At 44.3% G+C, this 144,179-nt stretch overlaps 3 protein-coding genes across 4 annotated transcripts; 1 reads left to right on the top strand and 2 right to left on the bottom strand.

Annotated features, from left to right (window-relative positions):
- The first annotated feature begins 61,643 nt into the window (after positions 1-61,643).
- On the top strand, positions 61,644-80,587 carry CTPS1 (CTP synthase 1). 2 transcript variants are annotated; one of them, XM_033158023.1, is made up of 19 exons: positions 61,644-61,727; positions 63,534-63,711; positions 63,966-64,136; positions 65,105-65,205; positions 66,573-66,689; positions 67,778-67,861; positions 68,103-68,183; positions 68,408-68,559; positions 69,761-69,893; positions 71,182-71,270; positions 72,958-73,052; positions 73,781-73,843; positions 74,565-74,608; positions 75,585-75,681; positions 76,481-76,536; positions 76,638-76,734; positions 76,989-77,133; positions 78,661-78,751; positions 79,579-80,587. In XM_033158023.1, the coding sequence occupies exons 2-18, from the start codon at positions 63,546-63,548 to the stop codon at positions 78,743-78,745; spliced, it is 1,776 nt and encodes a 591-aa protein (XP_033013914.1). In that variant the 5' UTR covers positions 61,644-61,727; positions 63,534-63,545; the 3' UTR covers positions 78,746-78,751; positions 79,579-80,587. The 2 variants fall into 2 exon arrangements, with proteins under 2 accessions (XP_033013914.1, XP_033013915.1); XM_033158024.1 differs by lacking the exon at positions 66,573-66,689.
- Positions 80,588-81,233: 646 nt separating this feature from the next.
- SLFNL1 (schlafen like 1) lies at positions 81,234-84,425 on the bottom strand. The gene is made up of 3 exons (XM_033158022.1): positions 83,657-84,425; positions 82,446-83,117; positions 81,234-81,397 (listed from the first exon to the last, which is right to left on the bottom strand). The coding sequence occupies exons 1-3, from the start codon at positions 84,107-84,109 to the stop codon at positions 81,284-81,286; spliced, it is 1,239 nt and encodes a 412-aa protein (XP_033013913.1). The 5' UTR covers positions 84,110-84,425; the 3' UTR covers positions 81,234-81,283.
- A 1,492-nt stretch (positions 84,426-85,917) lies between these two features.
- On the bottom strand, positions 85,918-132,966 carry SCMH1 (Scm polycomb group protein homolog 1). Its single transcript, XM_033158021.1, is given in 17 exon segments — positions 85,918-87,945; positions 90,249-90,391; positions 90,651-90,854; positions 93,690-93,818; positions 95,526-95,708; positions 98,248-98,448; positions 98,900-99,026; positions 99,684-99,919; positions 109,203-109,445; positions 110,741-110,830; positions 111,603-111,629; positions 111,632-111,683; positions 111,685-111,837; positions 114,170-114,240; positions 124,589-124,674; positions 127,816-127,880; positions 132,579-132,966. Coding segments are annotated over 15 exon segments (2,010 nt in total). The 5' UTR covers positions 124,614-124,674; positions 127,816-127,880; positions 132,579-132,966; the 3' UTR covers positions 85,918-87,819.
- Positions 132,967-144,179: the final 11,213 nt, after the last annotated feature.

Genomic DNA, 144,179 nt, shown 5'->3' with positions numbered 1-144,179 from the left:
CATCCATAACAAGTGGACGGAGCTGCACCATGGAGCCTGAGTCTGACTGGAAGGTAATCGGATGCACACTCTGGTGGGCGGGTTCGAAACCTCCGACTCCGAAGACTTCCTGGGTGACAGTCGTTGCCCACTGGTCAGGCCAATCCTTTCTGGCGATCACTGTGACATCTGCGCCTGTATCAAGAAGACCCTTGATCTTTCGTCCACCCATTTCTAAGACGAGATGAGGGCGTTCTTCTGTAATCTTGATTAGCGCCATTGCTGTCTGAGGAGGCAAAGAGTCTACAGGAGCTGTAGGCGTAGAAGTAAGCAAATAGAGTCTGGCAATTTCCAAACCTTTTGTTAGGACACAAGGAACAGTTGAAAATCCTGGAATCAGCAACTGCGATGAATCTGTGATTCGAACTAGGCCTGCAGTCAGTGTGACTGTGGCAGGGAGGCGATCCATCCTAGGCAGGATAAGGCAAATTGAGGTGTCTGGGAATGGACCACGAATGGATGTTGGCAATTGCTGAGCAAACCATGGATTTGAAAAGTAACAGTCCTCTGTTAAGAAGAGTGGTATACCTGGGACAGAAGATTCTTCTTGTTCTTCGTTGGCAGTGTTTGAAGATATCTTTTTGGCTTCGGGTTTTTTGCACTGCTGAAGTTGGCAACTCTGAAGCTGCTTGGCGTTGAGTTGGCAAACTTGAGGTTCCTCTGTTGGTAAGAGTTGCTGATGCTGTTGAACCTGCTGGCATTCAGTCAGTTGTGCATCAAACTGGCAGGATGGAACTTCTTCTTTGACACGAGGCAGTAGAAGTTGTTGTTCCTGATAGTTGTTTGGTTGTGGCGGGCTGAGCTTAAAAGCTGGAGGTGACACAAAGGTGTGGACATTGTTAACTGGAGTGATGCTTAAGCTTCCACAAGAGGGAGCTGGCCCACCCACTTGCATTCTTTGGCCACATGGAAAGTGATCATCAGCTGGGTTGCAACTTGAACACTGTTGTTTCATCAAGGGCAAATGTCCTTCAATGACAGATTGACCTTGATTTGAAGATGAATAAAGCTCAGGAGTTGCGAGATTGATCTCAGTAGGATGTCTTCTCAACGTTGAAGGCAATTCTGCGATCAGAGGCTTGACTGTGATTGCTTGCTGTGAAGCAGGATCAACATCAGCAGGAACTGAAGGGCGGTCAGCAGAAGGTGAACTGAATGCTGTGTTCTCTACTGGAACCCTTTGAATAGGTAAGGCAGATGATGAAACCTCTGGAACCTGAATGCTTGATGAGGTCACATCTTTTCTCTGGACATCTGAAGAGTAGATATCTCTCTGGATCACTCTTTTTTCCTGATGACCTGGATAAGGAGTAGCGTTGTTCACCTTTCTGGGATGGTTGACCTTCATGATGTTCTTGAACTTGCACCCTATTGTTTTACCGGGGCCGGGGCGCGGCCCGCAGAACCGTTTCCCTGAACTGGAGATGAGGTAGGTGATGTGTTTTGTGGATTCAAGCGACAATCATTCGCCCAATGAAATCCTTTCTGACAGATGGGACATCTCTCTGGCGGCTTGGCAGAAGGCCTTGGCGTTGTTGTGCACTGCGACCGGAAATGCCCATCGCCTCCACACCCATAGCACTTCTTGACTGGCGTAGAGCTGTCTTGACGTGGCATCTGTACCGCAGCTGCCAAGAGCCGTGCTTTGTAGGAGTGGGTACCGACATTCTGGCAGACGCGTAGCATCTCGGTCAATGTGGCATCTGGACGAGCTGCAACTGCTGTTAGGGCATTCTTGCAGTCATCATTGGCATTTTCAAAGGCAAGTTGTTTTGTCAGCATGTTTCTGGCATGACGATCTTCTATCTGGCGTTCCACTGCAACAATCAGGCGATCCACGAAGTCCCCATAAGGTTCTTTTGGACCTTGCCTAACTGCAGCGAATCCTGATACTGAGCTAGCATCTGTGCGATTGGGTAGTCTGCGCCAAGCTTTGACTACAATGTCTGCTATGGTGACAAGTGCAGCATCAGGTATGGCTAGCTGTTGATTGAGATTGGAGTAATGTCCTGATCCTGTGAGCATATCTTCTGTGGCAAGTGGCGTTGCACGTCTGGCTGCTACTTCTTTCCACTCTTGCAGGCACAGAAGAGCATCTGTAGGCGACAGGAAGGTGCGAAGAATCAACTTCCAATCAGATGGCAGAAGTCTACTAGTGGACAGTCCTTCAAGTAAACTTCTAGTATAAGGAGCTTGAAGTCCATTTTCGCGTATGGCTTTTCGCAGTTCACGTAGTGTTTCAAAAGGAATGGCTTGATATCTTGCAGGTTGTCCTCCATTAGCACGAATCACTGGAAAGATGTGCATTGGATCAGCACTAAAGTCTATTTGTCCCAAAGCTGCTTCCAAAGCTTGGGTTCTGCAGATGGGCTGCATTGCTGTTGGATCTGTAGGTGGCATCAGTGAGTTTAAATCTTCTTGATGCTTTCCAAATGATGAGCCACTAGATGGTGCTAAAGAGTCTTTGACATCTGGATGCCTTGAAGATGGCTGACTATGAAGACAAGATGGCTGACTTGAAGTTGGATGAAGACAAGATGGCTGACTTGAAGTTGGAGCATAAGGTTGTTGGCTCTGTACTGCAAGTCCTGGCATCTGGATCATCATTGTTTGGCTTTGCTCTTGTCTTGGAATCTGCATTGGCATTGGAGGTGCTGAAGGGTTGGTAAATTGCTGTTGTGCTGCTTGCATTGAAGCTTGGATTGCTGTTGATTGGAAATCAGCTTGCTGCAAAACTGGAGCTGCTGGCTTGAGCGCGGCCTGCAGGGCAGCAGGGTTTGCTGGCAAAAAGGCTGCTTGCTGCTGCTGCTGCTGGATCGCTGGCAAAAGCGCGGCTTGCGATGGAGGAAGCGGGACCGTTGCTTGGAGCGAGGTCCGCGGCTGCTGCTGACTTGAAATCGCTGGCTGGTAAAAGGCCTGCGATGACTGCTGAGCGACTGGCGGTGGGGCAGTCCGCGGCGGGGCTTGAAAGGCCGACGGCGTCTGCTGCACCGGCACAGGCGGCAATGAATCTGGCAATGACAAATTGGACAAGGGCGAGTGCGTGTACGACAACGGGGCCTGAACTGGCTGCTGCGAGGGGGCCGAAAATGGCACAACCGCAAGCGGCAGCACAGGGGCACTATTAAAAGCAGTGTTTCCTAAATTCACTGTTCCATTAAGCAAAACATTTCTTGGAGCGATTTGTTGAAAGCAGTTTCTTACTTTGCTCCATACTAATTGTACAGGAATTCCGATTTTCGGGTTGGCCATAAATTCTAACCCGATCCTTTCCCATGAGGCTAAATCTTTCGTTCCCTCCTTAGGGACCCAGGGACAAATTTCCCCAATGGTTTTAACTAAAAGCTCTACTTCTGATTCAGAGACAGGGTGACCATTTCTTTTCAAAAGGTACAATAAATCTTCACAAAATTTTACTTGAGCAGTTGAGAGTGAGGAGCCCATTTTTTAAACACTTTTCCAAAACTTTTCCTCCCCCACCCGTAGGCTTCTACTAGGGGACACCGGTTCTACCCGTAGGCTTAACCGAAAAACCTGGCACCCGTAGGCTTTAGCCAGAAAACCTCCACCCCCCACCCGTGGGCTTCTACTAGGGGCTACCGGCCCTACCCGTAGGCTTTGACCGAAAAACCTGGCACCCGTAGGCTTTAGCCAGAAAACCTTTCCCTCCCACCCGTAGGCTTTTTCGGGAGACACCGGCCCTACCCGTAGGCTTTGACCGAAACCCTGGCACCCGTAGGCTTTTGCCAGACCCTGGCACCCGTAGGCTTTTGCCAGAACCCTTCCCACCCGTAGGCTTTAGGGAAGACCTTACTCTGCCCGTAGGCTTACACTAAACTCCTTGCCGCTCTACCCGGGGACCCCTTGGGGCAAAATATACGCGCGCGACTTCTATTACACTACTTTGGGCAAGCGGTGGATTCGCGCTACTGCAGCGAAATCCTGGATAAACCGGGCCGTTATACCTCACCTCTCAATGTCTGTTTCCGAGCCACTTCCGATATGTTGCCTTTAACCGGAGTCTTCGTGGAAGCGATTTTTGACTACGCTTTGCCTCAGAGAGGGCACCACTTGTCGGGGTTTGGGTGCTGGAGCTCCTCGTGCACGGCCTTGGATTGGTTATGCACGAGGTACCAGTTGCGGGGAAAGTGGCCAGCGTTCCGCGTGCTTTTGAGCACGGTCGCCGGCCAGGCCTCACAGTCTGAAGGATGATGAGTAAGCCAATTGACGACTCCGATGAAGTGTGAGTTTCTAATTGCCTTCTTTAATGAACAGTTGCCTCGTGAAATAAAATATATACCCTGACTCTGAATAGACGGACCAATTTACAGAAAATAAAATTTTTACTTTACTCCCCCCTTTAACCCCAAGGAAGACAGACACCGGTTGTATCTTTAGTGGCTTCGGCAGAACCCGCGTAGGCTCGTCCCCTAAGCTAAGTTCTCCTAAGCTTAAAGACCCTGCGCGCCCAATCTTCCGCGAGGCTAACTAAATAAACTAAAACCGAAATATCTTCCGCAATTCTAGCCCTAGGCTAAACCTAAAGAAAACCTAACTAAGGCTAAACCGAATGATCTTCCGCGATCTAACTCTAACTAAAGAAAAACCCATCCAACCCGTCCAGCCCGCTCCTAGCCCCTTAAACTAAACTTGACTTCAACTAAAACCCAACTAAAAGAACATAAGAAGAACGTGCGGTCTCGTGCTACTCCTCCTGCCTAAGCGGGGTGCCTCTGCCTTTTATTAGGGAACAAACGTGACATCATCATTAGTACTTTAACCAATAAAATCACTGTTGCTGCCCTCCAAAAGGGCGGGAAGCAAGTTTAACGCTCATTAACAACTTTGAACATGACCGGATCTACAAAATAAAGGCGGATTAATCTTGTAAGTGAATCACACTATTCATTCATGCTTTCACTTTCACTTTTGCGCGCAATTATACCAAAAGTAGACCTTGAAAAACCCATAAAATAACCAATTAATTATGAATCCATGGCGGATCCGTGAAACGTATTCCGACAGAACCCTGCCATATAAAAGCTGGCAACCTTAAAAGTGAATGCCTACAGGTTTAACAATACTTCTTGATTTGTCTTGAAAGATCTGAATATGATAAAAAAATAAAGAAAGGGTGTATTGCAACATTGCTACTACTGTAGTTTCTCTCTGCTAGCATCTCTTCCACTCTTGATGGAACCTCGTCCTCCCCACCCTCTACTAATTTCCATCTCCTCTATAATTCTCTTTCATTCATAACCAGCTGCTGTTTATGACCACTGGTTGTGTTATTTTTAGCTACAGACAGGCTAAACACAAAGGGAGCACATGCAGATTAATAAGCAGGATGGGAGTGAGGCCCAGCTAGCACCTAACACAGCAGATTGCAAGGCCTGCTTGGCACCCAGCATTTGAGTCCTCCTTTGGGTTGCCAATGGTTTTCACTGGCCCAGCTCCCTTGCCTTTTAACTGCAGTCTGACACGCAGATAGGTTAGCAAGCGAGAAGCTTCCCTTGGCATGGAGATAAAGTAAGGAGCAAGGCGTTGATCTGCCAAACTTCTCTGACTGTGCAGCTGCTAAAAGCGCAGGAGCAGGGCTAAAAAGAAGTTGGCAACCCAAGCTTTTATTCTAACATATCCTCTAACATTCTCAAATCTTTGGAGATGCTTGTAACATCTCAATGTTCAGACCAGTGGCCACTGCCTGCACATCCCCTCTCACTATCACCACACACTGCTGAAGTTTGCCTTCTCAGGATGACTGATCCAAGATGTAATTTATGAAGCAAGCATGGGCAAACTCCAGTCTTGTGGGAAGTATTATGACAAATTTACTAGAATTCTGTCATCCATCAACCAAAGCCAAGTTCAAAATGGTGGTTTGGGGTCTGAGCCAATTACTTACTTTATCCGGTGGGCTATATACTGCGATAGTCTGCGTATACAAATCTCCATCTCCATCACTGCACAGCAGGGATTCCAACACAAGCCCTCAGACTAGTCTGCAAAGATGCCCAAAGACCTGGGGAAAGGCAACCAGTTGGGTGGAGAGTGTCATTATACAGTTTAGTCACCAGGTGGCAGTGGACCTAGTTCTAGGTCAGTCGTTTCCTGTTCCGTTTTCCTTGGAAAGAGACAATAAAGTTTTTGTCTTGCTTCCTGATTGGTGTGTCCTGTAAGCCTTCCAGAAAAATCGCTTATATTTTACAGCTGAAGTTAAACGATGGAGCACTTAGCATGAATATTTTTTTTTTTAAAAAAAGAATTACTATTGTTAATAGCATGAAATCCTTGTCTGACTTACTAAAAAACACCAGTAGTTACCAACTAAACTTTAGTCTTCCACTGTTCTACACCCTCTGGAGAGGAAAGTCAGTCAGTCAGGGTTTTTCCCCCCTTTAAAGAATTCAATAATTTAAATTTAGACACTGTGCACTTGACACTGATGTTGCCATTTTGGCCTCAGCAGCATCAGAGACCAAGGTGGAAGAAAATGACAGGAAAGGAGCACAGCTGCTGGAGAGCAACCTCCTCTTCATTCCCCTCTCCTCCATGAGCAGCGGCGGCCCATCTCCATCGCTCACAGCTCGCCCCAACTCCCCTCTCCTTCACAGTTTGCCCCCATCCCAATATCCCCCTTCTCTCTCCCCTGAGGGTGGAGGCAGCAATTGGGATCCTGGGATTTGGTCATCTATAAGGGAGGGAGAGGGCAGTTTGGGGCATGAGATGGAACTTGGAAAAGGTGTGGGTAGGTGCAGATGGGGAGGTTGAAGCAACTGCAAGGGGACAGGGAGTTTGAAGGGGATGGGGTATAAATGGAAGGGGGTTGCCAAGGGGGTGAAGTGGGGGTTTGGCAGGTAGGCAGGGTTGACGAGTGATGTGAGCAGGGGTAATAGTATATGATCTTAAAAAAAAAGGTATGACAAGTCTATCATTATCAATGTTAACAAGTGTTAACTATTTTGATAAATCACATGGGGGGGGGAATTGCATTCCTCAATACATTGTAGCTGTTTTTCACAAATTAAATTAATGAACCAGTTACAGGTGGGTAGCTGTGTTGGTCTGCCATAGTCGAAACAAAATAGAAAATTCTTTTCAGTAGCACCTTAGAGACCAACTGTGTTTGTTCTTGGTATGAGCTTTCGTGTGCATGCACACTTCTTCAGATACCTGAAGAAGTGTGCATGCACACGAAAGCTCATACCAAGAACAAACACAGTTGGTCTCTAAGGTGCTACTGAAAAGAATTTTCTAAATTAATGAAGCCATTTGCCTCTTAAAAAAGCCTACCCTACCCTGTCTCAATTAGACAAATTGTGAAAGATGATGCCTCTCGCCTACCTTCCAAATTTACTTAGCTGTCGGTGGTGGTAACCTATCCTTTCTGTGCCACTAACACAATGTGGCCAGACAATATTAAAAGCCACAAAAACTCTTTACGCTAGATTTGTTCCCTCAAGTGTCTTCAGAAGATCAGTGGGGCATCATCTAAAGGTGTAGGGTAATGGTTTGTCCAAGGAGTTACAGTCGTACCTTGGAAGTCGAACGGAATCCATTCTGGAAGTCCGTTCGACTTCCAAAAGGTTCGGAAACCAAGGTGCAGCTGCTGATTGGCAGCAGGAAGCTCCTGCAGCCAATCAGAAGCTGCGGAAGCCCCATTGGATGTTTGGGTTCCAAAGAAAGTTTGCAAACCGGAGCACACACTGCTGGGGTTGCGGTGTTTGATGTGGAGCACCCTCATTCCATGGATACACCTGTGGCTTGCCAAAGAGAAGAGGTTTAACTGCTTTTTTCTGTTGTATAGAATTCAGATGTGGATGCCAGGCTGCCTCTCTTCAGATCTTCCTCGCGCAGTTGACAGCAACGAGCCGCACTGAAACAGCTTCCTCGCAACTGTGCAAATAGAATTAGTGCATCTAAACAGGAAGTGGCGGTGCAGTCGGTCGGCTGAAACAACATCCTGGAGCTTCACCAAACTGCCACACGCTAGCTACAGCTTTCATTGTAGGGACTAAAGAAAGCCCATGGGGGTGGGGGAGAGGGAGTGTGTCTTTGCTGCTGAAATGGATGGTGTTTTTTTTTGCGGGGGAGTGGGTAAAGGAAAGGGGTTTCAATTCGGAGAAATGCTAATTCTTACCAAGGAAATGTGGGCACGATTCGCTTTGCTGGCTTTCTGCTTGAGTCAGGTTGCCTGACAGGACTGGCTTGCCACACTAATCCTAAAATTGTGATAGGTTTGGCCCTTGTGCATTGCCAAAAATGGGGCAAAAGAGGATGCAGATTTGCCTAAACTTTGCACATGTTGATTTGTATCAAAAGAGGCAATTTTAGAAATAAATACCATGATTTAAAAACATCTCACTGCAGTGGGAATGGTGAACAGGGAGCCATAAACAAACTTTTGGCATCATAGTGGGGTACTTATGGGAGCAGTCAGGGTACAGGTTTTTTAAAAAGGGCAACAGAATCACACCAAACTGCCCCCTCATGTTTTGTAAATTCTTCCAGAAGGGGGCTGAATGTTGCAAATGGGTCATTCATATAGCTCAAACAGGTAACTGGCAACAGCTTAGAAAATGTATTGAATTTCCCCCCAAAATGACAAATCTAAATTGAAAGGGGGTTGTTGGGCATTGGATTATGAAACAATATGCAAACTGAAATGTAGCAAGCCTCTCCTGAATTTTATAATGCAGTACTGCAAACACAGAACATACACAAAGGCTTATATTAGAGAAAAGTACGCACAGAAATGCACTTATTAGTGATAACATTAAAACATACTGTGTTAGAGGAATTGCTCGCAAAAATTAGTTTTCTGGCAGACTTCTTTTTTCTGGAAAAAATTGCATGCTGATGCATGAAACACAGAGAACTGAACTTAAGAGTGGAAGACTGAGAAACCAGAATTGACAGGTGTGCCCATCCCTAGCAGAAGCAGATGCTGCAAAAACAAAACAAAACTGTGCATGCACAAGGAGCACAGTTCCTGCAGTAAACACCTGTCGGAGGAAGCACCTTCAGAACTGATCAAACAACAGCCTGAACTAAACAAGCAGCAGCCTTTAAAAACAAAACAAAACAAAACCACAGTGAGAGCAAAGCAGGGTATGTTGGAAAGTAGCTGATTTTACTAAGATAAATAACTACAGGAAAGAGAACTCAGGAGCTAAAGAACAACTTAGTTGGTCTCTAAGTGCTACTGGAAGGAATTTTTTATTTTATTTTGTTTTGACTATGGCAGACCAACACAGCTGCCTACCTGTAACAGGAGCTAAAGGTAGAACAAGATTTTTGTTTTGTTTAAAAGTCTCAGCATGATCTGACTCCCTTCACCTCCATCTCTCTGAGTCTGGGCATGGCATCTTGCTTAGAATGACCTGGCTTGTATTTTCTGCCACTCATTTACACATAAGACACATATTACTGGGCTATAAATCAGAGGTTGCTTCCAGGTGACCTGTCAATTGAGCACCCATCCTGATCAATTTGCACAAAGTTTGCAGGGAGGCTCGGTGATGTCAGTGATTTATTGAGCATGGCTTCCAATTTGTTTCCCATCAAGCGATGTTATCCCACAACTTTACAGCACATTTTACTGTTACTTCCCTTTCTGGAAAAAAGTCTGGTTTTGCAGGTTGTTGAACCTGCACAACACGATTGTATAGAAGCATGGAACACTGTGTGGCCACAACACACTTTCCCCCAACCTGATGTTTTCCAGATGTTTCTGACTGCAACTCTCTGACCATTGGACATGCTGGTTGTGGTTGATGAGAGTTGCAGTACTCCTGCAGACAACCTGTTTATGGAGCAGTCACCCAAATTTGCTTGCACAGAGCTTGCAGTGAGGTTATACAATGTCCAGCCTTTGTTTGGCGTTTGTTCCAATTGCTTGCATTTAGGTTACACATCTTCCAATCAATCTATAATTATCAAACATTTGAGTGCATTTCCCCCATCACTTTCCTAACTGCAAAAGCCCTTTAAAAATCGTTGCACCAGAGTCCCAGAGCACTTTAATCCACTTTAATTGTGCCAACATAATTCCCTGCCTGTGATCAAATCCCTCCTATAGGTAATCTGTAATCCAAAACATCTGGATGACATCAGATTAGGAAATGGTAGAGATGAGGAGAAACTCAATTCCATCTCATTTAAAGGCAGGTCTACGCAGCCACACTTTCCAAATCATTACGTGGACCAGAACATAGCCATCTTTTGAATGTGCACTTATCTGAATTTTGCAATGCAGTTCTTCAGCCAAGCAATGTTTGCAAAAATGCCTATTCTAGTGGCATAAAAATGCATATGCTAGTGAAAATGGCATTACATTACAGGGCAATGTTTTGCAAAAAGGTGTACACTAGGGGAAATTGCATGCAAACTTATTTATATCAGGAGAAATTCACACTGAAGGCAGATGAATTTTCGTAAGGACTTCAAACAAACAAAATTGCAAGCTGATGTGGAAAATGCAGAGAACCAGATTTAAGACTGAAAAGAAATGAGAAACAGAGAGAAATGGGAATGGATGGTGTTATGTACTGAGATTCACACTTGACTCCGAGTATATTTCAGATGGATTCGCCCATCCTTAGGGAATGGCGCCTAGACTGCATGGGAAATCTGTGGCAGTACAAGCATATCCAACCTGCAAACAGTGAGAACCTGCTCTCTCAAGAGCAGCAGCTCAATAAATCCCTGCCCTCCTGTTCTCTCGCTTTCACTCGGGAAAGGTTGTGTTTGGCTTCGGGGCAGTGCTTAACACTGATGTCCCTTTCGTGTTACCTAATAACAACAGAGCAGCATTCCGCGCAGCAGGCAGGCAGAATTCTGTGAATCCCAGGGAGCCTCGGGTGCTGTTGCAGCTTCCCAAGCAGCCGGCGAAGGAGGAGGCCATTCTGCTGTCAGCTTTTATTAAGAATGTGCACTTTGACTTTGCCCTTTTCATTTAATGCCAGCATTATCCTCCCTCCATCCTCCCTCCCTCTCTATTTTGCCATCCTGCCCAGGAAGATTTCTAAAGGACAGCACGGAGTGTACAATGAATGTACAGAGAGTGGCCTGGGATGATGACGGCGACAGGATTGAACCCACTGGGCCCGCTCCTGATCTCTGCGCATGCACCAGAACTCCTGAACGATGCCTGCGCATGAACACACATAGTTAGGGATCTGCGCCCTGCAAAGATAGCTTATGTGTCGCACAGAAGAAGAAGAAGAGTTTGGATCTGATATCCCACTTTTCACTACCCAAAGGAGTCTCAAAGCAGCTAACATTCTCTTTTCCCTTCCTCCCCCACAACAAACACTCTGTGAGGTGAGTGGGGCTGAGAGACTTCAGAGAAGTGTGACTAGCCCAAGGTCACCCAGCAGCTGCATGTGGAGGAGCGGAGACACGAACCCGGTTCCCCAGATTACGAGTCTACCACTCTTAACCACTACACCACATTGGCTCTCACAGGGATAGAGGCTATGCACCCAAAGGGATTGGTGCTCCTTCATGCATGCAGGTTTTGTGCAGTCTGTCTTTTCCTCTTTTCAAGGCTGCTTTCACGATCACAATGAAAGGTTACTAGCGTTCTGTTGAAAAAAGGTGGGCAATTGTCCAAGGCACTAGAAAGCAATGCCAACCTCCAAATACACCGTGGGAGCATGGTGAGGAGTTTGGTTCCTTCTGCTCTGATATGCTGGGACACTCTGTTCTTTGACTCTGACACAGGGGTTGGTGTGGCGTAGGAAAAATATCCGAATAACTGGTGCCCATCCTTCTCCCGGACAGGCAGTGGGGAACATGTTTTCTGAAATAAAGCATTATTATACATTGTTGGATGGTGGTTCCTGTCAGCTGAAAAGGGAAAACACCGTTCCCCTAAAAGTAAGGTGAACAAATTGTAGAGATGGAAGGGACGCTAATGGTCATCTGTCAAACTCCTTCAATGTCGGAATCACACCTAAAGAATCCCCGACAGATGGACACCCCCAACCTCTGTTTGCAAACCTCTGATGAGGGAGATCCCCGATGAAGGGGCATATGTTCCACTGTCAAATAGCTCAGAAACTTCTTCCTAATGTTTAGTCGGATTTTACTTTCTGGTAATTTGAATTCATTGGTTCGGGTCCTACCATCTGGAGCAGCAGAAAACAAGCTTGCTCCATCTTCCACGTGACAGTCCTTCAAATACATAAATGGCAATGGCTGCCAGTGGCAGATCACCTCTCAGTCTTCTCCAAGATAAACATACCCAGTCCCCTCAACTGTTCCTCATAGTTTCCAGCCTCTTTATCACCTTGGTTGCCCTCCTCTGCAGATGCTGCATCTTGTCAATATCCTTCTTAAATATGGTCTGAAATCTAACTTGAAGCCTCAAAAAGTAAGGCTTTTCAACAAATCCTAAATGCACATAGCTCCGATAAGTGGCAGTGATACTGCTGTCAGGAGGGTGGTGGTGTAAGCCCCATTGAACTCAGACTTCCGCCTGAGTCAAGCTTCCTAAAATAGTACTGCAGATCAGGCTAGGGCAGGGATAGCCAGCACAGTTACCCTCCAGATGCTGTTGGGCTCCCATCAGCCCCAGCCAGCATGGCCCATGCTTAGGGATTATGGGAAATGTAGTTCAACACCATCTAGAAGGCACCATGTTAGCTATGCCTGCACAGAGCCATCTGCCTCTGACTAGTTCTTAACAGGAAGGTGTTTGCTGCCCATCCCCTAAAGGGAAGCTGGTCTGCCAGCAATTTCTGCAGGCCCTCCTGCTGATGATGGAAAAACCAGTCATAAATCAAGCATTTGTTTTGTTCATAGCAATCCATTCCCACTGAAAACTGAACTAAGAGGATCTAATTACACATAATCCTAGTGGTGTGCAATTGTTAAAACACATGCTGACATTAATTTGTGGTTTCAGTTCCACCTTCTGTAAATTCAGCCGTATGGGCAAGGCCTGAAACTGAGGCTGTTGTTGTGAACAGTAACACAATTATTTGATTAAAAGAACTATTATTGGACTGTTCGGGATACTCCTTTCCAGGCCAAGCCCAACCTGCAGGAAAATGGAACCCATCTGCCTTGAGCTCCAGCTCCTTTCATGGTCTAGTAGAAGCCAAATATGCACAACTCCGCCCACTGGATACCAGATCATAGCATGATCTTGGCACCATGTGGACCACACAGCCTCACTTCACTGTCAGGATGTGGTGATAGGTGTGCAGCTGCCTCGTGTGGTGACTCGCGGAACTGCAGCTGGCGCAGCCCCACCATCCCAGCTGCTCACCTGACCCCCCTCCAGCTCCCTCCAGCAGATGATAATAGAATCATAGAATTGTAGAGTTTTCCACTGTCAGATAGCTCTTACCAGCAGAAGTTCTTCCTGATGTTTTAGTCAGAGTCTCCTTTCTTGTGACTTGAAGCCATTGGTTCTGGTCCTACCCTCCAGAGCAGGAGAAAATAAACTTGCTCCCTCTTCCATGGGACAGCCCTTTAGATATTTGAAGATGACTATCATATCTCTTATTATCCAGGCTCAACATACCCAACTCTCTAACCTGTTTCCCCTAAGGCCTGATTTCCAGACGCTTGATCATCTTGGTCACCTTCCTTTGCACACGTTTCAGCTTCTCAACATCCTTCTTAAATTGTGGTGCCCAGAACTGGACACAATATTCCAGGTGTGTAGTCCAAGTTTTCCACTACCATGTAGGTTTCATAATTTGGGGGAACATGCTTGTATTTGTACTCGTCCTTGTGCATGCACTTAGCATTTCTTAGGCATATTAATGAGGCTGAGGTAATTTGAAGGGGGTATATAGTTTGAGCCATCTGGTATTGCCCTTACCTTTGCTCCCCTAATCTGTCTGGGGCAGAGATTTTCACCTGTCAATTTAACCTGCCTTACCATATTGATCATGATCACGTGTTATTATTCGATCAGTGCATTGTTGTTCCATTAGGACAAGACATTTGCTCCACAAAGCACATGTTGGTTCAAATATACATAGCCTTTGATTGCTTTACTAGATCAAATCAAAATACTAATAGCACACTCCGTTCTCTGAGTGTTTTTGTTTATGTAGCCCATACAGCACCATCCATGGGCAAGTGGGAAGTATCAGCACAGTGGGGGGAAATTTGCAGATTCCTTTTTTCTTTTTAAAAGAAATTTACAGATTTCTTTCTACAGGAGGAAAAGCCCCCAAAATATTCCAGTGAAGACTGGGCGGGGGCACAGGTCCATGACTCAAAATCGCACCAATATAGAGAATGTGTCTGGATGAATTAAAATGCAGTAATTTATTTTCATTTATATCTCCCAGGACATGAAGGTGGCAAACATGCTTCTTCCCCTTCCCACATTTTATCTTCACAACTAGGGATGGGGCGGGGGGGAGAGAAATTTGGTTCAGTTCCCATTCAAAGGTGAGCCTACTCCATCCACACTTCCCAAAGCAATACGCAAATTGCAACGTAACCACTCTTTGAAATTAGCTCGTCTACAAATTCTCCAGGGCACTTTTCTGGCCATTTGGACAAAATGCACATACAAGAGTCAAGTGTGCATAAAAATGCTTATAGTAGTGATGAAAAATAACATTTAAAATGATTTAGGAGAAATTGGTTTGCAGAACAGTGCATATTTGGGACAATTGCATATAAAAACCTTTGGGACTAAAATGGTGGTGAATTTTCATGGGTATTTTATTTTTTTTATAATCAGAAACTGATGTGGAAATGTGGAGAACTGTAGGCCGGAAAAATGAGAAACTGAAAGAAACCTAAATTGACAGACTTCCTCTTCACAACAAACCGTGAAGTAGGTTAGGCTGGGAGATGATGACTGGCCCAAAGTCACCCTGTGAGCTTCATGGCAGAGTGCGAATTCAAACCTGGTCCTGGAATGAAATTGGAGTAACTGGAAACCAGACTGAAAGCACTCTAATGCCGCAACATTTTATTTTATTTTTATTTTGCAGGTCAAACTTCTCATCAAATAATATTCATTTCCACAGGTTCTTTTACTGCCACATTTTATTCTGCTTGCAGAGAACTTGCAGGAATTAAGACCCCCTCCACACACTCCCTTCCAGGAAGCAACAAAAATTCTTAACCCCCTCCTCCCTGGTAAAACCAAGCCCCCCCCCAGTCATTGCGAAACTAAAGGGCATGATGATACATACGAGGGAAAAAAGCTGGCTGTCTTTTTGCTGCCGAGCCAAAAATGTGTGATGTGTTCTGCTGAGCTGGCAGAAATAGCCAGGCTCACTGAATGAGCAGCTAATGAGAAATGTTTCGAGCAAGAATCAGCACTCCTAGAGATTAGGCCTCAGAGAATGAAAGGGCCTGATTCCCACTGAAATGTAGGTGGGTTCAGGCATGACCCAAGATCGAGATTCAGTTCAAAAAGGATTTATTGGAACATCAGGAACAAGAAGAACAAGAATGACAAACAAGGGGCGCTTGGCCCAGTATATATACCTAAAGCCAGCCCAGGCAAAACACCACACTGCCTGTGATAGGTCGGCTTAATGCTGCTATTAGCGAATCACAACACTGGCCCTGTCTCAGGAGGCATTGGCTGAGCTGCCAGCTGCTAACAAGGTCATAGGAGGGTTTTAGAATCCTCTCTGTCTTTTGTTATGCAGGTGAAGTTCCTGAGCTCCAGGAGGCCTGAAAGCCAAATGCCCTGGTTTCCTGAGTCAAGTACATTGCATATTCCATCAGAACATATAAAGAGCTCTGCTGGATCAAGCCAATGGCCCATCTAGACCACCATTCTCTGAGCAAGGGCTCGTCTACTTCCACTGGTCCTATGACTCCAAAGCATGAGTCTGAGTGGTTTCCCACTTGTCGCAATCCTTTAGTGCTAAATCGGAGTAAACATCAATCTGGAGAAAACTCGAATTGCCATTTGCTCCTGAATTACCATAGGCTATCCTTTGATTGAGTGCTAAAGAGCCTGGATAAGCCCTAAGATTCAGCTGTGCTGTAGGGATAGGTGCATCCGTCCATTTCAGTTCCTTTTAGCTCCTTTCTCCAGTTCAGTCTTCCACGTTACCACATCAGTTTCGGAATTATTTTTCTTTAATGTCCTCATGAAAATTCACCAGCATTTTAGGGCAAATTCCTCCTCGAATGCACATTTGCGTATGCAATTATTGCCCAGTCTACACATTTACGCAAATGTGTTTTCCCTAATGCATACTGTTTCCACTGACATGCACACATTACCCCAGTATATGCATTTTTGTGCGCATTGCTTGGCTGCAGAACATTTGGACAAGGGCGAATGTCAAAGGATGCCCGTCTTTCCGTTTGCGTATTGTTCTGGAAAGTGCAAATCAGGTTGGTTCGCCTTTAAACTGACTCAAATATCTCCTGGTCCCTAACTGCAAGTCCAGGAAAATTCTGCGCAGGTGAAAACAGAGGAGATGCCATCTTGCCCTTTGCCTCGGGCAGCAAAATGTCCAGGACTGGCCCTGTCTGGGTCAAATCCTCTTCACAGGAACTGAAGAAGAGTCTTGCTAGATCAAGCCAGTGGCCCATCTAGTCCAGCATCCTGTTCTCACGGTGGTTCCTGACCTGTGCGCTACAGCTGTGATTCCTAGCAATGGGTATTCAAATGCTTGCTTCCTCCAACAGTGGAGACACAACACAGCCATTCCCCCACAAAGTTTGCATAGATTCTTGTATTACCAAATCCTGTGTGTGCACAAACATGTTTAGCTGCGTTGTGATCCACCTCTGCTCCCCTTTTCCTGGAGGGCAGGAGACATAACTTATCCCTGTCAGCTAAATCGCATTACGCCCGGGAGCCTGCTGTTCAGCTTTTGCTGAAGATGGGCAAGAATAAATAAATCCCTCCCTCCACCCCACCTTCACCAGCTGAGTGTTGGCAGGAAGCCTTCTGCTGCCTTGCTCTCTCAGTCGTCTCACCCTTCCCTGGAAGGAGCAAGAGCAGGCATGACTGCTCATCCTGACATCAGAAATTATACACCAGTTTACAAAGCAAGGCTAATGAATGGGAAACGAAACTCCTTTGGTTGCCTGCACTGACATCACTAATGAGGCAGAAGGAAACACACAAACTTCGTGAATGCCAGGGAAAGGCCAATACGCTGGAAACCGCTTGTTTTCGTAATATGTCAGATCAGGGCAATCCTAGACGGATTCTTTTGTCGGTCATCGGCACCCCTCTTACGCTCTGTGATGTTGAGTCCATCGCCACCTGCAAACCCTACAAGCATCATGGTGTCTGACAGCTTAAACATTTTTTAAAAGAAAAAAAACCTATAACATGCATAATTGCATGTGTTGGAAATGTGGCTTACAACCAGCAATTTTTAGGCATATCACAGTGGTTGTGCCCAAATATTTAAGTGTCCTGGAAACAGGTCAGAAGAGATATTCAGAGAATAAGTAGGTGCGATTTAACTTTTGACCCTAAAACCATGTGGCTGGAAGCATTTCGTTCTTGTGTGTAAAACGATAATAATAAATCAGCCAATGATCTCTCATTGTAAGAACCCCACATTTGTAGTCTTCTTTGTTGACAATTGGGAAATAAGCAGTGATGGGGAGATTAATGTTATTCATCTTGCAATATTGCATAGTTAACAGTTTCATAATGGACTTTGATATTGCCAAAAAATTATTAAAATGAATTGTATAATCTGCTGTATATTTGGAAATCTTTGTTTCTTCGCTATGAATTTGGACACCAAATTTTAACCCAATATTGTAACCAAATTTTCATGATGGTTCTTGAGATCAAGGAACAGGTTTTTGTCCGTGTTTGGACACAATTAGATGGCACTTTGAATCAAGATGGCAAACAAACCTTTCAAAGCCACTGATTTTATCAACTGATTTCAAAATACTGGAGTAATTGGGTGAACAATGTGTCTGTAGGCTCATCCATACTTCTGCTTGATGCATATTTTGATCATAATGTGTACGGATTAATTCCCTCTGGTCCAAGATACTTTCTTGTTGTTCTGCTGCTGTGCCTTGCGAAATTCCGATCTTACCTGCTGAACTGAACCTCAGTTAAGCAAAATCTCTCTTTGGATCTTCCACACATCTGATAAGATCTGATTCAGCAGGTAAGATCAGATTTTCACAAGGCACAGCTGCGGAACACTGAGAAAAGCTCTCAGACCTGGGGGAATTATGTAATCAGAACAAAATACGATCAAAATATGTGTGAACCGAAAGTGTGTATGAGCTTACAGGCACACCATCCACCCAATCACGCCACTATTTTGAAATTAGTTGTTTTGAAAGGTTCGCTTTGCCACAACGAGAAATGCCTGTTGGACCCCTGAAATCCAGAGCCTGCCTTTCCTGGAAGGGACAAGGTGCACAAATTGACAACGGTACCTGTGACTTTGGGCATCTCTGCAAAGTAAGGTGTGTGTGTGATGTGGCATCGTTGGGGCAGTGTGTCCTTTCCTGGCTTTGGGATGCAACAAATACTCAACTTTGCTGCTTTTTGCAGGTGGTGACGATGGTTGCATGCACACCACACATTTTAAAGCACGTGGCTTCCCCGAAAGAATCCTGGCAATTCTGCAGTTTACAAAACTACAATTCCCTGCACCCTTAACAAACTAGTTTCCAGGATTTCTTGGGGACAGTCATGTGCTTTAACAGTCACACTGGAGACCCATGTAGTGTAGTGGTTAAGAGCAGTACACTCGTAATCTGGTGAACCAGGTTCGCGTCCCCGCTCCTCCACATGCAGCTGCTGGGTGACCTTGGGCTAGTCACACTTCTCTGAAGTCTCTCAGCCTCACTCACCTCACAGAGTGTTTGTTGTGGGGGAGGAAGAAAAAGGAGATTGTTAGCCACTTTGAGACTCCTTTGGGTAGTGATAAAGTGGAATATCAAATCCAAACTCCTCTTCTTCTTCTTCTTCTTCTTCTTCTTCTTCTTCTTCTTCTTCTTCTTCTTCTCTTCTTCTTAAATATGTCATGTGTAGGCAGCCAGTGGCATTCATACCCTTCTGTTCCTCCAAGAATCTCAAGGTTCTCCCTCTCTCCATGTTATCTTTACAACAACCCTGTGCTAGGCAGGAAAACAGCGACTGGCCCTAGGTTACCAACTGGGCTTCATGGCTAAGCAGGGATCTGAACCCTTGATCTTCAAGGTCCTCATCCAACACTCTAAGCACTGCATCACAATGGGTGTGCTTCTTCCGGCCTTTGCAGTATATTATTAACTTGCACACCCAGGAGTACAGGATGCCCTGGGAGGGCCCTACTCTGGCAGAGTTGAAGAGAATTTTCTGGAAAGGAAGACATCTATGGGAGCAACACTTGCGGCTTTTTTCTCACCACAACTTGGGAAAGTCAAATTTCTGTATTAGGAGTCAACCTCAATGCAGAGGTTATTTGATGAATCAATGGAACATAGGAAGACTTATAACTAGTCAGAAAATGGGTCCATCTATCTAGCCCAGCATTTTCTACTCTGACTGGCTGCAACTCTCCAAAGTTTCAGACAAGGGAATTCACAGCCCTACCAGGAGATGCTGGGGTTGAACCAGGAACTTCTTGCATTATTATTATTCATTAAATTTGTTTATAACCTTTCATCTGAAGATCCCGGGGCGGTTTGCAATAATAATGAGCTATTTCACTTTTGTAACTCATGTGATTTTGGTGGTTATGTGCAAGGCAGATGCTCTACTGCTGAGCTATGATGCTTCCACACAAGACATAGAATTATAAAATCATAGAATCATAGAGCTGGAAGGGACCCAAGGGTCATCTAGTCCAACCCCCTGCACTACAGGAATCTCAGCTAAAGCATCCATGACCAATAGCCATCCAACCTCTGCTTTAGAACCTCCAAGGAAGGAGAGATCACAACCTCCTGAGGGAGACTGTTTCACTGTCGAACAGCTCTCACTGTTTTCCTGAATGTTTAATCGGAAACCCCTTTCTTGTAACTTGAAGCCTGTTTCCACCACATGCATGGTTAAATGACTGCAAGTGTTTACATTAAGTCCTGCAGTCATAATAGTGTCTTGGTCCTCCACAATTCATAGAGATTGCAAAGATTTCCCCCCTTTTTACAGTTTTATTTTGCAGGGATCTCTTATTATAGCAAGCAGGAATGGGTTTTTTTTTGGCCAGTGGTGGCTGGTTCCGTAAGTCACGGGTGTGTCCTTTGAGGTCAAATTACATGTGACTTAAGAACATAAGAACCACCTTGCTGGGTCAGAACAAACAGGATGCTGGAGCCGTCCAGTATCCTGTTTCTCACAGGAGCCAACTAGACTCACATTTACGCATTATTTATTACAGCCTTTCTGTGTGTCACCCAAGAAGAGGGTTCTCAGTGCAGCCAAGATGATCGCATAATCAAAAACAATAAAATTCCAGTGTTAAATAATGTCAGCAGCCGCAGAGAGGAAAAGAGCACAGAGTAATTGAGGGTGCCACTAAAACTATTCAGCAGATCTTAAAATTGAAAACTTCATGGTTCAAAAGCCTAGGGAAAGAAAAAATGATTTTCACCGGGCATCAAAAATTTCTGTTCTGGATGGGGTTGCATTTGGTGTAGTGGTTAAGAGCGGCAGACTCGTAATCTGGGGAACCGGGTTCGTGTCTGCACTCCTCCACATGCAGCTGCTGGGTGACCTTGGGCTAGTCACACTTCTCTGAAGTCTCTCAGCCCCACTCACCTCACAGAGTGTTTGTTGTGGGGGAGGAAGGGAAAGGAGAATGTTAGCCGCTTTGAGACTCCTTCGGGTAGTGAAAAGCGGGATATCAAATCCAAACTCTTCTTCTTCTTCTTCTCTCTCTCTCTGAAGTTTGGGGGTGCTCCTGGATCCATCTTTGTTGCTGTTGCTATGAGTGCTGTTTAACCGGCTAAGGCTGGTGTGCTAACTGCAGCTGTGTTTAGACAGGGGGCGGATCTACGCACAGGGAAACAAATGCTACAAGTCAGAAATCAAATTGTATGGAAAATCACACAGAATATTTTTTTGCTCTCCACCATCTGGTGCGCATTCATAATACTGTTTTTTGACTAAAGTAGCTGAGTCCAGGGACAGTCTGACCATGGTGATTCATGCATTGATAACCGCAATACTTGATTAATGCAATGCACTCTTTGTGGAGCTACTCTTGGGCCTGGTCTGGAGGCTCCAGCTGGTGCTAAACAGTTCCCTGGACCTATGCACATTTTCTTAAAAGGAAGTCCCATTTAGTTCAGTGGGGTACCTTTGTAAAAACCTGCCTCTAAAACCAGGGAATGTGGCAGGGAACTTTATTTAAACATATGCTTTCGTATACATTCACTTTTCTTTAGAGAAATAATCGCGCAATGTTGCATTGCTCTTTGACCAGAACCTTCCATTACTGTCCATTATGAGACAGCTTCTGGATTTTGATTCCTAACCTTCTTTATTCGCTGGATATTTGCTTCTTTCTCTGAAGAGTGCCTAGAAATGAGGTGGAGCTATCCCTTATCAGACACTAGGTCTTCTTCACTAATGGCTGTTGGAAGAAGTACACCATATTGAGTCTACTTTTTAAGTAGGCCACCTTCCTCTTCAAATGACAAGTCACTCCCCCCTTTTTTGGCAAGCGTTTTATTATTATTATTATATTATTATTATTATTATTATTATTATTATTACATTTGTATACTGCCGTATATCCACAGGTCTTGGGATGGTTACAACATAACTCAAATAACACAAAATGCACAATAAAAACAAAAACGAAATAACTCAATAAACCTGCCCTCCTCAACACATTTTAAAAGGACTTTGGATGCCAATCAGCCAAAGACCTGGTTAAAGAGGAACCTGGTGCCCATAGGTGTATAATGAAGGCATCGCCCGAACCTCTCAGGGGGAGAGCATTCCACAAATGGGGAGCCACTGCAGAAAAGGCCTCTTCTCGTGTTGCCACCCTCCAGACCTCTTGAGGAGACACATGAAGAAGAGCCTCAAGGGGTGATCTCAAGGTCCGGGTAAGTTCCTATGGAGAGAGGATGTGTTGCGGTCCTGAGCTAAGGCTTTCTAGGTTGAAACCGGATCATGTTTGTGTAACTGGAGGTGCTAGTGACAATTTAAGCTGCAAAGATGTGCTTTCAGATGGCTACGATGGCACTCATCTCATTAGCAGCTTTAACACAGAATAGGGATGCCGGATTCAGCATTCCAGAATCAGAGTTCGTTTATCTGTGTGGAAGCAATTTGTTGCATATATTTGCATGCCATCAACTTCCCTTTCATTCAAGCTATTTCCCCCTTCTCTCCCCCCGCTTCCCGTTTTTAATTGCAGTGTGCTAAAACCTACAAGGATGGCTGCATAGGCAAAGCTGTGGCCACAAAAGCTTCCTATGTACAGCATCTGGAAATGCCACTCGTGCGAAGTTCTTTGCAGATCAAAAATAGAAGGGAGAGAGCAGCATTTCCTAGGGACCAAGGCGAATCTCAGCTTTAGCACTATTTGAATGATTGCCACACCACCACTTTAATTTGCTTTTGAAGTATGAGGCGAGGACAAAGCCCAATTAATTGCATGTCTTGTTCTTGCTAAAACAATGCAGGCAAGATAGAGCTTGTATGTGTGAATAGAAATCATGTTTCATTCATTTGCTCTATGGACTGCAAAGAAGGATCTCAGCGGGTCTTGCTTCAGGCTGAGATGCTCCATTTCAGCCAATGAAGAGTTAACTCCACTCTAATTCTGTTCATAGGAGAGAGAGAGAAAAGCAGCTAATCATCTATACACACAGTATATGGAAGCTCAAATCACCCTTCCCCTTTCTGCCATGGGGGCTGAGGATCTCTAAGCATATGTGAAAAGGTTTGCCCACCCTGAGCGAGAGCAATATTTCCTGCCATCGCTCTGAATAGGCTATGTAATACGATCATGTCAACGTTCAAATCATGGTGTGTATGTGGGAAGGAAGGGGAGCCTCAGCTCAAAATGTATAATCCCCACCCCTGATTCTTCTAAAAATTCTAGCCAAATTATGGCCACTGTAGCCTTCTCAAAGAAATAACTAGGAAGAAAAGCATGGATGTGTGTGTGTGGACCTTCTGTGACCTTCCGATAATTCAAGCAATGCTGTGGCACGTGACACCGTCACATTTGCAGTAGGATCCCTAATCACATCCCCAGCAAGAAATTTGCAGGAGGTGTATGTGGCAGTGAAACAGAAACCAGGGAGGGTATGGTAAATAAGTGTTTAAAAAGTGACCATGGGGAAATGGAGGAATGTTTTGGGTTCCTTGGAAAACCCATATCCCACGAAAAGGTTAGCTTTTGAACTTGCAATACACTGCTTCTTAGAGTATTTTTGATGCTCAAAAACACACAGGCGTATCTCTCACATTACTTGTGCCATGCACCAACATTGTTAACGTGGAAAAGACACCACGTTGCATTCCCTCCTCCTGCGTTTGGCTAACTTTCATAGCCCCGATGTCTCCATACAATTCTCTCTCGCTCTTAAACTCCCTTCCCTCCATATGTGTTCTCCCTCCGTTGGATTTTGGTTTCTCAATTGTAAAATGCAAACACTGCAGGGAACAGTGTGAAGTGCAACTGAGAACAGGAAGAGAGCAATTCTGAATGAGCGTGTACACATTGTAGAGAATGTCGGTTTCACATTTGCATTGCCAACTGATTTAAGCATAGAAATCACAAAATCCAGTGTGTGTGTGTCTGTGTGTGTGTGTGTGTGTGTGTGTGTGTCATGGCTGGTTTAGAAATCTTAACAACAGGAGTCAGATCTGTCTGGGGAGCTGTGATGATCTACTAAATATTTTGGAAAGTTGTTTCGTCTGTTTGCTAGGCATTAGGAAACAAATTTGCACAATAGTTCCTGAGATCAAGGAGCAGGTTTTCATCTATGTTTGGATACAATTGAATTGGATACACCATTGAGGGTTCCAGTCTGGGGAAAAGGTGGGATGTATGTATAATAATAATAATAATAATAATAATAATAATAATAATAATAATATATAGAATCAAGATGGTAGATGAAACCTATCAAAACTACATTAACTTTTGAGTTTTTTAATCCCTGAGCAGCTCCCAGACTCTAGGCTGTGAGCTATTCAATAAGAGTGCTGAGGACAAGGGCAATCTTTTCTTCCTGGAAGACAGCCCTTGCAAGCGGTGGCTTTTGCATTCAGCTGAATTCCTGCCTGGTAACAATGAGAGAACAGATAAGGGCTGCAAATGATACAAAAGTGAAAGCCTCAACAGAGCAACTGTCCTTGTGTTTGAAAAAGCTGCAGCCAGATCATGACCCCCGGGAGATGCTCCCTTCTTTGCAGCCAGAGTTTTCTCTTGTTCTGCGTTTTACTAAGCAGCAGCTGCTGGAAGCCATGACACCAAGTGCCTCTCTCTCAACTGACTTGCATTGTAGGGAGAGAAGAATGAACTGAGAGAGCCCCTGGCAATGCATTTCAATCTTTTGAAAATTATCTTCTACGTATATATTTTGGGAAGTGGTTTGTTCGTCCATCTGTCCATCTGTCTGTCTGTCTGTCTATTTGTGCTATATAGATTTGGATGCCTCTCAAGATATCCTTGCCATGAGGGTTCCTGAGGTGGGAGTGGCAGCCTTCGCTGACATTAGAATGCCAAGCGGGAATTTGGTGTGAACTTGGCTGTTTTGTGCATGTGACCGTCTTGGGAGGTAGCTGCATGATTCAGAGCCAGTGTGGTGTAGTGGTTTAAGAGTGGTAGACTCGTAATCTGGTGAACCAGGTTCGCATCATGCAGCTGCTGGGTGACCTTGGCTAGTCACACTTCTTTGAAGTGTCTCAGCCCCACTCACCTCACAGAGTGTTTGTTGTGGGGAGGAAGGGAAAGGAGATTGTTAGCCTCTTTGAGGGTAGTGATAAAGCGGGATATCAAATCCAAACTCCTCCTCCCCCTCCTCCTCTTCTTCTTCTTCTTCTTCTTCTTCTTCTTCTTCTTCTTCTTCTGTGGTGCCTAATGCTGTGGGTCCTGGGGACAGTCCAAGTGTGTGTATGTGTCAGGGGTTTCTCTCAACCTGCTGTCACACCTCTCCGGTCACCATGGTGAGAGCTGAGAGCCCCACCTTCCTTTCCATGGTTGTCAGAGGCCATCTCTGATGCTTCCATTGTGCCCATCACACCACCCACTCCATCTTCAGAGTGGTCAGACACTGTGTAGCCCTACATCTCCAGAGAGGGGTGTCCTGTCCTCATCTCAAGAGGCAGTGACACCTGCCCTATCACCTGTGTCCCAGAGACACCAATGGAGCTGTGGACAGATGGGGCAACTTCCACCTCCAGGAGGAGTGCTAGATTGCTTGCGAAGGGACAGAACCTCTTGCCACACTAAGTTGTGCCTGCCCATTTCCTTATAACAGAATTGTATGGGCATGCTGTTGTTGGATCAACATCTTCACTTGAATAGCCAGCAAGCCTTTGTGTATCTGGGTTTAGAACATAGGTGGCTGCAACCCTGGGGCACAGAGAGCACTGGGTGGCTTAATCAATGTAGAAAATGACCCAAGTTGGTAGCACTTACATTCCACAAAATAAATAAGCTTAAGTGCATCTAATTGAATTAGCCACTGTATGGTCACAGCTTAGGCATGCTTAACGTGTGTGATTTGAACTTCATGCAATTGAAGGCTGGCTGGGTTGAAATCACACAAATTAAAAGCACAGCAGGCAGAGAGCTTAAAAGCCCTTTTTAATATAATTATTATAATAATAATTTATTAGTTATACCCCGCCCATCTGGCTAGGCCTCTGCAGCCACTCTGGGCAGCTTCCAACAAAATATTTTTTTTAAAAAAAAAACAACAACAATAAAACATCAAACATTAAAAACTTCCCTAAACAGAGCTGCCTTCAGATGCCTTCTAAGATAGTTGTTTATTTCCTTGACGTCTGGTGGGAGGGCGTTCCACAGGGCGGGCACCACTACCGAGAAGGCTCTCTGCCTGGTCCCCTGTAACCTCACTTCTCGCAGTGAGGGAACTGTCAGGGTTTTCCTGGCATGGAAAGAGTTTTTTAAGTTCTCCACCTTTCTTAGTGATCATGAGATCATGCAGGAACTCAGACAGTCCCGTGAGATCTCGTGAAAACATCCCAAAGCCCATCCCAAAGATGGGAGAGCTGATTCATTGCTTACCTAGAATTAACTGGGGTTTTCTGGCTCATGGGTCAAACTGTTCAGGATAAGAACATAAGAAAGCCCCTCGGCAGTTAGGAAGCTGCTTTATTGGTCCATCGAGCTCAGTATTGTCTCTACAGGATTACAGGTCCCAGCCCTACCTGGAGATGCTGGGGATTGAACCAGGGACCTTGTGCATGCAAGGCAGATGTTGCTACCACTGAGCATGACTCTTCCCTTGTTGGAATGTTGCCTTCAGCTGACTGTAGCATAGCATTGTCTGAGTAGCACTGAAGGGTCATAGTATGGAGGGAACCTCCCTAACCTTTTGGCTGTCATTTCGTATGTGGAAGGCATGCATTGGGTGAAAATTGTACCTTTTCAGGGAAGGAGGGTGGTAGTGGAATGAGATGTCAAAGTTCACCAGCAACAGAACAATGAAACGTGACAAGATGCAAATTAATCTCTGATTGCACCAACTTTCTAATTGTGTCCCAATAGTCTTTTTGTTTTATCCCCCCCCTTCCTCACTTGTGTGTCTCTCAAGTAAACAAGAACAATTTGAATCAGGTCTTTTTCTTGAAGTTCTGATGCCTCGAATAATTAAAACAATCGCTCGGTTAATCTGAAACTGACAAAAGCCAGATTGTCTGGTGCTTGCGAATAAAGTCCATAAAGGAAATGTCACAGATTAAGCAAATCTCATTTTAAGCAAGCGAAAGAAAGAGGTGGCACTGTTTATGAAACTGGAGCCAGGAAAATACAATAATCAAGGGTGGGGGTGAAGGGGGGTTAGTGGAGAAACAGGTCATATGGAAAACCATATCTCAGTTGACAATCTTTCACAAAGATATGAGTTCACATTCATTATGCATTATATTTTCATACAAAAGCTTTCTTGTTAGCCTTTGTGCATCATCATTAAAAAAAATTAAAAAGAGATGGGAATGCTTTCAAAGGGAGTATTTCATGTAAAAAAAAAAAAGCCAACCAGGAGAACACAGATGTATTTCATCAGCCTCTGTTTGATATAAAGGTTGAATGACGCTGCAGGGAAGGGAAACTACATTTAATTATTTTATAATTTTGCCATAAATGGGAATCCTTGAAAGCCACCGGCTGGAAGGTTTGCAGAGCGAGAAGGAGCAGGGGCTGATCATGCAACTCAGAGCTGCCGTTTATTATTGTTTAAAAGCCACCGCAGCTCTTTCCAAGCACATGTGTGTTTGGAGGGCAGGGATTTAGATAAGTTGTGGCTTGGAGGGCATTATACTGAAGGATGGGTCCGCCTACTTTTAAAACAAGTATCTGAAAAGATAGTGCACACTGTGGTACACATAGCATGCAGAGTTTATTAGCAGCAGTGATTGTGGCAGCAGTAATTTTTTATTGCAAACCTTGTGCAAACAAATCAGGAAGAGTGCCGAGTAAATATGTGGTTCTGGAAGTGACCTTCCCTCTCTGGCTTGCTCCTCGATCCCTGCCTTCTCATTTGCCCTTTGGTCTTGGGGAAGAGCTATAGCTCAGTGGGAGGACACCTGCTTTGCATGCAGAAGCTCCCAAGTTTGAGCCCCAGAATCTCCTGGGTGGGCTGAGAATGTCCCTGCCTAAAATACTAGAGAGTGTAGACAATACTACTTTGGCTTGATGGGCCAATGGTCTCAGCATAAGACTGCTTCCTACATTTATATGAACACTTTATGCCTAGGGGTAGGAATGAGCGAGTCTGTCAATTTGGTTTCTCTGGGTTTCTCATTTTTCCAGTCCTAAGTTCAGTTCCCCACATTTCTACATCAGTTTGTTTTTTTTCTAATTAAAAGTTCCTCATTAAAAACCATGAGCATTTTGGTTTAATTTCTCCTACATGTTTTTTTTTCTATGCAGCATTGTCTAATATACAGATTTCGGCAAAGTAATTTCCCACAATATACTGCATTATGTATGTTCTATTTTCACAAACGTATGCATTCCTATGCAGACTTTAACCTAGTATATGTATTTTTTGCGCCTGCTGGAGAACTGCATTGCAAAATTCAGAGAAGCGTGAGTTTTGAAGGTATGGCAAATGCGAATTGGGTAACTTTACCTTTCAAATGCAAATGAATGTAATTTCTCCCCTGTTCCTCATCAGGGGTCACTCTGACTTGGTAACTCTCATGACCTGCCACTAGGGGCAACAGCGGCACACAACCCAACGCACATATTCCCAGGCTGACTTTGGACCATTAAGCCAGGACTGGAGCACCTTGAGTCTGCCTCAAATGGGAGAGACTGTGACCACTGTCTTGCAAAGGGAACTTTGCAAAGGAAGATGTGCATCATGCTGCTCAATGGGGGGGGGCAAGTAAAAATAACTTGGGGCGGAATGGCTGGTTCCTCCAAGTTCCTTTCCTCCTTGCATGTAAATGATTAATGGAGGATATTGTGGAAGCAGATGTACTGTTGCCACAGTAACCGAGGTGAATAGCGAGGAAAGGCACAAGCTGAATACTGAGGTGGTGTTCCTACCGTGCAGCGCAGCTATTTTAGCCATCCCGAGATCCTGGTTAATTATTAACACCTAGCAAGTCCTCGCTCAGAAAAGCATTGATAAGCAAGGCCAATTATATAAACACCACAACAGTATCTTTTGCAGTTTGGTTCTCTGATCCTCCCGCACCACTATGGAATCGGATACGGTCCTTTAATCCCATCTAGCCCACCCTCACCTCACAGTTAGTTGCGGTAACCTGTCCGTGCCTTTGCTGTTTCAAAGAATGATAACCAAAGGTAGAAGATGGGGTGCTTTGTCATTCTTCACCATGTAATTGGGGAGGGCCAGCTCCAGTGAGCAGGAGATGCCTGTAACAGCAGCAGCAGCAGCAGCAGCAGCAGCAGCAGCAGCAGCAACAACCACAACAACAACCCTGCCTATCTGGCTGGGTTGCCACAGCCACTCTGAGCAGCTTCCAACACACATAAAAACTTAATAAAATGTCAAACATTAAAAACTTCCCAATACAGGGCTGCCTTCAGGTGTCTTCTAAAAGTTGTGTAGTTCTTTATCTCCTTGACATCTGATTTGGGGGGGGGGGTTTCCCACAGGGAGGGTGCCACTACCGAGAAGGCCCTCTGCCTGGTTCCTTGTAACTTTGCTTGTCAAGCAGATCCGGTGCCCTGATTTAGCTCTTCTTGATAGAGATTTTTAAAAAGGTCTTGGTCTTCTTGAATCCATTGAGAGGGCAGGGAAGAAGTGTAGCTTATTTGATTTTTATCATCACCACCCAATTCTCTTCTGGTCTACCAATGGAGAATTGCAGGATAATTTGCTACTCCTGAGACTTTTTGCTCTGAATTGGCCCTAATTTTTTTGTATGCTTTATTTGTGATATTTCTACCCCGCTTTTCAACCCCATGTGGGTTCACAGAGCGTCTTACAGAAATAAAAACCTACAATTGGGAATGAGCCATATTAGAATAAAAAAATTCTAAGCCCAGGAATTTGTTTTGCATACCAGAACCAAACTGATTTCGCAGCCTTCCCACACTAAAACCCACATTGAGCTGACTATCACCACCACTTCTTTTCAACATTGTGTGTGTGTGTGTTTGGGGTGGGGGAAGTCATTTTATCGTTGAAATTGTTAAGTAATTAGCAATCACAAATTATTGATGATATACCTGAAAACTCCAGAGATCTACCAGAAGACACTCATCAACTTTCTGCCCACCCCTGCCCTATGTTCCTAATCATATCCACAAAACTCAATAAAGTCTAAGCCAAAGAGAGAAAAAGGCAAACAGTCACAAATTCATGCAGGACCAGCGCTATTGTTAGGCATTGTGAGGTGGCTGCCTCAGGCGGTGGATGCTGGGGGCAGACAATGACACTGAGGTGTGGAAAGACAGAGCTGTGGGTGTCACACAGTGTGTCTTGTGCCCCTAAATTAGCATGTTGCTCTCATGCTTGGGGGAGAACTTTGTGGATGCATGCAATAGGTTTCCTTCTTTCTTTCTTTCTTTCTTTCTTTCTTTCTTTCTTTCTTTCTTTCTTTCTGTTTTATAACCCCATCAATCTTCTTACTGGGCCCATCAGCGGTGTAGAGATATCCACTAGCCATAGGCTCCTGATTAAAGGCAGAAGGGACCCAATTACTCTATTTTGTCTGTCGCTACTGCAAGGTAATCCCTGCCAGTGACTTGCAAGGAACTGCTTTGCCTCAGGGCTGCTGCAGGTGAGATTTTACAGCCTGCAGCCGAGTCGTCAGATTCTTTTATTATTATTAAAAGCCATTCTCTGTAAACTCTGCTAATGAAGCTCCAGGTACCCTCTGCCTGCCAATCCAATGCCCCAGCATACTGTATCCAGACGGCAAACACTGTTTTTTGAGCCACAAAGGGAACACAATAGCACAGCATGTGCAAATGTTTATTGCTAATGAACTCTTGGGGGTGTTCGTATTCACCTTGCGACAGACTGGGCATGATGTGTTACTGGCACATGTCCCTGGAAACCCTCTGGGTGTTGACCCACGATTCTGTCCTGCCTGAGGTTCAGGGCAAGAAGTTGCCATGTAGAATCGTAGAGTTGGAAGGGACCCCAAGGGTCCTCTCCTCCAACCCCCTGCAATGCAGGAATCTCAGCTAAAGCATCCATGACAGATGGCCATCCAACCTCTGCTTCGAAACCTTCAAAGACTGGACTGGCAGCTGAATTTTATTCCACCTGAAGCTTTGGGAGAGCAGGCCAGCTTCCAGAGTTGCATGCAGAGCTCCACCAGCCAATAATGGAGGCGTTTCAGAAGGACCAGTTGGGTGGCTGATGTTTGTGTCCTCCAGCATCTGCCACCTGAGGCAATTGCCTCACTCTGGCATCGCTTACTTGTTTATTTAATTAGCTGATATACTGCTGTTTGTCAGAAGTGAGCTCAAAGTGGCTCACACCTACAGTGGTGGTGCAGTACCTTAGAGTGGGAGACCAGAGTTTGATTCCCCACTCGGCCATGAAGCTCACTGGGTGACCTTGGGCCAGTCACTGCCTCTCAGCCTAACCTTCTTCACAGGGTTTTTGTGGGGATTAAATGAGGAGCAGGAGAACTATGTGAGACACCGTGAGATGCATGGAGAAAAAGGTGAGATATAACTGCAACAAATACAAAGGAATTAATAAATACAAGTTAGCAAATCACATCATTTCAAACTGTGGAATACAGTTGCAATATCCGTAAAATACAAGCAATGCCAGCATCAATCATAAAATAACAAAAACAGACTCAAGCATAGGCGCTAATTCTATAGGGCTTCAGCCCCCCCCCAAAAGTCTCTTGGGATGGGGCTGAGACCCTCCAGTCTTGAGGAGCTGGGCCTCATGGTGGTGGGCCTCACAGGGCCTTGTGATGCGTGTTGCGATGTGTGTGATGTCAAACGTGTGCCTCTTGTGTGTGATGCCATGTGCGTGCAATCCACACACACACACCCATGTTGGTTGGAACTTGGTGCCTCTGGACTCAAGGGTCAAAGGGTCAAACTAAGAAGAAGCACACACACAGACAAGGAAATATCCTTTAAACCCCCCAAAACTCATGGCCTTCTGTGCCTCCAGAAGGAAGGTATTCCATCACTATCATTCTAAAGGCAATTGGTCCCTCCTCTCCTCCATCTCCATTCACACCATGCCTGGATTGATGCTCTGCTAATGTCCTCTCCATCTTATGTTCCAATTGCATGCCTTTGCCTCATGCCCTTGCCAAGCACCAGCTTTATGTAATACCTTTACTTCTTTCACAAATATGAGGGAATAACACGTCTCACCCTGGCAAATATAAGAAACACTGGAACAGCTAAGGCAACAGACAAGTCATCTTCTACAGTGTCAGAAAGTTGGAACATTGTCCAGGTAGCTAATGGTAGGGTTGGCCCTGTACACCTGTTGTCTTAATTTATAGTATACCTGAAGGAGTGTCTCCACCCCCATCGTTCTTTCCGGACACTGAGGTCCAGCTCTGAGGGCCTTCTGGTGGTTCCCTCACTGCGAGAAGCGAAGTTACAGGGAACCAGGCAGAGGGCCTTCTCGGTAGTGGCGCCCTCCCTGTGGAACGCCCTCCCATCAGATGTCAAGGAAATAAACAAGTATCTGACTTTTAGAAGACATCTGAAGGCAACTCTGTTTAGGGAAGTTTTTAATGTTTGATGTTTTATCGTGGTTTTAATATTCTGGTGGGAGCCACCCAGGGTGGCAGGGGAAACCCAGCCAGATAGGCAGGGTATAAATAATAAATTATTGTTATTATTATTATTGTAATATAGAACTGGGCTAGCCCATGTGGCACCCTCCCGGTTTTGTGAACGTCATTTCCCATCATCCCTGTCTGTTGGCCATGCTGGCTGGAGCTGATGGGAATTGTCCTCCAACAATACCCGGAGGGCATCATGCTGGGCAGTCCCTTTGTAGAAGATGGCTCCTAGTGGTACCTATAGGAACAATCAAGAAGCTTCAAAGTCCAACTTGTTACAAACCATCTGGAGAATGTACTTGCACCTCCCACCCCAATACATGTGTTTTTGTAAACATTGGTTGGAGAACTGCATAGCAAGATTTAGATAAGTGTGGATTTCAAAGGATAACCGTGTTCTAGTTCTCACATTGTTTTGGAAAGTGTGAATTTGAGAGAGAAATGCAAACAGAATTGAATTTCAACCCCATCCCTAGTGACTCAAAAGGAAGCCACCATTGAGCTGTGATGCTGGTGGTGGAATGTACCACAGTCTGCCTTTTTCAAAACAGTACTTTTATGACTCCAGAAAGCTTGTGGAGCTGCCAGCGAAAAAAAGGTCAGTGAAGAGAGAACAACGGCAGGGAAATGGCAAAGTTCAAGAGTGCGTTTGAGCCAGAGTTCCTTCCCAAAAGAAGGAAGCGAATTGTAGCAACATTAGTACAAGGAAGTGCATTAGGCGTGATTTATTGTAAAGGGGAATGATGATGGCATCGAAAAGACAAACACACAGCAGCATAAAATTCACCAGAACTGCTATATTATCAAAGTCAGGAAGGCACCAGTGGGTGGGGGCTGAAGGCTAGCCTGGTTTTAACAATGGAAGAGAAAGGCACTGCTGACAAAGCAACCCATTTCTTGGCATCATCTTCAGCTGGGGAAATGCCTCCACCAAGCCTGCTGTTTTCTAGCAGCAAGACAGCATTTCTATCAGAAACGGAGGTTCCCAATGAGGCATTATGGAACAAGAGTATCATTGCAGTGGGATAGGTCTCTGCTGCAGAGGGTGAAAGCAGATGAATAGCAGAATGGAGAATCGGGAAAGGCATTCCTTCTATTTCCAGTGTTCAGAATTGAGTGTTGGTGCTTGTGGAACCAAAACAGCAGCACCCACAGAGACAGCAGCAGAGATTGGGGAAACCCACAATTTGCAGAAGCACACCCCCCCATCCCCATATAGATAGAGAGATGGAGAGATAGAGAGATAGCTACGGATATACATCCTTTTAAAAGCCCCCATTGAAAAGTTAACACACAATTTATGACAGGCAGGAGAAACAAAACGTAAGGACACTTTTCTGGAGAGTGGTGGAACTTGATTATCTTTTCAAATACACCAGAAAGGGATGGATCCCTAGGATTTATACTTATTTATGGATTTCATGGACTTTAAAGAGGACAGCCCCTTACCCTCCAACATTTCTCCTATGAAAACAAGGGACGTCCTAAGAAAAAGCGAGGGACATTCCGCGATAAAATCAGAAACCAAGATTGCGTCTGTAAATCCGGGACTGTCCCTGGAAAATAGGGACACTTGGAGGGTCTGCAGTCTTCTATTTGACAGAGCCTTCTGCTTGGAGGGCTGTCTGGTCCAGATCCAGTTTAAAGACAAAGACCCCTAAGAAAGCAGAGGAAGAGCAGAGGATGTTACCCACCCACAGTTGGCACCAGAACAGCAGATCAAGCCAGCAGAGAAGCTAGGGTTGCCATACGTCTGGGTTTTCCCAGATGTCCTCTTTCTTGGGGCCAGCATGCCCCAGCGGTCAGATTTTTGAATTTTACATTAAATGTCTGGGTTTGGGGTTTTTGGGGGGGAGGGGGGCACGCTAGGGCCGTACTGTTTCTGGTGACTGCCAGGTCTTGCACGGCCCTCCCTGGGCCACTTGGCCTCCCATCGTCCGGAGAGGCAGCATCTCAAGAGAAGGAAGCCGAAGACAGCAAAGGTATGAGAGAGAGGGAAGGAGTGAGTGAGAAGGGGTCAGCGGCGGGGTGGGGGTGAGGTGGGGCGGCGCCAAGTGACGGAAATGTGGGGGTGGTGTGTGTGGGTGTGGGTGTGCCCTGATTGTGTCCAGGTTTTTGTGTTTTGGAATATGGCAACCCTACAGAAGCCACCTGGCCAAAGACTTCCCCAGTACTGGTGAGATGCATTTCTATTGAAATGATAGTAATTATTTCTAAATTTGCATCTATACATACAAAATCAGCAGATGCACATTTCATGCAAATCTGCGTTCCCTTTTGTCCTTCTTTCTGGCAATGCAGAAGTGACTGCCCCACCTGCCGTTGGAGAGCAAAAGCCAGTTTGGGGTGGGCAGGCTTTATTTTGCTTTGTCTTGCAGCTTAGATCATACATTAGAAACAGTCTTATACCACTTAAACAGTCGTGGGGAATCCTGGGAACTATAGCTTGCCAACGGTGCTGGGAACTGCAGGTCTGTGAGGCCACTGTCCTTAACAAACTGCAGTTCCCATGAGTCTCTGGGGGAAGCCATGGCTGTTAGAGTGGTCTAAGTGAGATTTAAGTATATGGTCTGAGAGAACAGCTCCTGACTGTCTGAAAGCTTAAGAAGGTGCAAGTCATGGCATTCTGGAAATACTGGTATATGATGAACCCACAATTTCAGCATCCGAAACAAGATAGTTTTTGCCCTAAAAATGCAAGAGGCCTCCTGGATTAAACTGAAAGTAAGGATGGAAGAATCTTTCAGCTTCAATTTCTCTCAGTTTTTCATTTTCCCACTCTTCAACTGAGTTCTCCATTTCTACATCAGTTTATGATTTAAAAATAAAAATAAAAGAGGCCTTTGTGAAAATTCACCAGCATTTTAGTGCAAAATTCTCTTAATATACCTCAAGTTTATATGCAATGTTGCCTAATATACAAGCTGTTTGTGAAGAACACGACTTAGGCATCGCCATAAATAAGCAAATGCACCACCCCAAAAGAGGACAAAAACACGGCATGGATTTGCACAAAAATGGCACAGATGCAAATTGGGAAATCGCCTCTATCATTTAAATAGAAATACATCTCACTGTAGCAGGGATACCGTGACCACGTGGGCTATGGACTTGCTCAGTCTACTCTCTCATGGACACCTTCAAGGTGCTTCAAGAAGACACAATCCTTCAAATAGAGGCCAATCACCTGTACATTAGGACCTGTGCATGCTCTATGTGCATCAGAATGAAGTGGGAATGATTTGATAGAATATTGAGTGATTATTTTTGGCTGGGTGGGGGTCCACATCCTCTCCCAAAACTAACTTGGTACCTTACCTTAACAAGAACCTAATCCAAGGGTCAGCAACCTTTTTCAGCCATGGGCCGGTCCACCGTCCCTCAGACCATGTGGTGGGCCTGACTATATGGGGGGGGGGGTAAAATGAACGAATTCCTATGCCCCACAAACAACCCAGAGTTGCATTTTAAATAAAAGGACACATTCTACTCATGTAAAAACACGCTGATTCCCAGACCGTCCGCGGGCCAGATTGAGAAGGCGATTGGGCCGCATCCGGCCCCCGGGCCTTGGGTTGCCTACCCCTGACCTAGTCTGATTGCTTGGTTAAAGGAATGCCATTGCATTTAATTCTGATTACTGATTCCAGTAGAATTGGGAGTGGGTGTGCGAATGTTGAAATGCATTCGCCTAGATGTTACGGTGGTCACACACAATAAACATTCCAAATCACCAAGTTGATCACAGAAGTGCTTATTTGATTATGAAAATATGCCTTGGAGGCAGTAAACAAACGAGATTATGCAAATGCCCTTGAAAACCCAACCCTCCCAGGACAGGAATTCATCTTGCAAAGGTGCTTGGTAATATCATTTGCCTGTTCAAAATACACCTTCGCAAGGCTCCTGATAGTTCTCGAATCTGTTTTTAATCACCTGTTGGCTTGCTATAATACAAACAGGTTTTCAAACTGTTATTAGGATTTATAAAATGGATGTGTTGTGTGAAGAAGGCAGATAGAGAGGTTTTCTCCCCTCTGAGCACCCTGAACAAGTTACCATTTATTTTATGACAGACGGAGGGAACTTCTAGCACAGTGTTCCCCAAGCTTGGGTCTCAAGCTGTTTTTGGACTACAACTCCAATCATCCCTAGCTAGCAAGAACAGTCATCAGGGATCATGGGAATTGTAGTCCCAAAACAGCTGGAGACCCAAGCTTGGCAAACCCTGTTGTAGCATAAGGGCCAAATGCAGCCCTCCCCTCTACCCTGTTCCATCCGGTCTCCAAGGTGCTTCCTGTCCCATGGCCCTTGTTCCACACTCTCCTTGGGTACCTTTGCCTAGCTGGAAGGTTTCCTTGAACTGAGACGGTGCTTCTTTCTTAACTGGACTGAGAGGTAGGGTGTCTGTGTAGAAACCTTTGGCTTTTGCACAGCTGGAGTGAACCTCATGGGACAAAGGAAAAAGAGTCATATTCATCGCTCCCTATGCCTCTGACTATTGCCCAGACTGGCATACAGCCAGCTGAAGGTTCCCTCAAAGGGAATGTTGCCCTTGTTTTTTGCTCCAACAGTTTTATGATGTTGCCCCCCCTACATTATCAGTACAGAAGAAGAGTGGGCTATACACCCCCCAATAATAAACAAGCATGCAATTAAATCACTGCTGAGGTAGCCCACCATTGTGAGGTCTGAAGAGATGAAGATGATGGCTCCCTAGCTGTTGCCATTGGCCAAGGGCTGCTTGGGATGTCACGCCAAGGAGAAAGCCCCAGCAGTACCAGTTTTTCCCCACTTGGAGGAGGCAAACTGGTGAATTGAAGGAGGCAATAATGCAGCAGTGGGATGCTATGGAGCATTAATAAGGCATGTTCACTTGCTGAGTGGGATTACGGATGGAAGGCTGCTGATATCTGTGGCTGGAAGCTGGCTGAAGTCTGAGGACGGTGTACCTACTGGAAGCTGGCAGGTGTTGGGGAGTGGTGGAAGCTGGTGGAGTTTGCATTCGGAAGCCAGTGGATGCTGCAAGGCTGAAGCAGGCTGATGTTTGTGGGTGTGAGCTGGTTGAGGTTTGCCTTCAGAAGCCGGTTAACAGAAGCTGGTGGATATTTGTGCATTGAAACTGGGGTACAAATGTGAGTGAACTGATGTTCTTCGTGGAACAAGGTAAAGGCAGGTAACACGGGTGGGCGCTGCCGTCTAAACCACTGAGCCTCTTGCCGATTGGAAGGTCGGCGGTTCGAATCCCCGTGACGAAGTGAGCTGCCGTTGCTCTGTCCCAGCTCCTGCCAACCTAGCAGTTCGAAAGCACACCAGTGCAAGTAGATAAATAGGTACCGCTCCGGTGGGAAGGTAAACGGCGTTTCCGTGCGCTCCGGCACTCATCATGGTGCCCCATTGCACCAGAAGTGGTTTGGTCATGCTGGCCACATGACCCAGAAAGCTGTCTGTGGACAAACACCGTCTCCCTCGGCCTGAAAAGTGAGATGAGCGCTGCAACCCCATAGTCGCCTTTGACTGGACTTAACTGTCCAGGGGTCTTTTACCTTTTGTGCAGTAAGTGCATGTTTGTGCAGTAAATGGGAGGTTTTGAATGTGGTTGAGCTGAAATGGCGTGTGCGTTAATGGCTTAGGGAGCTGGGTATGTTTAGCCTGGAGAAGAGAAGGTTAAGGGGTGATATGATAGCCATGTTCAAATATATAAAAGGATGTCATATAGAGGTGGGTGAAAGGTTGTTTTCTGCTGCTCCAGAGAAGTGGACACGGAGCAATGGATTCAAACTATAAGAAAGAAGATTCCACCTAAACATTAGGAAGAACTTCCTGGCAGTGAGAGCTGTTCGGCAGTGGAATTTGCTACCAAGGAGTGTGGTGGAGTCTCCTTCTTTGGAGGTCTTTAAGCAGAGGCTTGACAGCCATCTGCCAGGAATGCTTTGATGGTGTTTCCTGCTTGGCAGGGGGTTGGACTGGATGGCCCTTGTGGTCTCTTCCAACGCTATGATTCTATGATTCTATGTGTCAGTGAATGTGATGTGTGAAAAACGAAACAGAGAGTGCACGTGCGTGCAAGTGATCCATGAAAGGAAACTGATGTGTGAAAGGCCAAGGGTTGTGTGTATGCATGAGAATGTGAGGTGCAAAAGGTATTCATGAATACGTTAAACCCCAGGAATTTTGTCCTGGTGAGATTCTTAATACTTGCCTGGGTTCATGTACTATTAAATTATATTCCTGTAATATGAGAGCCAATGTGGCACAACGGTTGGGGGTGTTGGACTGTGAACTGGGAGGCCAGGGTAAGAAATCCCCACTCAGCCATGAAGTTCACTGGATGACCTTGGGCCAGTAACCATCTCTTATCCTAACCCACCTCACAGGGTTGTTGTGTGGATGAAATGGGGAGAAGGGAGAAACATGCACACCACCTCAAGCCCCTTGGAAGATAAAAGTGGCCTGTAAACATAATAAATAAGTAAAATGAGGATTTACAGCAGGGCAACAAAGGTGGGTTTTGTGAGCCTTTATTGCTGCTAACAGCCTTATAAACGCCTACAGTTCAGCGGTCTGAGGACCTCACTGCCCTAGCTGCGTTTGAACAAATTTCTTATAAATGTCAACTTTGTTTTTTTTAATTACAGTGGGTGTCTTGACGGTTATTGCATTCTCAAAGTAAGCTGATTTCCCCCCCTTTCCCCCATTTTTCTTTCTTTGTTACGTTTGTTACAAAACAATTAATTTTAAAAAAATTACAAGAGATGGAAAATGTTTCCTCGGCCCTGCAAACAGTAAGCGCCCTCTTTGTAAAAGCAGGCAAATGAAGTTCATAAAACTGACAGATGAGTAAAGATGTCATGATAAAACGGCAGGGAGTCACATGCAAGAGTTTTATAATGGCAGCTGGTGGCTCACACTGGCTTCCTGACAGTGGGTATAAATTTGATTTGCTGCTCAGCATAATTGAAAGCATGATGAGGCTCCCATTCATTTTAATGGATTGGCGTCGAGAGCATTGAGACGGATATTTCCAACGTGTCGTTACTCCAAGGGCGGGGGTGGAACAGAGGCGGCCATGCTGAATCCAAAGTCGCTCCGTTCCCCCTGAGAGGAAAAAAAAAGCTCCACCTTCCACCCTGGTTGGCGTGAGTGACAGCACTTAGGATACGGTGGTCAATCTGCCGCTCTGCCCCACGTTGCGCCAATGCTCCCCGGCCAGGTTAGGAATGCTGTGAAAGTATCCCAGAGTAAATTCACACATGAACTTTAGGTCTCAAATATCCCAAAGACTGCCTCCATCCCTGAAGACACTTTCTCAAGATCGGCAGAGAGGGCCCTCAAGAGGCCCATGGTCCAGAGGTTCCCAACTGGTGCAGTAAGCAGCCCCCACCCCCCAAAAAATTGCTATTGGGTGGCTTATAAGTATGGAAGTATGGATTGTAGGTACCTCTTCTTTTAAAGAGCCTGTGGAAGTAAGTGGCGTCCCTCTCCTGTCTCAAAACACAATGACAGTGGCTCTTACTTGAGAGTAAGAAAGAGAACTTTGTTCAGGATAATAACAGTGCAGGCTCAGTAACAAGCACTGGGCCCAGAAGCCATGGTTCCAAGGTACATGAGTAAGGCAAAGGATGCTGGATTGAATGGAAGCAATGAAGACGTCCCAATGGTGGTCACCCTCCTCCCGCCGAGCTTTTAAAGATAAGACCATTCAAAAGTGTGCCCCTCCTGGGCAAGTGTGTCTGATCCCACCTACAGAGTCAGCACCTGGTTCTCAGCAACAAGACTTTGTCATGTGCTTCTGACTCCTCAGCTCCTCCTACTTGCTGGTTGAAGTCCTCCCTCCTCCCTGGGTCTGAATTTAAATGAGTTTTGAGGCTCTTAGCACTGAAAAGATTATTCTGCTCCCCATACGGAATTCAAAATATAAACAATACTAAACCATATAATTAAATTATTTTTTGAAGTGATACCATATTTCAAAAAGTGACTATCTGGACACAAGAGTTGAGCTTTTTCTTTTTTAACAAAGTCTTTTGCAAAATCTCAACAAGTTTTGAACTTTTTAAATATGAAAACGCCAAAATCTGCACTACTGACATGGGCTGAAATGTAATCATGCCCAGAGACTGCATAAGGGGGCTGAATATTGGCTACGTCCAGAAAAATCTGGACGTATGGCAACCCTAATGTTGAGTGTGCATGCATGTATTTCATGCACAACACAGGAAAGGATCTGATTTCCTTGCATTATTCTGATCCATGGCAGTAGGGTGCCCCCTGGTTTAGGTGGGATTGGGTAATAAAAAGAGAACCCAAAAAATGGGGGAAGAGAGTTGAGTGGAAGAATGTCTAACAAAGTACTGATTTCCCTCCACCATCTACGTCGATGCAGCCATGCTTTATTTGAAATATCAAGCATGAAATTGTTCAAAAAATCATCTCTCTTTTTTATGCCCCTGCTTTGCTTAGTTTGCCTATAGTCTGCAGGAAGGGCGATGGTGAGAGAACCAGTGGATTTGCTTCCAGGGCCGTTTTAAGCATATCCGGCGCCATGGTGCAGAAGGGGAGGGGGCAATGTTCTTGGCACCCCTCCCCCATGGTTCAGAAGGGGCGGGGACGAAGTTCTCGGCGCCCCCCTTCCCTGTCCTCCCCGCCCCCTGCGCTGGGCAGCTCGAGGCTCTCTTGATGCACAAGCTTCCTCAGCAGTCCCGCTAGTGCCGTGGGGCGGGCAGGAGGGAGAAGGAGAAGGATAGCTTTGTGCACCGCCGCTGCTGCCTCCTCTCCCAGGCAGGAAGCAAGAGAGCGCAGCTGGCCGTAGGAAGAGCCGCCGCCACCGCTGCCCAGCATGCCCTCGCAGCTGTTCCCGGTCGGCCCTGGACTCCCGCTGCTGGGCGCCCCTGATGGGCGGGTGCCGTAGTGCAGGGCACCACTAACCCTAATGGAACCGTAACTCTGCTACCAATGTTCTGAAACGTCCTGCAGGGGCAAGTTGTGAGACTGACCCCCAGGTAGGGACGAAGCCTGCGTGCCCTCCTGGCTACTTGAGTCCAGGGGCACACTGATAATATGCGATTGCTCTCCAGCGTGAAGAACAACACACACAAGCCATTAAGGCTAAAAACTACTTTATTGCAGATAAAATGCAGAGTATGTCTCTGCTTGCAAGCTCAGTAAGTCAGAGCTGTGCATTAGGGTGTCCAGCATCTCTGAGCCAGAAACAAAAGTAAAGTACAATAGTACAGTACAAAAACATCACGTGTGTGGGAAAGCTGTTAGGACTAGTGGCTTTCCCACAGAATAAAACAGAATAAAAACAGACACATAGTCAGGCTGGCCTCGCTGCTGCAGCTTTTGCAGCTCGGCTTGTAATAATATCATGACAAAGACGGCCCTGTCTGCTTCCCTCTCTCAGATATTTGGAGTCACAAGTGGAGGGCTTCCATCCTTCAGCCTTCAAAGCCCTCCATCACTTCTATTCCTTCCTCCTCCTCCTCTCTCTGGGACTGCCAAACCACGCCAGATCCTGATGGAAACAAGCAGTCCAGGACAAGTGGTTTCTCACAAGTTTGAGCAGAAGTCTGGACCTCTTGCATCTTCTCTGGGCACAGAGGCCCTGGCATTTGTCTGATTTCCTTCACGCGTGGCAGATCATGATTATTAAGTAGCAGACAGCTTTGTTAGCAGCATATTGTCAGCTGGCGGGGGCTTTTTCTCCAGGAGCAGAGATATTGACTCTTGTTTCTCAGCCTCCTGGGATGCGCTATCAAAAGTTTGCTGAAATAATATAGATCATTGTTAGTGCAGTCCTTCCAAACAGAGATAAAGCTGCCTTCAAAGGAGCGGCTGTCAGAGCTATCTCAACAGCCCGGGATATATAGGAAGGAATGAATGAATGAGAGAGAAAGATAAATGCTAATATAAAAATACTTGGGCACGCAGAAGTCTATTGCTCAGGCTCCTTACTGAGCCTGCTCTGTGACACAGCGTGAAATAAAGATGGCATTTTTAAATAAGTAATGCAGCCTTTCGGAGCAAATTCCCTTCCTTGGGAGGGGGAGATAAAGGTCTGCCCCAAAGGGGCTTCCCTTTCAGTTTTGTATATAAAATTTTCAAAATTTGCACTCTGCACCTTCAGCACTATTTGCTGTTCCCAGGGTGGCATATGAGAAGATTTGATAAAACCGCAACAGTGTATTGCTATACAAGATTGCCATCTTTAAATGACAGCAATAAAACAACAGTGCAACACAGATTTTATTTTATTTTAAATCCTCTAGTCCCTATTGAACTTCTGGCTCTGGACAAAGATTCTTCCATTTTAGCAGGTGTTTAAAAGAAATCATTTATGAGTTATTTCAATTGATCTTATTCACATGGGTGTAACCAGGATTTAGGTTTTTTTGGGGGGTAGGCTTTATGTTGGGGGGGGAGTATCGAGTTATTTGCAACACAATTGGTCAGTTAAGTATTTTTATTTTATTTTATTTTTATTTAACTGCCCCCCCCCTGGCTATGCCCATGCGTATTCGTTGTATTAAAAAAAAAACCACTTTTGATGTACACTCCTTAGAAACTTTGGCAATTAGGTTGTATATGAGTTGTTTAAATAAAAATTAGAAATAAACATTGGAAGCATGCATGTCTACTTAGAAAGAAAGTCCCACAGCGTAAAATGGGGCTTTACTCCCAAGCAAGCATGCCTATGATTCCACCATTAAGTTCTAAGGCTGCAAGTCCTATGTGGGCCGACTTGGGAGTGAACTCAATGGGACTTTAGTGCTGGGGAAACCCAGCCAGATGTGTGGGGTATTATTATTATTATTATTATTATTATTATTATTATTATTCAGTTATCCACAAGGTAGCACTGTCAATAGGTAGAAAATCCTGAGGAAAGGCCTACTTCTGTAATGATAGGATTCTGTAAACTAAAACCAAGCTCAATGTGATACTCAACCAGCATACTCAGATGTTCAGTGAAGGACAGTCCCAGTGTCCCTACTTTCCAGGGACAGTCCTGGATTTACAGAAGCCATCCCAATTTCCGATTTGATCCCAGAATGTCCCACTTTTTCTTAGGACGTCTCTATTTCCATTGGAAACATATTGGAGGGTATGCAGTTCAATTTTTCTCTTGATACTGTTTCATTGATACAAGCAATTCTTAGTACTTTGGAAGAAGAATTTTCCCTTGTCCATTGTATACATTGCAGCAGCCTTTGGCTATAAGCAATAAACTTGATACCATACCATTACCATAGTCCATCCTAAACCTAACTTCTGATGGCTGTCTTCCCAGCTGTTGTTGTTGTTGTTGTTGTTGTTCAGTTGTGTCCAACTCGTCGTGACCCCATGGACCAGAGCACGCCAGGCACGTCAATATTGGTTGGGCCAACTGGAAATGTGAAAGTGTGAAGCACCTAGTTGCTCTTGCTTGGTTGGCAAACACTTTTATTTGAATCCAGGCTGAATTAGCTCATACCAAGAACAAACTTAGTTGGTCTCTAAGGTGCTACTGAAAGGAATTTTTTTATTTTATTTAGTTGAACTTTGTTGTTGTTCAGTCATGTCTGGCTCGTCGTGACCCCATGTACCAGAGCACGCCAGGCATGCCTATCTTTCACTGCCTCCCGCAGTTTGGCCAAACTCAGGCTAGTTGCTTCAAGAACACTGTCCAACCACCTCATCCTCTTTCGTCCCCTTCTCCTTGTGCCCTCCATCTTTCCCAACATCAGGGTCTTTTCCAGGCAGTCTTCCCTTCTCATGAGGTGGCCAAAGTACTGGAGCCTCAACTTCAGGATATGTCCTTCCAGTGAGCACTCAGGGCTGATTTATTTAAGGATGGATAAGTTTGATCTTTTTGCAGTCCATGGGACTCTCAAGAGTCTCCTCCAGCACCATAATTCAAAAGCATCAATTTTTCGGCGATCAGCCTTCTTTATGGTCCAGCTCTCACTTCCGTACATTACTACTGGGAAAACCATAGCTTTAACTATACGGACCTTTGTCGGCAAGGTGATGTCTCTGCTTTTTAAGATGCTGTCTAGGTTTGTCATTGCTTTTCTCCCAAGAAGCAGGCGTCTTCTGATTTCGTGACTGCTGTCACCATCTGCAGTGATCATGGAACTCAAGAAAGTAAAATCTCTCACTGCCTCCATTTCTTCCCCTTCTATTTGCCAGGAGGTGATGGGACCAGTGGCCATGATCTTAGTTTTTTTGATGTTGAGCTTCAGACCATATTTTGCGCTCTCCTCTTTCACCCTCATTAAAAGGTTCTTTAATTCCTCCTCACTTTCTGCCATCCCTCTCAATCCCTCTCACCTTTTCTCAGATGTCTCCTGATGGATGGGCTGCCATGGGCCTTACCTTCTTCCAAATATATCTACTGACTCATGTTGATAAACACTAGCAGAGGAAGACAAGCTTCAGGGTGTGAATTACAGCTCTTCTTCTTTTTTTCACAGCGCAGTGAGTGATAGCAGAGACTTGTCAGCATTTTATAAACAGAGGATTTCGATACACATCCTCCTGGGTTGGGATTTGGGGGGTGAGATGTTCCATTATCCTGGGAAAGTGCTGATATCCCCGGTAATGCTCTAACAGTTTAACTTTTGGCAGTGCTTTGCCCGGAACCAATCCCAAACATTCTGCATTGTGTCCTTATACTTTATTACCTCTCTACCGGCAGCAGGATCCAATCTCAAGAACATGGAGCTTTTAATATCACTCTTCCCCCACAGAGGATGAGAGCTGCCATGTGTATTTATGAATTTATTTATAAGGGAAGAATTTGACATTTGGCATTAAGGATGCTCCCCAGATTCTCTTCCTCTCAGCTTCTCCCTGTATTTTGGAATTACCCTGTCTTGTTTCTAAAGCGCAACCAACCCATTAATAATCTTGCATTGCTCCATTAAAAAAAATGTACAGAGCATTGAGCATGCAAAGCTCACAGCAGTGTCTTCAGCATATCTCCTTTCTTCCTCTACATTTCTGACATGTGCACTGATGAAACACAAGGGAAATCTGCCACTAAATTCTATTTTTAGTTAGCTGTACCCTTTTGCCTGATGTTGTTGTTGTTTTTGTTTAGTCGTTTAGTTGTGTCCGACTCTTCGTGACCCCATGGACCAGAGCACGCCAGGCACTCCTGTCTTTCACTGCCTCCCGCAGTTTGGTCAGACTCATGTTGGTAGCTTCAAGAACACTGTCCAAACTTCTGCCTGATACTCCATTTCATTTCCCCTACCTGGTTTTCCATTTCACTCTACCAGCAGTCAGTTAACATTTCTGTGGCCACTGAGCATGCCCAATTGTTTGACATTATTTTGGGTCACCCCCTCTTTAAAAAAGGTATGTTTACTGATACCTTCCTCTTGTGTGTAGGTGTTGTTGTTTTAGCTGCATTCTGCACCTGAAAATTGGAAATAGAATGTAGGGGGGGAAGCAATCTTGATATGACTGTGCATAATGTTATGTTATTTCAATTTAATTCCTATCCCTCTCTTCCCCACAAAGGGGCCCATCAAGATGCCTTTTGTACCCAGTTTTATCAATGCCTTTTCCTCCCTACACTTGCCCCAGGTGAATGAAGAAGGAAGTGGTGATTGTGATATTGGTATCTGCCCACCCACAATATCATTGGGCATTTGTGAATACACCTACCTATCGCTAGGACCACTTCAATCTGTTTTCACATAGATGCACTGTGGGATAATGCAGAATCCATCTACAATGAGCTTTTATTTTGAGAACAAACCCGTTTTTTCAAGAAGCTCTTTTCAGAGGTAAAAAAAAATTATGCAACAAATTCAGCTTGTGTAGAGACTTTGTAAAAAAGAAAAGAAAGAAACACCCACAAGTAGTCAGTGAGTCTAGAACACATTGATTCTAGAATAAAATGCTGTGTGTCTATTCAGCTGCCTAACTCTAGTATAGGATTGCACTGTTAAATAATAATCATTAGACCATCCTATTTTGTTCAGTTTTCTGAGACGCCCCTGATTTGATGATCAGCTGTTCAGAAGTCCCACTGTGTTCTGCCCCCTTCCACTATCTGTTGTATGTTTTCCCCATTCTCCACCAGTCATTATTCAGCTTTGAGGCTGGCGAAGGAATGTCCTCAGAACAAATTCCTGTAGACAGTTTTGTGCAGCAATTAGCATACTGACAAGGCTGGAGCATGCAGGAAAAAGCAACCCAAAGGGAAGCTAATGAAGTCAGAAGACCGCGTGTTGCCACCCCATGAACTGGAGAGGAGAGGATGGAGAGAGCCACCTGCCTTGAACATGTCCTGGGGGGCCACTGCATCAAATGCAGAGAGAGAAAATTTGTTTAAGAAGCCAGAGACTCCAGATATTTTGCCCTATTTGTTGTCAGACTAATTAGGTCAATGTAGGCCTCGTCAAATGGGGATGGGTGCTTGCCTTTGTTCTGTTTACTGCAGTACAGATATCCTGCCAGACAGCTAAAGATGGAGCTCAGCATAACCAAAGACTGTGTTCATTGTAACTGGCTCTTCCTTCCCTCTGACATTTCCCTGATTAAATGGCATCTATCTTAAATGGCTTACATATCTTAAGTTATAAGAAGAGCCCTAATGGATCAAGCCAAAGTCCTGTTTAGTCCAGCACCCGGTTCTCACTGTTGCCAACCAGATGCCTATGGAAAACTCAAAAGCAGGACCTGAGTGGAAGACCAACTCTTCACACTTTCTCCACAACATGCATATTTTTATACAGTACCTTTCTATCATGTGCTTGCAGGGATTCCCAAACTTGGGTCTCCAGCTGTTTTCAGACTACAGTTCCCATCATCCCTGACCGCTGTCTTGCTAGCTAGGGATGATGGGAGTTGTTGTCCGAAAACTGCTGGAGACCCAAGTTTGGGAAACACTGCTTTTACAGGGTGAGAGTCAGTGCCTTGCCATCCTATGAAGGCAACATCAGAAGTCGCACACCTTATGGGAGATTCCCATACTGTAGCTGCTCGCCATGTCACCATTCCCCCCCGCCCCTCGAAGCTAAGCTCCTCCCAGATGGCCTGAGACTTTTGATATTTACATGTGGAAGATGAGTTGGAGCCATTCAGCAGCTCCCACCATGAAGATACCACTAGTGGAAGGTCTCAATGATGCACAAAGTATCATTGTTTACAGAAGACTTTGTTAGTAAAGTCACTAAAAACATAGGTGGAGTCCAGAGAGAAAAGTCGCAATAGCCGTTTACAGAGCAAACTGAATAAAAACTGTATAATTTGAGGATAAAGGAACAGAGAGCTTTCAATTGTCAGTACAGGCCTTGTATATGGCAGGGAAACATACAACCAAACATATCAAGGAAAAATCTCCCCTATCCCTTCTTGGCTAGCAGACGTTAACATTAACAGAATTAACCCTTAAGTTACAAAATGAAGGATCCCTGCTGTTGCCTTTCTAACAGACTTGGCATTCTTTATTTCTCTATTTTCAGAAGCAGAAATCGGGTGTTTTCTGCCTGTTTCTGATTCCCCCTTGTTTTGGAGACCGAGGGCTGAGCAATGTGCTAGCAAAAGCCATTCCAGCAAGGGATTTATCTCCCTCTTAAGAATGAGGCATCGTGCCACTCCACATTTTCAGTTCAGCATGGACAGAATTGTTCCAGGACAAATTATGGATGGCAGCCCTGTGCATGCTCGAGTTTTTCTTCTTATGCAGGAGGACGCACAGCCTCAGTCCCATATTATAGCTCGATAATGAGCATGATTTTATTTCCATTTCATTTTCTTCCCCATCACCAGATTTGCCTTTGTCTTCCATCCTCTTTACAAATGTTAATTCTAGCTAATATCTCAACTGTAGTCATTTCCCTGCATTGTCATTTCCAAGAGAACCGCTCTGTTATTTTATTTTTTTTGCAAAAAAAAGAAGTAGGAATTAACAATGTGCTGAAGCAGCTGCAATGTGCCGAGAAAGCTACAAATAAATGACTGATGAAGACGACCAGGATAATAATCATCTATTCTGCAAAAAAAAAAAAAAAAAGTTGCCTGAACTAGTTGCCAGCTAAGTCCTGACTTGATATGTTCCCCAAGTAAACTTATTTGAGGACTTCTGGAAATTTCAAGTTAAAAATAATATGACAAGAGCTGTCATATTAGCCCTCAGGGTGATTCCACACTAGGCATTTAGTGGGGAGCTGCCATGCTTAATTCACTCCCATTTTATGGGGCAGCTACATGACACCGGGTGCCACCCAACTGTCAGTATTTTGCAGAGAGGGGTTTCAACGGCATGTTATAGGTTTGTGCACTTAAATTGGACTCTTCCAGAGATTCTTTTTATTGTGCATTCATAATGATTTGTACTCATGATGGTATCTGGGGTGGTTATAGGTGACCCCGACTTTCAATTCTATTTGTGCCTGTAAATGTTTTGGGGCAGATGTACTGCTTGGTTTCCAGTTGGCACGTGTCCCATAGCTTGCTGCTGAAATCTCATCACTTTTCATTCCACAAATGTTCCGACTTCTTCTGTCCCGCTTTGTTGCCTTGTGGCACAAGTGTGCCCTTGCCCCCGCAGATGGCAATAATGCAGTAACACTGGGGTAGCATCCCAGAACAACTAATCAAACTGAATGATGTGAGGAAGGTCTACTAAAAAATTGTGGGGGAAATCTGCAGCTCAAGTGACAATTTATGTTCACTGTACAAGTATGTCAAGGGGTTAAGACTCACAGAGAGCTTGAATCCTGTGGCGGGAAACTTAAACAAAGGATTTTAATCCTTCGTATTTCCTCATCTCAGACTGTCCTTTTTCATTTTCCTGCTGATGGAGATGGATGTATCTCTTTGAGAGCAAATGCCATCTTTGCACATTTTAGAATGTAGAAAGTACCGGTAACTTTTAAAGTATCGCTGCTTGCCTCGTATTCTTCCATGTGCTTTGCTGAATCCAGGTAAGTCTTAAATGTGAGTAAATGTTGTATTCTCTTATACTTGCTACAGAGTCTTTTGCCTGATTGCTTTTGTAGGAGGGAAAGAATGGGAGAAAAATCCAATCCTGTTCTTATTTAAAGGCATACCTTTTTAATTATTAGTTTCAGAAACACTATGCAAACCAAGCACATCCAGACTTTGAAATATGAATTTTGCAATGCACTTCTTCAGCCAAGGAATATACAGTGGTGCCTCAACTTACGAAATTAATCTGTTCCGAAGGCACACTCGTAAGTTGAAATCTTCGTAAGTCAAAGGCGCCATCTCGGAACGGAAAAAAATTCGGAAGTTGAAAAAAGCGCATTCAAATTTTCGTAAGTCAAGGTATCATGCCGCCGCTTTCCCTTCGCAAGTCGAAAATTTCGGAAGCGGCGGACATTTTTTCGCTTCCAGAGGTTATTCGGAAGTCGAAAAATACGGAAGTCGAGTCGCTCGTAAGTCGAGGTACCACTGTACACGGAAAGGCATATACTAGGGTCAAATGTGCATCAAAATACATCTATTCATGAAAATAACATACACAATGCACTATATATACTGTAGGTAGTGCTTTTTTCTGAGGGTACTCAATGGTACAGAGTACCAGAACCTTAAAAATGTTAAAAGTGTGGCACTTACTGTGACAACTTCATGTTATATAAATATTAAGGAACACATGCTTCATAAAATGTGTATATAAGGCAAAACTGCATGCAAAAAAACCTGCATGCTAGGGGGAAGATTGCACAAAAATGCTGATGAATTTTCGTAAATTTATTATTATTATTGTTGTTGTTGTTGTTGTTGTTGTTGTTGCAAGCTGATTTGGAAATATGGAACTATGGAGAACAGAGTCTAAGATTGGCAAGTTGAGGGAATGTAATTGACAGGTTTTCCCTCCCTTGGTTGCCTGGAGAGGGGCTCTCGACCCCACCCCTTGGGTCACTTATACCTGTAGCTCAGCTGCCAGCCTCTTTGTTTCACGGTGCCTCAGGCTTCCTCCTAACTATGTTGTGCACAGGTAAACTTGGATAAAGCAGTCATATGAATTTCTTGTCACCGAAAGTAAGAAAGAAAAATGAGGGATGCTCCAACTTGCAGCCTATGAGCTTTGCAGATTTGTCAGATGCTACCAGGCCCGTCTTAGAGGGATCGGCCGCCCTGGCGCAGCGATCCCTCGGCGCCCCCAGCCTGCTGCCTCTCCGCCCACCTCCCTCCCGCGCTGGCCGCCCCTCGGGAGGGGGGTGGGCGAGCGGGGGATGAGGGGCGTGGCGTTGGAGCAGGCGCTCGCGCGCCGGTGGGCGGAGGATGAGGGGCGGGCGGACGGGCGCTCGCGCACCGGCGGGCGGGCTGAAGCTGGCCGCCCTCGCCTCCCAGAGCCCCAGCTGGAGTGCTGGAAGGTCGCGCAAAGCCCCGCGCCGCTTCAGCGCTCCAGCTGGGGCTCCGGGAGGCGAGGGCGGGTGGCTTACAGCCCGCCCGCCGGCGCGCGAGTGCCCGCCTGCCCGTGGGGGCGGGGGCGGGTTGGGGAGGGGGAGCCCGGTATGCCGGCGGGCTCGCGGGGGCGCCCCTGGGGTGCCCGGCGCTCTGGCGCACCGCGCCACCGGCCTCTATGGATGAGACGGCTCTGGATGCTACCCACTCAAACAGGGATGCGGGTGGTGCTGTGGGTTAAACCACAGAGCCGAGGGCTTGCCTATCAGAAGGTCGGCGGTTTGAATCTCTGCGACGGGGTGAGCTCCCGTTGCTTGGTCCCTGCTCCTGCCAACCCAGCAGTTCAAAAGCATGAGTGCAAGTAGATAAATAGGTACTGCTCTGGCGGGAAGGTATACGGTGTTTCCGTGAGTTGCTCTGGTTCGCCAGAAGCAGCTTAGTCATGCTGGCCACATGACCTGGAAGCTGTACACTGGCTCCCTCAGCCAGTAAAGCAAGATGAGCGACGCAACCCCAGAGTCGTCTGCAACTGGACCTAACGGTTGGGGGTCCCTTTACCTTTACCTTTACCCCCCCCCCCCAATGCTCCATCCATGTCTAGGTGTGTGCAAAATAGAAATGAAAGAGAGTTGGTCTTCCTGCTGCTCTCTGGATTTGCAAAGAAGGAAGTGTACAGGGAGAAACATTTCGAAGAAAGAAAGACATGGGTTTTATAACATGCACATTCTTCCTAGAAGCACAAATGCACCTCAGGGGGACATTTGGCGATCTTTACTAAACTATTGGATTAGCTGCCACTGTGACACGCAGAAGGGACGCATTGCCTTCCAGCTAATTCAATCATTGGCTCATTTGGCTTGCTAGTTAATTTGATCAAGATCCCCCTGGAAGCAGCCATTTGCATTCAAGGTATCAAATGGCTTCACTCCCATCTTGTGATCCATTCGGGCATAATTCACTTTTCGATAACATCTCAGGCACAAAAGCAGGCATTGGATTTAGAGCACTCTTTTTTTTTAACCAGTGGAGGCTGATCCATTAGGGCGAATGGGGTACTGCCCCACCAACCTCAGTCTCCCTCAGCCAACTCCCAGCTGCCTGCTTTCTTACTTACAACCAATCCAGATGGTGGCGCTGCCTGTCAGCTCTTCCTCCTCCTCCTGTCCCTTCTCCTGTCCCTTCTCAGCAGGGAGAAGGATGGGGGGTGGGACTAGAATTAGTCGGCTCTGCCTGTCACTGGCTCTGGCGCCCCCTACTGTTGGGCCTCCTGCATTCTGCCCTATCAGTCCCAGTGGGCACCAGCCACCAGTGGGGGAGAAATATGAGCGCCTCACAAGCAAATCAGGACGAATGCTCAATAAAGATAGGATCTACTCTAGCTTCTGTGTAAGCTTTGTGCAGGCACTTGAGGCTGGGTGCTGAATAAATAGGTCATTTGGAGGAGCCTGCAACCGACAACAGCAAACAACTGCAGCTGGCAGCTCACCATTCAGCACCAGCTTTCTCTGGCGAAGTGTGAATGATAAATCCGCTCCACCTCCTTGTGGGGAGGAGTTGCGGTGGACTGCAGAGCCGCTCTCCCCACTTCCTGTGGGCGGGGGACTTTGTCCCTCGCTGCTCGGAGGAGTCCCCGGCCGCGTCAGCAGGCAACCGGCCAATCAGCCGGCTGGGGGCGTGGCCGGGGGCTCCCTTTCAAAAGGAGAGGCGCGAGCCGAGAGACCTCCTTTCGGCTCGCTTCCTCAGATCTCCCACCCTCCCTCCCTTCCCTGTAGGCAGGTTTCACCCTATGGCCTTGCTTTGGACTTCGGTTGGTCGCCTGCCCTTGTCGGGGGCCTGGTAGGAATTTTTCCACTTGGCAGATTGGCTGGGCCATTTGGTTTTCGCCTACCACTTAGCAATCGTCACAACTTTGTAAGGTGGCGGTTAGGCATTGAGTGACCTAATGTTGGGGGAGGGGAGGCCTGGCCATCGCCTGCCCCTCCAAGCTTAAGGGTAGTCCGTTAAAGGAATCCGGGGGTGTGGGATCTTGTCCGAAGCCCGGGGCGGGGCTAGGGCCATGCCACGACCCCATTGGAACCCAAGGGGAACTCGAGTTGGTCTGAATCGACGGGGCTCCCCTTATCAGTGGTTTACCCTTACTGGACTTCCTGCTCTGCGGGCAGGAGTCAGATATAGTCAGGTCCACTCAATGCCTAAGCCAATACCGCTCACATGCTGTAACCAATAAAGTTGTGGCCAAATTTTTACCCAATCACATTAACCTTATATTCTGTGTCCTGGTGTTTTTATTTCATTCCTGGGAGGGCGGCTTTGGGGTCTCGACACGCAATCACAGTCAATAAGGCATCTCCATTTTCCTTTCTTAGTGCAAAAAAGAAAAGAAAAGAAAAGCCTCGGTGTGAATGTACTCTTTGTCCTCTAAGTCATGCCAGATCTGGGCTACTTTCTGACTGGTTTCTAGAACAATTGGAGGGGCCTGAATCTCTCTACAGTCCTTCTGGAACAGCAAAAGATGCTGCTGAGGCATCATTGCCTCCGGCTGGCTGGGATTGTTCTGCAGTGGAAGATGGAAAGCAGGATAAATAGTAGGTCAGCTCAAGTTAAAACACAATCCTGGCTTGGTTTGCTGTAATGTCATCATTCAGCCGCCGGGACTGAGAGCCGTCTCCCCCCACCCCCGCCAATGAATGGCGGCGGATCCCACTAATATTCCTTCAGTTCCAGTGAGTCAATATTCTCTTCGTTGATTGCTCTCTGCACTTGTTTCTTATGGAGCTGTCATGTTGTGCCGCATCTGTTATGCTGGAGAAAGTTCACTTCCAAAATGGAACTGCTATAGCAGCTGAAACCACCTTGACTTAGAATAAGCTCTGGGGGGCTGCTGTGGTTTTTTGTTTTTTTAAAACTTTTTTTGAAGAATCAAGAAGTTACCTGTTGTTTCCTGGATGCATTGCAAGCACCGCTGCATTTTTAGAACAAATATCTGTATTGTGTTTTTAAAAAGAGAGAGGAAAAGGAAAAGAAATGACATTTGGTATAGATGGCATTTCGGCAGCCTCCCACCCAGCTGACTTGAGTCGTCGTTATCATTATTTATTAAATTTCAATACCACCCTTCACCTGAGGTTTACAATATACAGTGGAACCCCGGGTTACGCACACCCCGGGTTGTGGACGTTCGAGTTAAGAACGCCTGCAACCCGGAAGTGTTTCCAGAGCATGTGCGACCCGCGCACCTTCGTGCATGCGCAGAAGAGCTCAAATCGTGCTACTTCTGGGTTTTTTCTTTTGGGCATTTGTGTTACGCACGCCCCTGTTACGTAGTGCGATCTGGAATGGATTGCGTGCGTAACATAGGGTACCACTGTAAAAACACAAAAACGTATACCATAGTACAGTAACAGATAATAACCAGGCACATCAATGGAAATCTTAACTTTGGCTTCAGCAGGATCACCATAAGTGAGGGATAAGAAGGCTGTAGCCCTGTTCAAGCAACATGACATGTACATGAAGGGGGAGGGGAAAACGGAGGGGAGAGATGTGAGCACACATTTCACCCCTTATGCTTTAAATAAATCAATGGTCCATGTAAACAGTACCCTATTGTAAATAGGTAGTCAGGGATCCTTTTTTGGGGGGGGGTCACATACTGTAATCCAGGGGTCGGCAACCTAAGACCCATGGGCCACAAGTGGCCCACCAGGGTCGTTTAACCAGCCCATGAGCAGCCCCTGAACCGAGCTGCCTGCTCAGCAAGTCCCCGCGCAATGCGCTAAACTGGCACAGCGCGGTGCAAGGACTCACTTCTGCGGCGCTGGAAACCGCATCAGCACATGCGCCGACACCAGAAATCGTGTCTGCACAGACGCAGACGCAGGAAATCGCAGGCGCACATGCTCATGACCCGGTCCACAGAGGGATCTCTGCTGGAGTGAACCGGCCCAGGTGAGGTTAACTTTGCTGACACCTGAGCTAGATCATGGGTAGCCAAACTAAGGCCCGGGGTCGGATCCGGCCCAATCGCCTTCTAAATCTGGCCCACGGACTGTCCGAGAATCAGTGTGTTTTTACATGAGTAGAACGTGTGCTTTTATTTAAAATGCATCTCTGAGTTATTTGTGGGGCATAGGAATTCATTCATATATTATTTTCAAAATATAGTCCTGCCCCCCACAAGGTCTGAGCTGGGACAGTAGACTGTAACCATGCATTTATTGTCCTATCGAGTTTTTATTTTTAATTATTTAATTTCCCATTAACTCACCTTTTAGGTGGCTTACAATGTTAATTGTATTAACAGCAACAGTGAACTAAAATTCCACATTATTAAAACAACAGTCAAATTGCTCTATCATCATGCCATGTGAACAGGGCTGGTTATTATTTTATTTTCATTATTAATTCAATTTGCATATCACCTTTCATCCAAAGATCACAAAGAGGTTCACAACAGAAAAAGACAAAACAGATACAAAATAACATAAATACAAAAAACAACAACTAATAAATCCCTCCCCTCCCACAAACACATGTAACAGGCTATAGAATGTTAATCGGCCAAAGGTCTGGTAATAGAGGAACATTTTTGCCTGGCTTCTAAAGACATGTCATGAAGGCACCAGGCAAGTCTCCCTGGCGAGAGCATTCCACAAACAGGGAGCCACTGCAGAAAAAGGCCCGTTCTTGTGTTGCTACCCTCCAGACCTCTTACAGAGGAGGAACACAAAGAAGGACCTCAGATCATGATAGCAGGGTCCGCGTTGTTTCATGTGGGGAGGGGCGGTCTTTGCTCTGCTTTACAGTACAGTGGTACCTTGGGTTACCGACCTGATCCGTTCCGGGGTGCCGTTCGCACCCCGAAAAGTCCGTAACCCGAGCGGCGCTTTTAGCGAATGCTTCTGCGCATGCTTGGTGGGGGAAACCCGGAAGTAAACACTTCCGGGTTTCCAGCGTTCACAACATGAAAAAATGCAACCAGAAGTGAACATAACACGAGGTATGACTGTACTGTATTGTAAAACCATGGCCTTAGGAGATTTCAATCTACTTTTACAGCTCTATAGCCATCCCTGTGTCATCATTACAGTTTGACAAGCTCCTGCTACGAGTTTCCAGTCCATAATCTCTAAATATCGCAGGGGGGGCTTGAGCATTTGCAGACAAATGTTTTTTAAACCTGGTAATAATCCTCCTAGCTGCAGAATGTGCATCTCCATCACTGTTGCCTAATGATAGGTGGATATGGTGTTATTGCTGGACAACCTCTTTGTTCAGTTGTTTCCCTTGTGATGTTGTATGGTCTAATTCCGCCATCTAGTGAGCGGAGCCCCTAATGCACACTAGTCCTTTTATATACAAGACAAAGAGGCCTTGTGTTACTTGAATAATGGATACCCCGGAGACAACCGTCCCTCTTTGGTTTGCGCCTCTGTGTAACGGGGCTGGCCTTTCTACGTTTCTGTATGTGCACCATTCTGATTCCTCCTATTACGACACTTGCACTTTTTGTATGTAAACCAGTCTTCCTATTACAATGAAAGGAGCTCTGTTCTCTGGGTCATTCTGACTGTTTTCACTTTTAAGCCCTTGTTGTTGTTGTTGTTCAGTCGTTCAGTCGTGTCCGACTCTTCGTGACCCCATGGACCAGAGCACGCCAGGCACGCCTATCCTTCACTGCCTCTCGCAGTTTGGCCAAACTCATGTTAGTCGCTTCGAGAACACTGTCCAACCATCTCATCCTCTGTCGTCCCCTTCTCCTTGTGCCCTCCATCTTTCCCAACATCAGGGTCCTTTCTAGGGAGTCTTCTCTTCTCATGAGGTGGCCAAAGTAGGGCTTAACATTTAAGGGCTTAGTAGGGCTTAACATTTAAGCCCTACGAAATGTTAATTCAAACACAGTGGTGTGACCTTGCAGCTATCACTTCCCCTACCCATAATACCTCCATCTGGTTTGCATCTATTATGGACCTATTTGCCCTCATCCACCCCAAAGCCACCTCCTGACACTAGGGGTTGTGTGTGTGTGTGTGTGTGTGTGTGTGTGTGTTTTGTTGTTGTGGAGTTTTTATGTTTATCTGCTAGGTAGCAGGTAGGGCCATTGCTTTGCTTATTGTCTGTGTTTTGCTGATGTTTTTCTTACTGTTATGTGGGGAGGGGCTGATGTATTGATTTTTTTGTTCCCAACACGTTGTATGGAATATTAATGTATTGTACGATTCCCCACTATTCTATGGTATATTTATGCATGTATATACATATATAGGGCAGGTGGGGCTTGTCAACCTGGGAAGGTAGCCAAGCTGGGAGAAAGGCTTGTGAGAAAGGCTTCCGGAGTAAACCCTGAGGAACAATCGGTACACACTGCCTTGTGGGACATCTTCGGGAGAAGAAAAGGCTAAGGACACTTGGATGGCAGACCCTACAAGTGTCCCTATTTTCCAGGGATGTCCTGATTTAGAGAAGCCATCCCGGTTTCTGATTTGATCCCAGAATGTTCCACTTTTCCTTAGGATGTCCCTATTTTCATTGGAGAAATGTTGGAGGGTATGGAGTTATTTGACCCCTGTACAGGGAAGTTTAAAAAATAATGATGATGTTTTATTGTGTTTTTATATATGTTGGAAGCTGCCCAGAGTGGTTGGGGCAACCCAGTAAGATGTGTGGGCTATAAATAGTAAAATTATCGTTATGGAATGGGATGTCCCTATTTTCATTGGAGAAATGTTGGAGGGCATAGGATGGCGCCTTGTACGCCTCCTTCTGGCAACTCCTGCTGCCAAACTGGTGCCAAATGTATTGCTCTGCTTTCCTTTGGCCATCAGTGAGGCCAGGTGGGGGGGTCTTGTTGTCTGGGCAGCCCAGGACCTCCAGACACACTGCTTGTGCCCTGGAGAGGTCACTTTGGTGCTGCTAACACAGCAGAAGTTACAAGTTACTGATCTCTACAGCCACAGCGGGTGCTGTGATTCTCCAGGAGTTGGACTTCACCCCCGGCCCAGAGGTGCACTCCATTGTCTCTCGAGACAGACGGATTCCAACAATAGCAACACAACCAGAAACAAGGAGTGGGTAACCATTGTGATCTTCAATGGGGTTGTTCCAGGACAGATCACCACACCTTTATAACATCTGTGCTGCTGCTAAACTCTGGGATAGTTGAAATATCTACAATAACAAAATAATCAATTGGAGTTGTGTGGCTTAAATTGGGTGTACTAGACATAATTTAAGCAATGTTGTCTAAATTTGCTTCTGGTCCCCTCTGGGATTAGGGACCCCAAAGCTTAAGCTTCATTTCTTTCATAGTAATTTCATAGCCCCATTAGTTTAATAGCCCCTGGGTGGAGGGAGATAAAAGATCTGTCTTGCTGGCCCAAAAGGATTCCCCACCTCTGCTTTAGGAGAGTATCTGGAGTCTGTTGTCTCCTGTTGCCAGGGCCCCAGTACTTCTTTCCACCATTTTGGAATTATGCTTTTTAAATTAAAAAATAATAATGAATGCACCAATACATAATGATGTTCTCCTCTGAAATTGATAAGTAAGTAATTTCAATGTGCATGTGGAATGTTTGTACTGGCCTTGAGTGTCTCCAGGCACACATCAGTTTAATGGGGTTGTGTGTGTGTCAATTATTCTCTTGTTATATCGGAAAATGAAATTAAATATATATGTATTTAAAAAGACCCTGCAGTCTTCCCTCCCATATGCACACATTTGTTGTTGTTCAGTCGTTCAGTCGTGTCCGACTCTTCGTGACCCCATGGACCAGAGCACGCCAGGCACGCCTATCTTCCACACGAAAGCTCATACCAAGAACAAACTTAGTTGGTCTCTAAGGTGCTACTGGAAGGAATGTTTTATACAGGGCCGTCTCGTCCATTTGGGCTGGTGGTGCGGCGCACCAGGGTGCTGGCCCCCCAGGGGCACCCCTGCAAGCCCGCCGGCATACCGGGCAGCCCCTCGCCAACCCAACCCCACGGGCGGGTGGGCGGGCAGGTGCTCATGCGCCAGCGGCACAGCCCCGTCTTCGAGCGCAGCGAGCGGGGGGGAGTAGCGCGGCCCCGCCAGCGGCCTCCCCCCGCCCCCACGGCCAGCCGGGTGCTTGTGCCACCAGCGCTCTCCCTCGGACGCCCCGGACACATGGGGGTGCCGGAAGGATCGAGCCCACCGGCATACCAGCCGCCCCCTCCCCAACCCGCCCCCGTGGGCGGGCGGGCTGTCGGCCGGGCGCTCGCGTGCTGGCAGCGCAGCCGCTGCCACCCAATGCCGGTCCTGGGCGGGCTGCGAGCTGGCTGCCCTCGCCTCCCGTCCCGGGAGCACTGGAAGGGCGCGCAGAGCCCCGCGCTGCTCCAGCGCCACACCCCATATCCCCTGCTCGCTCACCCCCCCTCCCGAGGGGCGGAAAGCGCGAGAGGGAGGCAGCGGAGAGGCGGTACGCGGGGGCGCTGGAGGGATCAGTGTGCCATGGCGGCCGATCTCCTTAAGATGGCCCTGGTTTTATATATTTACTGTTTGTTATTTTGTTGTACACTGTTCTCAGGGGTTTTACTGATGGGCCGCATAGAAACTTCTCAAAACCAAATAAATCTGTTTGACTTTCGCCAAGGCAATTTGTTTTAAATTTAATGCATGTTTACTGCATGAGCTTAACGATACAGCCCTTGTGTACAGGCTTAACAAAGGCAACAAAAAGTAGCAATGAAAACGGAAAAGGGGAGGGAAGAGGAAAGCCAGCTACAAAGGACCAGCGTGAATGGAAACAGTTGAAGGAGATCAGGAGCCCAGTGAAGCTTGTCACTCAGCCACATCAATGGAATGGGCCATTTCCCATGCCGCCCTCTACTGTAAGTACCCTCTCTGATGCCTGGCCACATCTGAAGGATGGAGGTTGCAGGTGCTAGTTGCGTGGCCAAATATGCAGCAAGCAAGGGTTGTTCAAGAGGATTTCAACCAAAGTAGCAGCAACCCTGTGCCACCTTACCGGGAAGCAAACTACACTGGCTCCGGGTGGAGTATAGGGTCAGATTTAAGGTGCTGGTTTTCACCTTTAAAGCCCTTCGCAGCCTAGGACCCTCGTACCTACAGGACCACCTCTCCTGGTATGCCTGCGGTGGACCTTAAGGTCCATAAACAGCAACACCCTAGAGGTCCAGGGCACTAAGGAAGTCAGATTAGCCTCAACCAGAGCCAGGGCCTTTTCAACACCGGCTCTGGCCTGGTGTAATGCTCTGTCTCATGAGACCAGGGCCCTGTGGGATCTGATTTCTTTCCACAGGGCCTGTAACAGGGGCGTAGGAAGGGGGCGGGTTGTCCCGGGCAGTGCCCTGCTGGGGGTGACACTTTGGGCGGTGGCCCCACCCCCCTGGTTTTTTTTTTTTTAGGCTATTTTCGGCACTGCTGGGGTGGAGCTGCAGGGGCGGCCAGCGAGGCAAGGTGTCACCCCCCCCTCACTGGCCGCCCCTGCGGCTCCGCCCTGGTAGCGCCGAAAATAGCCCCCCCCTCCAGCAGCTTTTTTCACCGCAGCATGGAGGCAAGGGGCAGGCTAGCGAGAAGGGGTACCATCCCTTCTCGCTGGACCGCCCCTCTCCCTGCTCCGACTTACGCTCCGCCGAGGGAGCCTGGTCGGCGGCTTCGGGAATCTCTGTGGCACGAAGGGGTGCCGGGCAGCGGCTTCAGGAGTCTCTGCAGCCCCCAGAGACTCCCCAAGCCGCTGCCTGGCATCCCCAGGGGTGGGGTGTTGTGCTATGTGCGTGCATCATGACGTCATGACGCACGCACACGCCGCGATGCCCCACCCCCATGGGTGCCTTTTCGCTTCCCGCCCCGAGCAGCCAAGGGGCTAGAAACGCCCCTGGCCTGTAAGACAGAGTTGTTCCACCTGGCCTTTGGTTTGGAATCAACTCAATCCCCTCCCCCTCCTTCCTTTTTCCTTCTGTGATGGAACTCCTATTTGGGGACTTCCCTGGCTTTTTTCTGGCCCACATAGGACCAGTCTGGATAGTTGGCCTTGGTGAAGATTTGACGTTTTCTTCCCCAAACAGTTTTTGATTTGAGTTTCTACTGAAATGAGATTGCATTTTAATGTTATATTTTAATCTTGTTTTTTAAGTTGTATTTTAATCAATCGTTTTTTATACCTGGTGTTAGCTGCCCTGAGCCCGGTCTTGGCTGGGGAGGGCGGGGTATAAATAAATTTTATTATTATTAATATTATTATTAGCTCAACGCAGCAGAACACACTTCTCCATAGACAGGGGTGCCAATTTGAATAAAATATTGGGGGGGGGGAGCTAAGCCTCACCCTGCAGAACTGATCATAATAAGTGGCACACGCACACCATTTGGACAGCAATGCCCATCAACTTGGGGGGTGAGCGGCCCCCTCAAATATTTTATGCATAGCTGTCAACTTTTCCCTTTTTTAAAGGGAAATTCCCTTATTCCGAATAGGATTCCTCGCAAGAAAAGGGAAAAGTTGACAGCTATGATTTTATGGGGGCCCCTAAAAGACCACAGACGTGCATATGATCGCGAGCCTGTAAGCGCCTCCATGGCTCATCCTCGGCGCCCATCTAAGGCACATGCAATTCATTCATGCATGCATGCATGCACTCATTCCATTCATTCTAGGCCCGCCCGCGCCTCTCCCCGCCCCTTGTCAAGCCCCAGCTAATCAGAAGCTGGCCCAGAGAAGAAGGCGGGCGGACTGCTCGCGCCAAGCTCTGCGCAGGCGCACTTCCTCATGAAAACATGCATATGTATACATGTTCTCGATCCCGCCGGCGCCTGGCTCCTCCTCTTCCTCCCTGCTCTTTCCTCATCCCCATCCCATGTGTTCTAACCGCGCGGCGCCGGCTTCACGCGCTCGTGGCGCTGCAACCCCCTCCTCCGGTTCCGGCCTCGACAGATTCGGCGCAGGCAAGGCGGGCGGGCTGTTTTTCGTCCTCGGCTTCGCGGGTGAGGGGAGCGCGAGGGGGAAACGGCCGTTAAAAGGGGCGGGGTGGAAAGCGCGCGCGTGTATGTCATAGATGGGAGGGGGTCGCGGGGGGGGGGAGAGCTTCGAGGCTGCTGCCCATATTCTGCCTCGTATGTGGGGTCGTTCCTCTCTTCCAAGGGGGCTGCCTCCGTCAGCTGCTCAGCGATGCTGGTTTTTATTTTTTTTATTTTTTTTTGGGGGGGGAAGGGTGGGCGTTGAAGTCCAGAGACGACCCCCCCCACAAAAACAACAACTCAGCAGACGGATCAGGAGAGCTCTCCCCCCCCCCCATGCAACAGAGGTGGCTTTACCCGGTATTTAGATACAGGTCTGTATGTAAGGGAAGGAATGTGAAACATCATGAAGCCCAGTTGTGTCAGATTATCTTAACTGACCCGCAGCTGGTGCTGGTTTTGGCCAGCATGGCACTAGAGGTTGAAGTGTTGGCTCTAGGAATGGCAGAGACCCAGGTTCAAATTCTCGGAACCCCCCCCCCCCCCACCATGAAGGTTTACTTTCTCTGACACCCTGATCTGCCTCACAGGGTTGTTGAGAGGATAAAAGGTGTGCTTGTTTGGAGGAAAGGTAAAAAAAGGAGTACACCCCTTTCCTTCTTTTTTCTTGTTCTTGTCTCCCCTCCCGCTTATAGAAAGGCCTCTGATCCCATCCTCAGTTGAATTCTGTGCCTCAAGAGGTTCATATTAATGACGTGCATTCCAGCCATACCCCAAATTGGGGTGATACGGCTGGTAATACCTCAAAACTTAAATGAAGATTATATTTTTTACTCTTTTATCCGATTGAGATTTTTTTGGGTTCTCATTAATCTTCTGTTTCCCTGGTCTCTTTCCTCCCACCCTCCCCTGCCCCAATTAATTTTTTGTCTACATTTTTTGCAATATTTATGTGGGGGGGGGCGGGCTAAAACAATGAAATGTGCCTTGAGAGGCATCAAATGTGTTGGATATGACATGCATTCCAACTAAATATCCCCTGGCAGCATTTCCAAAACTTTTTATTTCATATGAACAGATGAAGTAATCTTTAGACTCCCCACATCTCTGTGTTTGCTGCAATAGAGAAAAAAAAATGCTGTGTTGTAAGTTTCATCAAATGCAAGTAGGCTGTAGACTGTGTAAGCTGATCTGTTTGTTTATGACACTTTTACTATACAGCACTCTCCTTCTAAGGACTCCGGGATAATGTAAGTGGTTCATCTCTTTTCATTTTATCCTTGCAATGGATTAGTGACCAACGCAGGATCATTCAGAGTGGGTTTGAGGAGCCATATCTCTCCGTCCTAGTCCAAGAAGCTAACCACTATGCCACACTGGAACTTTCTTTTCCCACAGGGGTAGCCATGTTAGTCTCTTGCAGCAGTTGTCAAGGTATCTGGCTCTTAAAAGACTGAACACATTTATTATGGCATAAACTGTTGTGGACTAGTGTTGATTTCATCAGATGCAATGTAGTCCATGGAAACTTGTGCCATGGTACATTTATTAGTTTTTAAGGCTATTCATTCTGTTTGCTGTTGCTTGTGACTTAAGACACAATTAATATGCTGGATTTTATGGTGATGCAAGAGTCCTTTTGGTTTTTGTGAAAACATTTGTGGGGCATAGGAATTCGTTCATTCCCCCCCCCCCCCAAATATAGTCCTACCCCCCACAAGGTCTGAGGGACAGTGGACCGGCCTCCTGCTGAAAAAGTTTGCTGACCCCTGATCTAGGCAGAGATTATTATTATTACTGTGTTGTCAAATTAATTTTTCTTTTCTTTTCCAGGTATTAAAACAAATGAAGTATATTCTGGTAACAGGTGGTGTTATCTCAGGAATTGGGAAAGGAATAATTGCTAGCAGCGTTGGGACAATCCTCAAATCATGTGGCTTGCATGTAACTTCAATTAAAATTGACCCATACATTAACATTGATGCAGGCACCTTTTCTCCTTATGAGCATGGTAAGATGTAGAGAAAGAGCAAACTTTTAAACATTAAGAATAAAATAACACTGATGATGTTTTGAGGGATGGTGGTGTATAATTGCACGCTGACTGTTGCATTGGGGTTAGGGTTTGGAATTGCCAGTGCTATAGATAGTGAGTTGGTGAGAACTTTTTTAGGGTACATTATAGAAATACTGGTTAGTATTTGTAGGGAAGAAGGTAGTTACTGCTTCAAGCAAGTCTAACTTATGAATGTCTCTTGGTTTTAGGTGAAGTGTTTGTGTTGGATGACGGAGGGGAAGTGGATTTGGATCTGGGCAACTATGAGCGCTTTCTTGATATCCGACTCACGAAAGACAATAATCTGACCACAGGGAAGATCTATCAGTATGTCATCAACAAAGAAAGGAAGGGAGACTATCTTGGGAAAACAGTTCAAGGTAGGATATTGGAACTGGGTTCACTTGGCTTTAATAGAGGTCAGCACATCAGTGTTTCCAGTATTATGACAGGCCTTGTGCCTTTTGAACCACAAAGGCAATGCTTGGTTCTCTGTGTACTTCAGCTGAATGCCGTTCTGATCTGTAGCTGGCAAAGATGGGCATGTTCACATTTATCCCTTCCCTCTTCTGCCCATTTGTTCTTATGGTGGCATGCACAGTTGAGAAAAGCATACAAATAATTCTAAAAATAAGGCATGACAACACTTGATATATACTTATATGTGGACAATATATAAATCAATACTCTGTGGTTTGGCTTGTGAAGTTCAAATTGATCATTTATGTTTGCTGACCTAAAATATCTCTGCCTTGATTTGTATTATTGTCAGTATTTCTACTGCTTGGAACAGGAGCGGCAATTTCCTGGGAACAATGTGTTTGGGACAAGGCTATGGTAATTCCTATGTCCTCTGGGTATTTATTAGGAATGTTGGGAGGGGAACTAAATCAGTATATTAATGAAAATATATAAAGTATGTCAAAGAAAAATATACCGTATTTATGTAAATATAATGCACCTTTGAATTTGATGTGCATCTCAATTTTTGAAACCAAAGAAGTATTTGCTGGTGCCATCAAATCTAATGCACACCCTAATTTGGCCAAAAAAGGTGTGCAATAAATTTGGGTAAATACGGCAATAGTAGCCCTGGTTCTTGGTAACTGTTTTCCAATGGCAGGGTCTGCTTATTTTAAATATATATAAAAGAAGATTAGTCTATGTTGAGAGGGTTCTAAAACTAAGACATAAACTGAGGAATAGGATTTCAGCCCTAGTCATTGATTAATGACTATTGATTAATAGGGTACTGCTCTGTGTTGTGTATGAAGCTAAGATACTGGTTATATTATTGATTTTAGTTTGAAAATGGACAAATATATTCTTGTATTGTCTCGTTTTGCAGTTGTACCCCACATTACAGATGCTATCCAGGAGTGGGTAATGAGACAAGCACGAATCCCAGTAGATGACGATGGCATAGAACCTCAAGTCTGTGTGATTGAGGTTGGTATCCATGATCCGTTGCACAGGTTAAAGGCTGAATGTTGACGTGTCTTGCTAAACCACAGTGCAATGTAGTGCAATGTGGGTGAGCTGTAGGAAGGTTGTGCCTGATGCTTTTTCTCTTTCTCACTTGGCCATTGTTTTTCATGCTGGCTTGTTTCAGACAAACCATAGTTAACATTAACAGTATTCTATTTTGGATGAAACAACAAAGCAAAAGTGTAGGTGAAAAATTTTGATGTCTTCCTGCTTGTGTGGGGAAAGGAGCAGAGTAGGTGGTATAAGAGCCCAAGATTTGCTGCAGCTTGTTCTGGTCAACCGTTTGCAGTAATCCATGTATATTTTTAGAATATCAAGCAAATTTGGCCAAAGAATTGTATCAGATTTTATTCATACTTGGAATAGACAAACACGGTTCACCTAGCTTTATTACCGTAAGTCCAGTGAGTCTACTTAGATAGATGCAACCCAATATCTTTTTAGGAAATGTCATATATTGATACATTACTCTGGTTAGAATTCTGATAGGGGCATTTGAGAGTGTGTCAGCAATTCTCTCCATCCTTTTAGCAAGCTCTTTTTGTTCTTTGTTCACCTAAGGATTTGTTGTTTGCCTTAAAGTAACCTTTCCAACCCTTGAGAGAGCAAAATCTTTCATATGTTCTCCAGATAACGTAGCACTAATTTTCTGGGAAGATTTAGCTTGCACTCACAGAATATGGAGGAAATTTAAAAGAAACAATATTGGTTGGGCCAACTGGAAATGTGAAAGTGTGAAGCACCTAGTTGATCTTGCTTGGTTGGCAAACACTTATTTGAATCCAGGCTGAATTAGTTGAACTTTGTTGTTGTTCAGTCGTGTCCGACTCTTCGTGACCCCATGGACCAGATCATGCCAGGCACGCCTATCTTCCACTGCCTCCTGCAGTTTGGCCAAACTCATGCTAGTCGCTTCGAGAACACTGTCCAACCATCTCATCCTTTGCCGTCCCCTTCTCCTTGTGCCCTCCATCTTTCCCAACACCAGGGTCTTTTCTAGGGAGTCTTCTCTTCTCATGAGGTGGCCAAAGTATTGGAGCCTCAACTTCAGGATCTGTACTTCCAGTGAGCACTCAGGGCTGATTTCTTTAGTCCCATTCAAAGAATTGGGGCAGGATATTTAGTTACTGCTTAGTACCCATTGAAATAAATGAAATTGAAGTGGAGGTAACTTAGTCTGGATCCAACCTATGACTTGCATCATCCAGCATCTTATTGCATAACATACTCTGAGGTGAACTGCCGATAGTTATAAAGGGTGACATTGACACAGTCTTTGTGTTCTAAAAACAGAGTATGGTGCTTAATTCCAGATCTCTCTGTTTTAGCTTGGAGGAACTGTAGGAGACATTGAAAGCATGCCCTTCATCGAGGCATTCCGCCAATTTCAATTCAAAGTCAAGCGGGAAAAGTTTTGTAATATTCATGTCAGTCTGGTACCACAGGTAAGATCTTCAATATAAGGTTCTGTTGTTTCTGATCGTTGCATAAGGAAATTTTGTAAGCTGCCCTCATTATTTTGATACAGTGGAAAAATAAGTCTCCCTAAAAATAAAGCAAACTATTTTCATTTGTGAGCTTCTTAACTAGTTTGGGGAAACTTTTTGGTTCTTTAATGGTGTTGCTTCATCTCGGATGATTAGAACTGTTACCTTGGAAATGGGAAATGAAAGTGAATTTTTTTTAGCATTATGAACACCAGTACTTTATGCCTTTTTCATACTGTTTTTTTAAAAGCAAAAATATTAAGTAAAATATAGTAATTCAGGTGATCTTCATATGTTGTGAAATATAAACACTAGTTGATGTTTGTATCAAATTGCCTAGATTATCTCTGGAGAAGTAACCTGAATCTACCAGGCACTACCTAATTTGTCCTGTACATGTTTACATGGAAATACTTCCTATGTTCAATGGATCTTCCCCCTCTTACATGTTTTACATGCAGCTTGTGCACCTCAAATATGACTGCCTCACTTGATATAATCATCATAACAATTAAGTTACAATTCTATATACAGTATTAAATCCTTTTGGAAATGGTGGGAGATACTGCCACATAAACATTTCTTTTTATGTCAGCTTCTTGTGGCAAAGTTGCTGTCATATAATTGATTACTCAGGTATTTAATATCCAGTAAGAAATCACTGGCTTCTGAAATAATGTAAGTAAATATCTTAGTATATGGCCAGGGCATTGATACCTTCTTACATTTGTATTGTAATAAATTTAATGGAGCCTTACTCGTATGCATAGAAAAATACCCCAATCTCCTATGAGTTTTGTTCAGCAAGCCTTATAGCATGTGAAGCTTTCATCTATTGATGTTCAGATAAAATCAGTTTTACATTATTCTGGGCCAGTGAAAAACACTTCATTTTGCTATTATTGCTTGCTGTTTCCTTTAGTGATTTGTTAGATTTACTAAAACCTGGATGATGGCTGTATATGTTGCTGCAGTACATAATATTTTGGGGCTGTAGATTTGACACACTGTCTTCTCATACATATTTCTTGATGCTTGTGTGCTAGCCAAGCTCTACAGGAGAACAGAAGACAAAACCCACCCAGAATAGTGTTCGTGAACTCCGGGGTCTTGGTCTCTCACCAGATCTGGTAAGTTTGCTGTGGCATGTAGAAATCACACTTAGCTGGTTTTATAGAAGTTTTCAAATGTCATAAGTCATAGGGTGGAGAGAGTTGTTTTTTATGATGCCATAAGTATATTGACAAATATCCACGAAGCGTTTTGTTTGCAGAAGGCTACAAGGCATATTTCATTAACCTACCAAGTGCTAAAGGTTAGGTTATAACCTGGTGCAGTATTGTTTGATAACTTCACTGTTTTCATTCCTAGATTGTATGCAGATGCTCCACGCCTCTAGATACCTCAGTAAAAGAGAAGATTTCCATGTTCTGTCATGTAGAACCAGAACAGGTAAAAATTATTTAAATGTTTTGATACCGTTGACACATTTATTTGTGTACTTAGGTCATAGATCTGGTCTGTGCATGTTGATTACAGCAAAATCTTCCCTCTGCAATATACAGCATATAAAGTTAAAAAAAATATCTCCCAAGTACTATAGCTGTGTATTATTATGCACCTCATAAATGTGACAGCGAGGCCATAGTATTCTTTCTCTTTCTCTTATTGAACAGGTAATTTGTGTTCATGATGTCTCTTCCATCTATCGGGTACCTCTTTTGCTAGAGGAGCAAGGGGTGGTTGATTATTTCCGACACCGGCTTGACCTTCCCATTGAAAAGCAGCCTAGGAGAATGCTCATGAAGTGGAAGGAGATGGCTGACAGGTGAGCTTCTTCATAGGAAGCAACTGTGCTATTCTGACCTACTATGTTAGCAGAGGAGCGGCTAGGAGGAGAGCTTGTTTCATTGTCCTCTCCAGCTCAAGAGTGTATTTGCAAGAATAGATTCTCTTCCTAACTATTCACCCGCAGAAAAACTAGATAAATCTTTTTACAGGTAAGTTAGGACTTAGCAAGTTTTTCCTGTAGACTAGTTCCTATGTTAACCTTTATAGTTTTATCTTAGGGGTCAGCAAACTTTTTCAGCAGGGGGCCGGTCCACTGTCTCTCAGACCTTGTGGGGGGCCGGACTATATATATATATATATATATATATATATATATATATATATATATATATTTGGGTGGGGAATGAACGAATTCCTATGCCCCACAAATAACCCAGAGATGCATTTTAAATAAAAGCACACATGAGACACCAGGCAGGCCCCACAAATACCGCAGAGATGCATTTTAAGTAAAATGACACATTCTATTCATGTAAAAACATGCTGATTCCCAGACCGTCCGCGGGCCGGATGTAGAAGGCAATTGGGCCGGATCCGGCCCCTAGGCCTTAGTTTGCCTACCCATGTCTTAACTGGACAAGTAGCTATAATATGTGGATGAGTACTTAGAATCATAGAGCTGGAAGGGACACCAAGGATCATCTAGCCCAACCCCCTTTAATGCATGAATCTCAACTAAGACATCCATGACAGATGCCCATCCAACCTTTGCTTAAAAACCTCCAGTAAAAGGAATTAAGAAGGGAAATATTTAAACTTAATTAAGGCTACAATCCTATAGCACTAAACTGTGAGTATGCCCCATTAAACCCAATGGGATGTTTCTCAGTAGACATGCCTTCATGTAGAGAAGCCTAAAAAACCCATTATCTCCATATTTTCATTCTGTAGTGGTAGAATCAATTTTACAACCTCATGGATCTACCATCTTATTATTTGCATATATAGACCAGGCCTGAGAATTCTTGTGCTGAATCATATTATTCATTTAACATTTGGCTTTGTATGCCTGGGCTCTAAACATAAATATAGCATATGTGCTGCTGAAGCAAAAGGCTGCTTGATCATGCAGGTCTGGTCTTTTAACTAATTATTTTAGCTAATAGTATATAGTTTGTGCTCTTAAAGGTTAAAGATAGAAGATATAGTGTTGTGCTTTTTTTCTTTCGTTCACACAGATATGATCGCTTATTGGAGACCTGCTCTATTGCTCTTGTTGGCAAATACACAAAGTTTTCAGATTCCTATGCTTCTGTCATCAAAGCTTTGGAACATTCTGCCCTGGCTATCAATCACAAGCTTGAGATCAAGGTATGCTTTTTCACTAGCCCCAGCAGAATCGCTGGTTTCTCTGGATTCATGTTTAAAGCAAAGGGCAGCAATAAACAGGATGTACTTTCCTGTTTTGAGAATGGTGCTTCAGCAGCCGCCAAGGTGCCAATATTTCCAGCCCAAAATACTCATGCACAAAAAATCTGTATTTAGAAAAAACCACAACCCATTTAAAGTTACATACAAGCAGCACTGAGGATTACAAAGCTTACTAACCTGCTGCTACTTGCATATCCATTGGGCATAATTGGTGGTAGAAGCATAATGGTGATGCTGTTTCTAATCCCCAGCTGGGTACTCTTCCTTTCCAGGGGACCAAAGATTTTGGGGAGCTTGCCATATAAAATATATGGATGGCGAAAGAGGCAATCTATTCTTCCCTTGCCCCCCACAAAAGTGGATAGCAAGGTCACTAAGCAGAATATAGGTTTTGTTTACTTTAAACAGCAATTCAGATCTAGAAACTACAGGGGAAGGGTAGGCAGCCTGGTGCCCTACAGAAGTTCTGGGCTACATCTCTCATCAGCCTCAGTCAGCATGGACAATGATGAAGGATGATGGGATTTGAGGTCTGGGGGGCTACGGTTTGCTGCTGTAGGAATTCAAAACCCTATTGGAAGAGATAATGCATCTAATGTGACACCTTGAAACCTCCATCTTTTGAGCTTCAGATCAAACAGAAGACAACAGTTGTCATGATGGCAGAAGCCCTCCACCAAATGGAAGGCTCTTAAACTATTTCAGCCTATGTGGATGCCTTCCTTCACAAACTGTTGTATTATCTGATGGTTTCAAAAAAGATTGTTTGCATCCCACCTATTCTTCTCTCTTGCATTTCTTACTATACCCAGAAGGCAGTCTCTGCACCTGGAGACTGGGCCTCCAATTCTAGAGCGCCAAGGATATTGGAGAGGGGTGGTGGAGGCCCTGTTGGCTCCAAACAGTAAAGATTTGTGAACAGAACAATAAATTGACCATCAAAACTAACATCTGTTTTACAATACAAGATCTGTATTTTTTGATGTGTGCAAAAATTCTGTGCTTCAATAATTGGAACAGTTGTGTCATACGTAGTTTTGAGGAAACAAAAAGAAATATGTGTTGATCTCTTCTGATAGTGTTTGATCTGGTTGTATGACAATAATAGCAGCAGTGAGGGAGGGAGAGGAAAAGCTTTTCTTTTTTAAAGAAGCTCCAATGATCTAAAAAAGTGGTACATCTGATTCTGCTTTAATCTCACATTTTAAAAAAATTGATCTCTTCCTAGTACATTGATTCTGCTGACTTGGAACCAGCTACTCTCCAAGAAGAGCCAGTTCGATACCATGAGGCCTGGCAGAAACTCTGCAGTGCTGAGTAAGGCAAACATAACCTTGCTTTCCTCCTTGAGACACAGTGACTCCTACTGGCATCATTCTAGGCTTCTTTTATTGCTCCCTATTCTAGTCTGGCCGGGCCTGTTTATACAGAGTTAGAGTGGCCATTTTACCTTCTTTTAATCTTATGAGCCAAGTAGACAATGGGTACACTCGTGGAAATGGATGGATGAGGTTAACTTAGGTTCATTAATTTAAGTGGGTCTGCTCAGGGCAGAACTTAGTTGCACAAAACCCAACGTGCCACACATCCTATTACGCGACGGCAAGAAATCATACTGACACAAATAAGAGTCTAGAGATATAAATAGCCAGTGGTCTTTCAATAGTAGTTGACTGTAATTGTTACATAGATCCTGCATGCTCAGAGGCAATTTACCATTGAATACCAGTTGTTAACTCTGTGAGATAGCTCAGTTGGTAGAGCATGAGACTCTTAATCTCAGGGTTGTGGGTTCGAGCCCTATGTTGGGTCATAGATTCCTCCACTGCAGAGGGTTGGACTAGATGATCCTCGTGGTCCCTTCCAACTCTATAATTCTTTGATGATGGTGGCAGGATTCTAGAACAGAATATATTAATGAGATTCACTTTTTAGCTGTGAATGCATCCTTTTTTCCCTAATAAATATTTTTATTGAGTATGTATAAAGATATAAAACAAAGGAAATATAGTACAATAAAACCACAAAAAGACAGAGTGGGCCATAAACCAAATATATGTATACAGTTCTGTCCCATGGATACAGAATCAGAAATAGTGTATATTGCATTTTAGTCATTCACTCCAAATTTCCAAGGACACTGCAGGCAGCTGTTGAAGGTTTGCACTTCCTTGGAAGGCACGCCTACTTGCATCTCTGACCCTTGTCATACATAGATTGATACTGCAGAGCACTTAATCATTCTGAATACTGTAGTCTCTTTTGGAGATGAGGAGCAAAACAGCCATGGTGGTCAGCCTTTGAAGCCAAGTCCCCTTTTATATGAGAAGTGCTTCAATTGCCTGGCTTCAGAAGGATTACTCTAATTAAACAACAGCCATAAATGTAAAACATTTGTTTCGAGGGGAACTACACATTTGGTGAAGACTGGTGTCTGGAAACCTGCATGTCTGCTAAGTAGCAAAGAGATTTTGAAGGTCAGACACAGCAGGCAACCCTGCACAATATACTTTACTTTAAGCATGTCTTTCTGCTGTTGCTTTGGAGTTACTTGGAAAAGATCCAAGAGTATTCACTGAACTTCTGAAACTCCCGCCCCTTGAGAGTGATTAATGAAATGTGTGAAAGAGATGGACAAATTAGTGAACATCATATATAGGAAGAATGGTAGCCATTAGAAAGTTAGTATGCTGAAAAATGGACATGTTTTATAGATCGTTGGCAGATGCACTGGACATATGACCTGAAAGGAATGTATTTGTATAACCTAGTGGTGTAATTTGCATTTTTTAGTCACTCTGTTCTGTTTCTGTATAGATATTTAAAGTTTAAAATAATAATTAAAAGCTTTTTGGAATGCAGATGTTTCACCTTCCTGCATTGCAGGGGTTGGACTAGATGACCCTTCATGTCCCTTCCAACTCTACAATTCTATGATTCTATGAAAGTGTAACAGACTTTCAGGTGTCACTGAATGGATTTCTCCCCCCCCCCTTTTATGCAGTGGAATTTTGGTTCCAGGAGGGTTTGGTGTTCGAGGGACAGAAGGGAAGATCCAAGCTATTTCTTGGGCAAGAAAACAGAAAAAACCTTTCTTGGGTGAGAGATGATTTATTATTATTATTATTATTAGTAGTAGTAGTAGTAGTAGTAGTAGTAGTACCAACATTTGTATACCATCTGTTCTTCCAAGACGCTCAAGATGGGATACATGGTTCTCCTCCCCACAACAACCCTGTGAGGTAGGGTAGGCTAAGAGATGGTGACTGGCTAAGGGTCACCCATTGAGCTTCATGGCTGAGTGGGGATTTGATCACTGGTCTCCCAGGTCATAGTCCAGCATTCTAAGAATTATACCACACTGACTCTCAACGCAGCCCTCCCTATAGAAGTAGGAAGAACCTAACTTTGCCCTACACACCATGTAGAGGTTATAACTATTAGGCAATATCCCACTCTTAATACATCAGGATCAGGTGCTTGAGTTGCTATGCAGCCAGTCAAATGTAAGAGGCAACTGGCAAGAGGAGGAGTTTCTGGTTTACGCTGATCAAGATCTGTTTTCTTCATGACTTGCAGCTTGCTTGGGGGACATACAAGCAGTTTTGAGTTTCTGGTTTACGCTGATCAAGATCTGTTTTCTTCATGACTTGGAGCTTGCTTGGGGGACATACAAGCAGAGATCAGCATCCCCTGTACACCCCCCCCCCCAATTATTGTAACCTTTTCGTCATCTTTGTGCTTATGTGGCCCCTGATGCAAATAGTGACTGCTATGAGAGAGTTATTGGGGATTTGGAGAGAGTGCTGTGCTGTTTTTTTCTGCAGGAGTCTGCTTGGGAATGCAGCTAGCAGTTGTGGAATTCGCCCGCAACATCCTGGGTTGGAAAGGTAAATGCAATGATGTAAAAATACTTCATTGGGGATGGATATATGGGTGCCAGTACTTAAGATTGCTAATGACTGGTGTTTGTTGTTGATTGTTATAAATTACTACCTGTGACATTTAAAACGACTAGTCTTAAAGGGGAACAGCACCCATTTTTCTTCACTCTGTCCTTGTAACTGTTTTCCAAGCCACAGACATCTGTTATGCAAACTGTTGTATTCCTCCAATTCAATTGAATTGATTGGAATAGGAGGCAATATTTCCCGTGCATTCACTACTGACCTTAGAGTTTCACAAGATAATATTAAGATCTGTGTAGCATGAGAGTGCTTCAGGGACATACTGTCTCCGTAATCCCTGAATCAAGTCTGCAGGATGGGTCACAGGTATTCATGATAGCATGTCCAGTACAGCCCAACTCACATAATGAGCACCCTGAAAAGTATTATTTAGCTGTTTGTTATGTTAGTATTTCTGAGTTTTGTGCCTAGAGGCTCCTTTTTGAAAAAAAAGAAGCCTTATATGGTATGGGATGTGAGTAGTTAAAGGTTGGACTGTGAACCATAAGCCCATAGCTAAATTATGCTTTGGTCATGATCTCAAACCCTCACTTGCAGCCCTGCAACTTGGGGTTAATGCTGACCTGTCCTGCAGACCTAGTGACTGATGGAAAATTGGGATTTACACTGCTAGCCATAACTGATCAACGTTTGTAATTGGCAGATGCCAACTCTACAGAATTTGACCCCAAAACTACACATCCAGTGGTAAGTATGATGTAATTTTTGAGCCTAGGGTGGTTTTACTCCTTGCATGCCAAGAGCATTCAGCATTTTTCCATAGAGAACCAAAAATATGAAATAGGTTGGCTGGCTTGCACAGAAATTAATGGCAAGAATAGATGGCTGGGGTGTGAAATATACCCTTATGGTCTTATGGAATGCAGCCACAAATTTATGAATGGAGCATCGTGGCTATGGTGCCTCTCTGTTGTATAATATTGAAGTCAAACCTTTCAGGGTTGTATTCAATTGAGTTTTACTCAGAGTTGAACCATTGAAAATAATGGTCCTAACTTAACCATAATCATTAATTTCAGTAGGCCTACTCTGGGTAAGACTAGTTTTGGCCCATATGCCTGGAGAGAAAGCAAGACCTCTATCCATGTGGGACATAATGTTCAAATACGTTATAAAATGGCATGTCAGATTTGATGCCCATGGGCCCAGATGTAAGATCATTTACAATTAACACCATATTTCTGCTTTTATGTTATTTTATTGATTTTTAATTGATTGACATTTATAGTACCACCTTTCCTTCAAGGAGCTCAAGGTGGTGTACATGGTTCTCCCTCTGTGTTTTATCCTCACAACAGCCTTGTGAGGAAGCTTAGGCTGAGAGACAGTGACTCGCCCATGGTTCCCCTGAGCCTATGTGTCTGTTACATCTCTCTTCTCCCTCCTCACCCCCAGCCAACCTACAAAACCGAATGACTTATCTGTTTTGTTTGGAAAGTCCAGGCCATTCCACTACAGAGCCCCATGACCCCTCTCTAAAGTAATCTCTTGGCTTGATTAAAATGTGATGAAACCAGTTTTCTGCTTGTAGAACACAAATGAATAAGATTGATGTTTATGGCCTTTTTGAAAGGTTGCTTATGCCAAGAGCTACCCTTTGGTGTACGCTTATCTTCTAATTCCTTTTCAATCCCATTGTCCTCTTTTGAATTACTTTCCTCAGATCATAGACATGCCGGAGCATAATCCTGGTCAAATGGGTGGGACCATGAGGCTTGGAAAGAGGAAGACAGTTTTTCACACCAAGAACTCAGTCATGCGTATGGCTCTTCCTAGACTTATGTTGTCTCTCCTCCTTTGTATTCCACTTTCCTTTTGCTTATTGGTGAACAGTGATGGTACAAATGCATGATCTATTATTGTGTGAAGTACTGGAAGATGTTGTGCTAAATGGCTCCCACTCCTCCTGTTGTTATTTTAATTGATCAGTCTCCACATATGTCCCTTGGTGATGCATACAGCATATAATAAAAGCAGTTTCAAAACAGCACAAAAAAATAACAGATGAGTTTAAAAGCAATATAAAATGGATAAACATGGCAGAGATGTGTTGATCCAGCTGGAAAATTTCTTGGAACAAACTTTTCAGGGACAGAGACTTTTTCTCCCATTTCATACCAAAACTTTGTGGTGGTACAGGGACCTTTAATGGTAGCAAGTTTAGTGTAGGCAAGAAATACTACTTCATACAATGCATATGTAAATTATGGAATTCACAGCTAGAAAATGTGATGGCCAGTAGTTTTGATTTTAAAGGGGATTAGACAGCTCAGTCTGTGGCTGTTGACCATGATGGTTGAATAGAACCAGGTCCAGAGATGATATGCCAGTTGCTGGGGAGTGACAGTGGGAGACAATTGCCTTGATGTCATTATTGAAGTTCTTGGAGGCATCTGGTTGGCCATTGGGATGTAGCATGTTGGTCTAGATAAAGCAAGTCTCTTTATCTTCTTTGGTGGTCCAGTAGAATTCTGAAATTTATTCTCTGGAGGCAAAGGTGTAGTGTTAATGTGTTTAGCCAGTCTGTAGTAAACACAGCCATATTTTCTCCATGGATAGGAAAACTGTATGGAGATGGTGACTATTTGGAAGAGAGGCACAGACACAGATACGAGGTATGTCACCTAGTATGCAGCAATATTTATCAACCCCCGCCACCACATTGGCTTTTCTGAAGAGAAGTGATTGTATGATGCCATTTTGCCTTCCATAATAGGTAAACCCAGAGTTGAAAAACACCTTTGAAGAAAATGGTTTGAAATTTGTGGGCCAGGATGTTGAAGGAGAGCGAATGGAGGTGGTTGAACTGGAAGGTAAGCACTTGAATTAGTAGCTGGGAGACTGACACTGTTGTCTTAGGCAACAACTAATATGGAAAGAGGAACTCTTTCTTCCTTGGATGGGGAGAATGAATGGCAAACACCACAATAGTCAGTAGATGCAGCAGAGAGACAGGATAATGGTACTCAGAAAAGCTTTATATTGCCTATGTACTTTGGCCTGGCCTTACCAATTGAGAGGGCTTCAGATAGTAACATAACAAAGCTTTTATCTTCTTCTCTCCTAGAGCATCCATTTTTTGTCGGTGTTCAGTTTCACCCAGAGTTCCTCTCCAGACCTATAAAGCCATCTCCCCCTTACTTCGGCCTCCTTCTGGCTTCTGCTGGGAGGCTCACACATTATCTACAGAAAGGATGCAGACTCTCCCCCAGGTAAGTTCAGCTGAGTGTCTTGGCTCATGGTATAACTGCTGGCTTGGCAGTGTTTTCTGTTCAGCATAGTGCACCAATGATAGACTGTCCTATTTCTGTTAGGCATAAAAACCTTAAGGCTGTATTGTATCTTCCTTCCTTGCATTTGGGCCTACAATATCAGTATTGCCTTTGTAGAATGAAAGTGCAGGGAGTTGTGCTTCTACTGTGGCTCATTAGTCTCTGGCTCCATCTCCCTTCTTAGGAAAATTGGTCTGCTTTTATCTTTTGTTGCAGCTGACATCAATATACTGTTTGTTAAGTAGTGGAGAATACTGCTGACACATATTTTGGGTATCAGTGTTCTAAATGCTCTTTGTGATGATTAAATTAAGGTCAGTCTTCTGGTATCACTCCACTTACAAAGAAATTGCTACCAAACAATCTCCCCCCCCCCCTTTCCCTCCCAGTGTAGTCTGGCGCTATAGTACTGCCTGCCAAAGGCTTGTGGAGTTTTGCCAGATGCGGAATGACTCTTCACAAAATTGCACTCTCTAGGAGCGTTCTCGGAGAAGCTGCAAGGGGATGTGCACAAGGCTTACATTTTCTGTGCAACATAGCAAAGGGGAAGTCCATTCATCTCCTGTATTTTGGTGTGTGTGTTCTAGAGCAGGGGTGGCCAACTCCCAAGGGACTGTGATCTACTCACAGAGTTAAAGACTGGCAGTGATCTACCCCCTTTTTGGGGGTTCAGGTCAAAGTTGTTGAGCTTTTTAGGAAGAGGCAGGCCCAATTTTTAGGGGTACAGGGCAAAAATGTTGAGCTTTTTTGAGGTGAGCAAAAGTTGTTGAGCTTCTTTAGGAGGAGCCAGTGATCTACCAGTAGATCACGATCTACCTGTTGGAAGTGCCTGTTAAGGCAAAATGCATGCTTTCCCCCCTTTGTATGCCACATGGTATCCTTTCTACCCAGCACTTGAAGTTGCCCCTAGAATAAAAGGCTGCAAGAATCCTTAATGTCGCCTGGTCAGTGCCTGCCCTCTGCACTAAGAAGGTCCATGCCTTTTTGACAAATTGGGCTATTTTAAAGAACAATACAAGCCACAAATTGGATGTGTGAGAATCCTTAAAGGCTGGAAAGCAGGCCTGGTGCCAGCACCTGATATCCTAGAGCAGCTGTTGGGACTCTGGTGGCCCAGCAAGGCCCACCAGCACTGATGTCTCTGCCCCCCCCTTCCATCACCAGTTAGGTGACTATGGTCTGAAAGCTATATTTATTTCATTCTGTACCCTAGAGTGACACTAGGTCAGGTGCTGTGGGGCACTGTGAGAAATTAAAATGTTGCTGCTGTCACTACCAGATTTGCTGAGGACCATGTGTAAATGTATCCAGCTAGGCTACTTTGTGGAAGTCTGTCATAGGCTGTAGTTTCTGACTGGCTAGGTCATTTAGATGAACTTGCCTTTGCATTGTAATTAATGAGCCAGAGCCAGAGATGAAACATGTGTAGAAGAAGTGCTTATCTTTCTAATGGTCTGAATGTTACAGGGATACCTACAGCGACAGAAGCGGAAGTAGTTCACCGGACTCTGAGATCACAGAACTGAAATTCACTGCAGTGAATCATGAGTGATTGCTGGTAATGCTGTCCTTTCATGTTCTGAATTTTCAAATTATCTTTCTTCCATCTCTCCCCAGTTGTGAATTTGGGCCAAATCTCTGGGTGTTTCTTAACCATGGGGAAAAATTGTCTGGTCTTTCAGGTGGGAGTGGCATCTCAAAGCATCGTGCACAAATACAGGCAAAGCTAAATATACCATGAGAAAAACATGTTGAACCTGGCTAGTGTGCTTTGGTAACAGTGACATTTCCATGTACATTGCCTTGGGTCCTTTTGTGGAAAGGAAAAGCAGTGTGGTGTAGTTGTTAGTGTCAGACTAGAGAGACAAGGATTCAAATCCACCGTTTGCCATGAAGTTCTCAGGGTGATGTCAGTCACGATGTCTCAGTGACTAACCTATTCTGTAAAGTTGTGTCAGGAGAGAAATCGGCAAACATTTTATGCTACTGAAAGAAAGCTAGCATGTAAATTGGGCCACATTCCCTTCTGAGTAACCATTTGGGGGCCATGTCAGTGGTGAGTGCTGTCAGAAGGAAACATTCATTTGATTAGTTAACACGTATGCACGCACACAGAGTATCCTCCATTCAGACAAGAGGCAGTTAGAGTTCAAGGAGTTTCCAGCCAGGCAAAAATACTCGAATATGGAGCATGAGCAGTGAGAGGGGTGGCAGAGGATGGTGTGTGGCCTGGGGAGACTCCCAAGGGCCAGATGGGAGAGGCTTGGGTGGTTTCTGGGCCTGAGGTTTCTCACCTGTGATGTAACTATACTAAAACAAATGCACTTCTTTTATTAAGAAAAAATCTTTTGTCTCTCTTATCTACCCTCCTCCCCACCATTCCAGATATGCCTAATTTTCAGAAGATCCTTCATTCCTTCAATGCAATAGTTGAACTGCTGGAGTCTCTTAAATCACGTCACGATAATTGTATTTTGAAAAATCATGGCACACTTCTTTTGTTCATTTAAACTTATTTTGTATTCTGAAAAGCTGACACAGAAGTGCTCACCCATGCACAATGGTGAGCTTAAAAACGAGAACTTAAAAAACAGAACAAAGAGTGGGACAAATTGTGGATTTCTGAAGAGCCTTGATACACCAATGCAAATGGTCAGTGTTGCCAAGGAGAGTATCTGCTTTCTGTTCATTTCCATTGTGGATGGTTTAAATTATAGCATTTACTCTCTTGGTGGATTGTGGGAAGAGAGGTGCCATGAAGAGGGGATAACTTGACACATATTGAGAAGCAAAGTGGTGAGATTTGGTGCCACCATTGAACCTTTGTTCCAGGAGATTCCTTTTCCTGCTGGTGAAATCTTAGCGTATTTGGTTAATTCTAATCCCAAACAAGTCATATTATGCTGCAGTGATATAATTAAAATAGAGTATAACACCACCACCTTTTTTAGAAGCTTGTGATGGGCAGTTTTTGTTTTTGTCCTGCTTCCTGGACTGCCATAACTCCTTGCATCAAGGAGGCCATGTGTACAAGAAAGTGACTTTTCAGAAGCTGCCTTTGCAACTCTCATTGAGAGACTTGCCTTGGACTAAAAAGTCCGAGGCCCCACACTGCTGGAAACTTGCCATGTGATACATATGCAATATGTGGCCTGTTTCCACAAGTGTTTGGGGAGTGCTCAGCAATATATTTACTCCATCCCAAAGAAGAGGAAAAGGGCGACGCTAGGCTTCTGCAAAAGGCGGGAGCTGCATGAAACAAGTGTGTGTAATCTCCCCTTTTCCAGTATAGGTTGTAAGCTGCCTTTCCAGCAAGCCAGGAGAAACTCTGTTACTAAAAAAATGTACCGCATATCTAAACACTTCTGAGTTTAATAAAACTTGGGGAATACAATCTGTGTTTGTGTTCTGGTCATCTATCAAACTTGACGACTTGTTTTGCACTTGCCCCCCATTCACCATCTTGCTGTAAGATGGTTCTGCTTCATACGTATTTCTCCTTTCTGCTAATGGGTTATGTCAGCAACTTCCTGGATAAGTACCCTGTTTCTCCTAAAATAAGACATGGCCATAAAATAAGCCATAGCAGGATTTCTATGCATTTGTGAAATATAAGCCGTTCCCCGAAAATAAGCCATAGTGATGCGGCACCTCCCATTAAAACAGCCTGGAGAGGCGTGGCTATGCAGCGTACTGATGCGATGCGGTTAAAATAAGACATCCCCTGAAAATAAGCCATACTGTGTTTTGTTGAGGGAAAAAAAATATAAGACGGTGTCTTATTTTAGGAGAAACACGGTAGCTGAAGAAAAATGCTGTTTTGGAAAGCAAGTGCCAATTATCTATAGAGATTGCTGATACACAAATTTTCCCTCCCACTTTCTCATAGCTTTACCACCATGTATGGCATTCTTCCATAGGAAGCAAAATCCAGTGGTGCCATTCAGATTTAAACCTAGTCATGGTTCCACAATTCTTCCTGCAAACCACCTACAAATACAAGAAACCTGTTAGACTCAAGCTCTTTATTGGGCTACATTTCCTTTGTGTGTGTGTTAGTAACTGGTTGGCTTGTGGTGGCGTTTAGCTGTCACATGAGAAAACAGCAGGTAGCATTGCTGGTATTTTGTTGCTGGAAGGCTTCCTTCTCCTTCAGCAAGCTCTCTATTTTCACCTCCAACTTCTTGATCTCATCTGTCCATTTCTGGAGATTTATAAAAAGCAGGAGTTATTTCCTTTCAGATATTTGCAGCTGCTGCCAAATTACCCTTTTGTCCAGAATTGATCTCTGGCAGTGAGTTTTGCTAGAAGGGTGAATAGATTTGAGGGAACTGGCAGTATGTATTTCAGGCCAGTTTGGCTTGGTTCAAATGCAGCAGTAAGTAATAACTATGGTGTGCATGAAGCAAAGAATAGCAATCAAAGGCCAAAGACAGCAGATAATGTGATTTATTGCATCTGCCTGCTATGGCTGCCACAACTGTCAGTCCACCAGGGATAGAATTAGTCAATAGTGCTTTTGGGCTAGAACTAAGTGGGAAACTGATCAAAATTTCTTCCCTAATAAGAATCCACATTTTGAGGCATCTATTTTTACAACAAGGTCCACTTCCCCACTGATAACCAATGGAAAGTAATTTGGTCTTAAATTTTTTAAAGGTCATTTATTATTAAATTTATATATCGCCCTATACCTGCAGGGCTCAGGGCAGTTCACAGGTCAGTTCTTATTCTCCCCCAGCTCCAGTGCAACATTTTCTGGAGAAAGCAGTGAAGTTGCCCATCTGTGGCTAAACTTTCCCTATGCCTATTGAGTCAAGTTGCAAATAATTTTGACAATCAAAATAATAACTCCCCCACTGCTGCCACGTATCAAAATCCACACCCAAAGTGTCACACAAAAATCCTCTTAGGGGTTTCCTCTCTGCCTTTCATTTCAGCAGCCTAATTGAGAAAGGGGTGGGGGGAGAAAGCATTTTTGTTGTAGAACACAGGAAAGTGCTTTATACTGAATCAGACCATTAGTTCACCCCTCAGTATTCTCTACACTGGCTGGTAGCTGCTCTTCAGGGTTGCAGGCAGGAGAGATGTCAGTTGAGCATGCATGCAAGGCAAATGATTATCACTGAGCTATGACCCTTCCCCCATTTAACAGTGGTAACAATTGTTAAAACAATTGGGGAAGCCTTGCACATCACTTGGAGATAGACCAGATTTCAATCCTGCTAGGATGTGCAAAAACTGAAAATTACCTGCCGGCACCACTCTTGAATAGCACTTCCAGTAAGGGGGCCCTGAATACTACCTTCTCGCCGCATGTATACTTCCCCTTGGTCTGTTTCATAAAGAAGCGGCTTGTTCTGCTTTGGAGGAAGAACACTTAGTCGAATAACTTTCAGGAAGATGCCAGTGTCTTCAGCTTTAATAACTGGGATGAAGCTCAGTGTGTAGTCCGATGGGAAAACCTGCGGTTTGAAGCCTTTCAAAAGAGAATCTATGAGCAGACGGATCCTGTCTTCATCTTTGTGGTCACACCTGACTCCACGTACCATGCCGTTATCCTCAACCCCCACAAAAAGGCTGCCACCTTCACTGTTGAGAAATGCGCACATATACTTCCGCACATGATGTTTTAGGGTACCCGCCAGATATTCCCCACTTCCACGTTTGAATTCCACGTTCCGGGTTTCGCTGCCCATGGAAGCTCCATAGAATAGGCATTCTCTCCCTACAATCTCTCTCTGGACAATGGCACTGTCTGAGCGGGTGCCGCTCAGAAAGGCCTCCGGCCGTTCTGCCATACAGGAGTATTGAGGAAACTTTCTGATGCGGTTGAGATGGTTTTCGTTTAGAATCAACTTCCTGCTTCTCTCATACACTTGTCCTCCCACAAAAGTTTCTGAGCTGCTGCCAACAGAGTCACTCTGCAGACATGACAAGGGGAAACAGGTAAGGGCAAATGGCATGGAGATGGGCTACAGCAACTACAATTCTTCGGGGGTGCAGGGGAGGTAATGTCATTTAAACTAGGAAGCCATTTATATAATGGCTATAACATACAAACCCCTTTAACAGCTCTTTCCCTTCCTGTCTCACACTGATGCTGGGAGTTAGGCAACTTGTCATCTGAGCCATGCAAAAGGGTCTTGTAGGGGCCGAGCTAGAGGAAGTGTGTGTATCTAGTAATGAAACAAGTTGACCTGGTAGATAATGAACAGTCATTGAAAATTTGAAAGTGAAATCTGGGGTGTTTGCCTTAGATGTTTGACTATAGAAACTATCAAAAAAATGGGGGTGGGATTATATCCTTTCACTGCTTGGATCATTATCAAGAAATGTACAGTACGCTGAAGGTCTAATGAATATTCTCTTGTACGAAACCCAGCCAGATGGGTGCGGTATAAATAAACTATTGTTATTGTTACTATTTTTTCTTTCAGTGTTCCCATTGCTGGAGCCTTACCTCTCTGCTACCTTTGGCATGAAATGCAAACGTCTTGCCATGTCCCACGACAAGATTCTTCCCTTTCTTCACAAGCTCCTTGGTAAGTGCCGACTCTGCCTCAGAGGCAAGTAGCAGCTGCTTTAAGACATGCTCCAAGCTGGAGTCTGTGGCCACCTGGACAAAGGCATAGGCTTGCCTGCGTTTCTTTACCACTTCAATGTTGTGTCTCTGGAGGGTGACGCTAGCCATGCCCAAGATGTCCTTGAGCATGCTGCAGAGAACTTCACGGGAATACTTGGGGTTCAAGTTGCCAACGTAGAGAACATAGGGACGTGCCTGCCCAGAATCTTCATCTTCCTCTACCTCCTCCTCAGCTTTCACCTCTGTCAAAGACTTCTCTGTGGCCTGGTCAACATTGCCATCTGGTAATGCACATTCTACTATGATCTCTGGAATGGTTGTTGCTTCCATTTGCAGACCTCAAAAATGGTCTGAAAAATTCTAGAAGCGGGATTGGTGGTAGTTGCTCTTATTCCTCATTGGCTGGTGTACAGGAGGCCAGACTGCCTTGCTAATTCTATGTTGAACTTGCTCTTATTACTTAGCACATGTTTGAAGTATGGTCACTAGTTTCTGGCTTGTTTCTATGATTGATGAAGAAACAGGGAGCTACAGGAACTGTGGCGGAAAAGGTCTTGGCATGGTTTCAAAGCCTACGGGGGGAAAACAACCCACAATAAACTTGAATTTTGCTTCTAGCAGTCAATATGTCGTCTGGAGGCAAGGATTGCAATCTGCCAGTAGGTGGCTGCTGTCCCTTGGCCCTCTCTTTTATATAGAGTAGGTCAATGAGGCTTAAGAACATAATTGCATTGTTGGGTTCAACCCACGGTTCATATATCCCAGCACTCGAATTCCAAAAGTGGCCAGAATATGCACTTTAGAAGCTCACAAGAGCAGGTGCCATTATTAATCTTCAGTATGTGGTCCCTGGCTGCATGCTGCTTCTGTACCTAGAGGTTTTATTTACCTACAGTAGCTAATATTCATGGAGACAAGGTCTGTGTCCATCAATGGCTAATCCTTTTGAAAAAGCCACCACAGCAAGTGGCCATTACTATATCTTTCAGTAGTGCCTTATATAAATGATGTTGAGAATTATCCCTACTGACTGCAAATTAGCCTGATTGGATACTAAGTTCTAGCAATGTATGAGAGGCAGAACATTCTCTCTATCCATTTATAAACCTCTACCAGAGTGAATTTTTTGCCCAAGGATAACTTCTATTTCCCTACCCTCTGCAGCATCCTCAAAAATCAAGTTACCATGGAAGGAGACAGTGCTCATGCTGGACTGAACAGGTTTTTGTTGTTCAGAAGCCCTGCTGCTTCCAGGTAGGCCCTTTGGCCTGTCCCCTCTGAGTCTCTTTAATAGAGCTTAAATTGTGAGGTCATAGATGCCCTTGCTACATACAGTTCTAACCTATGTTCAGTTGGATCCCACAATGGAGGAGGCCTATGCTTCCCGTGGACAAGCAGTACCTGCTCACCTAAAGGAAAATGGACACAACTGCTTCCAATCTGAAGCTTAAATACTACAGCAAGGTTTCAAGATACCAGCAACAGGAAGGCATTAGAATTGCAGTGAGCAAATACCTGGACCGCAGCAACTGAGGGTGTGTGTTTGTCAGTGGTATGGAACCCAAGTCTTAGGGGTTAAATGCAGCACTAGTGTCTGTTCCCACTGGTCCTTGACACTCTCCCCAGGTCACACCTTTTCATGTTCCATGGCCTCCTTGAGTGCTTTTGCCCAGCTGGAATGTGTCACTGAATAGTGATATAAATGCTTTTTGGTTTACCTGGATTGAAAATTGAACAATACATGTGCAGAAATCTCCTTTTGAGTTTTGCATGGCTGGAAAGCTGCCTACCATACATACAAAAGGTACAAGTTACCCTAACCCTTACCACCTGTGTATGCATTTCAGTTGTGCTAGATGACATTTAAATGCACTTAACATATAAATGTAAGATTCTCTTGTAGGGAGTGAGAAAAACAGGGCTGCAAGTGGAAAACTCAGTAGTGGTTTCTACTGCCTCCATCTCAGACTCCTGTTAAGGGTGTGGGGATGGAATGATGTTTCTCCCAGCTTTTCCTGATAAGCCTAGAGACCCAGTACTGATTTAGGATGGATGAATACCTGCCCCCATATCTCACAAAAACTCTTTTGCAGTGTCTTAAGTTCATGTAATCAATCAGCGGAGAATCACAGCACAGCTCCACCTATCCTATTTCCCCCCACTCTTTTATTTATAAACAAAATCAACAGAATAAGTGCCGAAAAGAATATTGGCAGCCCCTTGCCCCCCGCTACCTGCAGCAGGCAGTGCTCACAGAAATGGTCTTCTGCAGCCAGGCAGTGATGGCAGACAGAGGTAACCACCCCCCTCCCACCAAAGAGAGCTACACCAGACAACCCAAAATATCGGCCGAGTCACACTAATACCCCATTGCACTGCAGTGAGCTCTGGCTCCTTCCCAGAAGTGGCTTATTGCCTATGAATTTTCATTGCTTGGGTTTTTATTTTTTTTGCATTATCAATTTAGGTTGTCCCTAATCTCTCCTGGGCTAGTCTGAAGTCACTTTTCCGCAAGAGCCTGGGAGAGAGGAAGAGCCATCCACTGGAAGGGTAGCAAGTTAGGAAGAGAGAAGTGCCTACAAGGAGATGCACCTTAAAGCTGCCCTTCCTCACTTTATTAGTGTAGGGCAGGAAACAGCCAAGCACAACTGAATCTCAAGGTCCATTTGTCCTCATCCCAAAGGGTAAGTTGCTAAGGCTACTCTCCAGAAAGTGGAGGAAAGGAAACATACACCACTTTGCTTTCTCAAAGCAAAGGAGGTTTCAGTCTAGGACCTGGAGAGGGGCAGAGCTTTGGGGCACCAGCTTACCACCTTCTTTTCCCATTCTCATTGGCCAGCAGCAAAAAAAAAAAAGAAGCCCTCTACTATGAGACAACGCAGGCCACTGCCCAAGTGCCATAAAAAATAAATACATTAAAACGTTTTTCAGAATACATACAAACAAAACAATTCATGTTTCCCGTTTGGGAAGGACAAACCATCTAAATATACCTGTTCCCCATCCATCTGCTATCCCACACACTTGGTCAGGTAGCTACAACTGAACGGCTCTGACTGGAGGGTTAAGTTGAATGGTACCATTGTGGAATAAGAAACATTTGATTCCTCAGGAAAAAGGTTAAAACAGATGCTATTCCCATAGCAAGTAGAAAAAACATTTCAGGATCTTGGGGGGGGGGGGGGAGCTTGAGTTGTTCAGCTGTGTGCCCTGCGACACTAGGATAAGGGAATCTACATTTTCCTCCCTCTCCATTCTTCCCAGCTCACTTAGAGAGCTGCATAGCAATATCAACACAGATCCACTGCTGTGCCCTACCACGATTACCTTCTCCTCCTTGTTCCAAATAAATATTAGAGCTTTCTGCCCACATGCCAGCAACTCAGTAAAACTGCTAGCTTAAGACCTCCATGGAGGAAAAGGCTGTAACAGCACCAAGTGAAGAGATGGCAAGGTGGCGTGTCCTCTGCCTTACCCACCCACCTCTGCCACCCAAGCGAGTAAACAATCTGGTTAGCAGCAGCTGCTTGTCGTATGCCAGAGCTGGATTCTCGCAGTCAATCTGTCCTGTATGGCACAGAAAAAGGGGCCATCGCCTGGCACTGCCAACTTTCGAGTCCAAACCGTACTCTTCATAAGGCATGAAGGGGATTCTTGAGGAGGGCAGCAAAAGAAGGCAGGGCATCTGAAAAGCAAGAAGGGCCAAAACAACCATAACCGACATGAGTGTGGCTCTGCCAGAGTGCCACGCGTACGTACACAGGGAGAAACATATTCTTCCTTATAAGTTGGACTGCGGTCCCAAAACGCCATCAGCAGAAAATAGAGGAAGCATTCATCCCTTTGTACCAACAAGCCAAGTCTCATTTGATTGTTAGGGGTGCCCAGGGTCTTCCTCCAGGACACCACCTCCTGTCTGCTGGCAAAGGTGTCCTCATAGTGCTGAGATGTGGCGGGCAAGGAATGTAGGCACGCGTACCTGCCTGCGTGGGGAGTTGAGAGCGCCACTTTGGCCAAGACTGCACCAGGAGGATTCTTTTTCAGAACTTGCCCTGCTTTAACTTGTCAATGTGGTAGGTGAGTTTCAGTGCTGGCCCAAGTTTCAAGCCCATGTACTTCATCATCATATCGCTGCGTAACAAGAGCAAGGCCTTGCCGTCAATCTCCTGGAAACATAGAACAGAGAGAAGCACATTTGTCTGGCCAAGCCTCTCACAGCAAGATAATGCTTCGACATGGCCAGAAGCAAAACTTTAAAGAGAGGGGTGGGGCTAGCACTAGTTTGAGATAATGCTATGGTTGGGTTGGTGGACTTTTCATGTTACTTGTATAGAAGATGGAACTTGTTCCAGGCACTGCTTTTTCAAAGCTGTAAGGCACTATGGCATAACAAGCAGCACATACCAAAATCTCAGCTGTACAACCTTTAAAGCAGGCCTGGGGAATGTGTGGCCCGCCAGATGTTACTGGACTACAACTCCCATCATCCCTGAGCAGTGGCCATCATGGCTGAGGGAATGGAGTCCAACAACTTCTGGAGGGCCACACATTTCCCACTCCTGCAGTAGGATATTGCACATCTAGATGTACACAGTGTTGTTGCAGGCTAGCAACAAAGTGGGGCAATAGCTTGGTGGTAGCGGACATGTTTTGCATGCAGAATGTCCCAGGTTGAATCCATGGTCCTTCTAGTTAAAAGGCTCAGTTAGCAGGCGATAGGTAACACTGTTCTTTGCCAAAGATCCTGGAGAGCTGCTGCCAGTCAGAGTTGACAAAACTGGGCTAGATGGACCAATGGTTTGAATAAATATAAGGCAGCTTCCTATGTTTCTATGTTCCAGCTCCAGCCCTGCTCTCAACACTACAATTATTTAAAGCAGGCATGGGGAACAAGTGACAGGACTGCAATTCCATCGTACCTGATTTTACAAACTGATGGAAGTTGAAGTCAATGATGACATCTTCTGGGAGGACACCCATTCTATTCCTATTCCAAAAGATGAAAAGGGTGGCCTTCCCTGTGCTAAAGCCAGTATAGCTATTTGGGGAAAATCTGTCCTGTAGCAATTTTTTGTTCCTCCCCACAACCCAGTTCCTCTCCACCAAAGGCAGTTATGCCCCTTTTGCATATATAAAAATAAATCCAAATTCTGCAAGCACAGAAGCTGTTTGGCACAATCCCGCTTTTGCTAAAAACAGGGAAGACAACAACTTCTGTAAGTCACTGGATATCTTTTTCAGTCATGCCTAAACACTTTAAAGGCTGAATTGCATTGTTGGGTTGAAAGGCGAGATTGTCTGGGAGCCACATCTGAAAGCCCAGACAAGGTTTCATGCTGGCTATCAGCTAGTGTCAACTTTGCCGGCTTTCTCTCTCTCTCTCCTGACAATGCCCGCCACCAGCATTTTACCTCATCTCCCTCCCCTTCTTGAACTGTATAGGTTTGCTTCACCAGTACATACTCACATGAATAAAAATGAAATCTAAGATGATGCTATCACCAGACTTGCGGGGGAGGGAGATTTCATGGGAGCCTTTTATGTACTGTGGGAACAAGTCTTGCCTCAACTCTCCCCTCCAATCTATGCTGCGGATGTTTTGTTTATTCCTTGAAGCAAATATGTGAAATCCTAAGAGGCTCCAGGGGAACCAGACAGATCCTTATTAGATCCCAGCTATTAGTCACCTGCTAAAAGGTGCACAGAGAGGGCTGAGTGCGAGGGCTGCACTCAGTTCAATAAAATAGATCACTATTCCTGGGCTCAGTTGCCAACTCAGTGCCACTAGGAATGTTCCTGCTTCACAGTCTCACTTTCCCCCCAGTTCCTCTATTCTACATAAAACATCTCCCACTTATTGCACTACTCCCTCACTGAAATGGCTCAATATATAATAAAATTTGTGCATCTTTTTCAGACATTGAAGGGGGAATGTGAAGGGATATGCAAATACCATTACTTCATTACCAATTAACTGCTTTCAGTAACTAAAGCTACAAAAGATGCAAACCAGTTTCCAATATGTATACGCACAACATTTTAACTGTGCAAAAACTGGCATTCTGCCCAGTCAGGTATGTCGCTTTCAAAAGGGCAGCTGCACAGATCTGCACAAGACTTGCAAACCAAGACGGCTGTCATACAATACTTGTGAAGTTGAACCTGCAGGGCCCTCAGTGAGACACATGCAGCAGATATTATCTCTTGTGCTTTGGTCTTTGCTCTACATCTGACGATCAAGCACATCCACCCTGCTGGAGCTTTGTTTTCTCTGACTAGACAAGGACCGAAGCTCCCCAAGGGGAAAGGAACCTGGTACAAAATAACTTGGTAAAAAGTAAGGCTTCTTTGTTAAAGACTGCCTCGTGGCTGTGAGTGCTTGCGCCATGATACTTGCAGCAGGAGGAGAGAGTGACCGTGAAAGAGACACCTCACCCCACAAATCACCCATGGTGTTGGTTATATTTACATGCTTTCGGAAGAGGTCTGCGTGGGGTCCCAGTTGTGGGTCAGCTTCCCTCACAAACTGCATGACATCTTCCACTGTCCAGCCAGTTGGGTCTCGGCTGCCCAACCGTGAGGTGTCTCGAGGAGCAAGGTATCTGTCAGAGCCTAGAGGGAACAACAGAAACAAATCAACAAAACCCAAACACATTTGTGTCCTGCCATGACATGATACTGCAGGGCTCTTGATTTTTCCAGATGGTCTTTCTGTCAGTGTTGGTTTGCACAGAGCCACTTTCATGTGAACAATGGTGCATGTCACTAGTTGCCCCCTTCTCTTCCATGGGAAATAATACATTGCATGGAAACACAAGAATGGAGCTAGGGATACTTCATTAGAGAGAAGAGATGTTCTAACTGCCCTTACCCCCGGCACTAAGTCTATGCAAGGCAGAGGTACTGCACTGAGAAAGACTGGAGGGCTGGTGAAGGTGCCTGTATCCTTGAAGTCTGTAGTCTCTTGAATTCCTGCTGGGACTGGATGCACTGACAGCATTCAAGGCGGAGTCCATGGGGTCTAGGCGTGGCTCCAAGGGACCTGGCAGGCCATCACTCAAAACAAACGTTTCACCTGGAAGACATACAACCAACTAATGAGAGAAGTGCAGCCACCAGCTACAATGCTGCAATGTACCTCAAACATCCAAACTGCAGAAACAGCCAGCTTCTGCCCAGACAGAAAGTCAGGAAAAGAACAAAGGAAAGGAGAAGGGGTAATCACTTTGCTCACAACTGAGTTCCAGTCCTTTTGGGGTGGCCTCCCCTTCTCTATCAGTTTCATTCACTAATCCAAACTCATTGCTACTTATTTTTCATGTTCATCATTTAGTTGTACCATCATAAAAAAAGACAGCAGGGGTAGGGAAGAGAACTCTTTCCAGCTCAAGGGCCACATCCTCTTCGAGTCAATCTTCCAGGGGCTGTGGAAGGCACAGTATTCGGAACAATTCCTGCCATTCCCCAGAAGACGAAGAGACATGTGGTAGTGGTGGGTGACTTCCTACTGAGGGGGACAGAGGCAGCAGAGTGCAGAGGTAATGGGATGTCCTGGGAGGTGTGCTGTCTTCCAGGCACAAAGATTCACAATGTGACAGAGGTTGCTGAGTCTGATGAAGCCCACTGAACACAACACTTTCCTTCTGATTCATGTAGGTACAAGCAATACTGCCAGACGCAGCCTTTGATGTACAGCAAGGGACTATAAGGGCACAGGCAGTTTTTTCATCACTCCTTTCTGTTGAAGGTCATGGCTCAGGGAAATGACAATACTAGAATTAAACCTCTGGCTGCACAGGTAGTGACATCAGGAAAGGTTTAGCTTCTTGACCATGGTCTCCATTTCCTCGAGGAAGGACTTGTAGCAAGAGATGGGTTACACCTCACAGTGGTTGGTAAGAATGTGTTAAGAGTCTTGTAAACCTGATATGGAGAGTTTTAAACTAAATCCTGTGGGCAAATGGGTGGGGGAGACAATACTACAGGTGACAGAGGGAAACCTGTACCACAATGATAACTTAAGAGAAAAAAGTGATCTTTCTGTACTCCAAGCTGTTTGCTACTAAACTCAGCGTACATGAAGTGCAGTCCAAATGATCCCTCAGCATCTGGGCTGGATTCACTGTACCAGTTATGTCAGTGGCAGCCTTGTGCAAGGACCTCTGTTTGCGCAACAGGGCTTCCCCCCTCTCCCTGCCCTGTGTGTCCCTGCAATGAGTTCAGGGTAGTGTTTGAGAGAACCACCAGAACAACATGGGGGTGGGGTGAGGATAGTGAGGTGGGATTGTTCCATCTGGCAAGTTGAAATGCTTGTGCAGACTGAATGACTGAAGAGTGTGATGCAGCATTACACCCTCTGTCTGCCTGCTTTTCCTGGCAAATCCTTTCATTAGAAATGAACTTTACTGAGAGTGCAACAGGCTCAGTATCTGCATTCGTGAATAATCCATAGCAGGCTCTTGCATGTGTTAAACTTAGACAGGAATGGGTTAAACTTGGAAAAAAAGTTAGAAGGGCCTCGTCCATTCTCTACTGCATGAGTGTGGAACCACTGGTCTTCCCCATATGTAGCTGGACCACACCTCCCATCATCCTTTACCACTGGTCATGTTGACGGGGGCTGACAGGAGCTGGAGTCCCATAACATCTGGACCGCCACAGCCCCGCCCCCTCTACTGTATTCATAATCCTACAGCATCATTGAGCTGAACAATGTTTTTAGGATTATTGTTCCAAGGGCAGTATACCTGGGGCACAGTATCAGTATGATGGCAGGTGTGGGGTCACTCAACAGGACGTTACGGAGGGTCTCTGACCTACAGTGCCAACTCTTGTCAGAGAGAGAAAGAAACCTCCATAACAAGGGTCCATTGTGCCCATCGTCCAGGAAGCCCATAGGCAGGACACAAAGGCAATAGCCCTCCTGCGCTATTGTTCCCCAGCAACTGGCATTCAGCAGTATGTTACTTCTGAACATACGGATAAGCCTGTTCTGGATCAATCTGTCTAATACACTTTTAAAACCATCAAAACTCTATAAAAGCTATAATAATCATAGGGGGTTACAGTAGATTCAGCTCCAATTGCTCCTCAAGGATTATAAAGCTATTTGCAAGCCGAAGACCAGCAGCTTCATACTTGCATGCAATTGCTGTGAAGAACAAGACAGTATGGAGCTAGGGAAGGTTTCCAGCTCCAAAGTGTGATGCCAAATGAAACTTATTGTGGAAAGAAGTCATGTTGTAAACATTGCATTTGGACTGTCTGAAGACAACTGGATAATTGTATTGTGTACTAGAAAAAGCAGGAGGTTTCAGGAAATGTAGTGATTGCTTGAAGGGATGGAAAGAAACTCCCATTTCCCCTGTCTTGACTTTCTCAAAATTCAGTAAGAACTGGTCAGATAAGTCTGGGGGACCAGGAGTGGTTTCAGCAACTCAAATATGTGGGGTTGGGTTGCTTGACCCCTCAAATGGTGCACACAGCTAACAGGGACCAAGCAGGCTGTTCAATCCAGCATTGGAAGGTGCGGAGGGGAGGCACCTGCCTTTCCCTGAAACACTTCATTCAAATCCTAACTGTAGATTGAAGAATAGAAATAGAAAGGGCAGGAAGTTACTGTCTTGATAGCCCTAAACCAACCTTTGCCAACCTGATGTTCTTCAGATGTTTTGAACTACAACTCCCATCAGTCTCAGTCAGAACAGCCATGCTGGCGAGGGGTGGAAGCTGTAATCTAAAGTATCTGGAGACCACCAAGTTGGCAAAGGCTACCTTAAACAATGAATGACCAGGTTAGATGCATGCTAGATTTGGACCTGTTATATGTCTTCATACATCTTCATCAACCTATGCTGCTGATTCATAATTAATATTAACAGCCAGGCTGGGAAAAAGATGCTGTGCTCACCTTCCAAAGGGTGATGGTCATTCTTTGGTAACTTGGGGGAGAGAGCACTGTATGGAGGGGAATCTTGTAAATATCTCTTTGCACCCCGTCCTGGTCCCAGTAGAGAGCCATCTAACGAAATGCTCCTGTCTAGAAAGAGAGAACAAGCCCTGCTTAGGATCAGAGTCTCCCTTGGGAATCAGCCCTGCCCAAGATCACCAGAACTTGCACTATGCATGGAAGCCCGTACCTCAGTCAATGGACACCAGAGTTGCAGAACTGCATCATTGTTTTGGAATCTAGTTGGTTCAAAATAAATCATACCTGCCAGCACTTTGGTCCATTCAATAAAGGAAGGCTTATGAAAGGGACAGTGGCACTTCACATATTGTTCTCAAGCCATTCTTTTACCTTTCAAGCGTGTGTGCAATTTAGGAAAAGAAATGATATTACTTCAGTTCTTCTGAATGTGAAACTGCTGAATGTTTTCAGTCAAGGCTCAAATTTTTCACAGCACTGTTTTAATAGACCACTGAGACCTAGGTGTTTTGGAGTACATTGTCAGCAATATGCTGATGACACACAGCTCTACTCCTTTACATCTGCAGGTGTGGCAGAAGATGTGCTGGACGGTGCTTTTCAAAATGGTTCTCAAATATACTGGCTGACTGTAGGGAACCTGGGTGTCTTAGTTTCAGTGAGCATGACTAAAAGTGTGAAGTTAGTTCACATCTATATATGACATTTCTGAACAGCGGTAGGGTGCAACCTGATAAAACTTTGAGTGTTCAAACTCATAGAAATAGATACAGCTCATCCATTATATCATTAGCACATTTTCTTTTGCACAGTGCTGACTCCTATGTGTCAAATTCCTAAAGATAGAAACCACCCACTGACATATGGGACAATTAGCACAGGGAAAAGAACAATTAATTATGTCTAGCCCTAAGCCTTGCTTTTATTTGCCAGTGCCTGCATATCTATATATCTATCTGACAGTAACCTCTATCTCCACCTTTCCAAGGTATCTGAAGAAGTGTGCATGCACAAGAAAGCTCATACCAAGAACAAACTTAGTTGGTCTCTAAGGTGCTACTGGAAGGAATTTTTTATTTTGTTTCCACCTTTCCAAGTAAACAATGAATTACCATGGCAGTTCTGAGACATGGTGACTGGCCAGCAGAACTTGTCTAATGTAACATTTCTGGATGGCTGTTGTTATGCAGACTGCAAGCACCATTCAGCAAAAGACCTAGTTCCTCAATGGGAGATGGGTGTTTTGGGGATCCAGCGAGTAGCAGATACATAGGAAATCCAATCAAACCTTTGTAATGCTTCACAGTAACCTAAGGCCACCACTACGTTTATAGGTTTACCGTATTTTCCAGTGTATAAGATGACCCCCAACTTTTCCAGTTAAAATATAGAGTTTGAGATATACTTGACTGCAGATTCTCCACCCAGCGTATAAGACGACCCCCAACTTTTGTGAAGATTTTCCTGGGTTAAAAAGTAGTCTTATACGCCAGAATGTACAGTACCATAATGTATTCAGAGCACAGAATCTGAGGTGTCTCATCACACAGCGCACCCAGCCCTGCTTACAAAGGAAGTGCTCTTAAACCCTTCCAGTTCTTTGTCAGGGGAAATAAAAAGTTTAATGAAGCTCTTTCATTTCAAATTTTGGAGTAGCGTAAAAAAGAGGCAGCCTACAGGCAGAATGAACCCAAGAAAAAAACAAACCCAAAGGCATTTGCCTGGGAAATAAATATATCTGTGCTATTGCATTTTCTTTGGTAAAACCTTTTCAATCTGCAGAGATATACTAGAACAACTCTTAGCCCCAACTCCTACCTGGTAGGTACCTGTCGTGGTCGTACTCGCGTGAGTGCTGCACGTGATGCTGAGTAAATGGCTGGTTCCCAAAGAGGTTGTCGCTACGTAGGTTGTGGCAGAGTTTCTCAAGGAAGCGGAGGACATAGGTGATGCTGTTGACTGCTGGTAAGGTCAGAGTATGCTGCTCATGATCAAACACAGCTGGTGGAGGAAAGAGAACAAAGCCAAATTATAAAAGTCTAACAGATTGTCTGGGATTGCTGGGTCACACAGACCCCCTCCTGCAATTCAGTTTACTGAATGACTAGAACCACTTCCTAACTTCCACTAGACTAAGCACAAGCAAACAATTTTGGAAGCAGGAATCTTTATGAAATAACTGCAGATTCTATCTATCTATCTATCTATCTATCTATCTATCTATCTATCTCTGGAGCATTGCATGGAAAGCAGTGAGATGGGTTTCTCAAAATACTTATGAGAATTGCATTCTGAAATATCAAACACAAATATTTAAATCTTGCTTTTTGAGGATTACAAACACCTTCAGAAGGTGAAGTTGCAGCAACTGTAGATTAATCTACCATGAGTAAATACCATGAGTAAATACAATGGGTGGCATTTAAAGAAGTTTTACTCGGAATAGATCCACTGAAATTAGTGAACATGGCTAAGTTAGGTCTATTAATTTCAACACATCTAGTCTTGAAAACTTAATTGAATACCACCCAATGACAGTATTCCAATTTACTTTTTGAACTGATAGAACTGATTCCATCAGGGGTCTGCTTTTAATTGGAATGATTATTGTCAGGGAACTGCATTCGGCAGGGCGGGAGGTCTTGTTGATGTACCGATAGCCCCGGCACCTCTTCAGTAGTGAAACCTCTTCAAGCGGGAAAAGCGGCACCTCCTCCAGCGGGGAGGGGCAAGCTGGAAACAGCCAGGTGAGGCAAGAGCTTGGAGATGCTGCTGAGAGCCCCAGCACGCCTCATGAGTTTTGCTCCGAGGGGAGCACGCCAATTCCGTCGCCCCAGTTGCGCAGAGAGGTCAAAAGGAGACCGGGGAGGTGGCGCTTTGAGGTGCCGAAATTCTTATGTTGGGGTCACAGCCGGAAACGGGCACTCCCGGATTCTGCGAGTGACTAGGACGGTCATGTTTTCACGTTCTCTGCACTGTAAATAGTCTGCACCATTAAACTGTTAAAAGACAGTGGAGACTCATGCCTGATTACTCGTGAGCAACCCTAATGCAGATCTGACAATTATTTTAGATTTTCAGGTTGAATGAAATCAAGTAAACACCTGGTTTTATTTAATGTTCAGTGGCTGACGGGTTTATGGACTGTATTTTTATTGCTTTATTATTGCATTGCAAACCACCCTGCGATCCTGTTTGGATGAAAGGAGATCTATAAGTAAAAGAGGTACATGAGCAGCCATGGGGGGGGGCAGTCCCCTCCCCCGGATTAACCATAACTACCAGATTCCCAGATTTCTTTCTTCTGCTTCTTCTTTTTAAAGCATTTGTAAAGCTTTAGTTATAAGGCAAACTGTGAAGGCACAATTCTCAATTTTTGTGAGAAACCAGCCTTCTCCTTTCATTTTTTAAAAATGTTTTTATTAAATTTTACAATATTCAACCATATAACAGAATATAACATTTATCATATATAAAAAACCCTCCCCATGACTTCCCTCAACTGCCCCTTCAGGTTCTTAAAATATTTACTACTACTGCTTAATTGTTGTCTTATTTTTATGATCTTATACCTAAATGCTGTTATTTTCTTATCAATTTTATCCTGAATTTTCTTTCATAATTACATCTTACACTCAATTATATTTCATATTATTGTTTATTGGCCTTTGAACTTGTTTTCTTAGTTGGAAGTGTTTAATCAAACCCTGCCACTGACTCCTTTCATTGTTTCACTTTGCCCACACCCCCTGGAAAAACTGCTGTAGACATTCATGATTAAGTACAAAATAAGAAAGTAGATCTACCAATCGATGCTTTTGAATTATGGTGCTGGAGGAGACTCTTGAGAGTCCCATGGACTGCAAGAAGATCAAACATATCCATTCTCAAAGAAATCAGCCCTGAGTACTCACTAGAGGTACAGATCCTGAAGTTGAGGCTCCAGTACTTTGGCCACCTCATGAGAAGAGAAGACTCCCTAGAAAAGACCCTGATGTTGGGAAAGATGGAGGGCACAAGGAGAAGGGGATGACAGAGGATGAGATGGTTGGACAGTGTTCTCGAAGCTACTAACATGAGTTTGGCCAAACTGCGAGAGGCAGTGAAGGATAGGCGTGCCTGGCGTGCTCTGGTCCATGGGGTCACGAAGAGTCGGACACGACCGAACGACTGAACAACAACAACAACAACAACAACAACAACAACAACAACAACAGATCTACCAACTTCAAGAGAGACTGCACAAGAGTGTGGGAAGAAAAAGAATTCCTACTGCCTCAAAGAAAAAAAAGAGAGCAACACACCTCTTGGTGCAAGTTTTACTGCTTTAAATACTTGCAATGTACCCCAGCAAGAGTGGGAAAATGACCCTGGCCTAATTAAACCAATGGATCCACACTGCAGTCGGCTGTCTTTTCTTGCATACATTGAGATAGACTTGAGAACACGACGACTGGGCTGTAGCTTGTAGAAATGTTCCCCTGGAGGACACTGTTCAAAACAGAGTAGGGCAGGCAGACAAATGGGGCTGGCTCCTTACCTGAAATGATCTCGCCTCCATGGCCTTGCTTCAGGAATGAGAAGACAGTATGCTGATGATAAGCACAATCAATGCAAGCTTGGACTGCTTGCTGCAGCACCACAGATGCTCGAGCTGGTCCAAAATGGTCAGGCAGGTGTTGGACTTTCTTTTTGTCCAGGTGAGGCCCAGTGCTACCATTTTTATTCAAGTAGATGCAAACTGTGAGGGGGAAAGGCAGAAGCCTTTAATAATTGAACTCCAGTTTGCCTGTAACTGACTGCTCAGTTACTAACTTGGTAGGTCTGCACCACTGAAAACTATTCCAAATAGCTTCCTTGCAGAGTCAAACAGGGCAACAGTTCCCAAACCCTTTTACCCCGAGGGCTAGTTATCTAGCTGGTCTCAGTACTGGAGGACCAATTTTGATGCTGCATCAAAAGGCTCTCATCACGGAACAGTAATTTTAAAAATGTGACTGTAAAATGAAACTGAGCAATTCCCCTCCCTTAAGTCTTCCACTCCCTCCACCAGTAAAGACAGAAATGGAAGGGGGTCATATATATGTATTACCAGCTTTAGTTTGTATATTACCTTAAAATGCCTTCCTTGTAATACCAGCCCCCAATAAAGAATATTACACCCAAGAAAGAGGATGAAATGCATTCCGCACCTGTAGGGGCCTGCATAGCAGAGCTAGGGATGGTTGCTGCATCCTGTGGTACTGTACTAGTGTCAGGTTCAGGAGTGCTTGTTGTAGGGGAGGTGGGTGCTGGATTTAGTAAAGTTCGAGGTTTTCGCTGCAAAAAAAGAGAGATGATATTAATAAACTTTAAATAAACAATTATTCTAAACAGGAAAAAGGACAAAAAACAAAGTGAATAACATGGCACCAAGGACCTAATCTCAAGGAAGCCAGGAGGAAATGGTGCATTGGGGGGGGGGGGATAACTTGAGATAATAGGAACAAGTAAGGAGGCCTGAACAATTCAGTTACAATGATAATGGGACAGGTATTTTAAAATGACAAACTTTATTAGTTTGTTACATTTCCATCCTGCCCACCCTCTGAAGACCTCAAAAGCAACCTCCCATCCAGGGACTGTTCAGACCAACACCTTCGCTTTAGAAATGAAATGAGTACTTTCAGACCTCAGTTGCACCTCTAGCCAGCTTGAAACTGTACTGAAGATGGAAAGTTGCATTGGACTACTTGTGTATCTAGCCCACCACTCTGGGGTCTCTCAGATGATGACATTCCCATTACTTGATACTGGATGCTTTTAAATGGAAATGAACGTTAAGATGTTCAAGAAATCATGTGATCAACAACCGAACTATGACCCCCCCCCCCGATTCTACAGATATATTTGCTTGAATAGTTTTTGAAAGGTACCTAAGTAGAACTGCTCCTAGTTGAGGAAGCACACACTCACTGTAAAGTCACGAATACACACCTTACTGCCAGGCTTTGGTCCCCTCTTCTTGGGGAATTTCAAAGGCTCCACAGCTTTGGAAGGGGTTGGAGTTGAGTGGTTGGTCAGAGCCTTGGGTGTCCGGCCTCGCTTACGACCAGGTTTGCGTCCCCTTTGTCCAGGCTGATGTTCCAGGAGAGTCTTTGTGCCACTGTGCATGCTGCCCTTTTCAGAGATCACATCAGGCACAGGGGGGAATGGGCTCTTTGGAATCACCACTACCACAAAGAAAGAGAGAGAAGACCATCAGGTACCAACATAGCCTTATGCAAAAACACTTTCTGGGACATCTGCGTATTCAACCGTACACTCAACAGAAGAGCCGCGACTCAGTGGTAGAGCACTTGCCTGACATGCAAAAGGTAACAGTTTCAATCTCTGGCATCCTGAGGTTAAAAACTCCAGTTTGAAACCCTGGAGGGTTGCTGTCAGTCGGTTTAGACAATACTAGTTAGGTGGATCAACGACCTGCCTTGCTATGAGGCAACTTCCTATGTGATTGTCTACCCAGAAGTAAGATCCACTGGGAGTAGAGATCAATGAGGCACACTCCCAGGTATGTGAGTATGGACCTGCAGCCTTAATCTGTTGCAGCAAATTTGATCTGGTGGCGCCTTAAAAAAACAGTGAGCAAGCATATGATGGCACAAGCTTTCATGGGCCACAGCCCACTTGACCCAAGAAAGCTTCTGCAACACCACATTTTAAGAGGTTACTAGACTTTGCTGTTCTGGTCACATATGCTACATTTTTATGTGATTTTATTTATTTATTTAAAGAGGGTGATTTAGACTTGCATCATGAGATATGTCACTATACATTGCTTCAAGTCAATATATGGGTGTGGTGCAAGCCAACATTGTACAATCTGAACTGTGATAAATTGCAATTTAGATAAGCCCCAAGACAGTTCCAAGGGCCATGTCCAATATACTGCTAACGCTCAAAATCTGCCTCAAATGCTAGGCGAAAGTTCAGTTCCTATTGGCAGCCATCTAAAGGTCATTTTCTGTGGCAGTTTGCTCATAAAAAAGGCTCTTGGACACAATCTGAGAAAAATGAGACCATTTCAACTACTCTTTCATGAAGTTCCATAAAGTCCATACAGAAACTCTAGTGCAATCTATAACCTTGACTATTGTTATGCAAGACTAGACATAAATCACAACAAAAATAATCAAGTATTTCCTTTCCAAGAAAACTGTATATTTATTTACAGAAAAACTTTATTTTGTTTAAATTGCCACTAATTCAAGGCTATAGTGTTTTCTAAGATAGTTGTTCAGAGGTGTTATAGCTTCCAGGAGGACTGCTTGGAACATAAAAGCTCTTCTGAAATGAAAATCACAAGGGGAAACCAGAGAACCATGCCCCCAAATGTTCACCTACTAAGCAGTTCCAACACTAACAAAAGAGTGAGAGGGAGAGAGAGTTTGAGAGAGAGAGTTCACAAAAGAGCTAACAAAATCATCATGGGGCTGGAGCAATTTCCCTATGAGGAAAATTCACAACATTTGGGGCTTTTTAGTTTTCAAAAAAGAAAAGTCAGGGAAGACATGACAGAGGTGTGCAAGGTTATGGTGGCAAATGTGGGTGGGGACAATTCTACTCCCCAAAATACTATAACCTGGGGCTAATCAATGAAGCTGAATGCTGGAAGATCACAACTGTCAAAAGAAAGTACTTCTTCACACAGTGTGCAATTAAAGCTTTGGAATTCGCTCCCACAACATGCAAATATGACTACCAAATTGGATGGATTTAAAACAGCACTAGACAAATTCATGGAGGATAGGGTTACCTATACTAGCCATAACATCTATTTTGGAGGTAGTATGCTGTTGCAGGCAATATGGCTCCGAATATCAGTTGCTGGAAATCACAACCAGCAAGAGTGCTTTTGCACTCACATCTGCTTGCACATTAAGGTTACAGCACTAAATATTGGTTTCCTTTTACTGATTATTACAAGGTCCTGCATTTTTGTATCTCCTAACCTTTCTGCTGCTCAAAAAGAGGCAAGTTATGAAAAACCTGTTCCTCCCTCCAACATAAAAGGGAATCATGGAAATTAGTGCTAAGTATGATGACCCCATCCTTTGCACTATTCAAGAATCCGGCTTATTTATTGACAACACTTGTTTTGCAGTTAGCAGTGTTTCCAGATGGTTTGTAGTCAGTTCCAGAACATAGAACCCCAAGTTTTGTAGTATGCATGGCAGCTAGTAGGCAGCCACACCAACCACAGCATGAAGAACAGTAGGCTGGCCCAGGCAAGCTGTTTAATTAGCAGAGGTGAGGTGCAAAGCACCTGCTCCCCCAGCACACCTGCAGTGAGGTTTAATATGGAGGCGTGGAGAGGTCCTTCACCTAGCAGTTTAGAAAGCTGCTGGGAGAGGTGCCTCTCCAACACAGGAGAAGGACAGAGGTGTCAGATCTCACTAATTCCCCTGGACCTATAGTCTTTCCATACCACTGACCACAGCATATGTCTGGATAGGCTCTAGGGGTTGGGAGTTAAGAGGCATAGTGTGCCATGGGAACACCGGTTTAAGTTTATGCTGGGGAACTACTTCTCAGCCTCAGCATGTTTGTGGGGTTCTGCAGGTTCCATCTAGTCTCCCGTGCTTTTTGATATCTATATGAAACCTTGGTCACCTGGGGATTTGAGGTGAGGTGCTATCAACATGTTGATGATATCTAGCTCTGATTTTGCCTTTGCTCACACTCAGAGGGCTGGATGAGGGCCAAACAAAGGAGCTTGATCCAGGCAAGATGGTGGTTCTGCAGTTAGGTAAGTAGTTTGTTCAAAGAGAAGGATCAAGTTTTCACTCCAGATCTGGCTCCTTGTTCTAACTTTTGTCACTGAAGGCCTGAGTAGCTTCTGTGCCAAGCAGTGCCTTTCTTTTTTCTTTCTTTCTTTCTTTTTTTTTTTGCTTAGGCTGGTGGCCTTTGTTGGACAGAGACTGCCTGGCCACAGTTTTTCATGGTCTATCTTGGACCACCTACTGTAATGCAATATATGTAGGGTTGACTTTAAAGAACGTTGGGCAGCTGACTGCAACCACTCATAACTCAAATGGCTGCAGTCTGTTTCCAAGCAAACTCAAAGTGCTGCTTCTTAGTCCTAAAACCCCAGACAGCTACCCAGGTACTTAAGTGAACACTTGCTTATATACAAACCTTGAGTTCGTTTTAGAGACTCTTCTTCAGGTTTCCCTACCAGTCAAGATAAGGCAGGTAGCAACTAAATAGCAGAGCCTGCTTTGTGGAATTCCACTGCAAGGGAAGCCACCCTGATGCCAACATTGTTATCCTGTCAGCACCAGATAAAGACATTTCTGTTAATGTATTGTTTTAAGCATGCTGTAATTTAAACTACTGTGGAAATTTCCCTGAAAGGCAGCATAAAAATATTTTAAACACACCCATACCCTCTCTCATTCTAACACTGTCCAAGTACTTAACTCTCTGAAGTAGTCAGTGGGTACAGTACAAAACAGTCTGGCAACAGCTTGCCCACAAGGTTTGGAAAGCTGCCTGTTCACAGAATTCCCATTCATATTCAGCTGCAAGCCAAATGCCTAGAAATGATATTCTCATTCTAGGAAGGACTAAAGAACAACCACTTAACTCCCAACATTAAATCTTTTGCTCCCACATAAGACAGCCAGGCCCCCAAGATTCTGCTTCTCCCTTGAAAGACGACACAAGCAATGGACACTAGAAATACAACTAAAAACGAATGTCAAAAGCTGTTACCTTTCCATCAGAGGCAATTCTACAGTGTCACTTCGACTTATTCACCTCCTAGTAGTCCAACTGAAGGCACGCTACCCTAAATGGAAGAGGTGGTGTAGACACTTACAGGTCTTCTTACAGAGATCCCGCTTTCCTTAATTTCTACCTGAAGCTGTTCTCCCTTCCAGTCAAATGAAGTAAAGCTTGCCGGGCCCTTAATCTGTACACAATTGTTTGGAAAAAATGGCTGACAAATACAAGAAGAATGTATGGTGCCACTTAACACATCTCCATGGCAACTTAAAAACGATTAACTTTTGCTTGCCTGCTGAGCGGAGTAAAGTTGTGTTGAATAGGCTGACTGCATTAACGGGAACAAAGGAAACTGGGGCAAGCGTCTGCAATTATGATCTCTGCTGTACCCACAGTAACGTTCATCGCCCTTGGCACAGCAATGAAGGGAGTGCATCCTTTCTTAGGTCTCCTTTGCTTGGCAAGATCTTAGTGCATTCCTGCCAGCTGGGATAGTGCCAAGGCAGAAACTCCACTCCTCTGCATTCCAGATCTTCTGATAAAATGGAAGACTGCCTCTGGCTCACAGTCTGCCCAAGGACAGTTAACTCTTGCAGTCCTGCAACCTGGCTGCTGTATCCAAGAAACTTCCTCTCCATTATTGTAATAATATTTATTTATATCCCATCTTTTCCTCAAACCGGGACTCAACGCGGCTTACACAAATTAAAACAAGACAGATACAATAAAATCCATTAGTGCTCTCCAGCTCCACTAGGATTTATTATTGTCATGTTAAATCCCAAAAGTAAAGCTTGATGATGTGGTCCAATGGTGTATATGGCAAATATTCAGAAACTCAGTGAATGTTACTCTTTGCCCTTTTGATCTTTTAGGAGGTTAATGGTAAAAATGTCAGAAAACCTGACAAGCACCACCACTTGCCTTAGGAGACTGTTGTAATTTCATCATTGTTTCCTTATAATCGCCCCTCCATCCCCTATGTAAGACTAGACAGGCCTCTGTGCAAGACAGCACAGATGATGCATCAGATTTCTTCTCTTTATCACTATTGTCCAATGCCATTTCTGTGAGATGGAAATTTTAACCAAGGGCAATTAAAAATGTACAAAGAAAGATGACTTGCGTATCACCAGAGATAAGGGTGTGTAAAGAAAATATACTGATGCAGACAAAAACCTTGTGTAAAATATTGTAAATTTAGTGTAAGGAGTTCGGTGGGTGGGATTAGAAATCATTGGCCACAGGCCAAAAATGATTAGAACTCCATGAGGCCCAGAGCTGCCAATGCAGGAGGGGTGCAAGGGGGCCATCAGCTGCCATAATGGGCCACTTTGAAAGATGGGTGCAGTATTGAGGTGTTGGCTTGACAGACTCCCTTCTTTCTGAAAATGACCACCCGACAAAAGTAGCTACATATTAAGAGAGAAGAAGGATAACTGGGATCATTTTCTGAAGGGATCCAATGGTTTCAAATATTCTCCTAAATGTCAGAGAAGACTATGTTCTAAATATTTAGCAAGCGCCTTGCCATGTACCAATAAATGATATGTACCACCAGATGACAGAAGCAAGGATGAAACTACATGGACTTAGTAAAATCCTTACTTTCCAGAAATTTCAGAATTTTCTTAAATGGAGAACCTAATAGTTATTATAACACACATGCAAATACACAAGCACACACGATCAGGAATTAGGATCACAAAGACTTACACATTGGCCCTGGACATAAAAGCCTCCACCTAGATGATACAGAAAGTTATCTACTTGCCAACATTATGACTGTATTCAAACAACACCTTACTCCATCTTCTTGATCTTTCCTTACCTGTTAAATATTGCATTTTCTATGATCTTTCACACAATGTAAAAGTCACTTCTAGAAATCTAGCCCATGTTTAGCATTCATTTCCATATTAATTAATTGTTTCCAGGAAAAAAAATCTACTTGCAATCCTGGCAACCTGGAATATCATGGGGATTTTGAGTTGAAAGATTCCTGCAGTTTTTAGAGATCATGCCCCACCGCTCATGTAATGAAATTTTGTCAGTTATTTTGGCATACTACATAATGAATCATAAGGGAACAGAAGCGCATATGCACAGAAAAATTGGGAGAGTGGCGATATTAGTTGTGACACACCACACATACTTGTGTGAATGAAATATAGCATGAAATATAGCCACAGTTCCATAATGCAACAGGCAATGCAGTATAAAAGGAACACCAGGATCCAGAACAGAAGCACTAGCATTATAATCAGTAAAACTAATGTAATAAATCCCACACCTGAATGCAGCCTATAGGTATGTATCTGAAGTTGGTGGCTCCTGTGAGCGGAAGATACCGTAGGTGGATACTCTGCTCCCTCTAGTGCTAAAGAAGCAAAATACTCCAGAGGTGTTTTTGTTTTTTACATCCAAGTCAATTTATTGGGATGGGCTGAGAACCTAAATACAGTAGTTAAATTAAGTACATATCTACAGAACCCATGAGTACACATCTTGCTTTCTAGCCATTATATTTTTAATATCTTAGTTACTGGAATATTAGTTCTTACAGCAATGATTGAAGCTTTGAGAGGAGTCATATGTGGATTTGAAGTAGCCCTAGCATACAGGAAATAAATGTTCTCCATAAGAACATAATAAGAATCTGCTGGATCAAGCCAATGGCTCATTTTCTCAGTGGTCAACAAGATGCCTTTGGAAAGCAGGACCTGAGCCCCAGAGCACTCTCCCCTCCTGCTGTTTCTAGCAGCTTGCATTCAGAAGCATACTGCCTCTGACTGTGGAGTAGCCATTGGTAGTATGCTGGGTTCCATGATCCAGAAACTGCCATGGTCTGGGAAAGGATGTAGAAGTGGAGAACCACCAGCCCTAATAAGGCCCATCAGGCCTTCCCATTTGGTCTGCAAGGCCATTTTGGCCAAACTACAACCACCTGCCCTACACCCAACGTCATCCAACTTCTGGTATGGGATACGTATAGTCAAAAGGGGTTTGCAGCCCTTTTGCAGGACTTTGCATAATAATAATAATAATAATAAGAATAATAATAATAATAATAATAATAAATTTATTTATACCCCGCCCATCTGGCTGGGTCTCCCCGGCCACTCTGGGCGGCCTCCAACAAACACTAAAATACAATACAAAGTCACAAATTAAAAGCTTCCCTAAACAGGGCTGCCTTCAGGTATTTTCTAAATGACAGGTAGTTGTTTATCTCTCTGACCCCTGATGGGAGGGCGTTCCACAAGGCGGGTGCCACTACCGAGAAGGCCCTCTGTCTGGTTCCCTGTAGCTTTGCTTCTCGCAGTGAGGGAACCGCCAGAAGGCCCTCGGTGCTGGATCTCAGTGTCCGGGCTGAATGATGGGGGTGGAGACGCTCCTTCAGGTATACAGGACCAAGGCCGTTTAGGGCTTTAAAGGTCAACACCAACACTTTGAATTGTGCTCGGAAATGTACTGGGAGCCAATGCAGATCTCTCAGGACCGGTGTTATGTGGTCCCGGCGGCCACTCCCAGTCACCAGTCTAGCTGCCACATTCTGGATTAATTGCAGTTTCCGGGTCACTTTCAAAGGTAGCCCCATGTAGAGCGCATTGCAGTAGTCCAAGCGGGAGATAACCAGAGCAAGACAGTCTGCGGGCAGGTAGGGTCTCAGCCTGCGCACCAGATGGAGCTGGTAGACAGCTGCCCTGGACACAGAATTAACCTGCGCTTCCATGGACAGCTGTGAGTCCAAAATGACTCCCAGGCTACGCACCTGGTCCTTCAGGGGCACAGTTACCCCATTCAGGCCCAGGGAGTCCCCCACACCTGCCCGCCTCCTGTCCCCCAAAAACAGTACTTCTGTCTTGTCAGGATTCAACCTCAATCTGTTAGCCGCCATCCATCCTCCAACAGCCTCCAGGCACTCACACAGGACCTTCACCGCCTTCACTGGTTCTGATTTAAAAGAGAGGTAGAGCTGGGTGTCATCTGCATATCGATGAACACCCAGCCCAAACCCCCTGATGATCTCTCCCAGCGGCTTCATATAGATATTAAAGAGCATGGGGGAGAGGACAGAACCCTGAGGCACCCCACAAGTGAGAGCCCAGGGGTCTGAACACTCATCCCCCACCACCACTTTCTGAACCACGGCCCAGGAGGAAGGAGCGGAACCACTGTATAACAGTGCCCCCAGCTCCCAACCCCTCTAGACGGTCCAGAAGGATGTTATGGTCGATGGTGTCAAAGCCCGCTGAGAGATCCAGCAGAACCAGGAAACAGCTCTCACCTTTGTCCCTAGCCCCGCCGGAGATCATCAACTGATAGGTTTTGCAGACTGCTCAGCACGGGGCTTCAGGAGACCTGACAATCTGCTGATCATCAGGTCTTGTGACACGCCAAGCAAGGGCTCTGCAATGTGGTCTTTAATTGTCAGGTCTTGTGGACGATCACAAAGCACTGTGCAAAGACTCTGCAAGACCTGATAAACAATCAAGTATTTTTGTGGAGCACTTTGCAGGCTGCACATTTTTCCACAGGATTGACCCACCAGCCATGTCTGACCCACCACCCAGATTCAGTTCCCACCTCTGGAGTAGATATTCCCTTAGAAACCCAGAATAAATCAAGAGGGGGAAACAGTAACAAAGCAACATTGAGCACACCTTTCAACTGATACCAGATGCATTTCTACAATTAAAACAGAGCTCATTGATATACAAAGAGCTGCATTTTTCTTGAAGCACTGCTCAGTTTGGAAGAGAAGAGACACCCCTGAACTTCTGGTTCAGTTGAGTTGACAAGCACAAGTAACTGTAGGGTCAATTCCTATGTTAGCATTCTCTAGTCTGAACAGTTAATGGGATTATCAGGGTTGGTAAAGACAGCATAGAACAAGAAGATAGTTATGCATGGTCCTGTACAATCCTTTTTGGGCATGCTTCCAGCCAGATTCCACAAATCCCCTGGAAAGAATGCTCAGCCCTCTGCCATCACTCACACCTGCCTTGTTGGGGCATCAACAGCACACAGATCTTCTCCCCCAAGTTATCTGAAATTGCAGATAACCCAAGAGAAGCTTCAGCTTTCTCTGAAGCTCATTTGACCAGCCTCCCCCCACATGTCTGCCCAAAGACTTGGAGGACAGCAGGAAGATATCTGCACTACTTCTGCCTCTCCAAAGTGCAGTGTAATGCAAGACACATGCACCCTGCCTATGTTCTCTGCATGTTTTAAGAGGATGAGGGGATAGGCTGATAGCTGCCACAAACAATGGTTGATTGAGCCAAGCCAAATTTGTAAACTATTGCTTCAAAACTCAAGTCTACTGCAGTAATGCACAATCAATATTATGGAAAGCTGCTGTGAGGAGCCAGCCTTAACGAGAAGTATCTATGGAGAACATAAGCTGCAATATGCTTAAAGAGAGAGAAAGCACAGAGACATGGCAAAATATTTATGTGCTGGATGTAGCTTCTACCACAACATGACTATACTGGAAAATTTCAAAGCATCCCATTTGATAATGTCCACAGAATCCAATACCACAACAGAGAGTGCAAAAGACAACACAAACAAAATATTAGCTCACTTTTTAAAAACCATGTAAACCGAAATACATAACTCTCCATCAAAGATATATGCACAATGATATGTTGCCAGCCCATAGCTAACTATTACCCATTTCAGGGGTGAAATGCAGTAATACTTTGATAGGACTCTTACCTTTTGTTCCAGGGGGCTGCAAGTTGTCGCCAGTCAGTGAACACCAACCAACTGGAAAGATGTCACGAGAATCGTAACGGCACCAGTAATCAAAGGCTCCCCTCCAGCCATCAAAAGTGATGAGGACCTCAGAACCCCGCACCTCACCAATGGTGGCAGGGCAGATGAAATGTGGGTTTTTCCTATCTACAGCCTCTAGTTTCATTCCCATCTTAAAGAAATTCTGGGATGGAGATGGTGGCTCCTAGGAGGGGGAAGGGACATGAAAAAAGGATTAGATGCAACTCAATTAATATGCATATGTGTGCCTGTACACACACAGCTTACTTTACAGACCTACTCTGCTCACTTAGTAGTGCACCCATTAGCCATTGTTTCCCAGCAGCTGCTGCACAAGAAATCGAATAAAAGCTACTGGTGGGCTGATTTACAAAACAACTTAATTGCATCACAGGCCAAGTTCAAATGCAATGTTGAATTTTGGCTTATTTTTCTTAAACCAGGTTAAATTCTATGTTCAAACAATAGTACCTTCATTCATTTTGTGCTGTCAACCTAGCTTCTCAAATTGGGAGCTTAATCCAGGAAGTTGCTAACTGCAGTTCACACACTTGTCTTTCCTAAGTCCAAGTCAAGTTACCCTGATTAAGGGTTGGTTACCGATTGTATTGATTGATAATTGTATTGCTAAATTTGTTCAATAAAAATTTGAAACAACAACCAAAAAATGGGTTGGTTAAGGATAACAAAGGAGGGCTGTATGGAACACTACTGGGGGGTGGGGGAAGCACATATGACAATGTAGTAGCAGGAGTAGCACTCTGTGCATCACACATTTAACCTGGTTCACTGGAACCTCAGGTCCTCCAGATATTGCTGTACTACAAATCCTAACATCCCCGACCACTGGTCATGCTAGCTGGGAAAGAGATGGGATCCCCAATAACTTCTAGAATGCACACATATTCCCACCCCTGCATTACAGTGACCAGGTAAAGATTACACCCAGTATAAAAACAACCAGGGTTCAATGTTATGTCTAAATGGGGACATTGAGAGTTCTGGCCCCCTACACCATCCTGTCAACCTTGGTACTCTGCCTATACACCTTGTGATGCTCGCTGCCACACGTTTGCTGAATTATTTTCTCCCTTTTACTCTCCACAAATATAATTTTCAATGTTGCCTTTTCACATCCCTACTTTCCATCTGTGGCTCATGTCCATATTGTTCTTATCCCATCTTGCTCCTGCCCTGAATCGATCCCACTTTGCCTTCTCGACTAGACCCAATCCCTCTGTGACTTACCTCTTTGGCCAACATACCCCCCCCCCCACTTGTAAAGTTATTAAGTGTGCCCATCTTGCTATCTATATTCACCCCTCCCTGAACAGGAATACTGTTAATGAGGAGGTATGTCTTCCCAGAATGGAACAAAGCCTCACCCCCACTCCTTCCAGACAAATGGAGAACCAAACTCATAAGCACATCAAACCCAGCTACATTGTTTTCAGAATAGGGAACGATGATGGCCATACCCTTGTGGAAAATCCTAACAGGCGCCATTTCTGCTCCATTCAGAGTCTTCAGGAGAAACATGGGCCAAGAGGAAGCATTCAGTCGAAACCCTGCAACAACAGAGGTGGAGGCCATAAAAAGCTTAGCAGGAGCTTTCAGTTCTGTCCATCCTTCCATCATGAAGGTACCTTGATGTCTTAATCATAACATTTAGCAAATGTACTGAAAATCAAGGAATATTTCTCTTGAAGAGTCTAAGGAAGCTTAGTTTGCAACATATGATTGGCTGGACTTTTTGTTGATGCTACTATTTGAATATACCAAGATTTTCTAATAGGTAACATAAATAAATGCAACTTGGAAATAACTGCAATAGTATTTTAAGAATGTGAACTGGTGTTTTATAGTGGGCTTAATCATGACATCACAGCTAACACAACCCTCTTATTTGTAATCCATTGTGGACCCATTCTGCTGGGAAATTAGAAGAACTTTCCTGAAAACTTCAGCTGTGTCACTTTTGACAGTGAACTACAGTTAAAACAAGTGATCTGCCCTGTACAGCCTCAGGCACACTTGTACAGAAGAGTGTATTACGGTCCTTCTGCACATTTAAATCTGCTCTTAATTCAGAGATGCAGAGCCACTAGTATGGCTACCCGTGGTCAGTAACAAGTGCCTAGAGGAAACCAGGCAGGGAAGAAACATGAGTGGAGCACACAGTAGATACCTCTAAGTAAGCCTCCCTTCTCCAGAGCATTTCATATATTCAGATGTCATATCGCAGTTTACTGCAATTCCAAAGCTCTTTGATCACTTGGAATCTAGAAGACATGATTATAGCATAAATGCAGCCTCGGGGCAAACAAGGTTTCAACTCACCTAAAGGAGGCTGCAACATCCCTCCATTCTTTCACAGTTGCCGATAGGCTGGATTTCTGCAGAATCCACCAGACGCCAAAAGGTCATTCTTATTATCACTGCCATCCAGGCGCAATCGGAGACGGGCACCTGTCAATCCCACCACAGTAGCAATACAAGTGGAAGTGGTGTTTCTGGGGTCCTGGGCTTCTAGCTTCATGCTGATCTTGAATTCATTGGAAGGTGGGTTGTACGACTGAGGAGAACAAGGCTTTCAAGCGTGACTTGAGTGATACATTTTCTTCCCTCCCAAACCTCCTCCTTATTCCCCGAATTGTTCCCAGCACCTGAATGCCAAGAGCATATAGAACTGGATGTCACAGTAGGCAATGAAAGAGAAACATGGGTAAGGACAAGTGAAAGAAATTCAGTCATCAACATGCTAAAATTCGCCCTCAAAACCTTCACTTACTGCCACTAAATTCCAAAATTCTCTTCTTTCCCCTTGTTTTTGGCTTTTGAAATAAACACCACTCTTTCAAGAGAAATGGAAAGTCTTCACTGTGGCAGCACCTGTATTTCAGAATTAACATTTGGCAGGCACCTTTGCCATACAGTTCAAGATGCCTGCTAAAACCCTTTTTAGTTAAACAAGTCTATCCAGACATATAATTTAATATTTCCTATTAAAATTTTGTTGATTTTATCTGTGGATTGTTGATAATTGTTTTATATTGTTTTATGTACAGTACATTGCTTAGAGAACTTTTTGATTAAGAAGTTTATGTATATTAAAAAATCTAAATGAGCTCAAGCCAACCTTCATGCTTTGTTAATGTTGGTTAACCCTGAAGCTTGCACAACTCACAGCACTATGCTTATCTCCTTGATCAAGCACTCTTGGGGTCATTGGAAGCTGACTTTTCTGCGTCCATCTAGCCCACTATTGCTTACTTTGACTGGCAGCAGTTCTGCATCTTGCACCTGACAAAGTGGCTTCAGTTCACAAAATCTTATGCCATAATAAAATCTGTTGGCTGTTAAGGTGCCAAAAGGTCTTTTGGCTGCCTTAGTAGTTTTTTTTGGGCTATCAACAGGGGTGCCATCTAGAAGGGGCAGACGGGATAAGGTCCCCCTGAAATTTTCAAGGAGGGGACTGGGTCCCATCAATATTTGCATCACTTGTGCAAGCTGTGTCAGCACATCAGCACCTTGCACACTGTGCGGCATGCACATTGCACAAGTGATGTTAGCACATCACCAGCCCCCTAGATTGCACAGGCAAGCTGACGCATCTGGCTATCAGACAGAGTTCTTTCAAATTATCTCCTTCTTAATCCAATTTAATTGGACATGTCAAGGACTAAACCTGGGATAGCCTGCATTCAACGGTACTTAAAACTTGGCTTAGTTTTTATTGCATTCAACAATACTTAAAAGGGCCATTCCGTGAAAAATGAGCCTGATAAGAATGCTAGATGAGCGCTGGACTTTGGTGAGGAAGATTCCAACGTGCAGTCTATACCATTTTTTAAAAGCTAAAGACAAAAGAAGTTTATTTTATGGACTTCTTTTCAAAAAGTCCACCCACGTAGTCTTCACAGGAAGTTTTCAAGTTAAAGGTTTTCTGATGATTGTCCCACCCGTGACAGCATTTTTTCCTTAATTTTGTATCGTTAAATTTCTTAAACTTAATTCCTGATTGCCATAGTTGTAACCAATAAACATTGTTTTAAACAGATATGCTGAGTTTATCATTGATTCAAGTCCCAACTCACAGAGTTTTTCCATAAATCAACTTATCTCAAGCTCCATGTCCCTTTTTTTGTCCCACCCGTGACAACACTTTTAACATTTAATAAAATTGTCAAAAAAATATCCATAAAAATAATTTAAAAATTGTAAAATGTTCAGTATCTTATTAAGAACATAGTTTAAATTTTGGTTGTTAATTTTTATGTATATTTACATTTTACACATGTGTGAATACCAAAAAACATGGTCAAAGTGTCCCACCCGTGACAATGGAATGGCCCAAAACTAGATTCCTACTGTACTCTTGAACCTCCATTTCCTATCAACCCAATTTGTTAGTAAATCAAACCCAGGCACTATGCTGCCTTCAAAATTGTCTAGGCTTCACCTACAAGGCAGACACTTTCATTAGAAAGCATCTTAAAAATTTAGCCAAAGATGATGCCCATACAATCATCTCATAACTCAAGGAACTACAACAAACATTAAGAAGAAATTATATTATTTTAACTTTAGACCTAAAGGAAACTAATGTCAGCAAATGCAATGATCCAGATACATACATAGTCCAAGCAGGGAGAAATCTAATGTTCTTGTTCAAACCTACCTGTGAACAAAGGTTCCTGAGCTATTTCACCAATCTTAAAGATCAGGTGACCGCACCTTTATTTAAAAAGCTCTGTTCTGTTATATAATTTACAACCGGGTACCTGCATCGGTTGCTCTTCCCCCACAAAGAGAAGGTGCAGGAGTTTATTCCACACTTGTCCATGAGCTGTCTAGAAGCTGACCCCTTCATCCCAACTCTTTTACAACATGGAATGCTCCATTACCTGCTTGAAGCAATGGGCAGGAGCAGGGATGGAGCATGTCTCTTTCAAGTATCTATCCCAGGCAAAGTGACCTGTGTAAAGGAGGAAAAAAAATGACTGCAATGGAACTTTTGAGAATAATTCTGGAAAATGATCAGTCTTTATAAGAACCTTAATGAAATACCTTTAAATGTATTAGCTATTAGTCAGAGGAGCTGATCACAATGAATTGCACAATGATAACAATGTCAAGTTCAAATGATCACAATGAATTGCAAGCAATGAATTGTTTGGACTGAGAGTACGGAATTACCAACTATGGTAGAGAAACTTATATTAAGTCTAAAGTCAACCACAAAAGCTTTGTACCTGAAAACCTAGTCTATGTACAGGTTATTCATGTGTTGCAGGTATCTTCAAGCTGTTCAGACCCAGGACCCACTTTTAACTTAAACAAGCACCCTTTACCATACATTTGCATGGTGCTAGTACTTCTGTGTGACCTAGCTTGGATCAGGACACAAACCCACTAGTGGGTTTCAATCCCCCAATTGAAGACCAGTGATATAACTGCAGTTATATCTTGCTCCATCTCCCACAAGCACACACAGCAGCTGACAAATGGTTCATTTGCTTCAGTTGTAGAACTGCATGCAGCACTTTTACATTATTCTCTCAACATTCTTAAGGTTTTCTCCATGCCCTAAGAAGCCAAAGAGACCTCAAGATGACTCATACACTTAGTAGCTGACAAAGTCAGTCAGCCAAGCTGGAGAGGGCACAGCTACATGTTACATGGAACAGGAAACTCCAGTCCAAAATAGCAGCCAAGAGTCAAATTCCTTCCCTTTTCCACTTTTTAATGTAAAGTTCAAATTCTTCATAACTTACTCAGGGCCCTGGCATTATTCGAACAACCTCCATATATCATTGGCTGCTGCAGCCAGTGTCAAGGAAATGAATGCCACGCAGATGTCAGAACAGTGAACACAGCAACTAGATGTTAAGGATTGAGAGGGAGGGAACTTGACACACACAACTAGCTTCTTTCCTTTTTATTGCCCAATACAATGAAAACAGAGGTCTTCTGGTTATTTAGATGCAACAGAACAAATACAGTACAGAGTCATAGGGGGATCCTTTCTTTTTTATTTTAAATGCTAGGATTCTTACATGCAATCCTAAACATGTTTTGTAAAAAGTGAAGTCTACCAATTTAGGGCCCTATCTTTCAAGCGAGTGTATTCAAGATTGCAGGCTTTATCTGTGTGTCTTACACAGTAACTGGCCTCCAAGTGGCATAATAGCTTTTTAAACTGCTTGCACATGCCACACTACTGTAGACAGATTATGCCCACATTTCACCTGCCAGCAATTCCTAGGTAAAGAAACCAAAGAAACAAATCCCTTTTATTTCTTTACATTTAGTATTGGCCCATCTCTGGCATGCAGCACCACAGTACAACGAGAACATGTCTTTACAATGCAGAAAACCTGTTTTTAGCCCACTAAACAATTAGCAGAATGCTATTTTGTTTCATATGGTAGCCTCATGGTATTTTGATAAACTGTCCATCTTATTTTGTATAGGTCCCCTTTTTTCTTGAGAACTTGTTCACACTGAGCCACATGGAGGGTGGCATACTATGAGATGAGAGCAAAGTTAATTTAATGGAAGAAAGCAATTGTACATTAATGTTACAGTGACTCACTACGCAGAACAGCTGATACACAGGAAAGGAAGCTACTTTATAACAGGCCAGACCATTTGTCTATCTATAGTCAACCTTTTTATACCTACGGCCCACTAATGCATCTTTCTTGATGGTAAAATTTCCTTACTGCCCACCAGTGCTCAATGGAAGGAGGATTCAGTTAGTGCCGTAGAACCCCCTACTGCCCACCTAGAATCCTGAAGCGGCCACTAGTGGGCGGTAGGGACCAGGTTGACAACCCCTGATCTATATACGTAGTCCAGTAGTCAGACCTCGGGTTATGGCCGCTTCAGGTTGCATGTTTTCGGGTTGTGCACCGCGCCAAACCCGGAAGCACCGAAACGGGTTACTTCCAGGTTTCAGCACTCGCGCATGCACAGAACTGCTAAATCACGCTTTTTGCATGCGCAGAAGTGCTAAATCGCAACCCACGCATGCGCAGATGCGACACTGCGGGTTATGGATGCTGCGGGTTGCGAACGTGTCTCCCGCACGGATCGCGTTCGCAACCCAAGCGTCCACTGTATTGTCTACTCTGCCTGAAAACAGTTCTCTGGCCAGTGTGGTGTAGTGGTTAAGAGTGGTGGACTCGTAATCTGGGGAACCGGGTTCGCATCTCCGCTCCTCCACATGCAGCTGCTGGGTGACCTTGGGCTAGTCACACTTCTTTAAAGTCTCTCAGCCCCACTCACCTCACAGAGTGTTTGTTGTGGGGGAGGAAGGCAAAGGAGAATGTTAGCCGCTTTGAGACTCCTTCGGGTAGTGAAAAGCGGGATATCAAATCCAAACTCTTCTTCTTCTTCTTCTTCTTCTCAGGCAGAGGTTTTTCAAATTACCTGCTAATCAACTAATCTGATTTTTAAAAAGTCAAGGGCTTTCTTCCCCACACAGTGATAATGGGTTTGCATTTGCTAAACTTTATTTTGTTATTCACTGATCCAAGAGTGTCCCAGGTTGGCATTAACTGTGAGCTGTTAGCCAAAAAGATTGCCTGTACAAGATAAGCTAGTGATTTCCCTCCATTTCTTCCTTCAACTTCATTTTCTGCCTTATTTATCACCCTTCTTATCTCAAGAGATTGTAAGACTGCAGGCAGAGGATGACTCATGCTTTTAATTTTTGGAAAGCACCTAGATTTGAGGCAATTTATAACTCATATTATTACTCATTCAGGCAAACTAGATTTTCACCAGGCAATAACAATCCCCTCTGTTGATAATTACCAGAGAAATAAAGGAACAAAATACTAATTCTTTATCATGGCAGTGGGATGGTACACTGGCAAAGCCAATTAGGAAAATTGGCACAGCTGGTGTAGCCATTTTAACTTGCTAATCATGTGGTCTCTAGACCTGTTCAGCTGGTACTTTTAAACTGATTTTTGTTGGTGCTGTTAGTTGCTGTGTTTTTTTTGCTGCTGCCTTTATTTCCTCAGAAGCCACACATTCTGCACATGCTCTTGCATGGGACTGAAAGATTGTGAATGCTCATAGGAGTTTGAGCACAGAAACACTGAAGTGTAACTCACTGAGTTTAATCACATTTATACAGAAAGGCAGCATGCATGCAGAGGTACACTGGTAGCAGAAACACACCACAGTGATTATACTGAAAACAGTGCCACCGTGACAGAACTACTGCCTTTGGACAAAGCAGAGTGAAGCCACAATAACCAGCAAATTAATTAGGAGCTCTATGACTTGTCTGTTTTGAATTATGGTGCTGGAGGAGACTCTTGAGAGTCCCATGGACTGCAAGAAGATCTAACCTATCCATTCTCAAAGAAATCAGCCCTGAGTGCTCACTAGAAGGACAGATCCTGAAGTTGAGGCTCCAGTACTTTGGCCACCTCATGAGAAGAGAAGACTCCCTAGAAAAGACCCTGATGTTGGGAAAGATGGAGGGCACAAGGAGAAGGGGACGACAGAGGATGAGATGGTTGGACAGTGTTCTCGAAGCTACTAACATGAGTTTGGCCAAACTGCGAGAGGCAGTGAAGGATAGGCGTGCCTGGCGTGCTCTGGTCCATGGGGTCACGAAGAGTCGGACACGACTGAACGACTGAACAACAACAAAATGACTTGTCTGTGTCTTCAAAGTTAGCCTCAAGTTAGCCTTTTGTCACTGAGGGATTCCGCTGCTGATATTCATTGAAATCTAGGTTTTGAACTGTGTGTGTTTCAATGCCTTAGATGCCAGACATTGATGATGATCTTGGGCAGCGAGATTCCATGTAGTTGCAGAGCACCCAAAGAAAACCCCTCTCTTTAGGCTGGTTCACATATGCCATGTTCCACATGATAATTGCAACATCAAATGGAGACCTCCACATCTGAATGGTAAGCTATCCTAAATCCACCAAAAGTCAAAGATTTTGTATCACTTCAGACACACTGCTTCTTGATGGAGTTACTCTGTATGTTCAGTTCCAAACCAACCAGAGACATACATGTATACGTGAACCAGTCCTATATACCTGTGCTGCATGAATACATGAATTGCAGAAAAGGGCTCCACTGCAATTACAGCATAATCATGTATGCTAATAAAGAAGATGCAAACAGATACCGAATTATCAAATAGAAGCAGCTGCTCAGTGCAAAGCTCTTTAGGACTAAAAAGCTGATATCCCTCCTTCAACTTGGATTGATGTAGGAGTAATAGCTCACTGGTAGGGTATTTGCTCTGACTGATTCTTTGGCATCTCTATTTAAAAGATTTCGGGAAAATGGATTAGGGAAGAGCACTGCCTGAGACCTTGAGGCGAGAAAGACCAATGATCTGACTCAATACAAGACAGCTTCACGTGTTCACATGGCCCATTAAAAGTTTATATTACCTTCTCTATATCCCTTCCCTTTTGCCGTCAGCAGAAAACTCACTAGTTGCTCTTCTAACAAAGGGGGACAGAAAAGAACGTGGATCTGATTCATACCTTGTTACTGAGACGGAGGTTCTGACAGGCGCCCATACTTGGGCTTTTTGCCATCTTTCCAGTCTATTGCTAAGACCAAAGAGAGAGAATAACCTCACAAAGAGCTTTTCCTTCATCAGCAAGAAATTATGCTCCATGTTTCTTGGTCAACCTCAAGCAGATTTACCCTTCAATGTATAAGTGTCACTGTTTGGGCGAAAATTCCCTTCAAACTAATTATGCTAAAAGTAAAATGAAACCAACTGCATGCTAACATATAATGAGATGTTTAAAATATTGTGTTTCAGAGGCCAACCTCAAATTAGGAGATCTGCCCTTTTCCACAAAGGTCACAACAGTCAGTGGGAAAATTTATTTTCCTTAGTCTCCGCTTATTTGTCTGATTCCCTGCCAGCTGCAAAACACAGCAAAGACACTGCTGAGAACTGAAGAAAAAGCTCCATGCCCATGTCCAAATGGCCAAGTCAAAATCCTTCTGATGTGACAGGATGCAAGCTGATGAAAACAGGATGCCACTTTGCTGTATCTAGTTTGTAACCCTCCCCTCCCCATCCCTGTGCAGCCTCTGGTACTTCACACAGAAATAGGGGAGTGAGATGTGTCAGGGGGTGGGGAGAGAAGAGAATTAAGAGAATTTTGGGGTCCAGGAGACTTAAGCAATTTATCATGGGGGACAACAACAAAATCACAAGTGAGGCCTTGATCAATCAATACAGCCAACACAAACTTCTGAGCACTTGATGAAGATGCTGAAACATTAACAGAAGTTTCACTATGAGCCAAATAGTGAACTGGATTGCCAGGAGAGTTGTGGAAACTGACTGCCATCTAGAAACATGAAAAAGTGCTTGAAATGCTAGTACTGTAATGCTGTTACAAAATCAGGGGGAATATGGGGGGGGGGTAAAATTGGAAAAAAACAGCTTCTATTTCAATTGTTTTCCTTATAAACAGTTGAGACACCTTAAATACTACATTTATTATGATTTACCACATATCCTCCAACTCTGTTCATCCAAAAGATACAGTACGCATTAGTGAATAGCACTATCAAGTTATTTTCATTCCACGCTTTTATCTGCGCCTGAGGGCCACATTCTTTCATGGGCAACCTTCTGAGGGCGTTTGGGGTCAGATGCAATAATGAGCAGAGCAATGGATGGGACTTTTAGGGTTACATTCCAGCCATACAAAGTCAGAGGTTTCTACACAAATACACACCCCTCCATCCTTCTTCCAGGCAAGCAAGAGGAGTTATCACAATTCAAATACACATTCCAGCCAGGCAAAGGCTTTCAAGGAGGGTGTGGCCTGTGGGAGGGGGTGTGGCCTGGGAAAAGTCCCAGGGGGCAAACAGAGACAGGCCTAGAAGCTGCAATGGGCCCCTGGGTTAAGATTCCCCACTCCTGCACTAAGCAGTAAATGAGGGCCAAAGTGGAAGCAATATTTGTCATATGATATTCCCTCATGAAGCTGATTTTTCTTCAACAAGTAGTTGGGGGGGTGGCGGCCAGGGGGGACAAACCCCACCAGGTCTGCTATTGGCACCAATGGATGTTTTCCTCCCACTGTGAACAGCAGGTATAGCGGGGAAGGCAATTCCTATCAGCACCATGTCAGGGACAATGACCTAGCCCCTCTTCCCAATGCATGTTCCCAAACCAGCTGACTCTCTAACCACACTAGCTTTTCTTTAAAGAAATAAAAGTCAACCTGGGAGACCAGGGTTCGAATCCCCACTCAGCCATGAAGCTCACTGGGTGACCTTGGGCTAGTCACCATCTCTTAGCCTAACCTACCTCACAGAGTTGTTGTGAGGATGAAATGGGTTCCAGGAGAACTATGTACATCACCTTGAGATCTTTGGAAGGTAAAGGTGGTATATGAATGTAATAAATAAATAAATAAACCACATAATGGCAAACAGCATTTGTTTTGGCCCAAAGGGTTGTGGGGAGAAGTTCTTTTTCTAAAGTAACAAGAAATAATTCAAAAGTGATTCTGATATTTATATTGTAGAAATGTAAGTTTTGCAAATGAAGTTGTGGGGCCAGGGGTCATAATTATTAAAAATGCATATAAATAAATCTTTACATAAACATGCTTTAATCTCCTCACTCCTAAGTCAATAGGACTTATCAGAGTAAACTCAAATAGGATTGCTAAACACTCTCTAGGATTCATTAGAGAGTGGAATTAATTTTTCATCAATTTTTTATATAGACAAAGCTTAGTTAGGATCCAATAGGTGAAAAAAAGGAGAAAAACAGGGAGCTAAAGAAACTCAAGAAGTGTATGACAGCTACTGCTAAAATAATTCCATTAGAGAATAATACACCTTCAACTGCTTTCTAGAAAGCCAACTGCACTGACAGGAAACTGCCTGGCTAAAAGCACAGGCGCTGCTTTTGAAGCATATTGCATAATATTCATAACCAGAGATCACAATGGTAGCAGTGGCTGAAAGATTCAGATTCCATGAAGAAAATAATCAGTTGAACAGAAGGCTGAAATCAAAGACCAGACAACCACGCTGCAGACTAATCAACCAGCATCACTATTATCAAGTTCTCCAGCTGCCTCTCAGCATGCTCACATGGGCTTCTGTTTTCCTCCATTTACTTTCACACTATTAAAAGGACAAGTGGTGCTAGAGAGGGACTAACTTCTGTAAGATGAACAACTAGAGGTGCAAAAACAATCTGAAAGAAGTGGGGTGGTGGAGAGAGTAGGAGTAGCAGCACTGTAAACCAGACAAAGAATTTCTCGCAACAACCCTTGCACTTTGTACGGCATATACAGGTACGAATAGGAAGCAGAACCAGATACTACCTTCTTAGCTGGATTTCTTTCCTTCTCTCCTTTATGTCAAAATTGCTAGACAACTGCTCAGAGTCAGGAAGAAAAAGGCTAAATCAGCTGCAAAGAAAAATCTGCCTTAAATGCATATGCCACAGACACAATCACAATTTGCCTTGCAGTCGGAGAAAATATTATAGTCACTAGAGAGAAGTGCCATGAGGTAGGCTGGTTGTTGGTTTCATGCCTCATTAAAGGGAAGGATGCATCTGCCAACACAGCACCGGCTTGCACCATGCTGGGAGTATAAGCAGATGGTGCCAAAGCAGCAACACAGGCTCAGAAGAGCTTCCTTCAGCTGGCCAAGCTGTAAACAGAATGGCAAGCTAGGCTCCCTTAAAAAGTAATTATGGGCAGAAAGTTCATTTGTGTGTGCAGAAAAGTGGAGTCTATGCTGATGGAAGCCAAAACACTGCCTACCACGAAGCAACATAGTCAAACTAAGTGCAGCATCAGCTACAACTACACTGCAACATCAGTGGCCAAGGCAGCATACAAAATAAACTTACACAGAAGGCAGACCCCTGCCCAACTTAAGCTTGACCAAGCCATCACTTCCTTTGATATATACCAGTGAGCAGTGCAATCCAAACCCTTCTGATGCTGATGGGGTGGATGAGGATACTGCCTAGTCTCTCCTCTGTTAGTTTCCATTGGAGAGGAGTGACACTGGGGTTTGCTGAGGGTGGTGGTGCTGAAGAGGGAGCTCAGCCACAGTGCAGACACATCTTGCCCACTCAGATGGCAAGTTACTGCCAGGTATTCTCCTGCAAGAGGCAGCCAGCGGAAAGGGAGTATTTAAAGGTGAGGTGCCAACAGCTGTGGATCAGAAAATCAGAAAGTAGTGCCCCCACCTTCCACCCATACCAAGGATGTGCAAGTTAATCCCCTGCTCTGCCCCACAATCAGGATTAAAATTACAGGTGAGTAGCCATGTTGGTCTGCCATAGTCAAAACAAAATTAAATAAAAAATTAAATAAAAAATTATTTCCAGTAGCACCTTAGAGACCAACTAAGTTTGTCCTTGGTATGAGCTTTTGTGTGCATGCACACTTCTTCAGATACACTGTTCATTGTTCATTAAGTGCTTCTGAGGTCTATGGGAGTATGTTTACAAAAGACTGAGTCCTCTCCAGGGAGTCCAAGTTGTCCCGAGACTTTTTTTTACTCAAATCGCACTCACCCACCGCTGCCATCACTAATGTGGTCACCTGATAGGCACAAGGGTGGCGTTAAATCCTGTGTTAGCAGGGTGTCCCTGTTCCCAGCACTGTGCATGCAATCTGAGCAGATTATAAGCCTGCTCATTAGCTGATGAGCAGGGGTTAAATCCTGCTCACTTTCGCAGGATTCCATGCAAATCCCTACCTGATTCAGGAAGGAGTTGGCATTGCAATCCCCTGCTAGGAGTTTTTTTCTCATTGTTTTAGCAAAGGTTTCAATGCAAACTTGTAGGGATCTCATGCTAAAATGATGGGAACACTCACCCTTTAGTGGGAGATTCTGAGCCCCCCCCATCTGATTCAGGGACAGGTGTGCATCAGAATCTCCTGCTGAAATTGAGACTTTTTCTATCATTGTTTTAGCAGGGGATTCCATTCAACCCCTGGCTAAGATGAGGAAAGAAACCCTCCTCTTTAGCAGCACTTTGTGAGGCGCTTTGAAGTACCAGCTTCAAGTACCTTACACATGTCACCAGGTGGCTGACAAGTGGGAGGCCCTACCCACTTGCCAAATTTGGTCCACCAGGGTGATCCCGATAGGGATTTGGCCCGTGCAGCTAAAAAGGTTCCCCAATCATGCTATACACACCTCAATCTTGGAAGGGGCTGTATGCTGCATGCATACTACTTGCTCACTGAGAACTGCTCCATTTGCAGCTCAAAAGAACTATTCAGATAATGAAAATGAAAAGACCAAAAAGTTCGGTAAGAATTCAAGGTAACATTTCTCCTCGAGCTGAGTATAAATCAAGTCTCAGTGTAATGATAGTTCTTTGTGCATGCATCCCCAGCTCCTAATGTCAGGTTACCAAACTGTGTCGTACAGTCATACCTCATGTTAAGGACACTTCAGGCTACGTGTTTTCGGGTTGCGGACTGCAGGAAACCCAGAAGTACCGGAACGGGTTACTTCCAGGTTTCACCACTCGTGCATGTGCAGAGGCGCCAAATCGCACCGGCGCCTGCACAGATGTGGCACTTCAGGATGTGAACACTGCGGGTTGCGGACGTGCCTCTGTCACAGATTACATCCGCAACCCGAGGCTCCACTGTACTTGTTTATCATCATGTACAAAAGTTTGGTTTTGAAGATATCTGAACGCATCTGAAGAAAAACAACTTATCACACTGGGATGACAAAGATGGCTGAGAGGTTGTGCTAACATCTGAATGAAGCACTCCATTATAAATGTAGAAATAAGGCTTTCGGTAATGAGATCTGCACAGCCTATGCAGTGAATATTCTTTGGAAGATAGACGTTTGTTACATATATCCCATGTTTGAAGAGTCTTTCACAATAAAGTTGAAAATCCCATGAAGATTTACTTCAGAGTGGGCCCCACTGCACTGAGACACACACACACATCCATTCATCATGCATAATGAATCATGATGTAATAAATTCTGTCTGGTCTGAAGCAGCCCTGAACACACTCACAACAGAAAGAAAAAGGATGAATCTACGTACAGATCTGTTGGTGTGAAAGAAGAAAACACAATGTGATATGCATGTCTGTTAATTTTATCTCTCCACAGAAATCTGAGGTAGTTTTATGGACCCAGTTTCCAAATGTTGTCCATAATTTTGCTTGTCCAGATGGTTGAAAAAGCATCTATAGCTTTCATCTCTGGCCCCATTAATATATTTGAGGATATATCAATAAACCAGTTACATGGGATTTCCTTGTTTGAGGATTACTGCTTACCTTTCTGAGGGCTTGGTTTCCGCATTATATTGCCTCTTACAGGTCCTCACCCTGGAACTGGCTCCGCTTTTCTAATCTGAATTTATCTGGGGGGGGGGGGAGATGAAATATTACAACTTCTTAGGAACTTCGTGACTTTTTAGCAACCAACACACAGGAAAATAAGTAATCTCAGCTCCATGATTTCCTAAATTAACCTGATTCGGATCCATTATAGTCTATTTTCGGGCCTGGTTTTGGAACAGAAAGTGCAAAGGTTATTCTAATGGATGATCTGTGCCAAGAGATGGATAGAGAACTGCTACTCTACTCTACTTCGAGATCTTTTGATACCATCAGCCATGGTACCCTTCTGGGTTTCCTGGCTTTGATGGGAACACGCAATACCACTCTTCGTTGGTTCCATTCCTATCTGGACAGATGGATCTAGAATGTAGAGACTGCAGATAGCTGTTTTACCCCAGGTCCTTTGGCCTGTGGGAAACCACAAGGCTCCTTTTAGTTGGAATAGTGGGATGGCATATAAAGAATGATTATATTTTCTAACCAACTCATATCTCAAAAATATTGTGGCCAACTTAAAAATAATTTATTCTGTTAAAAATAAATCATTATTTTAATATACTCCCTTATTTTCTAAGAGCTGAGTTCACTGCAACAATGCTTTCAAGTTATGAGTGCCAGAAATGCAGCTTTGCAACAAAAAGTTGAGATCTGCATGATTTCCAGTGAGACTTCAAGGTGTGTAATAAAAATAAACTGACAACTCTATGAAACAGCCAAGGGACCAACTCACTAATGAAATGCTGACGGTTTACTTCAACAACTGCTTTCACCATAAACATCAAACTTTAAGTTTATAGGTATAATAAATTCAGAAGAACATCCTATGTCTGCTTTTTTATATTTGATCCCAATAAAGGTTTTGCTCTTGGCCTTTGTTTAAGAAGCAAACAGACCCGATAGTTACAATAATTAGGGGGAAAAATAAATAAAGCTAGCACAATTATAGTCACCAGCCATTTGGGTTTTATTACACAAAATATTTTTGTGTCCACTCAGTTGATCTTTGTTAGAGATATTTACAACCTCCTGCTGTGCTAATTTATTCAGAAATAAAAGTCAAGTTAAGTCCCAGAGGACTTACTCCCATCCCAGACAAGGTCCTAGTGTGGAACTGCCATTTTTTACAATTAAAATGAACAGAATGCTAACTAATTGTAAAGTTATCTTGTACTAAATTAAAATTAATTGTGGCAGGAGAACACTTGTTTTCCCCCAGCAAGAGATGAAAATGATTTGCAAGAGGGCTTGCAACTTAAACATGTGCAATCATTTTACTTTTCTGCTGTTTCAAAAACCTGCTTTGCAAGACGTAACCATAAGGTAAGTATAGTGTGCATATAATATAGAAAGTGTTACCACTCTCAAAAACTACTCCTGATTCTAGCCTTTGGCCAAAACACCCCTGCCCCACCTCACCTTCTTCAAGCATTCTTACAGTTTTTCCAAAAAATAAGCAGAATGTGTACACAGAGACCAAGTCCCATAGTAAACATCCCTCTATATTGCAGGGAACCCATCTTTACTGCAGGGAATATTTACCTTCCAGTAAGCTCTTCTGAGCTGAAAAACATCCATGCACATGGAGACTACTTTCTGGCTACTGGCCTCCTCTTAAAAGAGCAAAACAGCAGGGGATACTGGAAGGGCAGAACAGGGCAAAGAGCTTCTGGCAGTCAGCCCAGAAAGGATCTAAGCTAACAGGAATGCCAGGAGGCAGTGACCAGGGAGCATAAGTTCCCTGTCTACTGAGAAGTCACCTGGCTGTGTGTTCTCCAAGCTGGAGTCAAGCCTGCTAAGCAGGAGATGGCAGGAGATAGGCCTGCTAAGATACTGCAAGGAGGGGAGACATTTCTGAATATACAGGCAAAAGAAGGATCCCAGACCTGTAAGTCAGCTGAAGACGATTACAAGGTATATGCAGGAAGTTCTTGGCTAGTCTCTAAAAGTCTTATCTGTAATGTCACGGAATATACTGTGAGAGACCAAGCATAAATCATAGGTCTATGAAGCTTCTAAGAAAATTGGTTTCCTACATCAGCAATTGGTATGTGTACTCACAGGATTAGCTCTTTAACCTCCACTTTCCCCAACATTTATTTACATCTTCCTAAACACTGAAGGCATCATTAACACTTTGGGGAAAATGCTACACCATGCTCTCAGCATGTTCAGCAGGAGAGCAGCAAACATTTCCAGCAATTTATAAACTGGAGTAGTTCCTCAGATAGTGTTATCACAAAGGAGTGGGAGTCTCTTGTAGTATCTGGCACAGTGTCAGATGTTCCAACCGTAGAGCAGACTGTATTTTTGAATGGGAGAAGAGCTAACAGCCACATATACTTGCATGGTTACAGTGACATGCCAGAAAAACCACAGCATGAAAGGAATCTGGACTGCTTTAATGCTGTAGATACAAGAGCAAACTAGAGCAGGAGCCAACATTTTGGGTGAATGCAGAAGTGCCAACTTTAGCAAAGTAAGGGGAGTAACCTCAGACGGTTTGTGTGAATTTATTATTCTGATGTCTAACAGGCACCATGATCACTGACCATTTTCAGTAATACTGTAGAAATAATTAAGAGAGTTAGAAGTCACTAAGTTCTAAAGTTGATATACTGCCTCTCCTGATTATACTGTTGCACAGTTATAAATATCCTGTGAGCACAGGTCTTACAACTTTGCCTTGTTCTGAGATGAAGAAAAGTGTTTCCCCATGTTCCCTTATTAAACAAGAACAATAAAATGACAATTGTGGATATTCTCACTCTGTTCTCAATGCAGGTTACAAATAAAGAAAAACAAAGAACTATTAAAATTACAGAAATAGCAGTGGGGCATTATAAAAGTTGCAGATGAAAAACAGAGAGGTGACGCTGAAACAACACTGTAGTTATAAAAGGCTTGCCAAAAGAGAAAGATCTTGGCAAATTGTTTTAAAAGGGCCAATCTCCTGAATCTGTTATGCTGAATTTAGCAACTGATTTCATAGTTTGGAGGCCACCAGTGAAAACAATTTTTCAGTGCTGGCCACAACACTAATAGATTATGAGAATGCCAATAGGTTTTCCCTCCTAGAACTCAAAGAGGAGGAACAAAAAGAAGAAGGTACTCCCAAAGCACTAAGCACCTCTGCAAAGTCCATCATAAGAATATATACAAACCAGAAAGGTGGCCTTCACCAGCATCTCAAATTGCTGATCTTGAAAGAGGAAACCACATCCACTTCCTACGATACAAAAAGACAAAAAACAATTGATGGTCAAATACACCATTACAACAGCCTTGCTTTTAACAAGTCAATCTAATATTTCTTTCAGCTTCCCTATCCGGGTAAGAGAGGGAAGCTTATGGGCTGGGTTCCATAAGTGGCATAGGCACTGTAAGTGGCCATGGGATAAAATGTCTCTCTCTCAAACACATCCACTCTCTCTGGTGGCGCTATATTGCTCTAGTTGGCAGATCCAAGGCAAAACTACCCCTAAGGCACAAGTGGCAGTACATTGTAAAGTGACACATTTACATTTTTTGAACTTGTCTTGTGAAGTATGGGATACAGGGCCAAAAGAGATGCACCATACAACATTTATTGTTTGCCCTTGTGTGTCCTTTTGCTAGAGGAAAGAAGCCAACAACCAGTTTGGGGAAGCTAAGCTGAATCAGGACTGTGGCAAGAGAAGAGGGTTTTAGTTTTTAGGTTTGTTTTTTTTAGAATTGCACCTTCACACCTGCTCCCATTGGTACCAATGTAAGCTTTCCTCCCATTGTGGATAGCAGGCACAAGAAGTGGGTTGGCGGAATTCCAACCAGGATTTCAACTGGGGCAACCCCCTCCATTGGCCCAACCTGGTTACTACCCTCTTGAACCTATTGCTAATCTGGACTACCAATTCTCCTGTTATGAGCAAGGAACAAAAAGTTCTCTCTATGCACTTCTTCCACACCATGTATATTTACAAGGAAATATGAACACAAAGTTTCATTTTACAAGAAGCATATTTCGATTGCACTTTCCAACGGAAGCTTCCTTCAAAAAGCTCCTCCATACTTCTGTTTGCTGCATCGCTTTCCTCTTTTCGCCACTGAGCTGAAACAAATGGCAAGCTCTCGTGCAGGCTCTGGAGGCTCTTGTGAGATCTTGTGGGGCTGTCCAAGATCTTGCAAGAGACTCCCAGAGCCTGGTAAGCAAGTTTGAGAATTTTAAAAGCTCTTTAATTTTTAAGCTATCTGCCTTGGATGCATTTTCAGCTGGCCAGTTGCCAAGCATATAAAGCTGCAATCGCGCAAGTTAAATGTGTGCAAGATGTGAGTCAACTGTATTTTAAAATCAACGCCTCTAGGCATAAATCAACTTTCTTGCCATAAGTAAACTTGGTCAGTTTTCAAGTATCACAGATAGAGAGGTAACATTTCCATATTCTAGAACAGCTTAAACCCAAACACTTTTCTTCAGAAAAATTACTCACAGCTAAAACCACAGCTTTTTTTTTTTTAAACCTCCAAGGGATGACAATTTCACAATTATTCTAGAGTGGATAGACTTTTAAGTAGCTTTTGCTAATGCTTATCTTAAACTGGTCTTCATTTAAAATTATTTCTTATAGTACTGTATCTGGCAAACTGGAAGAACAATTTTCCTTCCTTTTTCTTAGTGGAAGGCTGCACATTTTTATTTATTTATTACCCCACCTTTCTTCCACATATAACTCAATGCAGCATATATAAGGTTCCCAGGCAGTCTCCCTTCCAGGCACTGCCTAGACTCAGACATGCATAGCTTCACAAGGCAGCTGCATCATATGCCTTCAGGCCAAGTGTACATTTATTCTTATAAAAAGGCATCTAGAATTTGGAAGGGGGAAGCAGTGGAGGGGGGCAGTTTTAAGTGGCAAAATTACTAGCAGGGAAAGGGTGATTATTCCCCAGACAAAATTGCAGACTCGAGGATGCTTTTTAGTTAGCTTTAAAAAATATATTTTTTAAAAATGGGGCGTTGGTACATACATATGTTACATTTCTACTCTGTGCCAAATGTTTCCCCAAACACAATCTTTACTATGTCACATATTGGCTACTGTGCATCTGTACATCAAAAGATAATTCAGTAGTATGCTGCATATCCTAGCATTTCAGTTATAATCGATTGAACAACACAATATATTTGCCTTGTTTGCAGGTAATGCTGAGCCAAACAAACAATGAGTGATAAACCAATATCAAACCTTGGTTACAGCCAGTGTTTGAAACTCCCATTGTTCTAAGCGCATTTTGTGACAGGGAATTTCATCAGCACGCGCAGTTTCTGAGCTCTGGGCACAGTACTGCGCCTAAGATTTCAAATTAAAACTGCAGTGTGGAAGGAAAGTAGGACCTTTTTCTGCCTCCCCACTTTCAGCTAATCTCTGAAGACTGGAAAAGAGACCCTCTTAAGAATATTAGGAGGGTTGGGAAGAACTAGGCCATGTGAAAAATGAACACAGTATTTTAGCTACAGTTCATTCATTTTCAGCTTTGTATTCTTGTTATAAAAAGAGCGCACCTAGACATTCTGTTGTTGTGCCCTTAACCTAGGTTTAAGGTGCCATTCAGCTCCTAGCTTTCATATCTCAGTTTTTAACACTGGTTTCAGCACATGGTTTGTTCGGAGTGAGAAAAACCTAGGTTCACACACAATGCTAAGTCAGGCCATAGCTTGGCTGTGGGTAGCGCAGCAGCAGCAGCAGCAGCAGCAGCAGCAGCACCCGGGGAGGATAGAAGTAGATGAGATTTTTGTTCTGGGTACCCACAAGCTTGCTTGCATTTGCTAAGCCACAGTTTGGCTTAGAGTTAATAAGCGAACTGGGCCACTATCATCTGTATGGCCTCCATTTCAGCAACATGGAATTGCCTCATTTAGATGGCTAGATCCCTCCTTGTTTTCCCGAATACATGTGTTTAGCCAAGATTTTAATCCTTTAGAGGAGAGACTACATGCATCCTTTTCTGACAGGCTAGACAAGATTCTAGTTTACTGATGAGTGAACAATCACCATGACAGACCAAGCATCAATAATCAAAGCAACAGCTACAGCAAGCCTATCAACTGACTGCAGTATGCAGACAAGTACAGTACAGGACTTTTTTCAGGTAGCATTTAATATAATTCATCCTCACTCCTAAAATGATTGAGGAAAGCAAGTCTCATTTACTTCAGAGATTTGACTAGTAATGTGCTTAGAAAGTTCACTTTGAACTTGAACCCATTCCCCAGAAGGGAATACTGCAGTTTATCAAAATGTCTGTCATTTTTTTTTTAAAGTTGTAACTTGTAACATATAACTACACTCAAAGTAGAAAGATGAAACCCCTTAAGTTGATTTGTGCATTCGGTTTTCAAAACTGCAAGTGACAGATATATACTGACAACTAAAGCAATATATACACACACTAGAGACCAAACGATACACACACACACACACACACACATATATATATATACATATATATATATTCTACATTTGTTCGTAACACAATACACTTTGCTATTTCCTAAATTCTATAAACTATCCTGATGCCATATACTTTATATAGAAACTTTTTATATATTAAACTTCTTTCATTCCAACAGAACATACATCCCCACCTGACAATATGTTTAGGATCTGAATGTGAGACATTGCTAAGAGAGGACATCTGGATAATAGTGGAGGATGAAAAAGTTCAGACTAAGTTTTTTCTATCAATAATTCAATAAATTTTAAAACAACAGTAATTAACACCAATGTGGTAATAAAATCCACAAATGAGCCCATATCCACATGTGACAACCTCAGTCACTTTTACAGATTCAAAGCAATCAAGGGGAAACAGTGAAGCAAATGAAAAAGTGCAGGTAACACCCAAGCCCCAACACAATACAGTTATTCTGGAATAAAATAGGAGAGAAGTATATGGGGGTGTTAGTCTGAAGTGTGTGTTTAACAGCCTCCTGTAAACTTTTATTTTGGAAGAGCCAAACGACTGATAAGGGAGGCTTCCCAGGTAAAGGAGAGAAAGAAGGGCAGGGCAGGGAAGGGAAGGGCATGGGTGAAAGATATCAAAATATTGGATCAGAACTTAAGAAGAAAGGCAGTCTTCTTAAATAAGGAAAAGTACTCTGCATGCATGCTGTTTCCAACAACTATCCTGCCAGATGCCTCCAGGAAGCCTTCAGCAGGTCAGGAAGGCAGCTATCCTGCCCGCTTATATGCTCTCCCCCCACCACGTGTTATTTCAAAGGTATACTGTCTCTAAACACAGAGGCTCCATTTTACCATGGCTAACAGCCGTTGATAAATCGACCGGATCTATGTTCTTCCATGGATTTGCCCCCCCCCACACACACAGTGGCCGTCCCCACATCATATGGCAGCCAATTCCATATGAATTAATTAGACTCCTGTGCCAGAGGATGCTCCAGAGAAGGCCGGGGGGGGGGGATAAGAGAGAGCAAGGCGAAGGAATAGAGGAGCAGGCTTCGTATAACGGGGGGAGGGGGGGGTTGGAGCAATAATTCTAACAATGAGCGGCCACAATAACAACAACAACAGCAGCAGCAGCAGCAGCAGCACCCTGTTAAAGCGAGTGAGCAGCTGCACCCCACCCAGCAGGCCCGCGGGATCAGGAGGCATCACCCCAAGGAAGGGGAAAAGTCAGGGCCCACAATGCGTGAGGCAGGCAGCGCTATGGGCCGCTCGCTGTCACTCCGCTAGGATGGGCTCGGCTGCCCCTGGAGGGCCCGGGCCTTTGCTGGGCGGCGGGGAGCACAGCCCCCCGCTTCCCAACCCCTCGCTGGGCAGCCAGGCCGTGCCCGGCTCCGAAGCTCCGCTGCTGGCAGGTTCCAGGCCGAGGCGGCCTCCCCGCTTGGAAGCGCCGCCGCCGCTACTGCGGCCTCTTCGCTGCTGCTCACCTGCGGCCGCCGGGCGCTGGGGCTCCCTCCTCTCACTCCCTCGCCACCGTTATCGCCGCCGCCATGTTCCGAAGCGCAGGGAGGTGGTGATGGTGGGGAGGGGGGTGGGGGGATGAGGGAGGGAAGGAAGGAGCCTGCCCGGCCCAGCCTCGCTCGGCCCAGCAGCGCCGCCCCCTGCCGCCTCAGGACGAGCCGGGGAGCCCCGGCCTGTCAGGGGAAGCGGGAAAGAGCCCAGACATCCCTCCGCCTCCGCCTCGCGCCGGGTGGCGGGAGCAGCGCCGCTGCTTCACAGCGCTGAGACGACGACAGCCGAGATGAGGAGGAGCCTCGCCTGCAACCCCGGCGGCGGCGGCGGCGGCAACATCAGTCCGCGGCCTCTCCGCGCCGTTTCCCTCTTCAAAAGGCCGCCGCCGCGACAGCCTCCCCGCCGCCGCGTCTCCGCCTCACGCAAAACAAGAGACAGTTAAATAGGCCCAACACAAACACACACAATTCCAACCCTCCCATCGCTCCGCACAGATATTCTGCCTTTCCAGCTGCATTCGCTTTTTAACATAGCGTTGTTGTTTGAATTTATATACCGCCCTATACCCGGAGGTATACTTTGGCCACCTCATGAGAAGAGAAGACTCCCTGGAAAAAACCCTGATGTTGGGAAAGATGGAGGGCACAAGGAAGGAGAAGGGGACGACAGAGGACGAGATGGTTGGACAGTGTTCTTGAAGCTACCAACATGAGTCTGACCAAACTGCGGGAGGCAGTGGAAGACAGGAGTGCCTGACGTGCTCTGCTCCATGGGGTCAGGAAGAGTCGACACGACTAAACAACAACAGCAACAATACCCAGAGGTCTCGGGGCAGGTCACATAAAAAGATCACAGTATATAAAATAAAATGAAAAGAACCTAATCACTGCTGGATTTATGTATGAGCTAAACAAACTGTAGCTTAGGACCCCACTCTGTCCTGCCCCCCCCCAAAATAATTAAAGGGGAAAAAACCTGGACGTACATTTCCAAAATATAAGAAAAACAAAACAAAATAAAACCTACATACAGCAACAGTGTTTTGTGTTGTGTAGGCTCCTGTGATGTACATATTTTGTTATGTGCAAATGGCTTTAGATACCTATTAGCTCCATAAACTACCATATAGCATATATTCAACACAAAAAACTGACAATTTTTTTTTGTTGACAAAGGACAGCTGGACATGTAAAGGGCCCCATTACCTTCAGGAGCTTAGGCCCTCATCAAACCTAAATCCGGCCCTGCCCGGAGGTCTCAAGGCAGTTCACATAAAAAGATCAAAACAGTATATAAAATACAAATAAAAGCAATAACCCAATAATACCCCCCCCCCGTACTGTTGTGCTTTAAATGTTGTAACCCGCCCTGGGAATTTAGGATGAATAGTAATAGTAATTTTCTGGTTCCTCATTCCTGGGAAAGCACTTCAGACGTTCTAATTCATACACGTTTTAGGATGTGGGTGAGAGGGAGAAATGGGCTTGGCAGATAATAGGTAGGCAGATAAGTGTTCTTGTGACCCCTTCAGACTTGACACTTTATTATGGCAGGAGGTTTCACGGGCTGCAAAAGATAACAAGAAGTGTTATCCTGAGTTGCAGATGGGGAAAGGAGATGGTAAAACGGTGAGGACCAGAAGGAAAGGAAATGCAGGAAAGTTGTTAATTAAAGAAGAAGGAAAAATAGCTGTTGATAGCACAGACTTTCTAGCATTGGAGAACCAACACTATAGTGTTAGGAAATTCATCCTCTTAATTCTATGAAGATACATTTACAGTGTTCTCCTATGCATGTATACTCTATGTTCCATTGAGTTCAATTAGACTTGCTTCCAGGTACTTGTTCATAGATTATAGCCTGAAAGGGGATGAAGAATGGGGAAAGGTCAATAAGGAAGGAGGGAGAGAGAGACTGCTGAGGAATATTTGTTCATTTAATGAATTCCAGTGAGCATGGTCTAATAATGATATTCAGTCAAGAATTTTGAAGGAGTGAGCTGGCCAGATCTCAGAAGCACTAGGTATCTCATATAACTGTTCATAAAACAATTTAACCAGACTTCAGCAAAACCTGTGAACTAGGTGCCCATGCCATGGTGGGAAATACACAAAGAAAGGAAAGCTGGCGAAATTAAAACCATCTTTGGTCCTGAGCAGACCGCAGAGAACTTCAACATAGATTTTGGTGGGAAGACAAATTGCAGCGGAATGGAAACGATGCTGCATGAGATGAATACAGGACAGAATGGGAAATGGTGCCTTTTCACATCTGTACCTGGAGAGGCCCACATTATGGCACAAATCAGGAAAAAGGCTTCATGTGCCAGCCATAGCTCTCAGTGCTGTTTGGGCTGATGCTTGTGAGGGAAAAGAGCACTGAGAAGAAGAGTTTGGATTTGATATCCCGCTTTATCACTACTCGAAGGAGTCTCAAAGCGGCTAACATTTCCCTTTCCCTTCCTCCCCCACAACAAACACTCTGTGAGGTGAGTGGGGCTGAGAGACTTCAGAGAAGTGACTAGCCCAAGGTCATCCAGCAGCTGCATGTGGAGGAGTGGAGACGCGAACCCAGTTCAACAGATTACGAGTCTACCGCTTTTAACCACTACACCACACTGGCTCCTGTTGGGATGTCTGCTACGAGTCCTTTGCTGCGGTTCCTCCATCTGTCCCTGTGATTGCAGAGGGTCTGTAAATACCCAGGAGTGTGTGTGAGAGAGAAAGAGGAGGTGAAGGATGCATCCCATTTCACCCAAATGTGAGGGATCGAAGCTGGGTGTGACTATCCTGTTTCCAGTGCTATCTCCAGTTAGTTACACTTCTCTAGACCCACGAGACTGGCTTTGGTGCTAATTTGCCATAATTTTCAGAAAGGTGTGTGAGGGTTTTGTATTATGTCTAGAGTTCCCAAGAATCTCTCTGCAGCAGGGAACAAATTATGTTGTTTATATATATTGAATCCTAAGTGCTCCATGTGGGAATATTTAGCCATTGAGACTTGCAGCCCTGCCTGTCTCAGGGGCTTGTGGCAGGCAATAGTGTTGTATAAATATTCCTTGTCCAAAGGCTCATGATCTAAAACAGAGAATGGGAATCTGGGAATCTGGGTGTGTGTGCAAAAAAGGAGAGGAACAAAATGGAAAGGGAGAAAAATAAAGCGGGGATGCCATGCAGAAGTTTTACATCTATTCAGTGCTTTTTTTGCCGGGGGGGGGGGGGTACGCATACTCCTAAACATTTTGTGAATCTAATTTTGGCCTCATTGTGGGGCAGTATTTCAATATGAGTAGGAAAACGAGAGTACCCCTAAACATTTTTTTAAAAAGAAAAAAAAGCACTGCATCTATTCTTTCTAAGGGAATTTAGACACCCCCCCATGCAGTCCCAATTCTCTGTGGAAAAAATATTTTCTGCTCTCTTACGAACAAGCAAATCTGCAACAGAAAAATTCAAAACGACAAGCACAGATGTCCCTCGTGCAGCAATTTTCTCTCACTCTCAAAACATGTTAATTTCTACATTCATGCCCATGTTGTTAAATTATCATAGTATTTTCTTTTTTAAAAAATCAACATAAAAAAAAACCTTGCAAAGGCTAGATTATATGTGGAGAAGGTGCCTAAGGGAACTCAGTCAGGTGTACTTGCTTTCTTTCATGGAGAAATAATCACTGTGTTTCAGTGGGGGCTTACTCCCTAGTGTGTGTTTTTTAGGGTTTCAGTCTTAATTTGAGCCTTTGTGCAGTATGACATGTGGCATATACCAAGTTTTGTCCTTATTTATTTATTTAGATTTATTTATAACAGTATATCTAGACTGCCATATCAATTTAAACAGCTGCAAAGGCCCGTCGGTATAAAAGGGTATTTTAGAGATGCCTGAAAGTTAAAAAGGGGGGTTATTGAATCTCTGCTGGAAGAATGTTCTATAGTATAAGATCAGCAACACCAATACCACCTTTCAGGGTCAAGGGTTCTCCCAGGATGGTTCACAATTAAAAGCATGAAATGAATTTAAAATATAAAGCAATGCAAAGCATAAAACAATAGTCATCGAACAACACCAGCCGTTAAAATTATAAATCAATAACATTATTCAGTTAAAAGTGGGTTGGAATAGCTAAGACTTAAAAACCCATTTTAAAACCACTAGGGAGGGAGCAAAATGCACATCCTGCACATGCCATGGGACTTCAGCAGGGACAGGGCCAACACTGGAAAGGCCCTGTTTCTTGGGCTGCCAACTGGATAGATCTTAACGGTGGACTTGTGAGGTCTGAACTGGGAATAAATAACTAGGAAAAAAGGAGATCCTACTACTGGGGTTGTGATGACTAGTTCAATGAAAATGTCAGCCCCAGAGTGCAGCAGCTGTGACAAAAGTGGATTCCATTCCAGGGATTATCAGAAGAGGGATCACAAACAAGGTTGGATTTTGGTTTGATGAGGCCCTAAGCTACTGAAGGTAATGGGGCCCTTTATATGTCCAGCTGTCCTTTGTCAACAACAAATTGTAGCTGTTTTTTGTGTTGAATATATGCTATATGGTAATTTATGGACCTAATAGGTAAGCCATTTGCACATGTTGCCATACAACCAGTCCATGCAGAATGTAGGCACCCTATATATAGAAATGAGCAAACCAGTGATATTTTAGGGAGCAGGCTAGAAGGCAGGGCCCTTTACTTGCATCATAGGAGCCTACACAACACAAAACACTGTTGCTGTATGTAGGTTTTATTTTATTTGTTTTTTATCTTATATTTTGGAAATGTACATCCAGGGTTTTTTTCCTTTAATTTTTTGCCCCCCCCCCCAAGAGAGTGTGGCCCTAAGCTATAGCTATAGCTATAGCTTGTTTAGCTCATACATAAATCTGGCACTGATCACAAATAAACATGATCATGTTTATTTGTGATTTATTGGAAGTAATAGTACCACTGGTCAGACCTCACCTGGAATACTGTGTCCAGTTCTGGGCACCACAGTTCAAGAAGGATACTGACAAGCTGGAACGTGTCCAGAGGAGGGCAACCAAAATGGTCAAAGGCCTGGAAACGATGCCTTCTTCTTCTTCTTCTGCAAGAAATATGAGTTGGAGTCAGCTTGGGTCCCTCCTCGTTTGTGACAGGGTCTTTGCTTCTCAACCTCCTGCAGGATGACACAGCTAGGGAAGCTTTTTTCACTGGATTGGATCTAGGCTTCGTTTAGTTTAGAGCACACCCATTGAAATCAGCATGACTTATGCAGACTCTCGATTTCAACAAGTATCTAAGTTCTAAGTGTTTTTGTGTTTCTCTGTGTTATTTTCACTAACCCATGCATTCATTATTTACCCAATATATTCCATTTCTGGATGCAATTTTCATGAATATATGCACTTTTATGCACACTGCCAAACTGCGGGAGTTTGGCAGTGTGGCCAAACTGCGGGAGGCAGTGAAAGATAGGCATGCCTGGCGTGCTCTGGTGCATGGGGTCACGAAGAGTCGGACATGACTGAATGACTGAACAACAACAAATGCACACTTTACCCTAGTATGTGTATTTTTGTCCACATTACTTGGCTGGAAAACTGCACTGCAAAATTCCAAGTGTGAATTTCAAAGGGCGGTTGTGTTTTAGTTCATGTATGCCAGGGTTTCTCAAACTTGGGTCTCCAGCTGTTTTTGGACTACAGTTCCCATCATCCTTGACGGCCGGTCCTGCTAACTAGGAATGGTGGGAACTGTAGTCCAAAAGCAGCTGGCAATCCAAGTTTGGGAAACCCTGGCATATGGTTTTGGAAAGTGATATTAAGTAGTTTTGCTTTTGAGTGCAAACTGAATCAAAATTCTCACCCTTCTCTAATTGTGCCCTCCTTTACTTGCTCCCCACCCCAACCAGAAAAAGGCCCAATGATTGTAACTTTTCCTGATAGGGTAGTTGCTGCAGTTGCTTGATAATTTTGGTTGCCCCTTTACCATCAGAAACAACGATTTAAGACCAAAGGACAGAGTTCTACTTCCATCTGTTTCTGCATTGGGCAGATGAGCTTGGTATTCAGGATTAGCAGACGAAGGGGTGCTTTACATCTTCTCTGAATCATGTTTTGATGTTGTCCTTGCGGTTGCGATTCTTTCTTGCTAATTAAGAGGAACCGTGATTTCCTCTGAGACTGTGACAGTAGCGGCACCAGTCTACAATCCGAGTCCCTGTGAAGCTCCCTTCAATTGCTTTTATATGGCTAATGGCGCTCTGCAGAGACCCCTCGTTATGTCAAATGTGTGGAGTGTTTTGATCAAAGTCCTCCTTTCGCTTAGAGAGAATTTAGGCGTAGGTTACAGGAGCCGGCACAGAGCTCCTGCAACCAGAAGTTACGGATGACTCTTGTCTAGAGTAAGCTCATGCATCTCTCATGAGTACATCTCCTTCCTGGCAAAGTGCAGTACAGCTAGTGATTCATCCGCACATGAATTAGTTCTCCTCGGGGCTGTTCTCATTTTCTAAAAGAAGTTGATTTCCCTCTACATTTTCTTTGGGTTGCAAGATGCCCCCTTCCAAACTTACCATCCCATTGGCAGAGGATTGGAGGAAGGCATTTCACCATTTTTCAGTGTGGAGGGCAAAAATATACATAGTGATACTGAGGTGGGAGGGAAGTCCGCATGTTTACCTTAGGTAAAGGTAAAGGACCCCTGGATGGTTATCTCCAGTCAAAGGCGACTATGGGGTGCTGTGTTCATCTCGCTTTCAGGCCGAGGGAGCCAGCATTTGTCCACAGACAGCTTTCTGGGTCATGTGGCCAGCATGACTAAACCGCTACTGGTGAAATGGAACAGCATGGCAGAAACCAGAGCACACAGAAATGCTGTTTACCTTCCCACCACAGTGGTACCTATTCTACTTGCACTGGCCTGCTTTCAAACTGCTAGGTTGGCAGGAAATGGAACAGAGCAACGGGAACTCACCCCATGGTGGGGATTTGAACCGCCAACCTTCTGATCGGCAAGCCCAAGAGGCTCAGTGGTTTAGACCACAACGCCACCCGCATCCCATTGTTTACCTTAGATACACATGTGGCCTGGTGAATGGAAGCAGTAGCTTCATATCTCCTCCTTCCTTGTTTGTGGTGAGGTGTGCTATATCGTTCAGTCAGTCACCGGGCTAGTAAGAGCTCTCTCTGCATATACTTGAGTGACAGCTCCAGATACTGAGCTCAGTTTCTCTTTGTTAGCTTGAAATTGCCTCAGAATCTCCATCTGACGTTTAATTTCACATTATCCCATGGCATAGACCCTGCCATAAGAGAGTGAGGGTCAGCGTGACAGCTGGCTTAAATGAATACATGCTGGGCAGAAGGACAGAGCAAGCATTTAAGTGCCTGTGCTTATTAGCATGCTTCATGCCTTGGTCGTTTTGATCTTTCCCTCCCAAGCGATAAAGACATCCCATGCGACACAAGGCACTTCTCACATGAAAGAATCGATTTGGGAACGTTGGCTTGGCTGGGCCATTCTGCTAAGTCCTCAAACCCATCCCTCCTCTTATCAAAAAGAGATCCGGCTTGTGAATCTCACACCGTGTGCCTGGCCCTGTTGTAACTCATTAGCTGCCTTTCTAGTAGGAAAAAAAAAAATCTGTGGTTCAACAGACTGGTGGGAGAAGCATTCACATCAGTCTGCTGTGACATAACACTCAGGGTGTCCAAGGTGGGCTTCTCTCCTGATAAGTCTGCTCAGCCCTTCAACCTGGATCCAGATCAGTATCTCCCAACCTTCTGGGCCCCTCCTCAAGGATCCAGTTCCGCATTCTCATCCCAGTCCTCCTCCCCCTCTGACAAATCCGGCGAAGATGTCTCCATGGGACTCATGACACATGCGGTCCAGTGTGCTGTTCTCACAGTGGCCACCCAGATGCCTGTGGGAAGCCTACAAACAGGGTTGGAATGCAAAAGCACTTTCCCCACCTGCGGTTTCCAGCGATTAGTATTTAGAAGCATACAGCCTATGGCAGTGGAGGCAGACCATAGCCATCGGCGGTTAGTTGTTATGGGGGGCAGGGGAATTGTTGCACAATCTGGCCATTCCAGGATTTAGCTATGTTCACATATTAATTCGAATTGCGATCAACCTGCCTAAGGGCAGATCTACATCATATAGTTAAAGTGCATTCAATGCACATTTAAACCACATGACTCCTCCCCAAAGAATTATGGGCACTGCAGTCTACCAACACAAAGCCACAATTCCCAGTACCCTTAACAAACTACAGCCCCCAGGATTCTTTGGGGGAAGTCATGTGCTTTAAAAGTGTGTTGGATGCGCTTTAAATATATGTGGATCTGCCCTATGTTTCTTGGGGAAATGGCCTTGTGGGCCAAATTAGGAACGCTGTAGGGCTCAGGCAACATTCACACCATGCATTTAAAGCATGATGAGACCATTTTAAACAGGCATTACTTCCCCCCCCCAAAGAATTCTGGGAGTTGAAGTTTCTTAAGAGTGCTGAGAATTGGTAGGTGAGCACTGCTGCCTTCCCGGAGCTACAATTTACAGAGTGGTTTAACAGTCAAACCTTCTTTCCAAGGAACTCTATGGCCACTGCTTGTTGGCTATTGTTGTATTTTGATTGCTGCTACGCTCCAATTATATTTGTCTTTTGTCTTTTAATTTTGTAAGCTGCTTAAAAATGACATTAACTTGTGGGGCAGTGCACACACCCAAACAGAAATTTATGAATCACTTCCCATAAAACATTCTGAAGCGATCTAACAATCGAAACATATAAAAAACCAATTTCAAATCCAATACATATATAGGTTGGGATGAAAAGGAAAAGGAAGGCCTTCAACAGGCACTGACGGGATAATGAGAGTTGGTGCTTTTCTGATATGGAATGACAAGGAGTTCCAAAGGTTAGATGCCACCACACTAAAGACTGGATCTACACTGAACTTTTTAAAATGTTATTAGAACAATATTAGATGATCATTCTAAAATGTCACAGGACATACTGGGAAATTAAAAAATGTTCCTTATCTCGTTTTGTCCGTAACAATGCAGTTTCGCTGGTGCTGGTTCCTGGTTGCTCTGCAGCACCCTCTTATGTCACATTTTAATAACACATTATTAACATTACAAGCAAAATGTCGTATGTCTATCTACGTTATGAAAATCGTTCCTTAACTCTCCCTTAACGTTATAAACCATAAGTGTAGATCTGCCCCAAGTTTGTATGTCATACTGAATGGACCTCCTGATAAGATGTGTGTGTAAGTGTAAGTGTGTAAGCTAAATAAATAAAAATAGTACTTGCTTCTGCACATTTAAAAAAAGGACCACTGACGGACAATATCTACAAGTCCTTCACAACTCGTGAAGTCTGCCTGGCGCCATCATTAACATCATTTCAGCACTGGGTAAAACCTGATCTCCTCTCCCAGGAATTTGATTGATTATGGTGATGTTGTTGTGCACTGATTATATATATATATTGCTGCTATACAGCTTTATTGGTTGTGTCCTATGCATTCTTGCATGCTCCTAAAATTTTATAAATCACCTGGAGACTTATTTGGCAAGCAACAATAAATTAAAATAATAATTAATAGAACAACATAGTGTTGTCTGTATTTTATACCTGCATCTCTGTGTACTCCAGTGCAAAAAAAAAGACTCTTTGAGAAGCCACCCTAAATCCCTGGGAATCCCCTAAGGATTTGTGTGCGTGCGTGCATGTATGCGCATGGCGTCTTTGAGCCTGTAAGTCACAGCACCAGCTCAGCTCCGTTACTCATTTCCCCCCCTCCCCATCCTTCAGCCCTGCTCTAGAGTCTGAGACGCAGAGGAGTAACACCGCCAAAGTAAATGTTCATAACACGATAAAAAGCAGAACGCATGGTTTCCTTGGCAACAGAATCTTTCGGGTAATTGTAGCAATTTGGTGCTTCGAAGAGCAGGATTATTTTCCCCCAGTAGAGGGTGCTGGGTGTTTGCTTCACAATAGAGCTCAAACAGAACTCCACACTCACCCCCCCCACAGCCCCAGCCATTAAAAAAAAAGAAGAAGCTTGGAAGGGTGCCCAGTTATTGTCAGGAAAATGTCTACCAGGAATCTCTGATAACGGCCATTCTAGCTGGTTCATGAGCTGAAACTTTAGATTACTGCAGATACGTGAAGCATTGCCCCCCCTTTTTTGCTGAAACTTGCAAACAGCCGCTATTAATTAATTAATTAATTGATTGATTGATTAATTTGGGGAGGTGAACCAGTTCATCCTGCCTTGTGGATAGAGAAGCAAGGCTGATTTGATGTGTGCATTTGTATCTGTTGTGCCCCCACCAGTGGGTACACAGGGCACTTTATGTAAAAAATAATAAAATTAAATAACTTTTTTCTTTTTCTTTTTAAATGCACTCTTGGAAAAAGAAAGGAGAGAAAAGAAGGAATCAAGAGAGGAAAGAAGAAGATGTGCTAAAGGAGATCCATTGTGGATCCTCAAACACAGGGGCAGAGAGTCTTTTTCACCCTGAAGACCACATTCTCTTGCAGGTGATATTTGATACCTGCCATTGAGGTATCAAATGCAGGGTTAGAGGTGAAAAGTGGGTGCAGCCAGAGGCTAGAAGCAATGGGTGAGCAAAGCAGACCCTCCAAGTGCCCCTATTTTCCAGGGACATCCCGGATTTAGAGAAGCCTTCCTGGTTTCTGATTTGATCCCGGAATGTCCCACTTTTCCTTAGGACAGCCCTATTTTCATTGGAGAAATTTTGGAGGGTATAGAGTTATCCGACCCGCTGAAGACAATCCTCTATAGGAAAGGTTTTTTTTAAAAAAAAAAATGTTTAATGTTTTATTATGTTTTTTTTATACATGTTGGAAGCTGCCCAGAGTGGCTGGGGCAACCCAGTAAGATGTGTGGGTTATAAGGAGTAAAATTATCATTATGGAATGGGATGTTCCTATTTTCATCAAAGAAATGTTGGAGGATGTGGTAAAGGATGCAACTTTTGCCCCTGTGCAGTCAGTGACATTCCAGCTATGTGAAAGCCAAGGGATTTATTGGATCTTATTTTTTAGATTGTGGGTGGAGAAACTCAGGCCTAAATGCAACCTTCCAGGTTTCTCTGTGTGGACCTCAGGACTTTTCTCAAGCCTCTCCCAAGGTGTCCACCTGAACAGATCTCTATCCATCTAAGCAATAAGTATTATCACCAGGCAAGGACACAATCCAACCAGGCAAAAGTAGTCGAGTGAGGTGTGGAGTCATGGACATGGCCTTGGGAGAGGGCCGAGGGAAGTCCTGAGGTCCAGACATCCAAGTTGGCGGCCATCTTGCAGGGGCAAAATTTATAGCTTAACCATGCACTGTGTGGAGAACGACTTTCTTTTGTCTGCCATCGGTCTTGCAGCAATAGGGATGGTAAACAGGAAGGCCTATTGTGCTGCCTGATGTCTCTCATGCACATTCAGCTGGCAGCTGAAAGGACCTTTCTTCAGCAGCGTTGATGGCATCACGTTCTCCACAGCACTGGTGAGTAGCAAGTTAGCTTAGGCGAACAGGCTGTGAAGTACACTTGGTTCTTTACTCCAG

The sequence above is a fragment of the Lacerta agilis genome, chromosome 8 (assembly GCF_009819535.1).
Source record: "Lacerta agilis isolate rLacAgi1 chromosome 8, rLacAgi1.pri, whole genome shotgun sequence".
Taxonomy (NCBI): Eukaryota; Metazoa; Chordata; class Lepidosauria; order Squamata; family Lacertidae; genus Lacerta; species Lacerta agilis.
Note: the sequence above shows the minus strand (reverse complement) of the source record. Positions and strands in the feature narration are given on the sequence as shown.

Bases quoted from the DNA above. Each gene is read 5' to 3' on its own strand.
- CTPS1 (XM_033158023.1), top strand. From the start codon at position 63,546: ATGAAGTATATTCTGGTAACAGGTGGTGTTATCTCAGGAATTGGGAAA. The intron at 68,560-69,760 runs GTGAGCTTCTTC...TCGTTCACACAG, and splicing joins TGGAAGGAGATGGCTGACAG to ATATGATCGCTTATTGGAGA. The intron at 73,844-74,564 runs GTAAATGCAATG...TGTAATTGGCAG, and splicing joins CAACATCCTGGGTTGGAAAG to ATGCCAACTCTACAGAATTT.
- SLFNL1 (XM_033158022.1), bottom strand. From the start codon at position 84,109: ATGGAAGCAACAACCATTCCAGAGATCATAGTAGAATGTGCATTACCA. The intron at 83,118-83,656 runs GTAAGGCTCCAG...TCATGTCTGCAG, and splicing joins ATGCCAAAGGTAGCAGAGAG to AGTGACTCTGTTGGCAGCAG. The intron at 81,398-82,445 runs GTAATTTTCAGT...ATAAATCTCCAG, and splicing joins TTCAAGAGTGGTGCCGGCAG to AAATGGACAGATGAGATCAA.